The following is a 111,941-nucleotide window of genomic DNA, read 5'->3' on the forward strand; positions in this document are numbered from 1 at the left end:
TACCCATTCTCCCCATGCAACCTAGGTAAGGGTTTGAGTCATGGAGTTAGAAGGGACCTGGGAGCCCAGTGTCCAAACTACAGGGATGGGAAACCTGGGGCTAAGGGTTGGTGAAGTCACTGCCAGCTACTAGAGGAACCATCCTGGATCCAAAGTCCAAACAGCCCCGTGGATCCACCGACCCTCCCTGTGGCATCATCCTCCCCCGCCACCTGATGCCCCAGCATCCCAACCTTCCCTCAGAGGATTCTCTGCCCTGGGGAGAGGTTTGAAACCACTGGGGAAGCGGGGCTCCTGTGCCCCAAGGAGAAAGGTAGGTGAGGCGGCAAGCAGTCTTTGAAGTCGCTTCTTTGGGGAGTAATCCATCTAACAGATGAATTTTTTTTTCTTAAAGATTTTATTTATTTATTTGCCAGAGCGAGATCACAGTAGGCAGAGAGGCAGGCAGAGAGAGAGAGAGGAAAGCAGGCTCTCTGCTGAGCAGACAGCCCGATGCGGGACTCGATACCAGGATCTTGAGATCATGACCTGAGCCGAAGGCAGTGGCTTAACCCACTGAGCCACCCAGGCGCCCCAGATGAATTTTTTTTAAACTTTTTTTTTTTTTAATTTAAGACTTTATTTATTTATCACAGAGAGAGAGCCCGAGCGGGGGCAGAAGCAGGCAGAGGGCGAAGCAGGGTCCCCGCTGAACAAGGAAGTGGACCTGGGGCTTGATTCCAGGACTCAGGGATCATGACATGAGCCGAAGGCAGATGCTTAACCGACCGAGCCACCCAGTCAACCAGTTAATGGTTGCATAATATTCTATCTTATGAATGTACCCTAATTTGCCCAGCCGGTCTCCTGGGGCTGGCTTATGACCAAATCAGTGGGAGGCTCCAGTTCCCCAGGAGCGTGTGTTTCCGCGCAGCTGTTCTGGGTCCAGGGCAAGCTGAGCGAGGGCAAGAGTGGCCTGTGGCGCCAACCAGCTGCAAATGCGGACCAAGCGCGCAGGAGACCATGTGTGCTTACCGGTAGGGTAGATACAAACCGACAGGAGTTGCAAGAAGGGAGAGGCAGAGCTTGCCTTGTTTCATTCTCTTCCTTGACCAATTCCTTTTTTAAAACAGGGCTACTAGGAAATAATCCCATCAGGCCGTGTTGGGTCCTCCGTTGCCTCTTTTCTACTGACCCTCTCTGGTGGGAACCCTAATGGGCCCTGAGAGGGGATCCCAAACCCGTGGCCAGGAGGGACGAGGTGCAGGAATGTGACATTGCGCTGGTGGTCTGCAGTGGGAGGGGCTTCGGCCTGGTTTCGTGGTACACGTGCAGGGCCCTAAGTCTGCTAAGAAGGTTTGTACCTGGGTCTGCGGTGAACCATGCTACTGGTCAGAGCTCAGGAGATCTTAGAGTAAAAGCTTCAAGTCTGATGCCGTAGGGGTTTTCAGCAGTTGGCAAGGTGGCTGCATCTCCCAAGAGAGGGGACAAGGAGGAAGCTGCCCCGACAGTCCAGGGTCAGCTTCAGTCCATCAGAGCCTTGTTGCATGATGTGACACAGGTTTAGGATGTCCCCCAGGACCTGCTACAGAGCCTCACATGTGGAGGGTGGGGGAGATTCTGGAATAGCCTGGAAGGGCAGTGATCCTAGCAACAGGAGGGACCCAGGGCCAAAGAACTAGGTACAAAAGAAACGCCCACAGGGTATTGGGCTACTGCTGCTCTTTTCCCTCTGTCCCTGAAACTCCAGACACAGCACTCACTCTTTTCCCATGTCCCTTAGCCACGGGGACAGACAGCCTGAGGGCCGCTCTGGGTCAGGAGGTCTCTGCACAGTGTGCTCAAAATGGCCAGACTCTCAAAAGTGACCTCTGTGTTGAAGAAAAAAGGATGGGGGCGCCTGGGTGGCTCCACCCGTTAAGTGTCTGACTCTTGGTTTCAGCTCAGGTCATGATCTCAGGGTCCTGGGATTGAGCCCCATATCAGGCTCTCTGCTCAGCAGGGAGTCTGCTCCCCCCTACCTCTCTGCCTGCCTCTCTGCCTACTTGTGATCTCCGTCTGTCAAATAAAAATGAAATCTTTAAAAAGAATAAAATAAAATTACATTCCATTACATTTGGGGGGTAGGGGGAGATGGAGGGAGTTGGGGATTCTGGCTGAATCAACCCAACAGGCTCCTCACTGAAGACAGGCCAAGGGGGTCGGACATCACCTGGGGACAGTGAAGAATGTTGGGGTTGGACACGGGGGGAGGGAGGGCATGTTCTTGCCAAACCACCACAGCAGGGTCCTTGCCAAATATGGATGTTATTTTATTATTTTTTAAAAATATTTTATTTATTTATTTGACAGAGAGAAAAATAGCCAGAGGGGGAACACAAGCTGGGGGAGTGAGAGAGGGAGAAGCAGGTTTCCCGTTGAGCAGGGAGCCTGATGCGGGGCTTGATCCCAGGACCCTGGGATCATGACCTGAGCTGAAGGCAGATGCCCAGCAACTGAGCCACCCAGGCACCCCTTTATTAAAGATTTTATTTATCCATTTGACAGAGAGAGAGAGAGAGAGCACAAGCAGGGGGAATGGCAGGCAGAGGGAGAAGGAGAAGCAGACTTCCCACTGAACCAGGAGCCTGATGCAGGACTCGATCCCAGGACCTCAGATCATGACCTGAGCTGAAGGCAGATGCTTTACCGTCTGAGCCACCCAGGAGTACCCCAAAACTGGATTTTATGCAGAAGTACACAGAGGGACTTGGGAGAAGTTTCAGGAGCCTGACTAAAGTTTGGCCAAGCAGAGAATCCTTGTTGCTGTTCTCTTTCTGTGCGCAGGGTCCTGGGGCAAGTCCAGAGGCCCTCGTGGGAGGCGGTGAGACTCTGATGCCAGTGCCCCTCCAAGCCTGTGCTGGGGCAGGAAGGAGGGCTGATGTGGCATCTCCCCCAGCAGAGAGAGGAGAGGAGCCAGGCCCCAGGCCCTCCTACAGTGGACCACCAGCGCCGTGATGCGTTCCTGCACCTCCTCCCTCCTGGCCGCTGGTTTGGGGTCCCCTTTCACGGCCCATCGGGGTTCCGACCAAGGAGGGTCAGTAGAAAAGGAGCAATGGAGGACCCAACATGGCCTGATGGGATCATTTCCTAGTAGCCCTGTTTTTAAAAAGGAATTGGGGGGTGTCTGGGTGGCTCAGTGGGTTAAAGCCTCTGCCTTCAGCTCAGGTCATGATCCCAGGGTCCTGGAATGGGGCCCCGGATCAGGCTCTCTGCTCAGCAGGGAGCCTGCTTCCCTTCCTCTCTCTGCCTGCCTCTCTGCCTACTTGTGATCTCTGTCTGTCAAATAAATAAATAAATAAATCTTTATAAATAAATAAATAAATAAATAAATAAGGAATTGGTCAAGGAGGAGAATGAAACCCAGCAGACCAGAAAGCTGGAGGGATTTGGGGGGGATTTCAGGGTGGCCCTGGTCTGCCTTCCCATAGGTGGCTGAGAGGGCACTCAGACACACAGGTTAAGTTTCCGAACCCCTCTCCTTATGGCCCTCACCTAAGACTCCTCATGTGGTGCAAAAGTGCCTTACAGTTAGCGAATGGCATAATTCTAGAAATCTGGTCCAGCCCTCCACCAGCCTGCACACTGGAATTAGCCGGGGAACTTTAAAATCTTCTGATGCCAAGGTCTACCCCCAACCCTTGGGGATCGGCTTTATTCTGTCAGGGGTGCAGCTGGGAGTCGAGGTTTTAAAATCTTCCTAGGTGAAAGAAATAAAATCTTGCTAGGTGATTGGGGTGTGCAGCCTAGTTGGGGGACTATTCCTTCGCTTGGCTTTCTCCTTTCCCACATGGGGAAACTGAGGCATGGGGGAAGGGAAGTCCTTGTCCAAGGCCCTGCCTTTCTGGGCCCAGTGTCCTCATCACTTTACCTCAAGACCCCTCCTCCGAGAAATGACAGGTTTTCGCCCCAGATAAGGGCCCCCAGCTCCCCCACCCACTCTCACCCTAGGTGTGGCTGATTGGCATGCTAATTCCCCACCCATCACCCTCTGGGGCTTCACAAGTACCCGGCAGTTGACCACTTCCTCCAGCCTCCTCCTGGGCTTCAAAACTGCGAGAAACTTAATATGGCTCCAAGAAGCTTTCACCCCATCCATGCCTTTCATCTGAGCCTTTTAAAGTGCCATGAAAAGCTTCAACTGTCAGAGAACCTCCAGGAAGAAGGTGGGAGGCAGGTACCACTTTGCCCATTTCCCTGCCGGCAAAACTGAGGCTCTGGGGGGAAGCTGTCAGTCGCCCCCGCTGAGCCCCCTACCCCCAGTTCCTCTTGAATACATCAGTTGACAGAAATCTGCAGGGACTCACAGAGACCCCACTGAGTCTTCCAGAAAGAGCCGGTGAAGCCAGGGCTGCTCGTGCACAGACACCATCCCGTGTCCACTCTCTCAGCACCCTGCCTGGGGGCTATGTGACTTACCCCTTACCCTGGCACCCCCAGGAGCCCACAGCCCTCATGCACCCTTTGAGTGGGTCCCAGAGATCCACACACTCCTGGGGCCCTAGCCGCCAGCCCCCCTCCCCCTGGAGCTCACGGGCCAGGTGAACGCCCAGATGGGCCCACCTGGAAAAACACTGCAAAGTCGCCAGGGAGGTGTGACACATACACAAGGTGGGCCCCGGGGAGCCCAGCCAGGCCACGGTGGGTGGGAAGGGGGAATGGGCAGAGCCAAAGAGCATGTCTGGGACCCTCCCCCTCACCCAATGTGCTGCATCACCAATGCCAAGGTCTGGGGAGAGGGTTGTGGGGGGCAACCCTGGGGCCGCATTCTGGAGAGCCTTCATTCCCATGCACTGCACGGGTCAGCCAGGGCGTGCACTTGGCCTAACTACACGGCCAGGCAAGCTCTCTCCTAGGGAAGCCCCTGTGCTCCTCGGAGACTCATTTTTTTTTTTTTTTAAAGATTTTATTTATTTATTTGACAGAGAGAGATCACAGTAGGAGAGAGGAAGGGAAGAGATCACAGAGAGAGGAAGGGAAGCACGCCCCCTGCTGAGCAGAGAGCCCGACGCGGGACTCGATCCCAGGACCCTGAGATCATGACCCGAGCCGAAGGCAGCGGCCCAACCCACTGAGCCACCCAGGCGCCCCCTCCTCAGAGACTCATTTAGCAGAAGAGCAAAGCAAAGCTCAGAGAGGTTAGGGGACCTGCCTGCGCTCTGACAATGGAGAAGGGACTAGAGGGAAGACCCGTGTGACCGTCTGTACCCTTCCTGGTGTGAGGCTGGGGTGGGGGGGCAGTCGGCTCGCGCTCATGGAGCATGGCAGAAGCAGAGGCACCCTGGCCCCTGAATGCTTATTCATAAGGAAAGGTTCCCTGAGCCTGGGTGATACACCAGTCACTGGGTTGATGTGGCGGGTGCAGGACAAGCCAGACCCAGCTCCTGCCAGTCCGGAGGAAAGGCGGTTAGGGAGGAGCGGCGCGCAGGCAGGCAGGGGGGCGGGGAGAGGTCCTTTCCAACCCACCCCCCCACCCCCGCCTGCAGAAGACCCTGACCCGGCCTTGGGGCCAGGACTCCTGTTGGGCAGCCACGCTTCCGTGTGGGACAGAACCCCAAGCCGTCCATCGCAGGCCAGGAGCTTTGGCAACCTCGACCCAGGGGTGGATGGTTGTCCCTTGGGTGAGGCTATGCACAGGTGGAGGCCTCCCTCTCCGGCCCCAGGCTGCGCAACAAACAGAACCGTTTCTGAACAGACTCCGGCGTGCGGCCGAAACAGGGAGAGGGCTTCTGGAGTGCAAGACAGAGGCTGGCCTAACAGCCCAGCTGGCCCCTCCTCAGCCAGCTCTGGACGCCACTCCCAGCGCTCGGATTCCAGGGTCTCCTGGATCCTGAGTAAAAGATGTTGGCTCGGCGCCTGGGTGGTTCAGTGGGTAAAAGCCTCTGCCTTCGGCTTAGGTCATGATCCCAGGGTCCTGGAATCAAGCTCCACATCGGGCTCTCTGCTCAGCAGGGAGCCTGCTTCCTCCTCTCTCTCTGCCTGCCTCTCTGCCTACTTATGATCTTTCTCTGTGTCAAATAAATAAATAAAATCTTAAAAAAAAAAAAAAAAAAGATGTTGGCTTGTTAGCAAAGTGAGCCCTCCACTCAGAAGTTTCAAGGTTCAGATCCTCTCTGGCCGTAAGGGCTTTTGGAACATCTTGACATATGGCTAAGACACAGGCCGGGCCCAAGGCCCCAGCTTAGACTCCCAGGCCCTGTCTGAAGGGCAGCCCATTCCGGGCCCATCTGCAGAGCTGGCTGGTTTCAGTCCAGCAGGGTGTTCCCCAAACGGGAGTACCTGGGGGCACCCAGGGTTTTCCCCTGGGGCATCCCGCACGTGGCCCCCATCCTCCCACACTGAGAACACATGCAAAATTATGAGAGTTTGAGTTGCTGCTGTATGAGAAATATAGATGTTTTCTTTATTTTTAACAATTTTATTTATTTATTATTTAAGATTTTATTTATTCATTTGAGGGAGAGGCAGTGAGAGAGGGGCAGAGGTAGAGGGAGAAGCAGGCCCCCTGCTGAGCAGAGAGCCTGACGGGGGACTCGATTCCAGGACCCTGAGATCATGACCTGAGCCGAAGGCAGACGCTTAGCAGATTGAACCACCCAGGCGCCCCAAGAAATACAGATATAGATAGATAGATGATAGATAGATAGATAGATTTTTAAAAAAAGATCTTATTCACTCATTTGTCAGAGAGAGAGAGAAAACACAAGCAGCGGGGAGGCAGAGTGAGAAGCAGACTCCCCGCTGAGCAGGGATCCCCGGGATCATGACCTGAGCCGAAGGCAGACACCCAACCTACTGAGCCCCCAGACGTCCTGAAATACAGATATTTTATTTTATTATTTTATTTATTTTTATTTATTTTTTTAAATTTTATTTATTTATTTGACAGAGAGAGATCACAAGTAGGCAGAGAGGCAGGCAGAGAGAGGAGGAAGCAGGCTCCCCGCTGAGCAGAGAGCCCGATGCAGGACTCGATCCCAGCACCCTGGGATCATGACCTGAGCCGAAGGCAGCGGCTCAACCCACTGAGCCACCCAGGTGCCCCTATTTTATTTTTTTAAAAAAGATTTTATTTGGGGCGCCTGGGTGGCTCAGTGGGTTAAAGCCTCTGCCTTCGGCTCAGGTCATGATCTCAGGGTCCTGGGATCAAGCCCCACATCGGGCTCTCTGCTCAGCAGGGAGCCTGCTTCCTCCTCTCTCTCTCTCTCTCTGCCTGCTTGTGATCTCTGTCAAATAAATAAATAAAATCTTAAAAAAGAAAAGATTTTATTTATTTGAGAGAGAGAGAGAGAGAGCATGAGAGGGGAGAAGGTCAGCGGGAGAAGCAGACCCCCTGCTGAGCAGGGGGCCCCACGCCAGACTCCATCCCAGGACCTCAGGATCATGACCTGAGCCGGCAGTAGCTTGACCAACAGAGCCCTTCAGGCGCCTAAATGCAGATATTTTAAATGTACTTAATGTAAAGCAAAAGCACGAGGCTCCCTTTCCTCGTCCAGCTCTCCCTCTGCAGGGGAGACCGCCCACCAGGTCTAGGCTATGGGCCCTGAAAGGTCTTTGAACGAATCAGTCAAACACACTTTGAGAACCTGTTCCAGATTTGATGCTGTGCGAGGCACAAAATAGTATCATAGCTTCGTGCTCACAAAGAAATTCTTCTCAAGTTCGGTAAACAAGATGTGTTTGTATAGAAACCATGCCCGTGGGACGCCTGGGTGGCTCAGTTGGTTGGGCAGCTGCCTTTGGCTCAGGTCATGATCCCGGCGTCCTGGGATCGAGTCCCACATCGGGCTCCTTGCTCGGCGGGGAGCCTGCTTCTCCCTCTGCCTCTGCCTGCCATTCTGTCTGCCTGTGCTCTCTCTCTGACAAATAAATGAATAAAATCTTTAAAAATAAATAAATAAATTTAAAAAGAAACCATGCCCGTGTGGGTTTCTTGTAGGGCTATAGATGTGGAAATGTTACACACCCACACTCAGAAATGGTTTCCTAGGAAAGGACTGATCTGGCTGCCCTCAGACAGATTTACTCACGGGTCTCTCCTTTCCTCTGTGGTTGCATGGGATTTCCACAGAGAGTGGGACTCACACCAGGAATTGGGCGGGGGGGTGCAGGCCATGGAGGGCAGGCCCAGGAGAGACTGGGGGTTCACAGCCAGAGGCTTGAACGGGGCCTGCGGAGCAGGTGGGATGTAGAAGCAGCCTGAGTCCTGGGAGGAGGAACCCAGTCCACTTAGCCCAAGTTCAGGAAGGGGAGACCCACGCAAGACCCCGGCACTGAACAGCGCCTTGTAAACACCCCTGGGAGGACTGCAGGGGGCAATGTGCAGAACCTACAACAGGTTCTCTGATGGCTGTAAACCAAGGGCAGCCTTGCCTTTTCTGGAAAGTTCCTGGGGTAGGCTTCTCGGCTCCCACCCCAGGGCCAAGCGCAGCAGATGGCACGTTACTCTCGGCATGCCGGGGTGAGGTCAGCACTCAGGGCCTTCGCTGGCCCCACTGCCTTGTCCCCCAGAGTCCCGCACTACTCCTGCCTTTCTGACTTTTCTCTTATGCTCTTCTCTCCAAGGCTTTGTCCCAGCGCACCCAGGCCCTGCCTCTGCCCCCTGTCCAGGGAGCTCGGCCAGCCATGAGCACTCAACCCTGACCCAGTGGCTGGGCTTCGTGGGACCTGAACCCACTCCCTGCACTGCCCCTCCTCCAGCCCCAGCCCCAGTGAGGAGCTCCTCCCCTCTCCTCTGCCTGGGTTCCCAAAGCAGTAGACCCCACCTTCCCAGAATGATGTTCTTGTCCTCCCGTTCAGTATCCTCTTCCATGTCTTTTTTCTTTTTTTTTTTTAAGATTTATTTATTTATTTATTTGACAGAGAGAGAGATCACAAGTAGGCAGAGAGGCAGACAGAGAGAGAAGGAGGGGAAGCAGGCTCCCTGCTGAGCAGAGAGCCCGATGTGGGACTCGATCCCAGGACCCTGAGATCATGACCTGAGCTAAAGGCAGAGGCTTAACCCACTGAGCCACCCAGGCGCCCCTCTCTTCCATGTCTTTCAAAGACACTGACTCTTGCTTCTCTTTTCTTCTCTCTCTCTCTCTTTTCTCAACTTTTCATTCTGGAAAAATCTCAAACATACACAAAAGTGGAGAGAACGGCCCTGATGTTCATATCCAGTCTTGCTTCTTCTATATTCCCCTGCCCCCAAACGAGGTAACTGTGGAGAAAACCCCAAACCTTGCATTATTTCATCCACCAACATTTCCATGTATCTTTAAACAATAATGAAAATACAGCACAAAATCACTACCATAACTAAAAAAAAAGAACCTTGGTTCCATAATATCATCTCATAGCTAAGGTTCAAATGTCCCAACTGGTCTTAGAAATGAATTTTCCTCAGAGGTGCCTGGCTGGCTCCCTCGGTGAGGCACCTGACTTGGGCGCTGGTGATGATCTCAGGGTCCTGGGATGGAGCCCCGCCTCTGCTTCCAGCCCACACCTGCCTTTGCGCTCAGCAGGAAGTCACTTTGTCCCTCTGCCCACCCCCACCTGCACTCTAGCTTTCTCAAATAATAAGTAAAATCTTTAAAAAAAAAAAAAAAGGAAAGGCATTTTTCTTTTTTTTAAGTTATCTCTGTGTCCAACGTGGGGCCTGAATTTACAACTCCAGACGTGGAGAGTCCCATGCTGTCCCGATCAGGCCAGCCAGGTGCCCTGGAAGTGAATTTTCACAGGTGTTTGTTCTCATCAGGATCCAAACACTGTGTCGAGTTTATCTGGCTCTTCAGTCCCTTTTAGTCTACATGGTTCTCTCTCTGTCTTCCTGTGTCTCCAGTTTACTGGGGAAAGCGGCTGGCGTTTGTCCTGAATCTCCCACAGTCTGGTTTTTGTTGATTGCCTTGCTGGGGCGCTGGGGGACCTGCTGCCCTTCCCCATACTTCTCTAAAATGGTAGTGAGCTCCGGTCGCTGGCTGCCATTCTGGTTCTGTGTTCTGGGGAGAGCAACTCGTTCATGGGCGGCGATGTGTGCTTCTGCAAGCTCGGAGCTCTAGAGGCCACGGTGATCGTTGCTGGGGCTCATTACGTCATCAGAAGTTGAATAAGAGGAGATTCGAACTCTTGCATTCCTTCTCCGTTCATCAGCAGAACACGTCCAGAAGGAGAAACTTTTCTTTATCAAGTTTGTTTACCTTGAGCTACAGTCATACGAAAAAGGCAGGATAAATATTTGCTTTTTTGTTTACCAGTTCTTAGTATACAGGAATTGTTCCCCAGAACTGTTAAGTGTGATAGATTTTTGTTTTTTATGAAAACATTATGAAATAATGGAATACACCCACATGCCCGTGCGAGTGCACACGTGAGCAGGGAGGTGGGCAGAGGGAGAGGGAAAGAGAAAATGTGAGAATCCCAAGCAGGTGCCACACCCAGCACAGAGCCTGATGTGGGGCTCGATCCCATAACCCTGAAATCAAGACCTGACCTGAACCCAAGAGTCAGATGCTTAACTGACAGAGTCCCCCAGGCGCCCAGTTTTAGTATATTGGATGTGTCTCAACCCATTGCTTTCATTATTCTTATTGACACTAGATTGTCCTGTTTGGCCAGCGGGAGCCTCTTCAACTTATTTCCCGAGAGGCTAGCTCAGTGGTGTTGAATAGTTTTGTCCTCTGCGGATATGACTGAATAGCCCAGACTCATGTCATGCCTTTGCTGCCCTGGACCTGGAATGAGCCATTTCTCAAAGGAGAATTTTGCCCCCCTTTGCGCTGGAAATGGTTCATAGAGACCACAGTCTGTGAGTGAATAAGTTTAAATAATCCCAGTGTAATCAGCCAGGTTCAACGAAGGGCCCTCTCTGGCAGTTTGTTCAAGTGATACAGCCAAAGGGAAAGTCTCTTTGGGGCATCACAAGGGACGGGTTGAGTCTGGGCCAACACCCGCGCCGTGGAGTCACTGGCTGGGCTCCATGAGGCAGGATGACCACTCACCCAAGAAGCCAGGCTGCTGAACAGAAGGCCTGGTGATAAGGGGACCGTCCTTATGGTTCTGGAGCCGGGTGCCAGGCACGGAAGTGGCACTGAGAGCAGGTCGAGTGCAATCTGAAGGAGGCCCAAAGTGGAATCATTTCTTGAAAACTGTACATCCTGGTGCAAATTAAAATGGGAGAGTATCTACTTGGGAGTGCCTTCTCTCCTATATCCGCCGAGAGTCTCTGTCTGATGGGACCAACTTAGAGTGGCAGTGTACCCACTCAGATGTTTCTCATCTGCGGTAGGCAATAACACTCAGTGAAAGGAAGTGTTTCAGATATACACACACGCCACTTGCTGGCTGGAACTCCAGGTCCAGAATTGATCTTGGGTTACCCTGGGGATCTGCTAACGCTTTAATGAATTATTTGGGAGTAGAAACGACAGGTGTTGGCAGATTCTATGTTCTGATGGCCTCTCTCTTTACTTGTCCTTGTCCGGTGTGTCCGCCTGCAGGGTAGATGATGTTCAGTAACTCAGTGTCAGGCCACACCTCGCACAGAGACATTGAACTTTGGAAGCAAAGTTTCACTCTATGGGAAGAGAACAAAATTGTCAAGACAACACAGGGTTTGAGTCCAAGAACCATGTTAAAGAAACCTGTAGCCTCGGGGCACCTGGGTGGCTCAGTGGGTTGAGCCTCTGCCTTTGGCTCAGGTCATGATCTCAGGGTCCTGGGATCGAGCCCCGCGTCGGGCTCTCTGCTCAGTGGGTAGTCTGCTTCCCTCTCTCTCTCTGCCTACTTGTGATCTCTCTCTCTCTCTGTCAAATAAATAAAATCTTTAATAAAAAGAAAGAAAGAAAGAAAGAAACCTGTAGCCTTGAAAAGCTTTCACCAGCCTGTGTACATTTGAAGAAAGACCATAGCAAGATTTAAAGCAACAATGACCTGTGGCTATGGGGGGCTGATCAGTATGAAGCTGAGGTCATCATTCTGAGGATCCAGAGTTCTGTGTAAGCAACAGAAAAGGAGAGTGAAGAATTCAAAACTAGTGTATGATTCTGAGTCAACTAAATACCTCCTTGCATCTGCCTAGAAGCCATGATCAAAGAAGAGGACTTTGCTGGCCTTGAGCTGGCCTTTCGTACCCACAGCCACTGCACACGCTCGGCTGCTTATGTTGCAATTAGTTAACAGGCAATGAAGTAAAAAACAAACACATAGAAAACAAAAAACCAAAACCCAGTTCAGGGGCACTAGCCCCCTGTAAAGCACTCAATAGGCATGTTGCGGATAGAAATAGAGACAAATGTTGGGTGTGAGAGCCAAATATTCTGCTGCTCGATCCGGTCCTTCGTGATCAAGTGTGCGGACACAAACTTGGAAAATCTAGGGTTTTCTCTCTCTCTGAGGTTGAGCTGTTTCTTTAACATCCTCGCTCGTGTGAGTCTGGGTGGTAAGACACTGTCTGGAGGCTTTGGGGAGAAATAACTGAAAGAAGCAAAGAAATTGTGCTTTTCAAAAACTCAACGTGTTGGATTCCCAATCTCTTTCCCGTTGGTTTTTGGAATTTATTTGGTGTTAACCGAACAACAAAAGAGGCTGCTTCACCTTTTATCACTTTCCTGGCGCATTAATACCTTTTGGGGGATGTGGACTCTCCATCTCTTGTAACCTCTGCTTCGGAAACTCAGGAGGCTGGGGCTGCAGAGAGAGAGAGGAAAGGAAATCAAAGCCAGGATCAAAGGGGCAAACAGCTTGGGGGCTCTGGGTGGAAGCAGAGCCATCAACTTTCCTTTTCCTGGTTCTCTTGTCAATAAACACCCAGCACAGAGCAAGGGCCAGGTCTCAGGGCAGTGCCGAGGGCCAGACTTGAACAACAAAGCCGGGAAGAGGGTACTTAGCACTTGGGGAGGAAAGGCAGGCGTCTGTGATGTTCAGGGGAGCCGGGGACAGGAGCTGTGGTGGGAAATGTTGGGGATACAGAGCAGGACAGTCATCTCAAGTGGCTCCCATCTCCCCGCTGGGGCTGCTCCAAATAATGACACCTTTTTTTTTTTTTTTTTTTAAAGCTTGTTACTTTTTCTACTGAGTCCTTACTGGCTTTCCCTCAGGATACAGAGTGTGTCTCTGAGGACTGTCTTCTGTGACACCTTGCTCTTCCCCTTCTGTTTCACTGGATGTCACCAAGGGACAAAATGCCAACAAGGACCAAAGCCCTGAGCAAGTCAGGTGGTGAGTGAGCAGAGCCCAGGTGTGGATAAGAACCCCTGATCTCTGCGACCCTGGCCTTTGGCTAACCCTGAACTTCAGTGTGCTATTCTGAAACTGGTAACCTGACTGACTTTGGTACAGGAAAGTACCTCCTGGAGCCTATTAAAAATGTACTTGGGGTGGCTGGTGTACAGTAATACACTGTACGTGGGCAGTGTATTAAGCGCCTGCCTTTGGCTCAGGTCATGATCCCAGGGTCCTAGGATCAATCTCAAGTGGGGGTGGGTGGGGTTGTCCTTGCTCAGCAAGGAGTCTGCTTCTCCCTCTCTCGATCTCAGTGCTCATTCTCTCTCTCACTCTCTCTATATATACCTAATAAATAAATAAATAAATAAATTTAAAAGCCGTTAGATTTCACAGATTATGTACTTTGGGAAAATAACTCGCCATAATCATTTTTAAAAACATATTTTATTTATTTAGCTGACAGAGATCACAAGTAGGCAGAGACGCAGGCAGAGAGAGAGAGAGAGAGAGGGGAAGCAGGTTCCCTGCCAAGCAGAGAGCCCGATGTGGGGATTGATCCCAGGACCCTGAGATCATGACCTGAGCTGAAGGCAGAGGCTTAACCCACTGAGACACCCAGGCACCCCACCATAATCATTTTTTAAAGGATTTTATTTATTTATCTGACAGAGAGAGATCACAAGTAGGCACAGAAAGAGGGGGAAGTAAGTTCCCTGATGAGCAGAGAGTCCAGTGTATGGCTCAATCCTAGGACACTGAGATCATGACCTGAGCTGAAGGCAGAGCGGCTTAACCCACTGGACCACCAGGTGCCCTGCCATAATCATTTTTTTTTTAAGATTTTATTTATTTATTTGACAGACGGAGATCACAAGCAGGCAAAGAGGCAGGCAGAGAGAGAGGAAGGGAAGCAGGCTCCCCGCTGAGCAGAGGGCCCAACGTGGGACTGGATCCCAGGACCCTGGGATCATGACCTGAGCCGAAGGCAGAGGCTTTAACCCACTGAGCCACCCAGGCGCCCCAATCATTTTGTAAGATGTTGTCAAGGGTCGGGCTCTTTCTGTTTTCCATTTGGGAAAACAGGTGCAGAAGAACTCGAACTCACGAAAATATTCGTTGTATGCTTGCAGCAGGATAACGGAGTAAGGAATCCAGAACCTGTGTTTCGTGGAAACCACTTATGATTTTAGAGGTGTCTGTCACGCCCCAGAGGAGCGGAAAGTACCTGTGATTTTGAGTGAGTGGACACATCAGAGCTTCTGAAGAGAGCTGTGGAAGCTTAGAGCTTTGTAACCCTGGTCCGAGTCCACCACGGAAATGGGAACTCTGTTCCCAGTGAAACAGCTGTCTCCTTCCAGACATATTACTTGCATTCTCTGCTCCAGTGTTGTAATGTTAGTTTTATAAAACCATTCAGATTTTAACAATGTTCCCACTAATATCCTTTTTTCTTTCCTTAGGATCCATCCCAGGGCACCTGGCCTGCGACTCTTGATCTCCCGGTCATGAGTTCCAGCCCACTGGGTATAGACTTTATTTAACAATAAATAAATAAATAAAAGTCCAACCCAGAACACCACATTGGACCAAGTCATCACACATGTGATTAAAAAATCAGAATAAAGCGGCACCAGGGTATAGAAGATAGTCTCCCGCTCTAACTCCTTGCTCAAAGTTGCAATCTTGGGTTTCTGCTGATCCCCATGGAGGTGATGCCCTAGGTATATACATACAAGAACACACAATGAAAGCTTCATATAGAGCACAGGAGGAGAGAAGGGGAGAGGCAGAAATCCTATTCCACTACAGATGATCAGGAAGCCACAGGCTCTCTAGAAGTCAGGAAGGGTAATGCTAGCTTTGTCTGTCTGCTGGACAGACCTGGCCACACCCCCAAGGGCTGGTGTCTCTTGCCGCCAGGTCAAAAGCAGAAAAAAATGTGTGTGTAGGTTGCTTCATCTACCTGTTGCATCCCCTGACCAGGCATCTCATTTCTCTGGGCGGGTCCATTCCAGGCCTGCGAGGCCCCACTGGGAGCAGGTGCTGCAGAGGCTTGGGGCTGGGATGCAGGACTGCTGGAGGGGTGGGGACAGCCAGAGATTTCCTGTGACTCCTGGCCCTGGGCCATTTCTGGCTTTCTGGCTCACTGGGCCCTCTATGCTGTTAAACCCCGGCCTCCTTCAGAGGTTGGCCTTCTGGTCCCAGTAGCTTAGCTGCAGCTATGGAACTTGGGTCTGCGTAGATCTGGGCCCATTACCACTGCCTGTGACTGGGATCCTCCTGAGGCCAAGGGGCCTGAAAGACAAAACTGGGGGGAACAGGGGTTTTGCCCTCCCCGCCAGGGTGCAGAGGAACCGAGTGGTGAGCCCAGGAGTCTCAGTGGCTTCGGAGACCTTTGGGCCTCATCTGGATTGTGGAATTAGTCCTGATCTGTAAGACTGGGATGGGGATTCCTACTTCATATGAACACATGTGTAGCATGGCCTTGCCCGGAGACACTTCATAAATGGCTTTGGGGTTGGGGTGCCTGGGTGGCTCAGTCCGTTAAGTGTCCACCTCTGGCTCAGGTCATGATCTTGGGGTCCTGGGATTGAGCCCTGAGTCAGGATTCCTGCTCAGGGGAGACTGTCTCTCCCTCTCCCTCTGCTCCTCTCCCGGCTTGTGCGCGCTCTCTCTCTCTCTAATAAATAAAATCTTTAAAAAAAGAAAGAAAGAAAAGGTTTTGGGTAATGAAAGAAGGACGGAGCATAGGAAAATAGAGGGTCTGCCCACCCATCCCGTATGCCCTCTGTCCGAAGACCCCAATGGCCCAGCAAAGGAAGAGAGAGGGGAAGGGACCAGGAGGGAGAGAGAGAAGGTGTAGGGGTTGGGAAATGGAGGAGCAGGCTGCCCAGAAGAGCTCTGGGGTTTGAAATAGTTCCTGACAGCTCAGCCACCTTCCAGGAGAAAATCAAGCTCTGAGCTCCTGTCCCCTGCAGACTCTCTGCTTGGACACTCAGGCGGTCCATCCAGGATGGAAACATCCAAGGCCTTTCGGGGTGGTCTTAGAGCATTCCAGAATGGACAGACAGGCAGGGACAGTGCCCTGAAGGACCCTCCCAACAGAGAGCAAGCTTGCAGGGTCCTGGTGAAGTCGAGGCTCGGGTTCGGGGAGCAGGAAGCCCGGGGCCTTGGGCTCCCCTGGGTGGAGCGGTTCCCACACAGGCCTCTGCATCTTTCTCCCCACAAAGTGAATTCCGAGGCATCCGGCGCGAGAGGCGCACGGGTTGTGGGGGGCGGGAGGGTCTAGCACCGTGCCTCTCTCACAGTGGGGAACTGGGGTGCCTGCGCTCTCTGAAGTTACAGTCGGAGTTGGGGGGAGGCAGAGACGCAAACTAGGGCCACAGCACACACCAATACCAACCGGGTACTTGGAACGGGGCCCCTAGGGCAGAGGCAGGCGGGCGCGGAGACTTCCCAGGTCAGTCGGCTTCCGAGCAAAGCCGAGCCCCCGGCAGTCACGCGTCTGTAAACGTGGGCAGGCTCTCAGGGCCCAGGAGACCCTCGTTCCTTGGCCTACCGGCATTCCAAAGAGTCCGCACCCTGTTCCCCCCCCCCCCCCCCGCTCCAGGTGAGGTCGCGGCCTCCCTCGGCAGTCCCTTAATCCGCACCCCCCTCCCGGTTCAGGATGCGCCGCGGAGGCTCGTGGAGGGCAGGGGCCGGGCTGTTTGACCAACCTGGTACCGGGTCTGGCACGTACCCGGGCGTGGGGGGGTGCGGGGGGTGCGGGGAGGGGGGAGGAGGGGTCTTAAGTAAACAGCTTCTGAGGATGCGGGCAAGGGTCGCTGCCCCGGCCTTGCGCGCCGACAAGCGGGACGCCCGCCCCGGGATGTGGATTGCGGCCGGCGGGCCGGGCGGGCGGGGGTCGCCGGGGGAGGAGGGGTAGGGGGCGGCCCAAGTTCACGCCTCCTCTCCTCCTGCCGGCGGCGGCGGAAGCGGCAGTTCCCACGGCGTCTGGCGGGGCTGGGGGTGGGTCGGCCCCCCGGGGGGACACGGGCCTCGGCTCGCCCGGCCCTTTGAGCGCGCCGCCGCCCCTCCCCCGGCCCGCGTCCTATAACCCGGGGCCCGCGCCCCTCGGACGGCGCACAGGCTCGCCCAGCGATGGCTGCGTCTCGGTCCCAGCAGCTTGGCTTCGGGGCGGCTCCCGCGCTCCCCGCGCTCCCCGCGCTCCCGCCCGGCCCAGCCGCTGCCCCACCGCCACCCCCGGGCCCCGGGCCCTTCGCCGGCTTCCTGAGCGGCGGTCCAGCGCCCTCCGCGCCCCCCGCAGGCGCGCCCGCCCCGTCGGCGTCGCAGCGCCGCAAGCGCACGTCGTTCAGCGCCGAGCAGCTGCAGCTGCTGGAACTCGTCTTCCGCCGGACCATGTACCCCGACATCCACCTGCGCGAGCGCCTAGCCGCGCTCACTCTGCTCCCCGAGTCTAGGATCCAGGTGAGCCCCGCGCTCGGCGCGCCGCTCCCCGGGCTGCCCACAGAGGGTGGCGTCGCGACCCGTCGCTGGGGCAATCGTGGGGCGGGGGTCGGGGGGGGGGGGGGGGGGCGGGCCGCACGCAGCCACTTCCCTCTGTCGGCGTCCAGTATGGTCGGGGCCCTTCCGAGGTCGCCCGCCGGCCTTTTGAGAGAGTCACAAAGACCATCCCGAGCAGGAGGGCGAGAAAGAGTCCTTTTATGCTTCTTCTGGATCCAGGCAGGGACACATGAGGCACGGTTGGGGCTTCCCACGGGGCGTATGGTGGGGGGGATGGGCTGGTCTCTCGGAGAGGGCAGGGCTGGCTCTCCGGGTTGGCCCCCAGCGCCCCTAAGTCCCTTTTCTTGGCGGGTATTGGGTCTGGAGTTTTGGTTCGAAGGGTCGTAAAGCCTGAAGTGCGTGGGGCTTCTTGTCAGGGTTTGAAAAATCCAGTGCCAGGCATGTTTATTGCCAAGGGATTTAGATCAGAACCCAGGAGCTTGCTGGTGACCACGAGCCTGCCCTTTTGCGCGCAGCGCTCTGTGTCCACGGTTTTAAGTCGGAGCCCTCGCTTTAACACTGGGGGGAGCGGGAGCGGGCTTGTTCTTCTGCGTGCCTGGTGGAGCCCATCTGTGGGCTCCAACCGATGGCGTCGGGGCTTCCTGAGCAGGACGCCCTAGCTATTTGTTGGGAAACGGTGAGCAGAAAAATGTATTTACCAAAGTGAAGTCCACGGGCAAAAACCCCTTCTCCACTGATTTGACAAGAGACTATATTTCCAGAAATTGACTTTCTTTCTTTTTTAAGATTTTCTTATTTATTTGACAGACAGAGATCACAAGTAGGCAGAGAGGCAGGCAGAGAGAGAGGAAGGGAAGCAGGCTCGCTGCGGAGCAGAGAGCTGGACACGGGTCTCCATTCCAGGACCCTGGGATTATGACCTGAGCTGAAGGCAGAGGCTTTAACCCACTGAGCCTCCCAAGAGCCCCCAGAAATTGACTTTCTAAATTTTCTTTTTTTTTTTTTAAGATTTTATTTATTTATTTGATAAAGATTACAAGTAGGCAGAGAGGCAGGCGGGGGGGGGGGCAGGCTCCCTGCTGAGCAGAGTGCCCAATATGGGGCTTGATCCCAGGACCCTGAGATCATGACCTGAGCGGAAGGCAGAGGCTTTAACCCACTGAGCCACCCAGGTGTCCCGACTTTCTAAATTTTCTTAACTGCCTGTCATCTTTAAGCCTTCTATCCTCAAATGTTAAGTGCTTCTGTTTCTGCCACCCTACTTTTCCCTGCGGGTATCCCTATATGATGCCCAGGTAGAGGGAGGCGGGTTCCCCATTTTGCAGCTGGGAAAGCCAAGGCATGGAGAGAGAGCCAGGGACTCTGAACTCCTGGCCACCGATTGGCCCAAATGCTTGGTGAAAACGGAGGCTCGCAGCAGGGAAGCAGGGCATATTGGATGGGGACTCGGGAGCGGTGCCGGAGTGTAAGGGACTCCAGCCTGGAGCAGCTTCTCTTCCCTCTTCCAGGTGTGGTTCCAGAACCGGCGGGCCAAGTCCAGGCGACAGAGTGGGAAAGCCTTTCAGCCCTCAGCCAGGCCTGAGCTTTTCCTCCACCCTGCCGTTCAGGGACCCGAAGCGAAATGTCTGAAGCCCCAGCTGTCTTTTGGAGTAGACGTGACCTGCCTGCCCAGTCCCAGCAGGATTGGGGAGGGCACCCCCCACCCGAGCTGCCAAGGTCAGCGCTTCCAAGCCTACTCTCCACTCTCCGAAGACACTGGTTCCAAGCTGGACTCGTGGGAGGAACACATCTTTTCTGCCTTTGGTGACTCCTGAGGAGTGTGGGTGAAGTCAGGACAAGCTCCGAGGAGGAGCTGAGACTGAAGGCGGGGACATGCATACCAGGAGGCTGTCCCTTCTGGCGAGGGACACAAGCCTGTTCACCTCGGTAAGGGTGTCACCCGCGGCTCTCACCGGTGAGGCTCCCTCCCCCCGTCGCCTGTGAGCCTTTTACCCCCTCTTCTCCCTCTATGGGCCCCTCCCCAGGAGTCCCACGGCCCTTTGTCCTGGGCGTCTCCAGACCCACACCTCGGGTTCCATCGGGACCCCTGCTCCTTCTGGCGGGTCGCCCACTTCCCTTCCAGACTGCTTCATCAGAACTCCCTCTCCCCTTCCCAAGAACCAGCAGCCAAGCTCCCTCTCTCCTCACTGCCACTGCCTCAGCTGGCTTCTGGAGGTTCCTCCAAGGCTTGTGACCTTGAACTCATTCAGACTCGGTCCTCAGTCTGCCCCCGAGATTGACCCCTTTTCTGTGAGTGTGGCCTGTCATCTTTACACCCATTCCTAGCTCTGGTGATTCTGCATGCAGATTACTTCTAGAGCACCCCGCCCCCCGGCCAGCTTCTCAGATTTTCACACATCTTTAGAAATCTGTGGTAGCCTCCTGTGGCCGCCGGATGGAAAAAACCTTTCCGTTACCTTCCTGGACAACCAGCGGACATCTCCCACGACAGAGCAGCCATGCAGATCTTCTTGAGGCCTGTCCCTGAGCAGCCCCCCTCGTCCATGGTCTCAGACACTCAAGGTCCCGTCCCCCCGAGTCTGAACCCTCCTCTAATCCTGATTTCTTACCTTTTACTCCATTCACTCCCACATTACCCTTAGCACTTGTCATTGTACTTGGTGCAACTTGAATGGGTTATTAAATGCTTTCCACAAACGCTTCGTTGTCATTCTGTTGAAACGCACGCGGTCCCGTCGCCCAGCATCTCCCTGCTCCACCTGGGGAAGGTCAGAGTCTCTGCATGTGTGGCCGCCACTGGGCTGAGTTTGTTAAATTAGTCGCAGGAGTGTCTGGCTTCCGATTTCTCTCTCCCAACTTATACATTAGAATATATGCAAATTAGGGTCTAAGTTAGCCTGAGCTCCGTTAAGATCCTGTCTTGATATTCTGAGGGTTTTCAAACTCCGGAGGGCCAAGGGTGACTGTCTGTGGGGTGGCTGTAGGGGAGGTGTTTCCGCACACAGCCTTTGGAGGAGACCCACAGGAGCAGTGACTGGGGCCAGGACTCCTCTCCGAAGTTGCTGGAACAGTCTGAGCGCCATGGAATGTCCTCGCGTTTACACAAGCCAGTCACCCTTATTTTTTACCAAGGTGTTATTCAAATGACTTGCATTTTTCAGAGTAGCGAAGGTGTTGTGAGAAGCAGCCGGGAGACAGTTCAGGCTTTATGGCAGACCTGACTTCCAAACCCTTGAGAACAGCCTGGCACCAAGAGGGTAAACATGAGCTGTGGTTATTTGCCCGCGTGCTGCTCTGCACTTCCTTTGCATCGGGACTTGTAGACCTGACCTGCAGACATTCCCACTCACAAGACTGAACACTGGACACTTGGAACTTACAGTCCAGTAAGGGTCATGTGTAGAGGTGAACCTTGCAATGAGATTATTAATTAATAGGATTATCACACTTACGTTTATTTTTCCTAGCGAACACCTACAAAATCTATAAATATTTGGGGTGCTGGGGTTTCTCAGTGGGTTAAGCCTCTGTCTTCAGCTCAGGTCATGATCTCAGGGTCCTGGGATCGAGCCTCGCTTTGGGCCCTCTGCTCGGCGGGGAGCCTGCTTCCCTCTCTCTCTCTGCCTGCCTCTCTGCCTACTTGGGATCTCTGTCAAATAAATAAATAAAATCTTAAAAAGAAAATTGGGGGACGCCTGGGTGGCTCAGTTGGTTAAGCAGCTGCCTTCGGCTGAGGTCATGATCCCAGCATTCTGGGATTGAGTCCCACATCGGGCTCCTTGCTCCACAGGGAGCCTGTTCTCTCTCTGACTCTGCCTGCCACTCTGCCTGTGCTCGCTCTCGCTTTCTCTCTCTGACAAATAAATAAATAAAATCTTTAATAAAACAAAATAAATTAAAAAAAATGGGGGACCCTTCAGAACACTAGTCTGCACCTCTGTTGAACTCTTGAGAGACCCTAACTGCTAAATGTGTTACAGGCACTGTGTGTTTAATCCTTAGGATGCTGTAGAAGGTAGGGGCTATTGTTATTCTAAAGAGCAAGAAACGTTATGGTTTAGATCACAAGTGACTCAAACCTAGGACTCCGTCCACCCACCTCTCCACCAGCATATAATGCCTCCAAGTTGGCTTGGCCTTTTTAGTCAGGACCAGGACCAGCGATCATGCTTAAGGGCAACCCCCCAAAGCAGAATTTCTGCATTCAAGGAATTAGTCTCATCTTGCAAAGCAATTACCTTGGAAAACCACAGGTGTGCTCTAGTGACACTGATGTTGCTTTGAGCTCTTTCGAGACTCACTGGTTCACTGCACAAACATTTGCTGCCTATGAACAGGCACTTTATCTGGGCCTGGAAATAAATGGTGAGCCAAGCTAAGAGCAGAGGAGCTAGCAGGTGGGTCAAAGAAGAAATGTAAAATTGCAAATGTTGCATGTGCCATACAGAGAGATATAGGAGGGCCTGGAGACAGTGTGCTGTGGTCAAGGGAAAGCTTCCCTGAGAAACTGACATGGAGGATGGTCAGGAGTTACCAAGGTGAGGAGAGGGACCTGCACATGCAAAGGCCCTGTGGCGGAAGCAGCAGGACTGAGAAATTGTTAGAGGATGTCAGACCATACATAGCTCTCTGGGTCTTGTGGAAATGTTCTGAATTCGTTCTGAGAGCCCTAAGACCTGAGATGGAGAGATCATGGCCAATTCTGCAGTTTAAGACTATCACTTCCCCAAGGCTGTGGTTGAGGCGGCAGAGTGGATGTTGCAGAGATCAGGATGACCGATGACTTCCAGGCTGGTGGAGACAGCGGCCAGCACCAGGCAAAAGAAGTGGTAATGACATAGGCTCAGAAAGTGCCTAGATTCAAGATAAAGAATTTAACAGGCAAATCTTTTGGTAGATTCTCAATGTTAGCAAGTGAATCTGATTTTTGGGACTCAGGGGAAGTAATTCAGAACCAAACTTACGCAGCATGTGGTGTTGATGGCTCTCTTTAGAGCTTGCAAAATGTGCTAGGCGGAGGCAGCTTCATTCGGATGAATGTGCAGCTGACCCAAAATGACTAGTTTGAACGACACAGATTTCTTCTTCCCTAAACAGAAGTTCAAATATATTCTCGGGCACAGTTCCTGCCCAGGCACCCCTGCCAAGTCAGTCTTGAGAAACAAAAAAAGAAATGTGAAAAGCAAGACACCTGGGGGCTTAGTTAAGAGTCTGCCTTTGGCTCAGGTCGTGATCCCGGAATCCCAGGATCAAGTCCAGAATTGGGCTCCTTGCTTGGCAGAGAGCCTGGTTCTCCCTCTGCCCCTCCCCCAGTTCTCTCTCACTCTCTCTGACATTAAATAAGTACAAATCTTTTTTTAAAAAATAGGTAAAAAAAGCGAAAAATGTTTATGTAATTCTAGGTAGTATATATTAAAAACCACCTCTCGGGATGCCTGAGTGACTCCGTGGGTTAAGCCTCTGCCTTCAGCTCAGGTCATGATCTCAGGGTCCTGAGATCTAGCACTCCATCAGTGCTTCTGATGCAGTGCTTCCCCTTCCCCCTTCTGCCTGCCTCTCTGCCTTCTTGTGATCTCTCTGTGTCAAACAAATAAAATCTTTAAAAAACAAAACAAAAAACCCACCTCTCACTAGGTCTACAGGAAGCCAAGAACTGAGGTATTTTTCCACAGTGATTTGTGGAGATGGAAATAACCCTCCCTTAGAGTCATATTGGATGATATGGTAATTCAAAATCACTTGGTAATTAATCTGTACTGTTTCCCCTAAAAACATAATTCAGTGGAGGGGCACCTGGATGGCTCCATAGGTTAAGTGTCTGTCTTCGGCTCAGGTCATGATCCCAAAGTCCTGGGATGGGGCCCCGTGTTGGGGGTAGCAGGGAGTGTGCTTCTGCCTCTCCTGTCCACCCCCTGCTCCTGCTCTCCCACTCTCTCTCTCAAATAAATAAAATCTTTTAAAAAAAAAAAAGAGTAGTATAATTTAGGTTTTAATCTTATAAAAAGTATGGAATTGTTCTTTAAATGCAGAGATTTAATACTCATTTTGGAATATTAAAATTGAATAACTTTCTAGATATTATAAACACTATCTGCAAACATGTAAAGGAATGTGAAGAAACAGTTTTCATACTATTTCTTTCTGTTAATATTTTCATTAATGTTTTATTTATTATATATGAAATCTCAATACACACATAACTGATTTCATTCTTTTTTTGTAAGACTCAACAAACAAGAGAAATATATTATTCAAGTCACCTGAGTATTTTTCTTTCTACCTTTGATATCTAGATAAATATACACTTTATTTTTTTTAATTTTTAAAAAAAGATTTTATTTTTGTTTATTTGACAGACAGAGATCACAAGTAGGCAGAGAGGCAGGCAGAGAGAGAAGAGGAAGCAGGCTCCCCACTGAGCAGGGAGCCCAACGTGGGGCTTGACAGTGGGGGCTCAATCCCATGACCTCTGCTGAAGGCAGAGGCTTTACCCTACTGAGCCACCCAGGCGCCCCGATAAATATACACTTTAAATGTACCTCTCCATAGCACATCCCGAAGAATAATGCTTCTAATGATTTCTTTAAAACCCACAAATATTTTTCAATGAATTTTTCAGATAAAGAAAAATTTCTTCTCTACTTCATTTCCTTTAACCTAGATCTATTAGATTACTCTTTATGGTGCCATTTAAAAGCACTTTTTTATTGATCAAAATTGTATTTTTTAGATGAGTTGGAGATAGTCTTAAAAATTTTTATGAACTAAAAAAAAGGTGTGTGTTTTTTTTTTTTTAAGATTTTATTTATTTATCTGAGAGAGAGAGATAGAGATCACAAGTAGGCAGAGCAGCAGGCAGAGAGGGGGAAAGCAGGCTCCCAGCCGAGCAGAGAGCCCGACGCCAGGCTCGATCCCAGGACCCCGAGACCACAACCTGAGTCGAAGACAGGGACCTAACCCACCGAGCCACCCAGGCACCGCCCCCCAAATTTTTTTTAATAAACTATTAACATTAACTGAAACACACAAGTTGAGAAATAATATTTAATGATATCCCACTAAAATACAGCTATTAAATATGTAATACATTAAAGCTGCATAAACTATGTTTTCATTGATGTTTATGAATTTATTCTGCTGTTTGTACCTGAAAAGTAATTAAAATTTTAAATTACAAAAAATATATATATATATATAGTTCAGTGGAAATTACAGTTCCTTAGAACTTCAAATAGAAGGAATACTCATCAAGTTGTATTAATTAAATGAGAATGGTAGACAATATTACTTTTCATAGAGCAATTTATTTAGAATTACAAATATTAAGAATAAAGGATTTATGCATTTCTTAATTAACATAACAGTTTAGCTAAATATAAACTCTGCACTAAAGTTCTGCAGTGGCACAATACCAACAAAGAATATGGAAGCATTTTTAAACTATACAAAAATTTCAAATGGAAAATAATCTCGTTTTAGTTTTATTATACATTAACATATAAAAAGTCCCATTTAATGAGACATCTAAAGGAATCAAAGCCACGTCTACAGCTCTATCTTAAACTCCAAATCTGAAAACAATTTTATTATATTTTGACTTTATAATATTCTATATTAAAACAAAGAAAATCCCAAATACACACTTTTTACAAGATTAACATTTTAGGTAGGGTTTTTCCTTTAAAAAACCAAAAAAACAACCAAAAAACCCCACAACCAAATACAAACCTTTTTTTCTGCATTTCACAGCACTGGTTATTATATCTGTTTTCCTTATAAAATCTTTTGACTTTATAAATTGTGTATGGTTGGATTTTAACCAGTTATCTGGTTCAAAAGTTGTGCAAATAAACAAAATATGAAAATAGTGTGTTATCAGTCTTTTTAAATAAGTCTCATAACAATAGCATTTTTTTTGCCCTGAATTGACGGGAAAAGTCAGGCCAAATCTACTTGCTGAAATGTAGCATTTTGCAAGTAATTTACTTTTTTCCTGCTCCTTCATTTTCTTTCAACAGACAAACAACAAAGGTTTCTTTTATAAATTATGATAAATTAAAATACTTATTATTATAAAATGATCTCTAGAGCCATGTCACCCTGCAGGTGTCCATCTCGCATACTTGTCAAGGCCGCAGCTCCGTGGCTGTTCCGGTGGCTTCCTGAAACCTGACCTCCCGCCTCCCCGTGGCCCTCTCTTCCAGAAGCCTGGCAGGGTGAGGAGCTGAGGGCCCGTGCCGCAGCCCTCTGGTCGCAGTTCCAAGCAGGAGGCCCATGTCTGCTCGCGCCTGCCCAGGGGAGCAACTGTCTGCGCATGTTGGCGGAATTCATGCACGTTGAAAAAAGGGTCAGCACACTCTTCCGTGACAGCGTCTTTTGTTCAGACAGTTTCGGTTGAAAAATCCTTGCCGATAAACGCGTAACATAAGTGATGCTACTGCAGCAGAATAATAAGGAGAAAAATAAATAGAATGCTGGTCAGCAGTGCTGGTTCAAGAAGCACGACGGTATGTTCCAGTGCCTTCGCTGGAGATGCAAAGTTCCCTTGTTTTCCAGCACATGGGTCATTTGGTGTTGGAAGCCGAGGGGAACGGACCGCAGTGTCCTGTGCGGCTGGAGCAGGGAAGACTGCTCCTCAGTCCCTGTTGGTGTCATTGGCGGCAAAGGCGTGCAGGTTTCCCATCTGGCTCAGGCCACTCTGAATGTGTGCAACATGGATTTCGACATTATTCTGAAAGCAACTGAAGAAGAAACACGGTTACATCCCTTATTTCATGATGTTAGGGAAATACTTGTTAAAAAACGAAGAGCTGAATTTTAGTCCAAAAAGCCACTAAGATCAAGCCTCGAGGAAGGAAGGAAGCTCGGCCACCACACCAGCTACACCCGCCCCCCCAGCTGCGGTTGTCATGGGAAGGGCTGCTGGAGGGGGCAAAGGAGCCGTGGGGGTGCCAGCGAGAGTCTGTCTCTCCGGGGAAACCCTACTCAGGGGAAATGCCACACCAACCCCAAACCCGAACACTGGGCGTCTCGAGTTCCTTCACATAAACCAAGTCCATGGGAAACGTCTACTCCATCAATAGGCAGGACATAACTGAAAAGCTCTTTGGGAATCTATTTACGGCATAAAAATTATATGAATGCTTCACAAATAGGCATAATTCTTAAAACCTGTACTGGAAATCCCCATGGACTTAGAAAAATGACTGAGGTGCATTTAACAAATTACCTGATATTGGAAGCATCTATCGTACTCTTGATATCATTTAATGAATCTGTAAGGGATTTGAACTCAAAGGAATTCAGGTCTCCTCCTTCTGCCAGACACTGAGGGAAAAAATAATTCAAAATTTAACTGAATTCTAGCCCAAACTCAGACACAAAATACCGACACGATCTGTGTATTTTAACTGCTTAGCCACAAATGAGCGTGTTTGTGTAGGTGTCAAAACGAAGAGAATGGTGTTCTCTGAGATGTACCTTAATTTGTAATAAAATAGCAGTGAGCCTGGAGATTAAGTCTGTCAGATTTTCATTCTCAACACAGGGCTGCCCAGTGGAGGAGTTGGCATGCCGGACAATCTCCTGGGCTTCTTCCTCACACCTCCGCCTCATATCCGTGGGCTGGTCTGCAGGCTGCAGGCCCTGGTCTGGAGCGAGCTGGAAACAGAGGAGTTGAATGTGAGATGTAGGCTCATCAGGCCAGATGATTTCTGTGGGGTCCTGTCGTGTTTTCAGAGGCAGAGGTTTATGAAACTAGCCTTTATAATGAAAATGGGCCTCACTCCTACTTTAGAAATGTTTCTTCTCAAACGGTTTTCTTTTCTGGATTTTATATTTTTAGCAACTTTTAATTCTGATATAATTTCAAACTGCTAAAAAGAAATAGAACAAATAATTCCTGGAAATCTTTTTTTTTTTTTTTTTTAAAGATTTTATTATTTGACAGAGAGAGACACAGTGAGAGAGGGAACACAACCAGGGGGAGTGGGAGAGGGAGAAGCAGGCTTCCCGCTGAGCTGGGAGCCTGATGCAGGACTCAATCCCAGGAGGCCTAGATCATGATCTGAGCCGAAAGCGGACAATTAATGACTGAGCCACCCAGGCGCCCCTCCTGAAAACCTTGTACCCAGATTCACTATCTGTTTCTGGTTTATTCTGAGTATGATCACTTATCCGGAAGCCCAAGCTGTCCCAGATCTAGTCAGTGGGAATCACGGTTCAGCCAGTCTCTTGAACATGCTCCCATAAGCTGGGGGGCACAGTGAGACAGTCTGGGCTCTGGAATTGGTCTCTTTTTCAAGAAGCCCTGCTTCCTTTGATTGGACAGCACCATTTGGAAACCATAGTCAGGTGCTGGGGTGCTCGCTGCTGTCGGGGTGTGCAGAAGGGCTCTCTCAGCCTGCATGCATGTACATACACAAACACACACCTGCATCTATGTCGTAAACATAAACTGAAGCACAAAGTCAGACCGATTGTCCTATTTTAACCCAACAGCATGGGGTTCGCTGTAGTCTCCCTGTCTTCGTAACTGTCTTCTCCGGAGGTAAGAGGACAGGCCTCCTTGATTGGCGATACCCAGGTGTCCCATATGCTTTTATTTTAAAATCAATATTGTAGGCGCATCTGGGTGGCTCAGTTGCTTAAGCAACTGCCTTCGGCTCAGGTCATGATCCTGGAGTCCTGGGATTGAGTCCCACATCGGGCTCCCTGCTCAGCAGAGAATCTGCTCTCCCTCTGACCTCTTCACTCTCACACACACTCTCACTCTCTCAAATAAATAAATAAATTTTTAAGATTTTATTTATTTATTTGACAGACAGAGACCACGAGTAGGCAGAGAGGCAGAGAGAGGGGGGGAAGCAGGCTCCCCGCTGAGCAGAGAGCCCGATGTGGGGCTCGATCCCAGGACCCTGAGATCATGACCCGAGCCGAAGGCAGAGGCCCAATCCACTGAACCACCCAGGAGCCCCAATAAATAAAATTTTTAAAAAAATCAGTATCATAGGGATGCCTGGGGGACTCAGTTGGTGAAGCGTCTGCCTTCGGCTCAGGTCTTGATCTCAGGGTCTTGGGATTGAGCCCCACGCTAGGATCCCTGCTAATGGGGGAGTCTGCTTGAGATCCTCTCTCTAACTCTGCCCTCTGCCCCTACTTTCTCTCTCAAATCAGTCAACCAATCAATCTATCCTTAAAAAGTAAAGCAAATCAACACTGTACTTCCCCAAGAGCTTTCTGAAAATCAAGTTGTTTTACTTCATGGGGAAATGAGCCTATCACAAAAGGCCCTGTGGTACATACTGCAATTACACGAGACTGATGGGCCACCCACTCGTGTACGTGTCCTCAGCTTTGTTACGTGCTGTCTTGGACTGCTTGAAGGTTTGCCTCTCTTGTGGGTCAGCTGCTAGTCTGAAGGGAGAAAGCTATCCACTAGGGCAACACCTACTGCTATGTAGGTGACAACTACCGGGAAAATAAAAATAAAGGATGATAGATGGCCCCAGAAATGAGCAGAATATTCTCAGAGCATAGTCACAGGCAACCACAGTGCATTTGCCTCAGCTCCAGGCAGATGGATCAGCAACATGGTCTATGGCAGAACTTCGGGACTCAACTAGGAGGCTAGTGTCAGAAAGAGCCAACCATTGGAGAACCTCGTGTCACAAATGGAGGCGGCTCACAGGAAACATAAAACCTCTGAAAATACAAGTGCTGGAGCACCCTAAACTCATCTCAGTCATGTAATTCTTACCTGGTAAGAAAATCAACTGAGGTGAAACTACTGAACTGTCTTCATATATATAATTTTATATAGATGATGACAATTCACAAATAACTCCATGTTCTGCATATTTGAAGTTCAAGAATCCATAGTTCTAATGTAAAGTTTAAAGAAGGAGGAAAAAATATTGTGTACACAGCCTGATAACTTTGTGAGAAAAAGCATGTACACACACACATATATACACACACAAGATTAAGGGGGAAATAAACCAAATAGAGCATTTGGGATTGTGGGATTAAGAGTTGAAGAGTAATCATTTTTCTTAAATTTTTTTCAAAAGCTATACCTTTGTAATTGAAACAAACGTTAACAGAATTGAGAGCTCTCTGTAAAACACTCTTCGGAACGAGTAAAAATATATGTAAAATATGGTTCTGCTAAAGGACCCAATAGAGATGTTGGCTTTGTTTGAATTTTCTAGCATGTCAAGGTAACAGTATTTAGCTTCCAGCAGAAGAGTAGGGGGAGTGCAGGCCCTCAGGGGAAGTGTCTGCACCTCGCCTACCTCATAGCAGTACTGCTGAACCTTATGCAAAACTTTGTTGAGGTCCTTATTGAGCTGCTCAAGCTCCAGAACGATGGTTGCATATCTCCGCTGAAACTCGATGCCGATGGGCATGGAATAGGATTTCTGCAAGGAAAAAAAAATCAGATTTTTAAAAAAGAGTTATTTTAGGGGCGCCTGGGTGGCTCAGTGGGTTAAAGCCTCAGGTCATGATCCCAGGGTCCTGGGATCAAGCCCCGCATTGGGCTCTCTGCTCAGCAGGGAGTCTGCTTCCCCCTTTCTCTCTGCCTGCCTCTCTGTCTGCTTGTGATCTCTGTCAAATAAATAAATAAAATCTTTAAAAAAAAAAAAAGTTCTAAAAAAGTTAAACATTTACACCTACCATATGATCCAAGAGAAATGAAAATATTTGTCCATGCAAAGACTTGTACATGAATGTTCAATTTTCTTTGTAATAGCTAAAAAATGTAAACAATTCAAATGTCCTTCAACAGGGGAATGGATAAACAGATTGTGGTATATCCACACAAGGTGGTACTGCTCAGCCATAAGAACAAACTACAGGGGCCCCTGAGTGGCTCAGTGGGTTAAATCCTCTGCCTTCAGCTCAGGTCATGATCCCAGGCTCCTGGGATTGAGCCCCGCATCGGCTCTCTGCTCGGTGGGGAGCCTGCTTCCCCTCCTCTCTCTCTGCCTGCCTCTCTCCCTGCTTGTGATCTCTGTCAAGTAAATAAATAAAATCTTAAAAAAAAAAGAACAAACTACAGTATGTTGCATGAACCGTGGAACACACAACTCTGTCGATGAATCGAAATCGTTACACCAAATGAGAGATGCCAGGCCAAAAAAGCATATATACTGTTTGATTCCACTTATGTACAATTCTAGAAAATGCAAACTAGTTGGTGAGGACAGAAGGTAGATGAACGGTTGCCTGGAGGCTGGAGTAGAGGGAAGGATGGATTGTAAAGGGCTTGGAGAAATCTGGTCAGGAGTGGAGAAGACAGAAATACTTATAACCTAGTATCTGGTGATGGTTTCATGGGTGTATATGTATATATGGGCAAATACATATATGTGACCAAACCATACATTTTAAACAGATACAGTTCACTGTACACCAGTTATACCCCCAATGAAGGGGTAGGCATGGGAAAACTCCATGACAGATCAACAGAACAGTGCTAACCCTTCAGAAGCCCCTGTGCATCACCTTACAATCCCTTCTCTCTTCCCTCCAAGGCAACCTTACTAAGATCAAGCCTCATGGTATGACTTCTGAAATTTATTTAAAATGCAATTATAGGGGCGCCTGGATGGCTCAGTGGGTTAAAGCCTCTGCCTTCGGCTCGGGTCATGATCCCAGGGTGCTGGGATCAAGCCCCACGTTGGGCTCTCTGCTCGGCGGGGGGCCTGCTTCCCCCCACTCTCTCTCTGCCTGCCTCTCTGCCTACCTGTGATCTCTGTCTGTCAAATAAATAAATCAAATCTTAAAAAAAAAATAAAATGCAATTATACAGTATATACTTTTGTTCTTAGCTTCTTTCAATTAACATTGTGAAATTCACCCATCCAGTTGTGCACACCCCCAGTCAGTTCCCCTCACTGTAGTATAGTGTTCCTTTGTAGCAATATCATCTATCCAGCCATCCTATTGGTTCCATCTATTTCATGGGCAACAGGGCTGCAACTGGTTCTTGGCCAACAGGAATAGTGCTGCTATGACACTCTGTACTTACGTACCCACATGTGTAGCTTTAGTAGACAGAACCAGAGTTCCCCAAAGGGACGGAATAAGAATGTTCTGGCTGGGGCGCCTGGGGGACGCAGTCAGTGAGGCATCCGATTCCTGGTTTCAGCTCAGGTCATGATCTTGGGATGGCAAGATCAAGCCCCACATCAGGCTCCATGCTCAGCACAGAGATAGCTTGGGATTCTCTCTCTCTTCCTCTGCCCCTCCCCAACCCCCTCTCCGAAATAAACAAAGTCTTTACAAAAAAAGTTCTGGCTGCTTCACATATTTTCCAATCTTTGATTTTTTTTTTTTGACACATTACCTTATTTTACTCAAATACCAGTCTGATCACACACAGTCCAAGAACACTCAAATAATAAGGCACATATAAACAGATGTTAAAGATTGGTCTTCAAATATTCTGCCCAATGATGCCATGCTTGCCTATGATCTCACCAACATAAAACCACATCCATACCTTGGTGGTCTCCAAGCCATTCAGCAGAGCTTCAACAACTGTAAGCTGTTCGAAGCTACCAGTTTGAGCATTCCTGACTATTTTTTTCAAGCTCTGATAGCTCTAGGCACCAGGGATCTCAACAGGGGTTGGAGGAAGCAGCTCAACCTTGGCATAGCACCAAAATGTGGCCAACTAAGGCTATGAGTAAGTCATAGCAGTGTTCACCAACTCTAGGGCCTTCTCCACAGGTTACAGACAAACTGGGCCAATCTCTGATACTTTAAGTGTTTGAATAGGAGCCACTTGAGAGAATGTGAGTGATATTTCTTTGTGGTATTAATCCGCATTTTCTCTATTACCCACGAGGCTGGGTACCTTATCAAAAATTTTTTGTACATCTGAATATCCCTTTTTTTTTTTTTAAGATTTTATTTATTTGAGAGAGACTGAGTGAGCAAGTGGGGGAGGAGCAAAGGGAGATGAAGACTCTCCACTGAGCAGAGAGCCTGACACGGGGTTCGATCCCAGGACTCCAGGATCACGGCCTGAGTCAAAGGCAGACACCCAACTGACTGAGCCACCCAGGCACCCCTGCCTATCTTTTTCTTATTGACTTACAGTTCTTTATATATTCTGAAGGCAAGCTTTTGATCAATTACATGTGCTTTAAGCATTTCTTTCCATTCTGCGGTTTGCCTTTTATTTTCTCGTAGTTGTATCTTTTGATGAACAGAGATTTATAATTTTAATGTAGTTCAATGTATTAATCTTTTCCTTTATGGTTACTGTGTTTTATACTCCATTTGTCTCACTTAAAGAGTTCTTACCACCAAGGTTTTTGTTTTTTTGTTTTTTTTTTACCCCAAGGTCTTAAATTCTCCTACATTATCTTTTAGAAGCTTTATATTTTGCCTTTCACATTTAGATCTAAAATACCAATCATTCCGGGGGGGTTGGGGGACACCTGGCTCTCAGTTGGTAAAGCACGCAACTCTTGACCTCAAGATTATGAGTTTGAACCTCATGTTCGGTGGAGACATTACTAAAAAAAATTAACTCTTAAAAAAAATAGGGGTGCCTGGGTGGCTCAGATGTTTGGGTGTCTGCCTTCCGCTCAGGTCATTATCTCAGGGTCCTGGGACCGAGTCCCGCATCAGGCTCCCTGCTCAGCAGGAAGCCTGCTTCCCCCTCTCTCACTGCCTGCCTCTGCCTACTTGTGATCTTTCTCTCTGTCAAATAAATAAATAAAAGCTTTAAAAGAAAATAAAAATATATAAAACCAGTAATTTTTCAGTGAGGTAGGGGGTCGGGATCCCACGCCCACCATACTGTTATCCATTGACTCAGTACCATTTCAAAAACCTTTCTTTCCTCATTACTCTGCAGAACCACCTTTGTCATAGAGCAAGTGTCTATTCCTGGATACTTCTGAAATCTCATTTTCTAACTACTTATTACTAATACATGGAAATATAACTACTTTTATTAAAAACCGATCTTTAGCAACTTCGTTAAACTAATTCTTATAATTTATCAGCAGATTCTTTTAGATTTTCTGGGTACACAACCACATCATCTGTGGTTCACATCATCTATGGTTCACATCATCTGTGAATAAAACAAACTGGTCTTATTTCTTCCTTTCCAATATTTATAGATTTTTTTCCTTTATTACACTGGCTAGAATCTCCAATATGCTATGAAATAGCAATTGTGATTATAGGCTTCCATATGTCATTTTCATTTTGAAAAAGAAAGGGTTTTTTTGTTTATTATTTTTAAAAAGTCAGCTCTATGTCCAATAGGGGCTCAAACTCAGAACCGTGACAGTGAGAGTCACATACTCTACAGGCTGAACCAGTCGCATGCCCCTCAAGAGAAAATCTGTAACACTTCACTAGTAAGTATAACATTTGCTGTAAGTGTTTTGGTATATAGTGTCAGATTATGGGATCTTAATCTTTTTTTTATTTTATTTTATTTATTTATTTGACAGATCACAAGTGGGCAAAGAGGCAGGCAGAGGCAGAGAGAGGGGGAGGCAGGCTCCGCACTGAGCAGAGAGCCCGATGTGGGGCTCGATCCCAAGACCCCGGGACCATGACCAGAACCGAAGGCAGAGGCTTTAACCCACTGAGCCACCCAGGTGCCCCAAGGGATCTTAATCTTAACTATTCCTAGTTTGGTAAGAATATTTATTTTTCCACCAGGAAGGGATGCTTAATTATGTAAGATGGTTTTTCTTCATTTATCGAGATGTTCTTGTGGATTCTCTTTACTCTCTTAAGTTGATAAATGATACTTAAAAAATTTTTTTTAAAGATTTTATTTGTTTGACAGACAGAGATCACAAGTAGACAGAGGAGGAAGCAGGCTTCCTGCTGAGCAGAGAGCCTGATGTGGGGCTCGATCCCAGGACCCTGATAACAAGACCTGAGCCGAAGGCAGAGGTTCAACCCACTGAGCCACCCAGGCACCACATACACTTAAATCTTTTTAAATTAATAAATTACTATCTTCAAGAGTCTTTTATCTATCTATCTATCTATCTATTATTTATTTAGAGAGTGAGAAAGCACATGTGAGCGGGGGATAGAGGGAAAGAGAGAGAGGGAATCTCTAGCAGGCTCTGTGCTCAGTGCAGAGTCCAAGCCAGGGCTAGAGCCCATAACCCTGAGACCATGACCTGAGCCAAAATCAAAGTTAGCCATTCAACCAAGTAACTGAGCCACCCAGTTGCCCCTAATCCTTTTTCTTATCAACTTCTAAGCTTATTCATACTGTGATCAGAGAACATATTCTGGAGAAGTCTAATCAATCTGACATTTGTTGAAATTTTATTTAGGGACAGCATACAATTAAATTTTATAAATAATCTATGTGAGCTTGAAAATAATACGTATCCTGCAGGTGGTAGGTATGTCAATGGGATCAAGTTTGTTAACTGTGTTTTTGAAATCTATATCCTTAGCAGTTTTTTTAAGTAACATTGATTTTTAAAACTTATTTTTAAAACATTTTTTATTACATCTATTTGATTTTTTTTTTTTTTAAGGAAGCTCTATGCCCAAAATGGGGCTTAAACTCATGACCTCAAGATTAAGAGTCAGCCAGTAAGACTAAGCCCCTCCTTATTAGATTTTTTTGACTAGGTGTTTTATCTATATAGTGGAAATGTCTTTTTCCTTTGAATTTTGCCAATTTTTGCTTTATGAATTTGGAAGCCATTATTATGTACATATAACTTTGAAATTATTTTGAAATGATACCTTTCATCATTAAGAAGCACACTTCTTCATATCCAATAATATCTGTTGCCCTGAATTTTACTGTCTGGTACTACTATAGCTATCAGACCTTCTATTGCTAGTTTAATATTTGGCACTGCATTCCTTTTCATACATTTAAAATTTTTTTTATTTTCAGGATCCTTTAATATTAAATGTATCTCTTGCATGCATCATAGAGTTGGGCTTTTGCTTTTCATTCAGTTTGGCAATCTTTGCCTTTTATTCAGAAGATTTGGTCCACTTATATTTAATATTATTACTGATATATTTAGATTTAAATTGACCATCTTACTATTTCCATTCTATTTGTCCCTGTTTGGTATTATTATTATTTGTTCTTGCCTTTGTCTTTTTAAAGATTGATTGAATATTTTTATTGTTCCATTTCCCTACCCATCTCACCCTGATTAGTTTGGTAGTTATGTATCTTTTACTATTATTTTAACAGGTGCCTCAGAAATTAAAATATACATCCTTGATTTATCATGTCTATATGTACACCACCCAAAATAGGCAATTGTTGGACTGTTTTTCTTTTTTTTAAATAGTTTATTTATTTATTTGACAGACAGAGATCACAAGTAGGTAGAGAGGCAGGCAGAGAGAGGGGGGAAAGCAGGTTCCCTGCTGAGCAGAGAGCCCAATGTGGGGCTCAATCCCAGGACCCTACTAAGATCATGACCTGAGCCAAAGGCAGAGGCTTAACTCACTGAGACACTTAGGTGCCCCTGGATTGTATTTTTATTTATTATTATTTTAATAATTTTTAAAAATTTTATTTATTTATTTGACAGAGAGGGAGAGATCACAAGTAGGCAGAGCAGCAGGCAGAGAGAGAGGAGGAAGCAGGCTCCCCACTGAGCAGAGAGCCCAATGCGGGGCTTGATCCCAGGACCCTGGGATCATGACCTGAGCTGAAGGCAGAGGTTCAACCCACTGAGCCACCCAGGTGGTCCTGGATTGTATTTTTAATTCTTTATATTTTAAATGTCATGAAGTATGATTTTATATAGTATCACTCAGATTAATCCACAGTTATCCTTTTTCTCTTCATTCCTTCCAAAACTTCAAGTTTTTTCTTCCTTATTTATTTATTTGAGAGAAAGTGAGAGAGAGAGAGAGAGCGAGCTAGCTTTAGCTGAGGGAGGCGTTCGGGGAGGGAGAAACAGACTCCCCACTGAGCAGGAAGTCTGACCTGGGATTTAATCCCAGAACACTGGGATCATGACCTGAGCCCAAGGCAGACACTCAAGGTCTCCCAGGAACCCCTCAAGTTTTTTCTTTTGCTTGAACAAAAACTTTATTTCCTTTAACTATAGGTATTCTTGAAAAAACTCTATAAATTTATCTTCAAATAGTCCTTTTATTACTTTACCTTGAAATTGAATACAGAAAACTAGGTTGGTAATAATTTTGTTTCAGCCCTATGAAGATGTTATTCCATTTTCTGTTCTCTCTGTAGAGAAGTCAGATGTCAAACAAATTCCTGCCCAGTACACATCTGGTTCTGGGAACTTTATTTTTTTATTTATTGTAATTTATTTATTTAAGTAATCTCTTCATCCAACGTGGATCTCAAACACATGACCCCATGATCAAAAATCGGACACTGGGGGGCTCAATCAGTTAAGTGCCTGCCTTTGGCTCAGGGTCATGATCCTAGGGTCCTGCTTAGCGGGAGACTGCTTCTCCTTCTGACTGCTCTACCTGTTCTACCTGGAGCTCTCCATGCTCCTGCTCTCTCTCTGACAAATAAATAAATAAAATCTTAAAAGGTTAAAAAAAAAAAGAATCACATGCTCTACTGACTGAGCCAACCAGGTGCTCCTGGCTCTGGATAGTTTAAATATTTTTTCATTTTGTGTATAGTTTTTTGCAGTTTTACTATCACTATGCATTAGAGTCCTTACCTTTTTATTTATCCCATTGAGATTCACAGGGCTTCTTGAATCTGTGGTCTGTTATTTTTTGACAGTTTTGGAATGTTCTCAGTCACTATCCCTTTAAATATTCCTTCTGTCCCATTATCTCTTTTCTCCTTCTCTTACTCCATTAGACATGCTGGACCTCTCATTATGTCCCTCATTTCTCTTCTCTTCTGTATTTTCCATCCATTTTCCCTCTATGCTTCATTCTGTGTATTTTCTGATCTATTTTCAATTACTAGCTCTCTCTTCAACTGTTCCTAATCTGCTGTGGTTATACCTCCCAAATGAGTTGATTTTGATTGCTATAGTTTACTTCTAGAACTTGCATTTGGTCCTTTTTGTTGTTTCCAATTCTCTTATAAAATTCTCAATTTTGTCTCATTTCTTTAAACAAATTAAGCACTTAAAATCTATGTCTAAAAAATTCCATTATCTAGAATCTGCCGATTGTTTATACTTTCTTTTGGTTTTATTAGGGTTATCTTGTCTCCTCTTGTGTCTGAGATTTAAAAATCAGTTTCTAGACACTGTATAGTAAGAGGTTTAGAAATAATTTGAGGCCTAGTGTAATGTTATATTCCATTAAGAGGAATACTTACTTCTTGTGGGTCTCAGATTCTATAATCACATCAGTTCCACTTTGGAGATGAGATAATTTGAAGCTGGGCCAACGTTGCCTTTTGGCGTTCCAACTCAGAGCATGGAAGGTTTGCCAGCTTCCCCTAACCCTTGATGGTCTCTGGACTCTTAATTTTTGTCCTCTCTCCCCTTGTATACATTTCAGGAATGCCACTCAATTTCTCAGTTACCTTTTCTAGAAGTGTGGAAAACCCCTGAAGAAAAAAGCAATGCTAAATGACAGGTTCCCCCTTCTGAGTTTACTTCTTTTCCCAGATTCTATCCCTATAATTCTTTAAGACCTAGTTAATGCTTTAGTGTCTACAAGCAGGTTATTTTTATATTTTATTCCAGAGGAAAAAGTTGTTTTCAACTACGTGGATTAGAAAGGTTAACCCAAATTACCTAGTCTACCATTACTAAAAGCAGAAGCCTCAAATTTCCCCCAAATTCCATATTCAAATTCTTTAGAGGAGTGTCTGTTTCTTTCTTTTCAACTTGGGTAAATGTCACATTTACTCAGTTCTGTCACTAGGATGAAAACGGGGAATGAGGAAACTGACACTGAATCAATTCCTTTTAAGTAGTGTACCTCACTTCTGCACTCCTCCATCATATGTGGAACTCTGGGCCGGGAGCCTCTTTAGGGTTCCAACATGTAGACTCTCAGCCATGTTCCATCTCAGCAGTGTTTCACCCAACATGGAAAAATTTTTTAAATCCTGCAATCTCCCTGTGACCATTTGCAATCACTTGGAGATGGTACTTGGGATGAATATTTGCCATCCTATAAATCCATAAGCAAGTTATGACTTCCAGTACTATTCAAAAAATTTCTTTTTTTTTAAACACATTAAAAAAATATTTTATTTATTTATTTGACAGAAAGAGAGATCACAAGGAGGCAGAGTAGGCAGGCAGAGAGAGAGGGGAAATCAGGCTCCCCGCTGAACAGGGAGCCTGGATGTGGGGCTGGATCCCAGGACCCTAAGATCAAAACCTGAGCCGAAGTCAGAGGCTTAACCCACTGAGCCACCCAGGTGCCCCCCCCAAATTTCTTAGTGAATTTTCTACATTAAAAAAGAGAAAACTGATAATTTTTTCCTATGACTAAAATTGACTCTCATATTTTTGGATTGACTAGATTAATAGAATAGGATATAAAGCACTGTCAAGATAATCCGAATATGCCATCTTATATATTTCTTGATTTATTTATTCTGAATCACTTTTAATAACCTCTGTTAACATGACTCCCTTAGACAAGGCACCAGTGCTAGGGATTCTACATTCATGCAAACTGTCAAAAACCCAGCCCACCCATTAATCCTATCCTGCCGGATGGTCAGTGGCATAATGAGGTCTGGGGTAATGAACTGCATTGCACTGCTAATTTACTTAGCGTGTGTTCAGTATAACAAAACATAAAGATAGCAAACGAGGATTTTAAAATAACATTTATCTCATTTATCTCAAGGTTTTCTTCAAAAAAAGTATTTTTAATTCCTTAGATATAGAAGTCCCCACCATTTTAAAAGTAGACAAATAAAAAAGAGAAATATTCTTACCAATTTTTCTGCTTCTGTGTTCATTTCCCTTAATTTTTTGATATGTTCCTTTTTAATCATGAGAATTTTTGACAATTTGGTCTACAGACAAAGAAAAAGAGATGTTTTGGAATAGAGGTATTTAAGTATAACAACCATCAAATTACCAATCTTCCAATAAGACATTTTAGCAGATTTTAGTGTTTCAATATAAATAAATATAGCACAGACATTTTTTAAAATAAAAATCTGACTGGCTAACCAAAAAAGATTTTTTTTAAAGATTTTATTTATTTGACAGATCACAAGTAGGCAGAGAGGCAGGCAGAGAGAGGAAGGGAAGCAGGCTCTCTGCTGAGCAGAGTCAGATGCGGGGCTGGATCCCAGGACCCTGAGATCATGACCTGAGCCGAAGGCAGAGGCTTCAACCCACTGAGCCATCCAGGTACACGCCCCCTTCTTTTCCTTTTTTAAAGTAATCTCTACACCCAATGTGTAGCTTAAATTCACAACCTAAGATCTAGTGGAATGCTCCTCTGACTGAGCCAGCCAGGTGTCCCTTAGTTATGTTAAAAAAAAAAAAAGAAAAGAAAAATAAAAGAAATAAAAGCCCTTATCTCTTAGAGATACATAACAAAATATTTACATATAAATGATACAGTGTCTGGTCTTTGCTTCCAAATAATGCAAGAGGGAGCAAGTAGGTGGAAGTATAGATGAACCAGGACTGGTCAGGAGTTGCTGAGACCAGTTCTAGCTCCATGATGTGCTTAAATTTTCAATAATAAAAAAAACCTAAAAATTGGCCTCAGTTGATATAGGCAGAGGGCCTAGTTAGAAAGATATGCCCTACGCCTGGCTTAACAAGAGCAACTGAAGTGTCATAAAACCTTACATATTATAAAAGACAGGTATATGAACTTTTATTTTTATCTCTTCGAGAGCTTAAAATAAAGTAATGGGGTGTTTTTTGTTTTTTAATAGTGTTTTTTAAAATTAATTAATTAATTTGACAGACAGAGATTACAAGTAGGCAGAGAGGCAGGCAGAGAGAGGAAGGGAAGCAGGCTCTCTGCTGAGCAGAGTCAGATGCGGGGCCGGATCCCAAGACCCTGGGATCATGACCTGAGCCCAAGGCAGAGGCTTTAACCCACTGAGCCACGAGGCGCCCCATAAAGTAGTATTTTAATTAGGCTTCTTCATACCTAGTTTTTGATGTTAAAAAAGCACTGAACCTAAGTATTTTAGCATCAAGAAAAACACCAGTACTTCCGAGGTACTGCAGTAGTGCTCAGCTTCCGGCTCCCTCTGCTGGCGCCTCTCCCTCTCTCCCTCTCTTCTCTCTCCCTCACTCTCACGTGTGTGTGCACATAGAAACACAACCAAATAGGTCATATGAGCTTTGTTTTTACATCTACTACTTAAAGAATTTCTTTAAAAAACAAGTGTCCTCTTTGTGAAGAGGATAAGGCTTGGCTCTGTTCATAATTTCAACCTTTTTTGTTGTTGTTGTTAAGAATTTATTTACTTGACAGACAGAGATCACAAATAGGCCCCGCAGCCTGCAGAGAGAGATGGGGAAATAGGCTCCCCGCTGAGCAGAGAGCCTGATGCTGGCTGGATCCCACCACCCTGAGATCATGACCTGAGCCAAAGGCAGAGGCTTAATCCACTGAGCCACCCACACACCCCACCCTTTAACTTTTCATATAAAAATATCTTATCTACCTTTGGAAGCCAAAAGGCAAAAGAAAGCACTACAAGGATAACCAACAACATATGATCAAGGAATACAAAATGCTATACATATGCAATTAAATCATAACACACTTCCTTAAAACAACATCAACGGCAAGTGGTTTAACACTGAATATTTTAATGGATTATGTTACCAATCTTTTTATTTATGCTCTACCCCAAGCAAATGTAGTTTTTCTTCTCAGAAAAGGAAAAGAAGGGCGCCTGGGTGGCTCAGTTGGTTAAGGGTCTGCCTTCGGCTCAGGTCAGGATCTCATGGTCCTGGGATCGAGCCCCAAATTGGGTTCCCTGCTCAGCAGGGAACCTGCTTTTCCCTACCCCTCTGCCTGCTGTTCTGCCTACTTGTGATCTCTCTCTTTCAAATAAGTAAATAAATAAAATCTAAAAAAAAAGGAAAAGAAATCAAACATTATTAGACTATGATTCAAAGTAAATGACTGATTTAATCTAATTTTCAAAGTGAACAGCTCATTCTATTCCAGTCTATTCAGGAATATTGTTCTACATAATAATTCTACACTTGTTTCAGGTGATGCTTATATTTCTCAGTGTCTACCACTAGTCAGCCAGTCAACGCATTGTAACTGCTCAGTTGACTGATAACTGCAGCACACACTGAGGTCCCTAATAAAGGCCTTTATACTGACAGAAGTTATTAACAGCCAACCACTCAGGTTTGACAGAGCATATGCTATAACGTTAGAGTCCTTAACACAGCAAAATAAGAACCAAACCCAAGAAGAGCTCAACAAAAAAGCCTCTAAGTCTTTTTTGAGTGTTACAACTTTCACTTCCTTAAGGTTACTTTATTTTTATTGATAGTATTATTAATCAATTAATTAATTTGTTAGAGAGAGAGAGCATGAACGAATGGGAAGAGCAGAGGGAAAGAGAATCTCCAGCAAACTCCCCACTAAGTGCAGAGCCTGATGTAGGGCTTGTTCTCAGAACCCTGAGATCATGAACTGAGCTGAAATCAAGAGTCAGACATTCAACCAACTGAGCCATGCAGGTGCCCTGACTTTTATTTTCAAGCTTTGCTGGAAAGAACAATTTGTGTGTGTGTGTATGTGTGTATATTTATTAAAGCATGAGGACAGGACCCATGGGCAGAAAAAGATGCTGCTTGGAAATAACAGTGTTCTTAAAACCAACACAATGGTTAAAAAGAAAAAAAAAAGAAAAAGTAAAAATATTTGGTCATAGAAAGATTTTCTATTTTAATTAACACAAAAGCTGTTCAGTTTTTTTCATAAACAAGCCAAGATACTCAGAGCAATTCTTACCACTTGGATAAGGAATTCTACTGGAAAACCACCTAACGTTTCAGTGTCAGAGCCAGAAATCTTACTTCTCCAAGGCGACTGTCCTAGTAAAGGATCATTATCCTATGGGAATAAAAGGGAATCATTTAACCACTGACTGTTCAAAAGAAAGCATTTTATTTTTAGATAAAAAAATAAATCAAATTATAATATTACATTAAAAATCTTACAAATATTTCCAGAGTTGAAGCAACTATTTACTTATATAATAACTGACAACTTATAATAATGTAGCTACCTCCTGAAGTTGCTGTAATAGATGTGTATTTCATAAAAACATAACTCACACTCATAATAATACTTTAAATTACTGATGACATTTAAAAAATATTATTTACCGTAATCGGTGACTGGAGAGGAGGAGTATAATGTAATCGTGGTGGAGTCATAAAGAATCGAGAAGGCCGCTGTTTTTGTCCAAAGGCAGCAATTGGCATCGTCTCATGAGGCTCATTACTCTTTGAGAAAAGAGAAAAGTGCATAGGTCTTGAAGAACTTTACCGACCATCTCAGCTTTATAAACATGACAAAGCACCTGGAGATATTCACCACAGAATCTACGATCTTACAAAGGTCAAAGGCCTAAAACATAAGTCAGAGAATGAAAATACTACTTTGCTATCAAAACGCTAAACTCACAAAACAGAAGAATTAAGAAAAGAAAAAGACCACTGGATCGAAACAGTTAGGAAATGAAATATTAAACAAATATAAAACTGACCACTGGTGCTTCCTGTGTGCTAAAGACTGGCTCAGTATTACCTAGTGTACTCCCTAGTGTACTCTTACTTACCGGCCGATCACTTGGGTGATCTCATAAAGCAAATTACATTAATGAGCTGGAAAAGCAATTTTCCTTTTTTGAAAGGGGTGGTTGAAAGATTGCATCCTTTATGGAAAAATACTTAAGGTTGGTGTACTTAGCTCTACAGATGTAGTCCAAATTTTCTTTCTCTCCTATTTCTCCTCTCTAAAAAGTATGTTTGAGGAAAGCCTCACAATAAACAGTATTAATTTTTAAAAAGTATGCATCAGAAAAAGAAGATTCTTCTATATTTGCACTAAGAAGATAAAGAAATTATGACTTTTCAAAAGTATTTTATATATTTATTTGGCAGAGAGAGAGAGGACAAGCAGGGGGAGTGGTGGCAGAGGGAGAAGCAAACTCCCTGCTGAGTAGGGAGCCTGATGTAGGGCTCGATCCTGGGACCCTCATGACCTGAGCAAGCCAGGTGTCCCAAGAAATTTTGATTTTCAGTTGTAAGGTCATAACTTGATTTTTAAAAATCAAGTTTATAACAAAGAAATTTAAAAAGGGAGGTGACAAAGTGAACAATTTTATTTCCATAATTCTTAGTGGCAAACAATTCTATTATAAAAAGTTCATTACTGGGGCATCTGGGTGGCTCAGTCAGTTAAGCATCTGCCTTTGGCTCAGTTCATAATCCCAGGGTTCTGGGATTGAGCCCCACATCGGGCTCCTTGCTCAACAGCCTGCTTCTCCCTCTCTCTTTGCTGCTCCCCCTGCTTGTGCTCTTTGTCGAATAAATAAATAAAAATCTTTAAAAAATAAAAAGTTTGTTATTAAAGCTCTCGGCCAGCTCAGTAAGTAGAGTTTGCAACTCTTGATCTAGGGTTGTAAATTCAACCCCTACATTGGGTGTAGAGATTACTTTAAAATCTTAGAAAAAAAGTTAATTATTCAACTTTTTAAAAACTTTATTACACTGCAGAGTTGTTTGGTTCTTATTTTTTTTTTTTTAAAGATTTTATTTGTTTATTTGACAGACAGAGATTACAAGTAGACAGAGAGGCAGGCAGAGAGAGAGAGAGAGGGAAGCAGGCGCCCTGCTGAGCAGAGAGCCCGACGCGGGACTCGATCCCAGGACCCTGGGATCATGACCCAAGCCGAAGGCAGCGGCTTAACCCACTGAGCCACCCAGGCGCCCAGAGTTGTTTGGTTCTTAAAGTTATTTGGACTTATCAGAAAGGTGCATAACTCTTATGACTTTGCTAAATCAAACATGATTGGGAAATAATGGCCTAGTAGTTTAAAGGAATTCAAAGGATTCAGATTCTGGTCTCAGCCTATCTCTACCAGCTCTAGAGCCTTGAATAAATTACTTAATGTACTATGCCTTAAGTTTCAACATGAAAAAAGTGAGGGTAATTAAAAGCCATCCTGTATAATTCTGAGGATGAAACAGAACAAATCCTAACGTACAAGATGTTACTTCATACTTTTATTTTTTATTTTTTTTTATTAAGATTTTATTTATTTGACACAGAGAGAGATCGCAAGTAGGGAGAGCGGCAGGCAGAGAGAGAGGAGGAAGCAGGCTCCCTGCTGAGCAGAGAGCTTGATGTGGGGCTCGATCCCAGGACCCTGAGACCATGACCTGAGCCGAAGGCAGAGGCTTAACCCACTGAGCCACCCAGGCGCCCTACTTCATACTTTTAAAATCATTTTGTGAGATGACCAAACTTTAACAACAAAGCTTTGGAATAAAAGTGTCATGCAGCTTATTTCCCAAGGTTATTGATGGAGGAGGGATCGGCTCTGTCACACTAAAATGCTGTGTGGGTAAGGTACAGCGGAGGGATGTTCACTTCTAGACAATGTTGAAGACTTGAGTAGAGTTCTGGTCCAGGGGCCTAGCAGGCAGGACTGTGAACGCCTAAGGATCTTCCTCTATGACCCGAATTCTTGAATCTATCACAAAATACAGTCCATAGAAAATTCTATATAACACAGCTTTAAGATTTTTTACATTTTTGAGGCATCTGGTTTGTTTGCAGTCAGTTAAGTGTCTGCCTTCTGCTCAGGTCATGATCCCAGGGTCTTGGGATCAAGCCCTGCATCAGGCTTCCTGTTCAGTGGGGACCCTGCTTCTCCCTCTGCCTACTGTTCCTCATGCTTGTGCTCTCTCTCTTTCAAATAAATAAAATCTTAAAAAAAAAAAAATTTTTTTTTTAAATTTTCAAAGTAATTTCCACACCCAGCTGGGAGCTCGAACTCACAAGCCCAAGATCAAGAGTCATGTGCTCTACCAACTGAGCCAGACAGGCATCTCAAATAACATATTTAATAGGCAGAAGACACAAGCGTATTATTAAATACTTACAAGAACTTCATAGTCAGGGATGGTATGGGTTCCAAGCCCTGCCCTATCAAAAGTTACTCTGTAAGTAGCATTAAAAGTATCCACAGCATCTATTTGTCCAGTGAAGAGACCATCATGAACACCACGTAATCGAGCTGGGAAAAGAAACAAAAAGGTATTAAGATATTTGGTAGACACAACAAACTGTCAAATGTAAGACTGCTCCAAGCATGTAATTTAAAATGTAGAAAGAGGGCGCCTGGATGGCTCAGTTGGTTAAGCGACTGCCTTCAGCTCAGGTTATGATCCTGGAGTTCTGGGATCGAGTCCCGCATCAGGCTCCCAGCTCCATGGTGAGTCTGCTTTTCCCTATGAACTCCCCTTTCATGCACTCTCTCACTCTGTCTCTCTCTCTCTCAAAATAAATAAACAAAAATCTTTAAAAAAAAAAAAAAAAAGGAAAAGAATCTGCCTTTGGCTCAGGTCATGACCCCAGGGTCCTGGGATAGAGTCCCGAGTTGGGCTCCCTGCTCAGAGGGGAGTCTGCTTCTCCCTTTCCCTCTGCCTGCCGCTCCCCCTGCTTGTGCTCTCTGTCAAATAAATAAATAAAATCTTAAAAAAAAAATGATGATCGGGTGCCTGGGTGGCTCAGTCAGTTAAGTGTCTGCCTTCAGCTCAGGTCATGATCCCAGGGTCTTGGGGTCAAGCCCCATGTCAAACTCCCTGCCCAACTGGAAATTTGTTCCTCCCTCTCCCTCTGGCCTTGTCCCCCATTCATGCTTTCTCCTGTGCTCACTCTCTCTCAAATAAATAAATAAATAAAATCTTATATAAATAAAAACAAATTTTAAAAAATGATGATTGCTAATTTGATGTATGAATGAAATCATATATCAGAGGAAATTTTATTTTTAAAGATTTAAAGCCACATGGGTACATAAGGGTAAAATACTTTTAAATCATTGCTTTAAACCTGAAATTGAAGAAAAAAAAAGTCAACAGAAGAACTTTGATTATTATACTCAAGTGAAACACTAGGAACAGTTCAACTACCGAAAAAGACCAGGATGATGTTCAGAAAAGATTAATACACCAGGCCTCAGACTGGGATCCTCAGAAAGACCTGCCTGCAAGGTTGGCATCTGGGACCTTGAATTTCAGGAGTGCTCCCACTGTTCTCATACTAGCAGAGGTGGTGTACTGCACCTCAGCTGTGACTGTCGAAGACAACCACTGCAGGGTTCTGGAAATGGACCAAATGCAAAAAACAATTATGGAAACTGAGGGTTTTGGAGGGGAGGGGGTTGGGGGTTGGGTGATCCTGGTGGTGGGTATTATGGAGGGCACGTACTGCATGGAGTACTGGGGGTGGTGCATTAACAATGAATTTTGGAACACTGAAAAAATAAAGTGGAAAAAAAAATAACCCAATTACATAACATTTACTGTTAGGGCGTCTGGGTGGCTTAGTTGGTTGGGTATCCAACTCTTGAATTTGGCTCAGGTAATGGTCTTGGGGTTATGGGATCAAGTCCTGCTGTGTCAGGCTCCATGCTCAGCACAGAGTCTGCTTCTCTCCCTCTCCCTCTGCCCTCCCCTCATGCTATCTCTCAAAGAAACAAATAAATCTTGAAAGGAAAAAAAAAAAAAAGAAATGCTTATTGTTAAAAAGTTGTTAAAGCTTCAGGTAAGGACAGGGGAAGTCAGTGGCCTTTCTGCCTATGGCTTTTCACATCCTCACCATCACCACTCCCTTGGTTGGTAGGAATCATTTTACTAATGAATGGCTGTGACTGCCAGAGGGGGCAAACTCAATGCGGACCAATGGGTAATACCTGTAACCCTGCCAGTTAAAAGTGGTAAACTTGACCAGGAGAGAGTAAGAGAAGCTCACAGTTCTGTAAGCCCAAGGTATAGTTCTGGCTGAGGTGAGTGACAGAACAGGGAGATCCTAGAAACCAAAGAGCCATAAAAGGCCAAAAGCTCTCCATAAGTCCCTAGCTCACTGGAAAACTATGTGAATGGGTAGAGAAGATGTAAGCAAGCCTGGTAAAAAGTAAAAGCTAAGGTTCACTTGAAAACTGACAGCAACTTTGTATCCCAACGCATATATGGATCAATCTGAGGCCTTTCTTATTAAGATGCTTGTGTACAACCTCTGCCCAACTCACTGGTTGGTCACTAAGTTCTATGGACACAGATGCAACTCCTAGGAAGCCAAGCTTAAAAATATAAGAATAAAAATCCTGACCAGAGAATATCAGCAGTTGCACAAGACAAGTTATGAAAGCAAACACAACTATCAAAAAATTAGAAGGCAGTGTTACTATGATCATTATCTAAAATGTCAAGTTTTTCTTTTTAAAGATTTTATTTTTATCAGGCTCTCTGCTCAGCGGGGAGCATGCTTCCCTTCCTCTCTCTCTCTGCCTTGTAATCTGTCAAATAAATAAATAAATCTTTGAAAAAAAGATTTTATTTGACAGAGGGATAGAGAGAGAGAGCACAAGTAGACAGAGCATCAGGCAGAGGAAGAGGGAGAAGCAGGCTTTCCACTGAGCAGGGAGCCTGATGTGGGGCTCGATCCCAGTACCCTGGGATCATGATGTGAGCCAAAGGTAGCTGCTTAACCAAAGAATCACGCAGGTGTCCCTAAAATGTCGTTTCCTACCAAAAATTATTAGACATGTAATGAAATAAAAAAGAAGGACTCTTAATCAGGATAAAAGGGGTATTAGGTAGAAATTGACAGAAATGATAGATTTAGCAAAGACTTCAAAAGTAGATACTAGGATGCCTGTGTGGCTCAATGGGTTAAGCCTCTGCCTTTGGCTCAGGTCATGATCTCAGGGTCCTGGAATCGAGTCCCGCATTGGGCTCTCCACTTGGCAGGGAACCTGCTTCCTCCTTTCTCTCTCTCTGTTTGCCTCTCTGCCTACTTGTGATCTCTCTGTCAAATAAATAAATAAAATCTTAAAAAAAAAAAAGTAGATACTATATAAAAAAAGTAGATACTATAAATATGTTCAGAGAATTAAAAGAAAGATGGCAATACTTGATAGGATATCTCGACAAATAGAACCTAGAAAAGAATCAGATGAGAACTCTAGATATAAAGAGGAAATTTGAGATAGTAGAAGAATCACTGAATTTGGTTTCAAATAATGTATTGTAGAAGTCTGGATTATGATCTATTAATCAGAGACCAAGAGAAATTATTCAATCCAAAGAACAGAGAGAAAAAAGATTGGAAGAAAAAGAACAGAGCTTCAGACACCTACAGAAAGAGATCAAGCTTCCAACATATTTGTAATGAAAGTCCCAAAAGACAGAAAGCAGAAAAAATAACTGAAGAACCAATGGCAAAAAATTTCCCATATTCGATTAAAAAATTAATCTGCTGGGGCGCCTCGGTGGCAAAAGCAAAGGCCTTCAGCTCAGGTCATGAGCCCAGAGTCCTGGGATCGAGCCCCACATTGGGCTCTCTGCTCAGTGGGGAGCCTACTTCCTCCTCTCTCTCTCTGCCTGCCTCTGCCTACTTGTGATCTCTGTCTGTCAAATAAATAAATAAAAAATCTTTAAAAAAAAAAAAAATTAATCTACCAAGCCAAGAAGCTCACTGAACATTCAAAGAGCTCAATGAAATACAAAGAGCATCACACCTAAAACATCATAGTGAAATTTCCAAAGTCTAAGGACAGAGAGAGAATACTGAAAGCATCAAGAGAAAAATGACATCACATACAGAACAGCAACAATATTAACAGGTACATCTCATCAGAGACAATCTCATCAGAAACAAGGAAGGTCAGAGGGCAGTACAGAAGGTATAAACAATACTCTCAACCATATGTCTAATTCACATATATGGAACACTTGATCCAACACTGAAACAATCCTCTGAAACACACATGGGACATTCTGTAAGACAGACCATCTGCTAGGCTATAAAACAAGTCTCAGTAACTTTTTCTTTTTAAGATTTTATTATTTATCTGTCAGAGAGAGAGAGAGAGTGTGTGTGTAAGTGCAAGTGCCCAAGCAAGGAGGGGAGCAGAGGGAGAAGCAGGGTCCCTGCTCAGCAAGGAGCCTGATGCGGGACTTGATCCCAGGACTGCAGGATCATGACTTGAGGCCAAGGCAGATGCTTGACTGACTGAGCCACTAGATGCCCCTGCAGAGGACATTTACGCCCCTCTTCCACAGATCTATATCTGAAGTGCAAGTCAGGTTCCACTACTATAACAGGAATATCTATTTGTTCAAGTGATGACTAACTTCTATTCAGTTTTACTTAAGTGGCTGAAAAACTAAAATATATTTTGGTTTAAACTTCTTTGTCTCTAATGCAGCGCTCTCCTTAACAGTGATCTCTCTCTCTCTCTCTTTTTTTAAAAGATTTATTTATTTTAGAGAAAGAGCACACACACCCGAGCAAGAGAGAATGTCAAGCAGACTCTGCATTGAGTACACAGCCCAAAGTGGGGTTTGATCCCACCACCATGAGATCATGGCCTGAGCCGAAACCAAGAGTGGCACCCACTGAGCCACCCAGGGGGCCCTTTGACAGTCATTTTCATATGGGATCACTGTGCTGACAATGCAAAGCTAAAAAATCACCAAAAACAAGAGCAGCAACCTATGTTAGTATACATGATCACTCAGGAAAAAGTAGATTCTAGGTCAGAATGCCAAGTTCAGGAAAATAAGAAAAAAACATGTTATTGTGGTTACCAGCATTATCCTATGGCTTCTGAGATCATTTAATAATAAGAAAAAAATTTTCCAATGCATCCTTTAAGGAGAGTGACCCCATTAGCTGGTTAACCCAGGACAATGTTCATTTACACCTGTTATCCCAGTTCAGTTATTAACAGTACCTCCTCTCACATTCAGAAGTATACCCACTTGGGTGATAAATTACATGGCTACTCTGTTCCTTTGGATGTTTATAAGGCCAAATGCACAATGCAAGAAAAAGATGCAGTTCTTCTTCCTCTTCTTTTTTTTCAAAGATTTTATTTATTTATTTAAGAGAGGGGTGCCTGGGTATCAGTTGGTTAAGGATCTGCCTTCGGCTCAGGTCATGATTTTGGAGTCCCAAGATGGACCCTTGCATTGGGCTCCCTACTCAGCAGGGACTCTGCTTCTCCCTCTGTCCTACAATTCTCTCTATCAAATAAAATCTTCAAAAGAGAGAGAGCAAGTGCATGCATGAGGTGGGGGGAGGGCCAGAAGGAGAAGCAGACTCCCCACTGAGCAGGGAGACCAATGCTGGGCTTGATCCCAGCACCCTGAGATCATGACTTGAGCCAAAGGCAGATGCTCAACCGAATGAGCCACCCAGGAGCTCCAAGATGCAGTTCTTTAAGCACAGCAGATGGTTTGCTGGTAATGTGGTGAGTACACCTAATTGCACCCCGAAAGTCTAGAAAGCAATTTTATTACAGACATCAAAGGACAGCTTTAAAGATTATGGGTCAGAGCCTCAGGTATGGGCTACCACTCAGAGTTTGGGTTAACAAGAAACTGTCAAAACTTCTCTTTTATTTATTTTTTATTTTTTATTTGTTTTAAAGATTTGATTTATTTATTTGACAGAGAGAGACATAGCAAGGAAGGGAACACAAGCACGGGAAGTGGGAGAGGGAGAAGCAGACTCCCTGCCAAGTAGAGAGCCCCATGCGGGGCTGGATCCCAAGACCCTGAGATCATGACCTTAGCTGAAGGTAGATGCTTAACGACTGAGCTACCCAGGCACCCCAAAACTGTCAAATCTTAACTCTATTTATTTCTATAAATCATATCTTTCCTGTCTTCGTGATGGTCTCTTTCCCTTTACCCCTTCAACTTAGACAAACTACATTACCTTTGGGATACTACAGATTCTCACAATTTCCTAACAAACAAATGATTTCAAAATCTTTTTCATACCCTGAGTCCCTGACCTCACACTTTTTAGTTCTAGAGTCATTCGGAGTAATGGACGTCTAATGAACAATTTCCTGTCCAGTGTGCTCCACTGCGCTATCTAGACATTTCCCCAAGACTACTCCATTACTCAGACTTACCATCACATTGAGCACCTTGGTGTTTGTCAGAACTCCTCAGCTTTTCACTCTGTACTATGAGCCATTCACAAAGCCCAGACACTTTCTACCTGCCTGCTCTGCTCTTACTGCAAAACCCCCAATTTGCTTTTAAAATTCATTTTGTTGGGGTGCCTGTGTAGCTCAGTTGTTAAGCATTTGCCTTTGGCTCAGGTCATGATCCCCAATCCTGGGATCAAGTCCTGCACCGGGCTGTCTGCTGGGCAGGAAGCCTGCTTCTCCCTCTCCCACTCGCCCTGCTTGTGTTCCCTCTCTCGCTGTGTCTCTCTCTGTCAAATAAATAAAATCTTTTTTAAAAAATTCATTTTGTTATTGTTTTTGAGGAAAATTTGGTCTACCACTACTTATTTACTAAAAGAATTTTTGCAGTAAGGAAAGTGGAATCTTGTTTGTTTACAGCACTTTTCTTTCTAGGTAAAATTTACATACAATGAAACATATGTAAGTGTATAGTTCTGTAAGTTATGGTAAATATCCATGTAAAACAAACCTTTATCAAGTCATGGAGTATTCCTATCATTCCAGAAAGTTCCTCCTTCCTAATCAATACCTTCTTCAGCAGCAACTACTCCTCTGGTATTTTTCTGCCATGAATCAATTTTGCTCATTCTACAACTTCATAGAAATGAAAACCTAACAATATGCATTCTGTAGCTTTCAGCTTCTTTTGCTCAGGATATTGTCTGAAGTGAATCTATAAGCAGTTTCTCTTAATTGCCAATTTATATTCCATTATAAGAAAATATTATGTTGGGGCGCCTGGGTGGCTCAGTGGGTTGGGCCTCTGCCTTCAGCTCCGGTCATGATCTCGGGGTCCTGGGATCAAGCCCCGCATCAGGCTCTCTGCTCAGCAGGGAGCCTGCTTCTACCTCTCTCTCTCCACCTGCTTCTCTGCCTACTTGTGATCTCTGTCAAATAAATAAATAAAAATTTTAAAAAATATTATCTTATGTCTATCCATTTCCCTGTTGTCAATTCCAGGTTTGGGCTTTAAAATTATGAACAAAGGTGCTGTGAACATTCTAGTATATAGCCATTCTTCTGTGGACAGCTGTTTTCACTTCTCTTAAGTAAATGCCTTGGAGGAAAACAGCTGGATCAAAGGGCAGGCATAGATTTAATTTTGTAAAACACGCTACACTTTTCTCCAAAGTGGTAGACCATTTCACAATGCCACCAAAAAAGCCCAGGAATTAATGTAGCTCAACACCCTTGACAACATTTGGTGTTACTAGTTGTTTCAGTGTTAGCCATTCTGGGGTGTGTGTAGTGGCACTTCATTGCGCCTTCAATTTACATTTTTCCGATGACTGATGATGTTGAATATTTTCTTATGTGCTTATTTGCAAGTGTCTATTCAAGTGTTTTGTCTCATTATTTGAACCAGACTTTTTATTATTAACTTACAGAGTTCTTTGTATTTTCTAGATATAGGTCATTTTTCAGATATACATTTTGGAAATATTTATTCCCAATATGCCGCCTGCGTACTTATTTTAATGGTAGTTTTCAGTGAGCAAAAGTTTTTAAGTTATACCTAAAAATCATTTGTTATTTTCTTTCTTTCTTTTTTTTTTTTAAAAGATTTTATTTATTTATTTGACAGAGCAATTACAAGTAGGCAGAGAGGCAGGCAGTGGGGGATTGGGGGGAAGAAGGGTTCCTGCTGAGCAGAGAGCCCAATGTGGGGCTAGATCCCAGGACGCTGGGATCATGACCTGAGCCGAAGGCCGAGGCTTTAACCCACTGAGCCACCCAGGCGCCCCTATTTTCTTTGTCAGAGCCAAGAAATATCTGCCTACTACAAATCACACTGATATTTTCCTGTATTTACTTATAGAAGCCTTATAATTTTAGCTTTCATGTTTAGCCCTTTGGTTCATCTTAGGTATCATCCTTTTGTGTAGTTTACGGAAGTATCAAGGTTCATACAGATAGCTAATTGCTCCAGCATTGCTGGAATGCCCTTCCTTTCCACTGAGATGCTTTGATGCCTTCAGGAAGTCAATTGTACATATGTGTGGATCCATTTCTGGGTTAGGTTAACCTTTCCATTTCCATATAAACATTAGAATAAGCATATCAATTTCAATTAAAAAATGCTGTCTGCCTCAACTGTCTGCCTCAACAGATCAATCCTGGCAGAACTGGGACGCCTGGGTGGCTCAGTGGGTTAAGCCGCTGCCTTCAGCTCAGGTCGTGATCTCAGGGTCCTGGGATCGAGTCCCGCATCGGGCTCTCTGCTCAGCAGGGAGCCTGCTTCCTTCTCTCTCTCTCTGCCTGCCTCTCCATCTACTTGTGATTTCTGTCAAATAAATACATAAAATCTTTAAAAAAAAAAAAAATTCTGGCAGAACTCATTTTTTTAAAAGATTTTATTTATTTATTTGCCAGAGAGAGAGAAAGAGAGAGAGCACAAGCAGTGGGAGTGGACAAGGGAGAAGGAGAAGCAGACACCCCGCTGAGCAGAAAGCCTGACTTGGGACTCCATTCCAGGAACCCAGAATCAATGTCTGAGCTGAAGACAGACAGTTAACCGACTGAGCCACCCGGCGTCCGCCATTGGAATTTTCACAGGGACTGCACTGAGTCTATAGATGGATGGCTTTGGGAAGTATGGACAGTTTAGTAATATTGAGTATTCCAATCCAAAAGTATGAGATTTCTTTCCACTTTTTTGTATCTTCAGTTTCTTTCATCAGTGTCTTATAGTTCTCAGCATATTGATTTTTCACTTCCTTGGTTAAATTTAATCCCAAGTATTTTAGTGTTTTTGATCTCATCATAAATGGGATTGTTTTCTTTTCTTTTTTTTTTTTTTAAATGGGATTGTTTTCTTATTCAAGTTTTTTTTTTTAAAGATTTTATTTATTTATTTGCCAGAGAGAGAGAGAGAGAGAGATCACAGGCAGGCAGAATGGCAGCAGAGGCAAAGGGAGAAGCAGGTTCCCTGCCGAGCAAGGAGCCCGATGTGGGACTCGATCCCAGGATGCTGGCATCATGACCTGAGCCGAAGGCAGCTGCTTAACCAACTGAGCCACCCAGGCGTCCCATCAAGATTTTTTTTTTTAAATTTTATTTATTTGACAGACAGAGATCACAAGCAGGCAGAGAGGCAGGCAGAGAGAGAGGAAGGGAAGCAGGCTCTCTGCTGAGCAGAGAGCCTGATGTGGGGCTTGATCCCAGGACCCTGGGAACATGACCTGAGCCGAAGGCAGAGGCTTTAACCCACTGAGCCACCCAGGTGCCCCTTTTGGTTTTTTTTTAAGATTTTATTTATTTGACAGATAGAGAGAGATCACAAGTAGGCAGAGAAAGAGGGGGAAGCAGACTCCCTGCTGAGTAGAAAGCCCGATGTGGGGCTTGATCCCAGGACCCTGAGATCATGACCTGAGCAGAAGGCAGAGGCTAAACCCACCGAGCCACCCAGGCGCCCCTTATTCAAGTATTTTGAACATAAATATACAGAAATGCAATGATTTTTGAATATTGATTTTATATCCTTGCAATAGTTTTGGGGTGGAGTCTTTAGGGTTTTCTCCAGATACAATCATTTCATTTGTAAACAGGGATAATTCTAATTCCTCCTTTGGGATTTGAATGCCTTTACTTCTTTTTCTTGCCCAACTGCTCTGGCTGGGACTTCTAGTACTATGCGGGTGAGAATGGTTACCCCTGTCTTATTCCTTATCTTAGAGGGAAAGCTCTTAACAGCTCCTTGTGGGTATGATGTTAGCTGTGGGTTTTTGCTCTAGTTTCTTAAAATGCAAATTTAGACAGTTTTAAAAATATATAAGCATTTTTTCTGATATGAGCATTTAAAACTGTAGGTTTTCCTGTAACTACTGCTTTAGCTGCACCCCACAAATTTTTATGTTGTATTTTTATTATTTTTATATTAGAAGTATTTGCTATTTTCCCTTGAACTTCCTCTTTTTACTCAGGAGTTATTCAGAAGTAGAACATTTAGTTTCCAAATATTTGAGTGTCTTCAGGATTTTATTGTTTTGCTTTCTAATTAAATTCTGCTGTGTTCAGAGAAATTCTATGTATGATTTCAATCTCTTAAAATGTACTGACATTGCCACCAGATGGTCTATTTTGACAAACAAATCATGTGCATGTGTAAGGAATATGTATTCTATAGTTCTGGGGATTAGTGTTCAAAAATATCAATCGGATCTGGGTGCCTGGATGGCTCAGTTGGTTAAGCTTCTGCCTTCAGCACAGCTCAAGATCTCAGGGTCTCTTTGTCCCTCCTCTCTCTCTCTCTCTCAAATAAATAAATAAAATCTTAAAAAAAATATATCAATTGGATCATCAAAATTGACAGTGTTTCTCAGATTCTCTGTATTTGTACTGGTTTCTTTTCCTCTTCTCAGTCACTAGTAGAGAGGTGTTAAAATCTACAACTATGACTGCTGATTTGTATATGGCCTCCTTTAGTTGTCTCAGTTTTTGCTTTAAGTATTTTAAAGTTCTGTTATGAAGGACTTATTAATGAATGTATATTAGGATTGTTACATTTTTCTGAATTGACCTTTTTATCATTATCAAATATTCCTTATCTTGCAATCTATTTTGTCTAACCTTATAGCCAGTTCAGCTCTCTATGGTCAATATCTGCATGCCTATCTTTTTCACTTTTAAATTTTGCTTTTAAATTATCAATTTGCTTTTAAATTATCAATGCATCCCAGGCATTTCTTTTTTTTTTAAACCTAGTCTGATAATCTCTGCTTTTCCAGTATAGTGCTTAGTTCACTGTCATTTAATATAATGAAAATAGGACCACACTTGAGTCTACCTTCTTGCTGTTTATTTTCTATTTATGCCATGGTGTTTGTTCCCTGTACTTTCTTTCCTATTGTCTTTTCATTTATTTATTAGAATTTCAAAATTAACTTCTCTGTTGGCTTTCTAGGTATGCTTCTTAGCATTTTTTTTAAAAAGTAGGTCCTGCCTGGGTGGCTCAGTTGGTTAAACAACTGACCCTTGATTTTGGCTCAGGTCATGATCTCAAACCCCTGTCCGAATCTGTGCTGGGTGTGGAGCCTGCTTGGGATTCTCTCCATCCTTCTCCCTCTGCCCCTCCCCCTGCTCACTCTCTCTCTCTAAAGAAAAAAAAACTTCTACTAGTTCTCAAAGTATAGCCCCACACCAGCAGCATCAGTATCACTTGGAATCTTGTTAAAATGCAAATTCTCAGGCCCTACCCCTGACCTTCTGAATTAGAAACTAGGTGGGAGGGGCGCCTGGGTGGCTCAGTGGGTTAAAGCCTCTGCCTTCGGCTCAGGTCATGATCCCAGGGTCCTGGGATTGAGCCCCACATCGGGCTCTCTGCTCAGCAGGGAGCCTGCTTCCTCCTCTCTCTCTCTGCCTGCCTCTCTGCCTACTTGTGATCTCTGTCTGTCAAATAAATAAATAAAAAATCTTAAAAAAAAAAAAAGAAACTAGGTGGGAGGAAGGGGTCTGGCAATCTGTGTTTCATCCACCTCTCCAGGTAATTCTGATGCACCCTGAAGGTTTTGAACTTCAATACTCTACAGATCAGAATACCCAATCTTTACCTACTATGGTCTATTCACAGTCAATACTGTATGCTCTCATAACAAATTCAAGAACCTTGCAACACGACTGTTCCATTTTACATATGTGCCATTTTCTGTGAAAATTTCTTCTCCTCTCTGTAGATCTGAGGTTCCATCTGGTATCATTTCCCTTCAATCTGAAAAATATCTTTTGGCATTACTTTTGGCATATTTTTTTATGTAAAGTCAGCTACCATTCATAAATTTTCCTCTTATGTAATATGTTGCTTTTCTATGACTGCTTTCAAGATTTTCTTTGTAGTTTTTCTGTATGGTATGTTGGGGCTTTGCAAACATGTGGGTTATCTGGGTTGGGTTCAGAGTATCTTGGATCTGTACCTTTTAATTTAATTTTAAAAAATTAAATGTGGGAATATTTTATCCTTTGTCTTCTTCTGTTTGTTTCCCTGTGCCATGTGTCTTTCCTCTCCTTTTAGGAACTCTATACATCTGTGAAATTGCTTAACATTGTCCCAGAGGCCTCTGAGGCTCTACCACAGTTTTTCCCAGTTTTGTCTGCTGCTCTCACAGTGGGATAATGTCTATGGATATATTCTTAGGTTCACTCACCCTTGCTTTTACTATTTCTGATCTGTTTTGAAGCCCATTAAGAATTTTTCTTTTCAGATACTATACTTTTCACTTCTAAATTTGTTATACCTAAATAATTCCTCTTTATCTCTGAGATTTCTCCACTAATTATGACCACATTTATATTAAGTTCATAACAAACATTTTTTTTAAGATTTTATTTATTTATTTGACAGAGAGATCACAAGTAGGCAGGGAGGCAGGCAGAGAGAGAAGAGGAAGCAGGCTCTCCCCAGAGCAGAGAGCCCAAAGTGGGGCTCGATCCCAGGACCCTGGAATCATGACCTGAGCGGAAGGCAGAGGCTTTAACCCACTGAGCCACCCAGGCACCCCCATAACAAACATTTTGAAGCCACTGCTAGTTCCAATATCTTAGCCATCTCAGCATCGAATTCTACTGATGGCTTTTTGACTACAGAACCTGTGTTCGTGTTCCTACATAGGTTTAATAGTTTTGTATTGCACGCTAGACAGTATGCTGAACTACTTCTGGTAGACAAAAAATTACTGGCAGATTTCTTGGCCCTACCATGCTTCCTCTTATTATTATTCTGTTTCAGTTATAAACTAAATTTAGACCATCTTTCCTCCATAATGAGGTCTTTGAATTTCATATAATTTTCATGTGTCACAATATATTATTACTAGGATTTTTTTTCTTCAGCCATGGGTGGCTCAGTCTGTTAAGCATTTGCCTTTGGCTCACATCATGATCTCAGGGTCCTGGGATTAAGCCCTGAGTTGGGTTCCCTGATCGCAGGGAACCTACTCTCTCTCCTCCCTGCTTGTGCTCTCTAAATAAATAAATAAGTAAAATTTTAAAAATAAAAATGAAAAAATCATTCTTTTTTTAAAAATTATTATTATTATTTTAAGATTTTAACTATTTGAGAGAGAGAGAAAGAAACCAGGAGAAGTGGAGGCTCAGGGGGAGAAGCAGACTCTCTGCTAAGCAGGGAGACCGTGGGACTTGATCCCAGGACTCCAGGATCACAATCCGAGCCGAAGGCAGTCGCTTAATCAACTGAGCCATTCAGTTGGTTTTTTCTTAAAATAAAAAAAGAAAGAAAAAAAAAGATTTTATTTATTTGAGAGACAGAGTGTGTGTGCATGAGCATGGAGAGGAGCAGAGGGAGAGGGAGAAGCAGACTTCCCTCTGAGCAGTGAGCCTGATGTGGGCTTGATCCAAGGACCCTGAGAGCATGACCTGAGCCAAAGGCAGATGCTTAACCGACTGAGCCACCCAGGTGCCCCAAACTCTTCTCATATATATATTTTTAAGATTTTATTTATTTATTTGAGAGAGCAAGTGAGAGAGAGAGTGCAACAAGCAGGGTAAGGGGCAGAGGGAGAAGCAGACTCTCCACCAAGGGGGGAGCCAGACATGGGGCTTTAACCTGGGACTCCAGGATCATGACCTGAGCCAAAGGCAGAGGCTTAACTGAGCAACCCAGGCACACCCTTTTCTCATATCCTGATACATCCTGTCCAATCTATTCTCCATTACAATGAGAATACCTACTTACAGACCCTCCATAAAACTGCCAGTGCTTAAAATTCTGAAACAATTAACTTTTATGTCATTCCATGCATTCGGACACTTCTCTGATTTGTAGTTGTACTACAGACTTTATATCTGTACTTGTTTATATGGTGTTTTATTTTTATTAATTATTTTTAAAAGATTTTATTTATTTATTTAACAGAGATCATAAGTAGGCAGAGAGGTGGGCGGGGGAGAGAGGAGCAGGCTCCCCACTGAGCAGAGAGCCTGATGCAGGGCTTGATCTCAGGACACTGAGATCATGACCTGAGCCGAAGGCAGAGGCTTAACCCACTGAGCCACCCAGATGCCCCATATGGTGCTTTAGAACTAATGTATTTTTTCAAGTCTACAATCTCCTCCTCACTTAATTTCTTTTTCTTTTAAATTAATTAATTAATTAATTTGCACAGACAGAGAGATCACAAATAGGCAGAGAGGCAGGCAGAGAGAAAGAGAGAGAGAGAGAGAAGCAGGCTTTCTGTTGAGCAGAGAGCCCAACATGGGGCTCCATCCCAGGACCCTGGGATCATGACCTGAGCTGAAGGCAGAGGCCCTAACCCACTGAGCCACCCAGGTGCCCCTCCTCACTTAATTTCTAATCTCATCCCCAGATTAATTTTATTGACAGAGAGATCATCTATAACTTTTTTTTTTTTAAGATTTTATTTATTTATTTGATAGACAGAGATCACAAGCAGACAGAGAGGCAGGCAGAGAGAGAGGAGGAAGCAGGCTCCCTACTGAGCAGAGAGGCCGATGCGGGGCTTGATCCCAGGGCCCTGGGACCATGACCCAAGCCGAAAGCAGAGGCTTTAACCCACTAAGCCACCCAGGTGCCCCCATCTATAACTTCTGTACATGGTTAAGCCTGTCATGGTAAGTTATGACCAAATCTATTCTTCTCTTTTCTACCTGGATTTCATGTGCAAGATACAGTCTCCTCTCTTTTGTCTGCCTTTTCTCTTAATTACCCATTTTTATAATATACTAGAAACATGTACCACTTTTATAACCAGGAAAAGTGATATTAATATGTAACTCAAGGTTACCTTTCCTCCAGAAAATATTCTTTGATAAATCCAACCACTGTTTAATCCCTTTCAGTGCAGTTACTAATCTACCTATTCACTTAACACCTCGTTATTTCCTGTGTTACAAAAATTGTAATTTTAGTTTACTAAATTATTAAGGCTTAACCTACACTTGGAGTTTTGGTGGTACTTTCCTTCCACATCATAACTGAACAGAACAGAAAGACTCACATCTATAAGTTGACAGAATTTACACCCTTAAATTAAAATGCTGAGCAAACTACCTACTGAATAATTACTATTCAGTCATTAGAAATGGACTATCCCTAAACCCAAAGAGCACAAAAACAATGGTATTTGTGAGTTAACTGTTTAAGATTGGTTAGAAAAGAAAAGAAATGATGTGAAAGCAAAAGACAGGACAATTTAAAATTTTAGAAATTCAAACAATGTCTAGCCATGCTTATTCCAGTGAATTTTAAATTTCATCTTTGTGGCAGTTTGCTTTAGTTTACGTTGTAGTAGACACTGCTTTGAACCAGTACGCTTTCTCCCAAGCAGCTTAAAAACCAGATGCCACAGATGAAGAAATAACTTCTACAGTACACTGCTATAGAACTATAGTTTAAGCTTTTATTATTTTTTTTTTAAAGATTTTATTTATTTATTTGACAGACAGAGATCACAAGTAGGCAGAGAGGCAGGCAGAGCAAGAGGAGGAAGCAGGCTCCCCGCTGAGCAGAGAGCCCGATGTGGGGCTTGATCTCAGAACCCTGAGATCATGACCTGAGCCGAAGGCAGAGGCTTAACCCCCTGAGCCACCCAGGTGCCCCAGCTTTTATTATTTTTTTTTAAGATTTTATTTATTTATTTGACAGACAGAAATCACAAGTAGGCAGAGAGACAGGCGGGGTGTGGGGGTGGGAAGCAGGCTCCCTGCCAAGCAGAGAGCCTGATGTGGGGCTCTATCCCAGAACCCTGAAACCACGACCTGAGCTGAAGGCAGAGGCTTAAACCACTGAGTCACTCAGGCATTCCTAGCTTAAGTTTTTAAAATTTAAAAGCCACTTGTCTAGTGGTTATCTAGCAGTTATCTTGGTGAAAAATTATAGAGCAAAAAGAAAAATTATAGAGCAAAATGGTAATGAGGTTATGTTCACTTACCTGTAACTTTGGTTCCAATAACCAGGGGCAAAGGAATTTCATCTGGGAGATCTTTGAATTGGGAAACATCTGCAACTTTCCTTTGTTGTAAGAGCCTTATTTTCTGTCGTTTCTGTTTTAATGCTGATCTCTCTTCCTCAAAAAATGCAGAAGAACATCTAGAATAAATTATAAAAATCATATAAACTGATAACTATCCTATACAAACACTTGAAATCAGGGGTCCCCCAGTGACAAGTCAGTTGAGCATCTGACTCTTAGTTTTGGCTCAGGTCATGCATGATCTCAGAGTCGTGAGATCAAGGCCCAGGTCAGACTCCGAGCTCGGCAAGGGGTCTACTAAAATTTCTTTCTCCCTCTGTCCCATCGCACACTCACTCGCACTCTCTCTCTCTCTCTCAAAAGTGAATAAATCTTTAAAAAAAAAAAACCAAAATACAAAACTTGAAATCAGACCACCCATCTCACCATTCCTTCTTTTCCTCTCTTTGGAGTAATATATTTAAGAATGAGTTCTTAGAAATAATAATTGTTTCCCTTCAAAGTAAATTATATAGTTTTAAAAATGGGACTTTGCAAGAGTTATAGAGTTATAAGCAAATCTACATTATCCTTTCCTACACAGCAGGAGGATTTGTTCACCATTCTTTGACAACACTGCATCTGGATCCCAGGTCTCCTCCTGGGATGAAGTTCAATTATAATATTCTGTTCAGAAGAACATGATATTTTCCCTGTGACCCAGTGAGCACACCAATAAAGAACTAAAGATGAGGCTTACTTCTGTGTAAATGTTTAACTATACTTCCTGCCTTAAAGCATAAATACTGAATTTACTCTTATCTTTAGGGCCTATCTTACTTCTATTTTCAAATACTGGGATGAACCAAAGTAACTTAAACATAGCTTTGTGCCACAAAATATATATCTGTAAAACCATCATCACAGACAAGATCACGAACATCTGAAAACATCGATCACTCCCCAAAGTTTCCTTATGGCACTTTATTATCCTTCCTTCACAATCCTCCCACTCCTATATCTCCACTGCTCAAGCAATCACTAAGTTGCTTTCTGTCATTTTAGCTTCTATCTTCTAAAATTTTATATAAACAATATCATCTAGTATGAACTCTTCCGTCAGGCTTCTTTCACTCAGCATAATTATTCTAAGATTAATCCATTTTGTCACATGCATCAGTGGTTCATTCTTTTTATTGGAGAATAGTAACCTTTTCTTTGAATGTGTCGTAATTTGTTTACCCATTCTCCTACTGGTGGATATTTGTGTTGTTTCCAGTTTGGGGTCATTACAACAAAGTTGCTATGAACATTTCTGTATAGGTTTTTGTATAAATATATGCTTTAATTTCTCTTAACTAAACACCTAGAAATAGAATGGCGAGGTTATATGGTCAGTGCATGTTTAACCTTTTAAGAAACAAAAGAAGTCAAATATTACCAAAGATGATATACAGATGACAAGCCACTTTGATGCTCACCATACTATGTCATTAGGGAAATATAAATAAAGTGAGACATTACTACAAATCTATTAGAATGACCAAAATCTAGAACACAGACAACACCAAATGTTGGCAAGGATGTGGAACAACAGAAACTCTTGTTCATTCTTGTGGGAATGCAAAATGGCGTGGACACCTTGGAAGAGAGTTTGGTGGTTTCTTATAAAACTATACAGTCTTATCATACAATCCAGCAACCATACTCTTGGTATCTACCCTGATGAGCTAAAAACTTATGTCCACACCAAAACATTACCATGGATGTTTACACCAGTTTACTCATAACTGGCAAAACTTCGAAGCAACCAAAATGTCTCTTAGTGAGTGGATAAAAAAATAGAGGAGTATATTCAGACAATGGAATATTATTCAGCGCTAAAAAGGATGAACTATCAAGCCATGAAAAGATACAGAGGAACCTGAAATGCATATTACTAAGTGAAAGAGGCCAATCTGAAAAGGCCACATATGGTATGATTCCAACATATGACATTCTGGAAAATGCAAAACCCTGGAGACAGTCAAAATGACCAGCAGTTGCCAGGAGTTGGGGCCCTAGGGAGAAAAAGGAATAAGTGGAGCATAAAAGATTATCAGAGCAGTAAAAATACTGTATATGACATTATAATGATAGATCTATGTCATTATACATTTTTCAAAACCTACAGATAACAATACTAAGAGTAAACCCTAATGTAAACCATGGATTTAGGGGATTATGATAAACTGATATAGACTCATCAACTTTCACAATGTATCACTGCGGTGGAACATACCAATAGGCGGAAGGCTGTGCATCTCTGAGGGCAGGGAGTATATAAGAAATCTCTCTATCGTTCTCTCAATTTTGTTGTGAACCTAAAATTCTCTAAAAAAAAAAATTGACTGAGCCACCCAGGCACCCTTAATCTTGTAAATTTTAGACATTATGGGTTCATTTGCATTTTTCTATTGATCAAATATTGACTACTTTCTCTAGTATTTATTTGATATCCTTACATCTTTGGTGAAGCATCCATTCAAATCATTTAGGAATTTGTTAGTTGGGTTTATACTTTTTTGTATTTTTTTCATTGACATGAAAACGATACCCGGCATTATATTAGTTTCAGGTGTACAACGTAAGGAGCTGACAATTTTTCTACACCATTCAATACTGACCAAATAAATGCAGTCAAAACCTGCCACGAAATGTTATTACAATATTATTGACTATTCCCTATGCTGTGCTTTTTTTTTCATTTCCATGAATTATTATTTTTTTTTTTACAATTATTTATTTATTTGACAGAGAGAAAGATCATAAGTAGGCAGAGAGGCAGACAGAGAGAGAGGAGGGAGCAGGCTCCCCACCGAGCAGAGAGCCTAATGTGGGCCTTGATCCCAAGACCCTGAGACCACGACCCGAGCTGAAGGCAGAGGCTTAACCCACTGAGCCACCGAGGCACCCAAATTATTCTTTTTATAACCAGAATTTTATACCTCTTAATTCCCTGTACTTATTTCACCCACCTCCCCTCAGGTAACCACCAGTTTGTGCTCTGTATTTAAGAGGTTTTTAAAAAATTTTTTGACCTTTTTTTCCATTTTCTTTCTTTTTTTCTTTTTTAAAGATTTTATCTACCTATTTGATAGAGCAAGTGAGATAGCACAAGCAGGGGGAGCAGTAGAGGGAGAACGAGAAGCAGGCTCCCTGCTGAGCAGAAAGCCTAATTCAGGGCTCTCCTGGGATCAAGACCTGAGTCAAAGGCAGACGCTCAACTGACCTAGCCACCCAGGTGCCCCTTTTCTTCTTTTAGTTTCTATACATGAGTGAATCATATGATTTTGTCTTTCTTTGACTTATTTCACTCAGCATAATACACTCAAGATCCATTCCCGTTGTTGCAAATGGCAAGATTTCATTCTTTTTATGGTAATATCCAGTGTGTGTTTGTGTGTGTGTGTAACACGCCCACATTCTTGTAAATGAGGGAACTATTAAAAACATCAGCAACGTCATGTGTTAAAACAGAAATAAAATATTATCAGTTCAATTAAAGGTTCTCCTTGCATTTCATCACTATCTACAGAAATCATTAAAATTAAATTGTTTCTACTTGCCCTAGTCATTTTTTGGATTTTTGCACCATCTAAAGTGAAAAAGTCTTGGGTACCTGGGTAGCTCAGTCATTAAGCATCTGCCTTCACCTCAGGTCATGATCTCAGGGTCCTGGGATGAAGCCCCACGTTGGGCTCCCTGCTGGGCAGGAGGCCCGCTTCTCCCTCTCCTACTCCCTCTGTTTGTGTTCCCTCTCTCACTGTCTCTCTCTGTCAAATAAATAAATAAATAAAATCTTTTAAAAAAAATTTTTAAATAAACTGAGAAAGTCTTGTACCTGATTTTACTAGGCAGAGAGATGTTATATGAGAACTAATAATCTAACAGATTCCAAAACTTCACTCAAAAGTCATATCAGGTTCTCCAATGTGTTAGAAAGCAAGATATCACTGTAAAAGGAAAAGTCATTTCACATGAAAAGTAATTATCAGAAAATAACATATCGGATAGGTTGACTTGATTTTTCTTTCTGGGGATTTGTTTTTTTGAGATAACCTGTGTTTTTATTTTATTGAGGTATAGTAGACATATAACACTCTATGTAACCTTCAGGTGTAAAACAGTGGGATTCAGTATTTGTATATATTGTGAAATGACCACTGCACTAAGTCTTGTTAACATCTGACACCATATGTAGTTAGAACATTTTTTTCCTTGGGATGAGAACTTTTAAGACCCACGGTCAGCAATTTTCAAATACATGTTACAGTATTATTAACTGTAGTCATCACACTGTCCACTACACTTCAGGACTTACTTTTATAACTGCAAGTCTGTACCTTTTGATCCCCTTCACTTATTTCTCCTACCCCCTTATCCTGTTTTTATATAAAGTAAGACACGCAGTTGTAAGAAGGCTTTTGCAGTGATAAACAGTTTTTAAAAGGATAATAACAATGTAGGGATACCCTGAGAGCCTCATTAAATATTGTTACCTCCTGAAAAACATGGATGTAACCGCCCACATCCACTTATACACGGGGTTTTTTTTTGACAAATGCAGTGCGGTACTGTAAACATATATTCCATTCCTTACAATCTTCGCAATACCATGTTCTATTCTCTAGCTTACTTTATTGTAAAAACACAGTATATAATATACATGACATACAAAATATGTGTAACTGTTTATGTTATCAGTAAGGCTTCCAGTCAATAACAAACTACTAGTAGTTAGGTTTTTGGAGAGTCAAAAGTTTTATGTAGATTTCTGACTGCAGGGTTGGCATCCCTAATCCCACACATTGTTAAAGGATCAGCTATATTTTCTAGTGCCCTCTTAAAGTATTTTTTGGGGGCACCTGGGTGGCTCAGTGGGTTAAGCCTCTGCATTCAGCTCAGGTCATTATCTCAGGTTCCTAGGACCGAGCCCCACATTGGGCTCTCTGCTGAGCAGGGAGCCTGCTTCCCCCTCTCTCTCTGCCTGCCTCTCTGCTGACTTGTGATCTCTGTCAAATAAATAAATAAAATCTTTTTAAAAAATAAATAAAATATTTTATGGAACATAGTGGGCATAGACAATGTAAGAAAATTATATACAAAGCCTGTAATTTGAACAAAAATGGAATTGTATATTTAAGATGCATAGGTATAAAAAGCACCTACCTGAAAGCTGGTTAACAGGATATATTTAAGATATAATTATTCTGAAAAAGAGTGTCTCAGTACTAGTCTTTGTGATGATGAAAAAGAATCAATGTGGTAATTACACTACAAACTAAATTACTGATTTCATTTTTAATAAAAATATTATTTTTACCTCCGTGGTTTTCCCATAAGGCGCCTGATTTTTCCCCATTCTACTCTTGTTAACTTTCTTGTTTTTAAATTCGGAAAGGATTCCTTCAGACACACACAGAAGTCATTATCACCTTCAAACAGTGGCCTATAAAACAGAAATGGTATTTTAATGGTTAAGACATGATAAGTTACTTCAGGGTCATAAATTTCAAAATATGCTTTCTAATTTTCAGCATTATACTCAACACCAAGTGCCATCTTTCACTTCTGCCCAGAACATATACAAAACAGGCACAAAGGGCGCCTGGGTGGCTCAATGGGTTAAGCCTCTGCCTCTGGCTCAGGTCATGATCTCAGGGTGCTGGGATCAAGTCTCACATCAGGCTCTCTGCTCAGCAGGGAGCCTGCTTCCCCCTCTCTCTCTGCCTGCTGCTCTGCCTCGTTGTGATCTCTTTCTCTCTCTGTCAAATAAATAAATTTAAAAAAGAAAATTAAAAAAAAGAAAATAGGCACAAATTCAAAGCTAAAACTAAAAGTGTTATATCTGTGAAACAACCAATGTATACAAGTTACTCAAGAAATACTGACTGTGCTGGAGATTCCAGGAGACACTGATTTTTGCTAAATCTCATGTATGAGTACATCCTCGTATATCCTAGCACTGTCCTTATATCCAGTGAGGACAAACAATGTTAGCTACAATTTATTTTTTCCCAAAGGTAATACCAACACCATGGAGTCCTCCTTGAGATTAAATCAATTTTAGAAAACTGTAGGCCTCTCCAGGATTAGGTCATGATCCCAGGGTCCTGGCATTGGGCTCCCTGCTCAAAGGGGAGTCTGCTTCTCCCTCTCCCTCTGCCCCTCCCCTGTCTTGGTTTTCTCTCTCTTGCTCTCAAATAAATGAATAAAATCCTTAAAAAAAGAAAAAAGAAAAGAAAAAAAAAGAAAGAGAAAAGAAAGACTATTCTAAATATTTTACTGAATCATTTGTACCATTAGTAACTGCTTCTCTACCAACATACTAGCATTTAAAATCTCAAGATGTAGAGGGGCGCCTGGGTGGCTCAGTGGGTCAAGCAACTGCCTTCGGCTCAGGTCATGATCCCAGGGTCCTGGGATCGAGCCCCACTTCAGGCTCTCTGCTCAGCAGGGGGCCTGCTTCCTCCTCTCTCTCTGTCTGCCTCTCTGCCTACTTGTGATCTCTGTCAAATAAATAAATAAAGTCTTTTAAAAAATAAAATAAAATACCAAGATGTATAAAACACATCTTGTCTAGGGGTGCCTGGGTGGCTTAGTCAGTTAAGCATCCGACTCTTCATTTCAGCTCAGGTTATCCGGGGTCCTGGGATCAAGTTCTGCATCGGGCTCCCTGTTCAGCAGGGAGTCTGCCTCTCCCCCTTCCTCTCTCCCCGCTTATGCTCTAAAATAAATAAATAAATAAATAACTTAAAAAAAATAAAAGGAAAAACCTTTCTTGTTCATTATAAATATGGGAACTCTGTTCTAAAGCCTCTCTACTCCATGGCCTTTGTAAATTATAATACGGATTATATTTTCATTTGAATTTTCACAAAAATGTATAACCACTTCTGTGAAAGGAGAAGGAGAAAAGCAAACTGTGAGGAATGGATATGGCTCAAAGTAGAATGAAGAAAAAAAAATCGGGGAAAAAAAGAATCAAAACAGACCTACAGAAAACAAAACAGCTTATAATGTTTGAGAATTTCTGGTTCAGGTGACACCCACAACGTAAACCATGATACGTACTTATCTATATTTGAGTAGAACCATTCATATATGCACCATTTATGTGCTTTGGGAAGCTTGAGAAGGTTGCGTAATCGGAAACCAATCTTCTGTGAGGCTTTCTTGTCTGGTGTGGACATTGTTGCTGTAAATTTCTATACAATAAAAAAAACAGACATTAATTACAGGTTCATCAGGTAAAAATGAACATCCATAATGTCCAATACATTTGTAAAAAGGCAGATTATCATTAAGTGCTCAAAAAGATACAACAGCATAAATTATTTTGTTATTTAATAAACATTCTGAGTATTTCTTATAAAGGTAAAGCCTCCAAGGAAGGTGAAATCATTTGCCCCCACCATGTTTACACTGAGATACAATTTCAATTTAAGTACATAGGAAGAAGGTAATTGTGGACTCCTGGGTGCCTCAGTTGGTTAAGCAACTGCCTTCAGCTCAGGTCATGATCCCCGAGTCCTGGGATGGAGTTCCACATTGGGCTCCCAGCTCCATGGGGAGTCTGCTTCTCCCTCTGACCTTCTCCCCTCTCATGCTCTATCTCAAATAGATAAATAAAATCTCAAATAGATAAATAAAATCTTAAAAAAAAAAAAAAAAAAGAAGGTAATTGTGACAGAGAGAGAAAATGCAAACGAACAACCACCAGGCCCAGAAGTTTTCACCAGTGAATTCTGTATCAATCACAGCACCAATGCTATTAAAATGTTTTAATTCAATGAAAAAAAAAAAGAGAGCTTCCCAACTTTTTTTTTTTTTTAAGATTTTATTTATTTATTTGACAGAGAGACAGTGAAAAAGGGAACACAAGCAGGGGGAGTGGGAGAGGGAGAAGCAGGCCTCCCGCCAAGCAGGGAGGCGGATGCCCGGCTGGATCTCTGGACCCTGGGATCATGACCCCAGCAGAAGGCAGACGCTCAACGTCAGCCACCCAGGCACCTCACTTCCCAACTATTTTTATAAAGACAGCATAAGCAGATAAAATCTACCGAAGGATAATAAAAGAAAATGTCAAAAAATATCACTTGTTTGCATGACTTTGTTTTTTAAAGATTTTATTTATTTTTTTGAGAGAGAGAGAGAGAAAGAGAGAACATGAGAGGGGAGGTCAGAGGGAGAAGCAGACCGAGACCACCTGCAGAGCCGGGAGCCCGACAACGGGATCCCAGGACTCTGGGACCCCAAACTGAGCCGAAGGCAGTGGCTCAACAAACTGAGCCACCCAGGCGCCCCCCTCTTTTTAAAAAGATTTTTATTTATTTATTTGACAGACAGAGATCACAAGTAGACAGAGAGGCAGGCAGAGAGAGAGGAGGAAGCAGGCTCCCCGCCGAGCAGAGAGCCCAACACAGGGCTTGATCCCAGGAACCTGGGATCACGACCTGAGCCAAAGGCAGAGGCTTTAAACCACTGAGCCACCCAGGTGCCCTTTTATTTATTTATTTTTCAAGATTTTATTTATCTGGAAGAGAGAGACCCCACGAGTCGGGGGCGAGAGGGTGGGAGAGGGAGAAGCAAACTCTGTGCTGAGCAGGGAGCCCAAGGCAGGGCTTAATCCCAGGACCTTGCCATATTATCTAAAACAATCTAAAATTCAATGCAATTCCTATGAAAATTCCAATTTTTCACAGAAGTAGAACATCCTAAAATTTGTATGGAAGCACAAAAATCCCAAATACCCAAAGCAATGTTGAGAATGAAGAACAAAGCTGGAGGCATCAAGCTCCCTAATTTCAAACTACATTACAAGCTATAGTAATCAAAATAGTATCATATTAACAAAAGCAGATACACAGATCAATAAAACAGAATAGAGAGCCCAGAAATAAATGCATGCATATGTGGTCAATTAATTTACAACAAAGGAGGCAAGAATATACAATGAAGAAAGGATATCTTTAATAAATGGTGTTGGGAAAACCGGACTGTCACATACAAAAGAATAAAACTAGACAGTATCTTACACTATACACAAAACTATACTAAAGACTTGGGGCCCATGGGTGGATCAGTCAGTTAAGCATCCAACTTTGACTTTGGCCCAGGTCATGATCTCAGGATCATGAGATCAAGTGCCACGTGGGCTCCTCTCCCTCTCTAAAAATATAAGAAAAAATAAATTTAAAAAAATAGATTAGGGGCACCTGGGTGGCTCAGTGGGGTTAAGCCTCTGCTTCAGCTCAGGTCATGCTCTCAGGGTCCTGGGATCGTGCCCCACGTTGGGGGCAGGGGTCTCTGCTCAGTGGGAAGCCTGCTTTCCCACACCCCACTCTGCCTGCCTCTCTGCCTACTTGTGATCTTTGTCTGTCAAATAAATAAATAAAATCTTAAAAAAAAAGAGATTAAAGACTTAAATGTTAAGACCTGAAACCATAAAATCTAGGAAAATATATAAGTGGTTAGCTCCTAGACACTGGTCTTGGTGATGATTTTTTTGACACCAAAAGCAAAGGCATCCAAAAAAAAAAATAAAAGAAAAATTAATAAGTGGGGCTACACCAAACTAAAAACCTTCTGCACAGCAGAAAAAACCATCAACAACATGAAAAGGCAATCTACAGAATAGGTAAAAATATCTGTGAATTGTAAATTTGACAGTTAGTATCCAAAATATATAAAAACTCATACAACTCAATAGTAAAAAACCAATCCAATTAAAAAATGGGCAAAGTATCTGAAGAGACATCTTCCCAAAGACATATAGATGGCCAACAGGTGCATGAAAAGGTGCTCAGCCACTCATCAGGGAAATGCAAATCCAAAATGGGATATCACCTCATACCTTTCACAATGACTAGAATCAAAAGGTTAAGAAATAACAAGTGTTGGTGCAAATGTGGAAAAAAGGGAACCCTCATGCAGTGTTGGTGGGAATGTAAATTGGTGAGGCCACCGTGGAATACAGTAAGGAGGATCCTCAGATAATTAAAAATAGAACTACCTTATAATTCAATAATTCCACTGCTGGGAATTTATCTGAAGCAAACAAAAACACTAACTTGAGAAGATATCTGCATGCCAATGCTCCTGAAGTATTATTTACAACAGTCAAGACATGGAAGCAACCTAAGTATTCATTAATGGATGAATGGATAAAGAGGATGTGGTATATATATACATATACATACATTCACACACACACACACACTCTCTCTCTCTCTCTCTCTCTCTCACACACACACACACACACACACACACTAGAATATCATTCAGCTATAAAAAAGGAATGAAACCTTGCTGTTTGCAGTAATATGAATGGGCCGTGAGGGCATTATGCTAAGTGAAATAAGTCAGAGAAAAACAAAAAACCTCCCCTGAGAAACAAAACCGACCAAAGCAAACAAACAACAAAAAAACATACAATACACAATGCAAACTCATAAATACAGAGAGCAGACTGGTGGTTGCTGGGAAGGAAGGAGTAAAATGAGTTGAAAGGGGTCAAAAGGTACAAACTTACAAAGTCATTATGTTGTGGGGATGTAATGCACAGCATGGTGACTACAGTGTATGTTGTATTGCATATTTAAAAGTTGCCAACAGGGGCGCGGGGAGGGGGGGGCTCAGTTGGTGAAGTGTCTGCCTTTGGTTCAGGTCGGGATCCCAGGGTCCTGGGATTGAGCCCTGCATTGGGATTCCTGCTCAATGGGGAGGGAGCCTTCTTCTCCCTCACCCACTCCCCCTGCTTGTGTTCCTCTCTTGCTGTGTCTCTGTCAAATAAATAAAATCTTTAAAAAAATAAAAAATAGAAGTTGCTAACAGATTTTAAAGGTTCTTATCATGAGAAAAAAAGTTTGTAACTGTGGTGACAGATGTTAACTATATACTTAATGTGGTCATTTTACCATGTATACAAATATCAAATCATTATGTTGTGTACCTGAAACATATAATGTTCTGTCAATGTTATCTCAAATTTTTAAAAGCTTTTAAAAAAGGTACCGGATAAACATCATCAGAACATCAAAAGAATACAACACAATCAGGTGGAATTTGTGTCCAGAACGAAAGGGTGGTCCAGTATTAGAAAATTACTGAGACTGTCATTATTAATGAATAAAAACAATAAAAATCATGTGGTCACCTCTACTGGTGCTAAAGATACTGGATAAAATTCAATATTCATTAACAAAAACTCAACAGAATTAGACAGAATGACTAAAAATATACAATATGTCAAAAGTTAAATGATACAGTTAAAGCAGTGCCTGGGGTAGGGGAGGCAGGAGAGGGGTTAGTTTATTAGGTAAATGCCTATATTAGAAAAAGACAAAGATCTCAAATAAATAACCTGTTCTTCTTAAGAATAAGAAGCTACAAAAAAAAGAGCAAAGAAAACCCAATGCAAGTAGAAAGAAGGAAATAAAAATTAAAGCAGAGATAAGTGAAATAGAAAAATAAGAGACAAAATGATGAAAACAAAATTTTTTTTAGGGGCGCCTGGGTAGCTCAGTTGGTTAAGTGGCTGCCTTCAGCTCAGATTATGATCCCAGGGTCCTGGGATGGAGCCCCTCATCAGACTCCTTGCTCAGCAGGGAACCTGCTTCTCCCTCTGCCTGCTCCTCTCCCACTTGTGCTCTCTCTTTCAAATAAGTAAATAAAATCCTAAAAAGAAAATTTCTTTTTTTTTTTTAAGTTTTATTCATTTATTTGAGAGAGAGAGAGTGCACAGGAGAGAGCAGGGGGAGGGGCAGAGGGAGAGGGACAAGCAGACTCCCTGCTGAGCAGGGAGCCTAAAGTGGGACTCAATCCCAGGACCCCGGGATCATGACCTGAACTGAAGGCAGACATTTAACTGACTGAGCCACCCAGGTGCCAAGAGTTCTTTGAAAATATCAACAAAACTGACAGACCTTTAGCTCTACTGACCAAGAAAACAAAAATAGATGGATACCTTCTTAACCTATAAAATTTATTTCTCCTGATTGAACTCGAGTTGGAAGAGGCGAGTCTGGTCTCAAAATGGAGGGCCATGGGCGCCTGGGTGGCTCAGTGGGTTAAGCCGCTGCCTTCGGCTCAGGTCATGATCTCAGGGTCCTGGGATCGAGGCCCGCATCGGGCTCTCTGCTCAGCAGGGAGCCTGCTTCCCTCTCTCTCTCTCTGCCTGCCTCTCCATCTACTTGTGATTTCTCTCTGTCAAATAAATAAATAAAATCTTTAAAAAAAAAAAAAAAAAAAAAAAAAATGGAGGGCCATGATCCAAAGGAACCAGAGCAGTTGAGAAAACTGTTTATTGGTGGTTTGAGCTTTGAAACTACAGATGATTGTTTAAGAGAACATTTTGAAAAATGGGGTACACTTACAGATTGTGTGGTGATGAGAGACCCCCAAACAAAACATTCCAGGGGTTTTGGTTTTGTGACTTACTCTTGTGTTGAAGAGGTGAATGCAGCAATGTGTGCCCGACCACACAAGGTTGATGGGCGTGTAGTGGAACCAAAGAAAGCTGTTTCTAGAGAGGATTTTATAAAGCCTGGTGCCCATCTAACAGTGAAGAAAATTTTTGTTGGTGGTATTAAAGAAGATACAGAAGAGTATAATTTGAGAGACTACTTTGAAAAGTATGGCAAGATTGAAACCATAGAAGTTATGGAAGACAGGCAGAGTGGAAAAAAGAGAGGATTTGCTTTTGTAACTTTTGATGATCATGATACAGTTGATAAAATTGTTGTTCAGAAATACTATTAATGGGCATAATTGAGAAGTGAAAAATGCCCTTTCTAAACAAGAAATGCAGTCTGCTGGATCACAAAGAGGTCATGGAGGTGGATCTGGCAACTTCATGGGTCATGGAGGGAACTTTGGAGGTGGTGGTAACTTTGGCCGTGGTGGAAACTTTGGTGGAAGAGGAGGCTACGGTGGTGGTGGTGGTGGCAGCAGAGGTAGTTATGGAGGAGGTGATGGTGGATATAATGGATTTGGAGGTGATGGTGGCAACTATGGTGGTGGTCCTGGTTACAGTAGTAGAGGAGGCTATGGTGGTGGTGGACCAGGATATGGAAACCAAGGAGGTGGATATGGTGGTGGTAGTGGAGGATATGATGGTTATAATTAAGGAGGAAACTTTGGAGGTGGTAACTATAATGATTTTGGAAATTATAGTGGACAACAGCAATCAAATTATGGACCCATGAAGGGGGGCAGTTTTGGTGGAAGAAGCTCGGGCAGTCCCTATGGTGGTGGTTATGGCTCTGGTGGTGGAAGTGGTGGATATGGTAGCAGAAGGTTCTAAAAAATTTTCAGAAGAAAAGGGCTACAGTTCTTAGCAGGAGAGAGAGCGAGGAGTTGTCAGGAAAGCTGCAGCTTACTTTGAGACCGTCGTCCCAAATGCATTAGAGGAACTGTAAAAATCTGCCACAGAAGGAACGATGATCCATAGTCAGAAAAGTTACTGCAGCTTAAACAGGAAACCCTTCTTGTTCAGGACTGTCATAGCCACAGTTTGCAAAAAGTGCAGCTATTGATTAATGCAATGTAGTGTCAATTAGATGTACATTCCTGAGGTCTTTTATCTGTTGTAGCTTTGTCTTTTTCTTTTTATTACATCAGGTATATTGCCCTGTAAATTATGGTAGTGATACCAGGAATAAAAAATTAAGGAATTTTTAACTTTTCAATATTTGTATAGTTCAGTTTTTCTACATTTTAGTACAGAAACTTTAACAAAATGCAGTTTTGAAGGTGTTTCCTTGTGAGTTAACAAGTAAAGAAGATCATTGTCAATTACTATTTTGTATGAATTTTGCTAAAGTTAACTGTAAAGAAACACCTGCTGACTTGCAGTTTAAGGGGAATCTATTCTCTGCATTTCCAAACCATGAAATGAATGGGCTCTGACATGTGGAGAGAATAGATAATTTGTATGTTTGCAATGTGTGTTTTAGATAAATAGAATTGGGTATTTAAATTAGCATACTTCTGAATTTAATAGCATTAAGATTTATCTTCAAATGAAAAAAATCTCAAAATTTCTATTTGGTTTTTGTGCATTTTCTTTCAAAATATAATCATATGATTTTAGTGTGTTAGTTTTGCTAAGAGTCCTAGCCATGTTTAGAGCATCTCCATTCTACATTCACCTTGGTCACATGTGAACTGCCATAGTTTTATTTGGGTGTAAGGAATGTCTACTGCCCTTTGTTTAAATTCTGGAAAGTGGCAGTGGATGTTTTCCCTTTCACTTAAAAACCATTCTTAAAAATTTAAAAATACAGGACCACTAAGCGTGCTGTGTCTGAGCAAATTAGTGGCTACCATTTTTTTTCCCCTTCCCGTTTTCAAAGCACAAGAAGCCCATAAATCTTCGGTTATTTTCCTTGGTTTAATATATATATATTTTTGATACAAGCTTTCAGAAGCAAGAGAATAAAAATCATGCGTTGTTGAACCCTTAAAAAAAAAATTATTTCTCCTCATTCCAATCCAAAAGTCATTATCATATTCAATGCTAAAATACTAAAAACACTGTCATTAAAGTGAGGAATGTGACCAAGATGTTGACAATCACTACAATTTTTAACATTGTTTTGATGGAATTATCCAATAAGAAGAGAAAACAAAATCATTATTTCCGGATGATATGACTGTCCTTGAAAACTCAAGAAAACAGGGGTGCCTGGGTGGCTCAGTCACTAAACGTCTGCCTTCAGCTCAGGTCAGGATCCCAGGGTCCTGGAATCAAGCTCCGCATTGGGCTCCCTGCTCAGCAGGAAGCCTGCTTCTCCCTCTCCCACTCCCCTGCTTGTGTTCCCTCTCCCAGTATCTCTGTCAAATAAATAAAATCTTAAAAAAAAGAAAAAGAAAACCACCTAACCATTTAAAATAGTAAGAGAACTGGGGTGCCTGAGTGACTCAGTGGGTTAAGCCTCTGCCTTCGACTCAAGTCATGATCTTAGGGTCCTGGGATGGAGCCCCACATCGGGCTCTCTGCTCAGCAGGGAGCCTGCTTCCCTCTCTCTCTCTGCATGCCTCTCTGCCTACTTGTGATCTCTGTATGACAAATTAAAAAAATAAAATCTTTTAAAAAACGAAATAAAATAGTAAGAGAATTGAATAAAGTGGGCAAATACAAAGTCGACATACAAAAATCAGTATCTTAAAAAAAAACACCTCTTTTCTCTGTATAAGTAAGAGTTAGTTACAGTAGAACAGAAGATATATCCTGTTTATGAAAGCCAAAATGACAAGCACAAAAGTATCAAAAACCCAGGAATACACTTAATAAATGTTCAAGATCAACATGGGAAAATATTTTGAAGTCCACAGAGGGACAACAAGGCTTGAATTAAACGGAACTAAAACCAGTTCTTGGATAGAGAGTTTCAATGCTACAACTATGACACACAGCATAAATTTATTCATAATATTAGCACAATGCCAAGAAAAATCCTAACAGGATTTTTTCCTAGCCAAGATGATTCTAAAGTACCTATGGAAAAATAAATGTGCAAGAATACTTAGGAAAGGGCACCTGGGTGGCTCAGTGGGTTAAGCCTCTGCCTTTGGCTCAGGTGGTGATCTCAGGGTCCTGGGACCGAACCCTGCATTGGGCTCTCTGCTGAGCAGGGAGCCTGCTCCCCACTCCCACCTGCCTCTCTGCCTACTTGTGATCTCTGTCAAATAAATTAAAAAATAAAAAATAAAAAAAAATAAAATAAATAAAAAATTTTTAAAAGGATATGTAATAATGTCTTACCAGATGTTAAAACACTACATAAAGTCACATTAAAATAATTTGACACTAGCACATACAGAGACATACTAGACATAGATAGACTCAAAGTCTAGAAATAATCCTAAATACATATAGGAATTTAACTTGTGATACAGGCAGCATTTTAAATCAATGTATAAAGATTACTCACTCAATGTTATCAGGACAACTAAGTAGTCCTGGGGGTGGGAGGTGGGGAGACACACACACACAACAAACAAACAAGGTTGCAGTATTACCTCACTCTTAACTCCAAAATAAATTCCAGATGGATTGAAAATTAAAGCGTTAAAAAAAAAGAAACTAATTTGAGTGAATTCAAAAAGTACAAATTTTAGACTAGGAAAGATCTTTCTGAGTAAGTATAAACCAAGAAGTCATAAAAGCAAAGACAGTTTTGACCTTAAGTTTTTTTCAATTCTACATGGTAAAAATACAGAAACAAGGTCAAAAGCCAAACTATAAGCTAAAAAAAATTACAACCAATATAAGCAACCAAAGGCCTAATATTCTTAATTATATACAAAACTCTTACAAATGAATAAGAAAATGACCAAGAATCTAACAGAAAATAGGAAAAAAAATCTACAGGAAAGAAATCATTTTTAAACATACATGAAAAATACCTCGACATCACTCATAAATAGAATGCTACCTAGAACCAGGGAGATGTGAATACCAGATTGGCAACAACCTACATGTTTGTTCATATACTGAACTGGCAAGCATTTGGGAAAATGGACACTATGATGTATGGTTGGCAGAAAATATAGACCAGGGATGCCTGGGTGGCTCCGTTCGTTGGAAATCTGACTCTTGTCTTCGGCTGGGGTCATGATCTCAGGGTTGTGAGACTGAGGTCCCATAGCAGCCTCTGTGCTCAGCAGGGAGTCCACTTCCCCTATCCCTCTGCTCCCTGCCCCCAACCTCCCCCCCCACCCGCTGCCACTTGCCCTAAAATAAATAACTCTTAAAAAATAAATAAATAAAAATAAAGCTGTTAGGACAACAGAAAAAAGGAGACCCAGAGACAGGCTGCAGGTCATCTGTGTGTCAGTCTTCACCTGCCAGCTTTGGGATGGGGAGCAGGTTACTTGCCTCTGTCTGTTTCCTCAGCTGAAAATGGGAAATAAGGCCATAGCCTAGGTCATCAGTTGCCAAAGACTAAATCAAAGTCACATATACGCAGTGCTTAAAACAGAATCTGGGGGCACCTGGGTGCCTCAGTGGGTTAAAGCCTCTGCCTTCAGCTCAGGTCATGATCCCAGGGTCCTGGGATCGAGCCCCACACTGGGCTCTCTGCTTAGCGGGAAGCCTGCTTCCCTGCCTCTCTGCCTACTTGTGATCTCTGCCTGTCAAATAAATAAATAAAAATCTTTAAAATTTAAAAAAAAAGAACCAAAAAACAGAATCTGGCACACACTAAGTACTCAATAAAAGTTGGCTTTTACAATTAGTCAGCTCCGGACAGGGCTCCTTAAAGAAACCCACAGAATACAGCAGATTGGGATTAGAAGGGGAAGGGAACAAGCCATGTCATATAAATGAAGATAGAAAGAAATAGGTATGTTAAAAGAAGAAAAGAGAAAACTCATAGGATATAAAAACTTTTCACATATATATATTTTAAAGATTTTATTTATTTGTCAGAGAGAGAGAAGGAGCGAGAGCGAGCACAGGCAGACAGAATAGCAGGCAGAGACAGAGGGAGAAGCAGGCTCCCCGCCGAGCAAGGAGCCCGATGTGGGACTCAATCCCAGGACACTGGGATCATGACCTGAGCCGAAGGCAGCTGCTTAACCAACTGAGCCACCCAGGCGTCCCCAAAAACTTTTCACATATTTGAAGGAGTCTCATATCATGTTTGTCTTATTTGTATCTGTTCCGTATGGCTGGGAAGCAGAAAGCACTTTGCAAACTAGGTCCAGAAGGAATGATGCGCCTGGGGGAAGGACAGTGGACAGAGATGGGGCAGGATGGGTTCACAGTCATCAAGACCAATTTTCTGTAGGTTTGAAAAATTTCCTAATAAATAAAGGGGAGGGGCGCCTGGGTGGCTCAGTCAGTTAAGCATCTGCTAAGGCTCAGGTCATGATCCCAGGGTCTTGAGATCGAGATACCACATTGGGCTCCTTGCTCAGAGGAAAGTTGGCTTCTCCCTCTGCCTCAGCCCCTCCCTGCTTGTGCTCACTCACTCCCTCTCTGTGTCAAAGAAATAAATAAAATCTTTAAAATAGGGGCACCTGGGTGGCTCAGTGGGTTAAAGCCTCTGCCTTTGGCTCAGGTCATGATCCCAGGGTCCTGGGATTCAGCCCGGAACTGGGCTCTCTGCTCAGCGGGGAGCCTGCTTCCCCTCTCTCTCTGCCTGCCTCTCTGCCTACTTGTGATCTCTGAATGTCAAATAAATAAATAAATAAATAAAATCTTTTAAAAAAATACAAATAAATAAAATCCAAACTTAAGACATCCAAATTTTCTAATAATACAACACTTCTAAAGTCAATACAAGAAACAGTGGTTATTTATTTAACTATTGCTATAAATATTGCTGGTTACGCCTTTAATTTATTAAGTGCCAAATCCTTGGTACAGAAAAATCACCTTTACTACGACCCCTCCTACTGGATAATTTATACCACTTTTGGAAACAAATGAAAGGGACGTAGGCAATAATTTTATCAGGTATTATAAATTTGACAGGAGAGGGCGCCTGGGTAGCTCAGTGGGTTAAGCCTCTGCCTTCAGCTCAGGTCATGATCCCAGGGCCCTGGGATCAAGCCCCACATCAGGCTCTCTTCTCAGCAGGGAGCCTGCTTCTCCCTCTCTCTGCCTGCCTCTCTGCCTACTTGTGATCTCTCTCTCTCTCTCTGTCAAATAAATAAATAAAGTCTTAAAAAAAAGATGTTTTAAAAAAATAAATTTGACATGAGAAAAGTTATACTATTCTTGAAAATAATATTTTCCTTATAAAATTTTCATCCTTTTCTTTGATTCTCACATGTCTACTATGATATTTTTAAGATGCCAAAAGGGGGGGGTGGCGCCTGGGTGGCTCAGTAGGTTAAAGCCTCTGCCTTCAGCTCAGGTCATGATCCCAGGGTCCTGGGATTGAGTTCCGAGTCAGGCTCTCTGCTCAGCAGGGAGCCTGCTTCCTCCTCTCTCTCTGCCTGCCTCTCTGCCTACTTGAGATCTCTGTCAAATAAATAAATAAATAAACCTTTAAAAAAAAAAAAGCGAAAAGGGGTTAATAGCCAAAATATATAAAGAACTTATACAAGTCTAAAATAAATAAATGAATATATTTTTAATTAAAAAAAAAAAAAAAAGGAGGCGCCTGGGTGGCTCAGTGGGTTAAGCCCTGCCTTTGGCTCAGGTCATGATCTCAGGGTCCTGGGATCGAGTCCCGCATCGGGCTCTCAGCTCAGCAGGGAGCCTGCTTCCTCCTCTCTCTCTGCCTGCCTCTCTGCCTACTTGTGATCTCTCTCTGTCAAATAAATAAATAAAATATTAAAAAAAAAAAAAAGGGATGCCTGGGTGGCTTGGCCAGTTAAGCGTCTGCCTTCAGCTTGGGTCATCATCTCAGGGTTCTTCTCCCTCCCCCTTTGCCTGCCAATCCAAGGTTTTACCTATTTATTTGAGAGAGAAAAGAGAGAGAGAGAGCATGAGAGGGGAAAGGTCAGAGGGAGAAGCCAGTCTCCCCACCAAGCAGGGAGCCCAACGTGGGACTTGATCCTGGGACTCCAGGACCACAGCCTGAGCCAAAGGCAGTCACCCAACCATATGAGCCACCCAGGCGCCCTAAAAAAATTTTTTAAAAAAGGGGTTGGGTGCTGTGCTCGCTTCAGCAGTACATATACTAAAAAAAAAAGGGGGGTGGGTGTTAAAAAAAGGGGGGGGTGGGTGCTGGGTGGTGCAGTCGGTTGGGTGTCCAGCTTTCAGTTTTGGCTCAGGTTGTGCCCTCCGGGTCATGAGACTGAGCTCTGAACTGGGTGCTGTGCTCAGTGCAGGAGTCTGCTTTAGACTCTTCCTCACCCTGTGTCCCTCCCACCCTCCACACTCTCTTTCTAAAATAAACAGACTTCTTTTTTTTTTTTTAATTAAGAAAAAAAAGAACTAGGGCGCTGGGTGGCTCAGTCGTTAAGTGTCTACCTTTGGCTCAGGTCATGATCTCGGAGTCCTGGGATCAAGTCCCGCAATGGGCTCTCCACTCCGTGGGGAGTCTGTTTCTCCCTCTGTCCTCTCCCCTCCCAGTGCTTGTGCGCTCTCTCAAATAAATAAAACCTTTTTTTCCCCCAAAGATTTTATTTATTTCTTTGACAGACAGAGATCACAAGTAGGAAGAGAGTTAGGCAGAGAGAGAGGAAGGAAAGCAGGCTCCCTGCTGAGCAGAGAGCCTGTTGCAGGGCTTGATCCCAGGACCCTAGGATCATGACCTGAGCCGAAGGCAGAGGCTTTAACCCACTGAGCCACCCAGGTGCCCAAATAAATAAAATCTTTAAAAATAAATAAAATGAATCAGAAAACTGGAATTACTTTAAAAATTATTTTAAAAAAGAAGTTATACAAGTCAACACCCCCCCCAAAAAAAAGAACAAAAAAAAACAACCAACTGCCCAATTGAAAAATAGGCAGAGGATCTGAATTGACACTTTTCCAAAGAAGATCTATAAAGAGCCAACAGACACATGAAAAGATGTTCAACATCACTAATCACTGAGGATATGCAAATTAAAACTATAGTGTTATATTACCTGACACCGGTCAGAATGGCTAAAATAAAAAACACAGGAAATAACAAGTGTTGGCGAGGACATGGAGAAAGGGGAACCCTTGTGCACTGCTGGTGGGAATGTAAACTGGTGTAGCCACTCTGGAAAACAGTATGGAGGTTATTCAAAAAATTAAAAATAGAATTATCTTCTGATTCAATAATCCTACTACTGGTTATTTACTCAAAGAAAACAAAAACATTAATCTGAAAAGACAGATTGCTGTGTTTACTGCAGCATTATTTATAATAGACAAGATATGGAAGCAGCCCAAGTGTCTATCCATAGATAAACGGATGGCATATATGGAATATATTATATACATATACATATACATAATGGAATACGATTCACCCATAAAAAAGAATGGAATCTTGCCATTTGCAACAACATGGGTAATGTTACAGAGTATGATGACAAATGAAATAAATTAGAAAAAGATAAATACGATTTCACTCATACATGGATTTTAAGAAACAAAGAAAGAAACAAAACAAAACAACCCCAGAGTCTGGAATACAGAGAATTGGTGATTACTAAAGGGAAGATGGTGGGGGGGGGATAGGTGAACTAGGAGAAGGGAATTAAGAGTACACTTAGCGTGAGGCGCCTGGGTGGCGCAGTCAGTTAAGAGTCCAACTCTTGGTTTTGGCTCAGGTTGTGATCTCAGGGTTATGGGATTGAGCCCCAGAGTCAGGCTCTGTGCTCGGCTCAGAGTCTGCTTGAGATTTTCCCTCTTCCTCTACCCCTATCCACCCTGTTCTCTCTCTCTCTCTCTCTAAAATGAATAAATAAATCCTTAAAGAGTACACTTATGATGAGCACTGAATAATGTATAGAACTGTTGAATCATAGCACTGTATACCCGAAACATAACCCTGTGTGTTCATTTTACTTTAATTCAAAAAAAGTTAAAAAACTAATGAGAGGTGGGGCGCCTGGGTGGCTCAGTGGGATAAGCCGCTGCCTTCGGCTCAGGTCATGATCTTGGGGTCCTGGGATCGAGTCCCGCATCGGGCTCTCTGCTCAGCAGGGAGCCTGCTTCCTCCTCTCTCTCTCTCTGCCTGCCTCTCTGCCTGCTTGTGATCTCTCTCTGTCAAATAAATAAATAAAATCTTTAAAAAAAAAAAAAAAACTAATGAGAGGAAATCAAATAAATTATTCTCTTATTGAAAAAAAAATGCCAAAAATTAAAAAGAAGATATGACTTCATGCTACACAGTTTCCTCCTTTGGGTAAGTTAATCTTCAACACACTTTCCTCTGTGATAAAGTAAAATGCTTTCCCCCCTCTCATTTCCATGCAAAACTCCAAACTGATTCCCTATTGCCAAATCTATCTGCTTAAATTCCACTCTCCTCCTCATGCTTAAAAGTGTGCATTTGTAAGACTGAGAACCGACTTTCTACTCCCGGGAAAAGTCCATCAATAATTAATGGCCTTTCTAGGTGACTAATATAAGAGCGGAGTTGGAGCGGTGACTTAAGAAAAAGAACTTGTTACTCAAAATATAACAGAATAATAAAAAACAAACTTTAGGGATGCCTGGGTGGCTCAGTTGGTTAAGCAGCTGCCTTCGGCTCAGGTCATGATCCCAGGATCCTGGAATCGAGTCCCACATCGGGCTCCTTGCTCGGCAGGGAGCCTGCTTCTCCCTCTGCCTCTGCCTGCCTCTGTGTCTGCCTGTGCTCGCTCGCTCTCTCTCCCTCTGTCTCTGGCAAATAAATAAATAAAATCTTAAAAAAAAAAAAAACTTTATTATGCTGAGCAATTGATCACTTCCTTTCACATGGAACATAACACTAGCGATACACATACCTGTGGGACCATTGCAACTCTCTGGTTTCTTTTGGGTGACCTTGTATTTATCTGTCTGTCATCTTCATCAGAAAAGAGTCGACTTCGTTTTGAATTTCTGAAAGGCTACAGTAGAAATTTGTTTAATAAAAACATTGAACACTTTCCATTTTTATTCCAAAATACAATTATATACTTGGGAGACACAGCTAATGCCAGACTATCAGTGGCCTGCAAGGGTAAGGATGGGTAATACAAAGTAAACTACATCCAATACAAACAGATTTACAAAGTAGTACATATTTATGCAATTTTTTAACAATCAAAACATCTAGCTGATGACTAAATGAAACACCTAGCTAATAATTAAAACTGGAACCCGAGTATTCTTAGCAGCCTTGAATGGTGACGAGAGGAAAACAAGTTCTGGAAATTCCAGTTCTCATGATGTTAGTGCCTGGATTAAGAGCAGTTGGGTGTATCACACACTGTGTTGGCTGCATGGGGCTGGGCGAAGTTACTAGATCACTCTAAAGAGTGACTCTCAATGTATAATAATGTACTAGATACGCTGTCAAAAATTGTTAATCGAATTTCCATCTGTGAGTGACAGTACAAGACACCTGTTGTAGGTATTTGGTAAGTGACTGTAGGCCAAACAAGACTGCAGAACCAGTACTAACTTGTTGAAGTACTCAGAGGACATCATACACTAAAGGGTCTGAAAATATGAACAATTTTACAGCCCACCCCAGGATCAGAGGCCTCATTCAGACAGAACAACAGAAATAATAGTCGAATCATACCAACATCCTATTTCAAATCCTTCTCCCACTGCCGCAGACGGACTTGCATGCCTAGTCAGAAGGGAGGTAGCTACAGAGGGCTAAAACATATGAGCAGCGCCCACCCTGGTCAAGGCTAAGAGGCACTGACCCTTGAAATTAAACCCACCGAGAGTCTAATACTCCAGAGCTCTGAAAGAAGTCCCTTCTGCCCTTCTAACTTACATGTACTTACCCTTGACCTACACAAGATTTTATTATCTCACCACTTACTTATACATCTTTTTGCAGGGACCAGAACCACATGAATTTTTTTATATAAAGGATAATTTGGAGTTGTTGGGAGGTTTTTTCCTCCTAGTTAAAGAAACTGCAATTACTTAACAAATGCTTACTGATGACCAGATTATCAAAAGCTACAGACTGTTTATCGAAGTATGGTTGTATACTACACTCAATGGCACTTAAAGACTCAGATGCTTGGGGTCAGGAAGAACCCTGGAAAACTCTTACTGTCCTATAAGAGCTGCACATGTGACAATCATAGAAACAATTTAACTATCATATTCTAAAGAGTAAGAAGAACTAATTCCTTACCATCTCCACAGTGGAGCCCGTATTCCTGCCTTTCCAAACAGGTGTTTTTTGTAAAGAGCTGTACTTTTCATTCCATGTGTTAGATAAGCTTCCCTCTGTAATAAGTAATTATTACTAGTAAGATTTCAGTTTAGTTCAAAGGATTTTATACAATGAATATTGCCTTTTTATTAATAGCAATATATCTAAAATATTTACCAATATGGAAAAAATACTGACCACAGTAATTTCAGTTTATTACAAATGAAAAATCTCTCCTGTATTTTTTTTTTGCCAAACTCTATATATATAATTTGACAAGGCACTGCATCGTGAAAGTATTAAATTCTCACATTAAAATATGTGTAGTTTCTTTCTTTGTGTTTTTAGTAATTCCTTTATACTAATTTGCGAAGAAGCTTAAGTACAATCTGAAACGGTGCAGTGGAAAAATGGGAAAAAGCTTCTAACCTTGATTTTAGAGTATATTTCTAAATGTTTCCTGCTTCAGTAAGTGAAACCATAGATATACAAAAATAAAATGTGTGGGTGTTTCTGTTTTCCTTGATCCAAAGAAATATCTTCAGAGTTGTATGCAACCAGAAAAAATCCAATCAAGTAATTGATTAGACATATTATGAAAATACAGAATGGTAGTTTAGTTTTTATAAAAAGGATATGTTTATATAGAGAAAGACCTAGAAAGCTAGGATGAATACACCCAGGAGAGTTATTTTAATTTCTTCTAGCTGCTTATCAGCATTTCCTAATGTTTTTTCTGTAAGAAATATATCACTTGTATATGTCTTTTTTAAAAAAAGAAATAGTTTTATATTGGAAGGAAAAGAATAATGGAATACTTTTTCAGATGTTATGTTTTAAATACAAAAGAAAAAAGGTGGGCCAGGATTGATCCTGCTAGGCAAATAAATTAGGGAAGTGTCTTCAAGCCAGGACTTGATTTGATAAATCAATCCAAAGCACAATACAATAGCTTTCAAAACTAAAAGTACTAGTGAACTTATGAGCATGGCTTGGTTCCAGATTTACTTACTTAGTAGAATCCTGCTCAAGCAAAAATTAAAAACAAACTACAGTAAGAGGGTTGGTCTAAGTTACTTGCAGAAAGAAAGAGCAAGAGCAAGGAACATGTATAACCCTGTTCTCAGGAAAAGAAAAGTACTGCCATTCTTTTACTTCAAGAGACTTGCATTATTATTAGAAAGCAGACTTCCTAAAAATATAAGCTCCTTTTTTTTTTTTTTAAGTAGGCTCCACACCCAGCATGAAGCCCAATGCAGGGCTCGAACTCAGGTCCCTGAGGTTAAGACCTGAGCTGAGGTCAAGAGCCAGGAGCTTAACTGACTGAGCCACAAAGGTGCCCCGCTAAAAATATAAACTCTTCAGCAAAAATACAGCTGAGCAGAGCTACTCAATAAATGCTTTCACTCTAGTAAGACGTCTGCAATGTCTAGTTGAAAAGTTCCTGGGGTTTGGGGCACCTGGCTGGCTCATGGGGAGCATGTGACTCTTGACCTCAGGGTGATGAGTCCAAGCCCCATATTCAGTGTGGAGATTACTTAAAAATCTTAAAAAAAAAAAAAAAAAGTTCTTGGGGTGTCTGACTGACTCAGTTGGTGGAGCGTGCAACTCTTGATCTCCAGGTGGTGAGTTCAAGCCCAATACCCCATACCAGGCATAGAGCTTAAAAAAATTTAAAAAAGAAAAAAGTCTTTAATCAATAGTTCTCAGGGAAAAAAATTCTTAATAATTTCCAACAACCAAGGACCAATTCTCCTAAAACAGCCCATGAATTTAAAATTATCACCAGTGAAAACCAATACTTAAAAGCTATACTGAATCCTAATTTAGACAGAAAAGACTGTACCCAAATCAATTTAATGAATTAAGTTTCTAGCTTATGCCATACCTACAGAATCGTGCTATGATCTTACCTTTTAAACTGACAAGGGCTTTTGCTGAAGAGCCTGCAATGAAAACAAATCAATATTATTTCATAATCAATGTGAAAGAAAAAGAACTTGGCTACAGGGTGACCTGTCTAGTTTCAGTGGTGCTGAAGCTGGAGTAACAGTGGTATGCAATCAGAGGTAACCAGAGAGCCATTCAAGCTACTGGCCAGAAGTCCCATTAGGTGAGGAAGAGCTAGAGAGAGAGATCTGGGAGTCTTGTTCAAGTGAGACCAGAAGCCTCTCCAAGAGAGGGCAGAGGGAGAGTAGGCACAGAGAGATTTTGGATCCCCATCCAGTATTCGAGTGCTGAAGAATAAGAGACAGGGACTGACGTTTACTGAACCAAAGTCCAGAAGCAGTAATACAGCAGAGAGAAGAGAAAATAAAAATCATCCATGGGTGCTATAGGTATGAGGTAACAGGTGCCTGGGAAAGTCTAGATGCAGGTGTGTGCAACCCTTCAAGACCCAAGCTGCAAAAGGGAGTTCAGAAGAGCCAGAGGGACTAGCATACTGATAGAGGGGTTCATTGCTTGAAACCAGCCTTAATGTATATTAGAAAAACCAGGAAGCTCCTCAAGCATGCAGAATCTGTATTATTAATAAAGGTCCTCAGGGGTTCTCTTGCAGGTAACCCTCAGGCCCACTCTGAAGACACACTGGGCTACAGGCTCTGGTGTGAATAAAGGATGGGATCTATGGGTGAGGAGAAGCAGAAGAAACCAGAGGGAAATACATTTTTATGAGACAAGGAGAGCAATAAACTGAAAATCTCAGAATTGGATATGTATATTGCAAAGAAGTCCAAGTCAATCAAAAAAAAAAAAAAAAAAAAAAAGGATGGTCTCTCTCACTTATATGTGGTATCTTAAAAAACAAACCCAAAACCTGAATTCCTAGATACAGAGAACAGACTGGTGGTTGCCAGAGGTGGGGTTTGGGGGCATGGGCAAAACGGTAAAAACAGTCAAAAGGTACAAACTTCCGGTTACAAGATGAATAAATCCCAGAGATGTACCACACAGCCCAGCAACCACAGTTAACAATGCTGTATTGTATACATGAAAGGTGCTAAGAAGATAGATCTTAAAAGTGCTCACCATAAGAAAAAAATTGTAACCATGTGTGGTGATGGGTGTTAACTAACCCAGGTGAGGCAATCATTTCACATACATCAAATCATTATGTTGTACACCTAAAACGAATACAATGTTAAATGTCAATTATAGCTCAACAACAACAAAAATTAACAGAAAAATCCTTCCTATGCTCTGAAATAGAAATTATTCACAGAATTGTAGATGAGTGAAATCTCCCTCTTTTAACTTAAAAAAAAAAAAAAAAAACTGTTTGGAACACTTTTGCTTTTATTATAATCAAATCATTACATATCATTCATTATTTTTAAATTTGTTTTATTTTAGAACCAGCTAGTTCTCATCTCATTACTATGATATCCATTAAATTTTGCCAGAATATAATCTAAGATCAGGCAGTGGTTAATGTTATTTGAAAGGTTGGTCATTTACCTGCACTGAGAAAAGACAAATTTTTAAATGGCAAGTTCACAATGTGTAAAATAACTCTAAGGAGCCAATCCATTATGGCACTTCATAAAAACACAAAAATAAATAAATAAAGGATGATTCCAAGGAATAAAGTAAGAAAGAAGAATATGAACTAGGTAAAACATCAAAGAAGACAGATTAATTCTCCTTGGTGTTTAACAGAAGCAGCCACAATTTACAACTCTTATAAGCAGACAACAGGCTTAGAAGAAGCAACGAGAATGTACTGCGGTGCTGGCTATGAAATATTTTTATGCCACTCCAATCCCGGAACTTCAGTTGACTTCTCCTCTGCAGGGCAGGATGAGAGGCTTCTGGAACAGACATGCCATAACACCAAAGTCACCTCGCTCTCACTCTAGTCTCTTGCACAGATGTGGAGACCAGGTAACAAGACACCTGACCAGCCTCCAAACAGCACGCTGGTTTAATGACCAGAGGAAGTAGAACTGTGGGGCGACATGGTGGAGAGAGGCCATAAAGTCTAGCTAAAAAGCTTCACACAGAACAACACACCTGGGAAGCAGCTAGTGGACAGGGCACATATCCATGTAGCTACCAAGAGAAATATCATTCATTTTAAACAAACAAAAAAAAAAGATTTATTTGACAGAGAGAGAAATCACAAGCAGGCAGAGAGAGTGGGGGAAGCAGGCTCCCCGATGAGCAGAGAGCCCAGTGTGGGGCTCGAACCCAGGACCCTGAGACCATGACCTGAGCCAAAGGCACAGGCTTAACCCACTGAGCCACCCAGGTGCCCCGAAATATCATTCATCTTAGAAAGAGTGGTAGCGGGGCGCCTGGGTGGCTCAGTGGGTTAAGCTGCTGCCTTCGGCTCAGGTCATGATCTCAGGGTCCTGGGATCCGAGCTCCGCATCGGGCTCTCTGCTCAGCGGGGAGCCTGCTTCCTCCTCTCTCTGCCTGCCTCTCTGCCTACTTGTGATCTCTCTCTGTCAAATAAATAAATAAAATCTTTAAAAAAAAAAAAAAAAAAAGAAAGAGTGGTAGCATCCAGTCAATATGGGGAGTGCCAACCATACCCCCGCTCCCAGTCCCTGCTATAGGCACGGGAGATACAACAGCATGAAAAAGAGCCAAAGTTCCATGCACATAGAATTAAATTCTAGGGAAGGGAGACAAACACACACACATCGAGTGATGGTGAGTGCTGCGGAGAGTGGGGAGTAAAGCAGGATAACAGGAAGGTGAGCTGGGAGAGGGAAGACAATTTTGCTAAGAGGTGCTCATGAGTAGGTTCTCTGAAAGGTGATGTTTGAGCAAAGATCTGAACGAAGGGGTATGAACCTCAAGGATATCCATTCCTTCTCCGTGAAGGCAAGACTCTGTCCTGGGGCTTCTGACCTACCACTTTTAACCGTTTTTCCGAGAGGTGGTATGGCATAGCAGTCAAGAGCACACATGGAGGCTAGCTGTGTTTCAATCTGGGTTCAGCCACTTTTTGCTGGGTTACTTAAGCAATTTACTTCAAGTCTCTGTGCTGCTGATTCTTTGTTTGTAAAATGAGGATTATGCAAGTTACCATATGTAAAAATTCTTGGATAACAATGCGCATAGCACATGGCTAATTTTTAGATCATGCTTATTGCTACCATTACTTTGATCACTCAACAACAACAATGAAGTCCCCACTGAATGCCTGCTACCACACTATTCTAGGGGCTGGGATTACCTGAAGGTTGAGAGACAAAGTCTCTGCTCTCTGATAGTTTACACTCCAGTGGGAAGAGACACACAATAAACGAGTACATGAAATGATAATGATGTGTGGCCACTGTCATAAAGGAAACAAATGAGGTGATCTCTGAGTGGGGGTGGGTTCCTTTACAAAGGGGAGTGAGGGAAGGGTTCTCTGAGGAAGTCACATTTAAAAAGGACTAGTTTTGGGGCACCAGCGTGGCTCGGTGGGTTAAGCCTCTGCCTTCAGCTTGGGTCATGATCTCAGGGTCCTGGGATCGAGCCCCGCATCGGGCTCTCTGCTCAGTGGGGAGCCTGCTTCTTCCTCTCTCTCTGCCTGCCTCTCTGTCCACTAGTGATCTCTGTCCGTCGAGTAAGTAAATAAAACCTTAAAAATAAATAAATAAATAGATAGATAGATAGATAGATAGATAGGACTAGTTTTGAGGCACCCAGGTGGTTCAGTCGTTAAGCGTCTGCCTTCAGCTTGGGTCATGATCCCCGGATCCTGGGATCAAGTCCCATATCAGGCTCCCTGTGCAACAGGAAACCTACTTCTCCCTCCACCACTCCCCCTGCTTGTGTTCCCTCTCTTGCTGCCTCTCTCTCTCTGTCAAATAAATAAATAAAATCTTTTAAAAATAAATAGAATAAATAAATGAATAAAAAGGACTAGTGTTAAGGGAGCAGGAGGTCCAAGCAACAAGTCTGGGCAGAAGAAATAACAAGTTAAAAAAAAAAAAAAAGCCCTGAAATAGAATGGTTAGAACATTCAAGGAACAGGGGGAAAGAGTACTGTGTTTAGGGAGTAGCTAGCAAATGAAGAGGGCCATGAAAAAAGGTCAAAGTGAGCCAGGTGTTATGCATGGAACCAGAAATGCAAGCATGAAGCAAAACAGAAAGGTACCTTTTTCAGGAGGCTTCTAGCCAATCACGTGAACAAATGTAAAGCTGCAACTGTGACAGGTGCCTCCAAGGAGTTCCACGGTAGTAGGAAAAGATTTAATAAGAAGATGTAATCTTTGTCACAGACAGAAAATAACTTTCTAAAGAAGCTTAAAATGGGATCGGAAGGATAAGTAGCTGTCAACAGCAAGCGAGGGGAAGGAAGAGGATTCCAGATAATGAGAGCAGCATGTGCAAAGGCCTTGCAAAAAAAAAAAGAAGCCAGCCTGGGGAGTACAGGGAAAGAAAAAGGCCAAATTTAGCCCAAAGGGACAGGATGAGAGGAAGAGTGCTACAAACTGAAGCTGGAGAGGTGGAGTGTGGCCAGAGTCCAAAGGCTCTTGTGGCTACGAAAGTGTTCCAAGCAGCAGGATGACATGTACACATTCTGGAAGGATGGCTCCGGCCATGTGTAGGTTGCGGGGTGGGGGCAGGCCATGGGTGGTGACTGATGCACAGGAGTGTCACCTGAGCTGGGGCAGGAGATGCTGAGAAGTACGCAGATTCTGACATGGAGAAGGTAAAAGTTACAAGACAAAGTAATGGCTTCAGTATGGGACCTAGAAGAGAGAGGAGGACCCAAGCTATTTAGGTTTCAGTGAACGCACAGTGGAGCTGTTCATTAAGACAGGAACCCCTGGATTATGACATAGGTCTTGAACCCGTGAAGTGTGAAAGGCTGCTAAGGCATCTGAGAGGTGAAACAGGCAAGGGATACTGAGTCCGGGAGCTCAAAGGAAAGGCCTGGGCAGAAGAGAGCCTCCGATACCTCACACACACAATCCCCCTGGTAAGAGTACTTAGTCAACTGATATGAGCACTCAGTGTGCAAATGTGTATCACAAGCTATGCACAGCATCTGGTTCTCAGCAAGTACTCAGATGGTAGCTTTTATTATTGATAATGTTATACTGGCTATTGGCTAATTTATGAGCTAGCCCCTTTGACTAAAACTGGCAGAGGAACACAGCTATTTCCAGTATCAAACTGAAATCACTTTCCTTTTCCAAGACTCTGCTCCAGGTTCATTAGAAATGCCTCTTATCCTACTTTTGATTCAGTATAAATCAAGTATCTAAACATACCTAATATGTATGTAGGTCCATGTGACCAATGAAGCAAGGTAATTCCTCCTTTCAACATGTTATGGCCAACTGCACAAGACCTACACCACACAAACACAGGTATACGCCCATATACATCCCAATGGACCGGAGATGTCACAAAGTAATATAAATGTCAGTTATACAGTTTGAGAGTACAGCTGGAATTTGAACCCTACTGTGAGTCCCAAGTCTCTACAAAGAACCACAGTAAGTCCTCAGTAAACATTTAACAATGACAAGAGAATGTTCCAAATGACAGTTAAAAGAAGGCCACTTAAAACACCTGTCATCTCAACAGAATGACCACAGTAATCAAAATAACAGGTTTAGTGGGTGTGACTTCTAAGCCGTGAGAAAATATCTATTCTAAAGAGAACACAGATTTTAGATGACAAGCACGTTGTTTAGTAGGCCCATCCTTATTTGGGGGCATCTGAAATCACAATTGTGTTCTCCAAAACAGAAAAAACAAAACTCATGGATGGCCTATGGAGGTGCCCTGTCCAATGCAGTACTAGCCACATATAACCTCGTAAATTTCAACTAATGAAAATAAAATAAAATTTAAAATTCTGTTCCTCCGTCACTCTAGCCACATCTGGAAGAGTTCCGCAACCCCAGGTGCTTCGAGGCTACCCTCCTGGACATTACACAATTGAGTATGTCCCTCGAACAGAAAATTCTACTGCAACTTCACTCTGGTCTAGAACAAATTTGTTTATTTTTTAAGGATTTTATTTAATTTGACAGACAGAGTTTACAAGTAGGCAGAGAGGCAGGCACAGAGAGGAGGAAGCAGGCTCCCTGCTGAGCAGAGAGCCTGATGCCAGGCTCCACCCCAGGACCCTGGAATCAAGATCTGAGCCGAAAGCAGAGACTTTTTAACCCACTGAGCCACCCAGGCGCCCCTGGTCTAGAACAAATTTAAAACACAAACTCTTTTCACCAGTTTGGTAACTTGAACTTTTCACTTTGTAACACATTAAGGATACATGACCCCACAGAAAAAACAGAGTTGGCTGTATGTATCTCTCATTTTAAGGGTGTCTATCTGCCTCCAGCTTCCACAGTTGGGATTTAGCCATGACTGAGATTTCTGTTCTGTTACACTAAGACTCTCCAAGACGATAGGCACCCATAAACCTGATAGTGAGTGTGGATCAGGACCCTTCTGTAACTAACTCAAATACCTGCCTTCTTCCATACCTCATACAACACTGCGAATTACAGAATTCCGCCCTGCCATGCGTAAACTACGGAATTGGTGCTTGCACTTACTAACACGGGTGAGTGTGCAGGTCAGAGGCGACGGGATGAGTAAACACCGTCAAGGCAGGCTATCGCAGGGGTGGGTGTCAGCAAGGACACCGTGTGACCATGCTGAGATGCTCTCAGCCATGCAGAAAGGTACCCCCGTGATTCTGAAGGCACCAACACACACCAGGAAGTCTACGGGCTGGGGGCTACCTGCACACTGGGGCGCCCAGCCTGGATCTCCCTGGAAAGGTCCACAGCCACCTGTGGTCCCAGGAGAAGGGGCCGGCCCTTTGACACGGAAACACTTCCAGGGGTGGACACACCGGAGGGGGGTGGGGGGAGAACAGCGGGGATCCCGAGTGCCTGCAAAGACAGGAGCCACGACAGGACGCGACCCCGGGCCCCGGCAGCCCCTCCCTAGCCCCCGCCCCGCGCGGCCCCGGCCGGGCGGGTTACATAACCCTGCCGGGCGTCCCTCCGCGCCCGGCGAGCGGGGCAGGCGGCGCGGGCGGCCCCCGCGGTCCCGGGGCCGCTCCTCCCCCACCCGGCCGGGGGCCCGAGTCCGGCCGGGACAGCGGCCCCCGCGTCCGCCAGGCGCGCGCCGGGCCCCCAGGCTTTCGGTTTCCGGCCCCGGCGCTCACACCACCCCAGAAACCAGCACACAGACACCATAACAAAGGCGGCGACGCGGCGGCAACCCCGGGGTGGGAGCACCGGGGGAGCGCGGCGGGGCTGGCAGCCGGCCCGCTCGCCCAGCGGAGGGCACAGCCGCCCGTCCCAGCCGGCGCAGCCCGGGGGCGGGCGGTCGGCAGGAGGCGGGGGGCGCTTTGAGGTGCTACTCACTCTCGTCAGGCAACTGGTCGAGCTCCGCCATCTTGAACGAGCCGCGCCGCTTTTTCAAAGGCTGCCCGCCGCGGTGCATTGTGGGGCGGAGACTGTCTTTGCGAGGGAGGTTCGAATGCGGAGCTCGCTGCCCGCGGCGCCGCGCCGCTGCCGCCGCGGCGGGCTAAGGCGGCTGGGCTCCGCCCGCGGCCGCCGGGGAGGGGGTGCAGCCGGGAGGGTCTGGGGCCGCGCCCCCCGCCCTGGCCCCCGCCCTCCCCCACGCGCCCGGGCCGGCCGCGGGCCGGAGGGAGGCGGAGGAGGCCGCGCTGCCAGGCCCCGCGCCGGAGCGCGCGGGGAGAGCCCGAGGCCCGCCCGGCAGTCCGGGGCTCGCCGCCGCGCTGCGGCTGCGGCGGGGAGGGGATGAGGGGGTGGAGAGGACGCGGGGGCGCGGCGGGCGGAGGCGCGGCGGGCGGGCGGCACCTGTGGGCTGGCCGGCGCTTTTCCGGCGCGCCCGGCCCTCCCCGCCGTGGGGAGCCTGCGGGAGGGCCCGGGCTGGGTCACCGCCTTGGGCCAGTCGGCCGGCCGCCGGGCAGCCGCTGTGCTTGCTGCAGGACCTCGCGGCGGGCGGGGAGGGCACTGCCGGCCCGGCGCCCGGAGTCAGCGGCGGGGCGGCGGGTCCCCTGCCCCAGTCAGCCCGGGAGCACCGATGCCAGCTCGTCCCGCTGCGGGAGAGATGGCACCGTCCGTGATAAAGCCACCGTAGCTTGTCAACAGTTTGTGTAACAGTTGCTAGTGAGCCCTGAGCCTTCCCCGCCGGGAATTCAGGGGGTCGCGGAGAGAGTGAGGCCAGGACAAGGCAACACAGGTGAATTTCGGGGACTAGAAGCGCGGTGGAGGCCAGGCTCACCGCTGGGGCTTGCCCAGCCCACTAGAGCCATGGAGCAACCGGGTTCTGTTTTGTACTGTTACTCAGAACCGGGTTCTGAGTAAGAGGGCAGCCAGCTTGCATCTGTGCCCTAACGAAAATGTGGGTCGTGGATTGCGGTGCCCCGAGAGGACGGTCCTGGAGACACGTATGGTTGGTTGCTGGCGGAGAAGTTCCTTGGGGTGGGCAGGCGAAAGAGGGGAGACACGTCTGCACCTGCCCAGGCCTCCTTTAAAAAAAAAAAAAATCCATTTTAGAGAGAGCGCACCTGCGGGAGGGGCAGAGGGAGAGAATCTCAAGCCGACTCTGCACTGAGTAAAAAGGCCAATGTAGAGCTGGATCTCGATCTCGGGAGATCTCCACCTGAGCCCCACACAGGAGAGAGTCGGGTTTCGCTTAACTTACTGGGCCACCCAAGGCACCTCGCAGGGTTGTTTCTTAAATCTCTGCGCTTCACATTCTCACATACAAAGTACGAAGAATCACAGCGGATTATGAGGATTCTATAAATTGGTAAATGGACAGGCCTCATACTAGTTTTGCGCACACGATTTGGCTCAAACGTCCGCTGTTTGCTCCCACCACTTTGCAATGGGGTGGGAGGTGAGGTCTCACTGTTGCCGATCCCTGCCAGCTTCTGCCTGGGAAACCGAGGCCACTTCTGAGGTAGGAAGGGGAGCGGTGTGGTGAAAAGTTCAATTTTACAAAGTAACCCCTACTTCACTAATTTAACCCCTCCCGTGCCGTCTAGATACATTCTGATCTACCTTCCAAGAGGCCAAAAACAATTCATTCCCTGTTGTCAGCAGGTGAGAATAAGTCCTACCAATTTTGAGAGAAGTTCCAGAAAAGGTCCACTCAGAATGGAAGAATAGAGGGCTGAGATATGTCAAGTGTGGCAAAGTAGCCCATGGTCAAGGTATCATTAGACCAAAGCAAACCAGCTTGTGTCCTAATGCAGATTTCACACAGAACAGCAGGTCTGCTGTTTAAGTAATTTTAGGCTCTTTTTCTGATAATCTGTATTTTATTTTTTGTTGCTTTTTAAACTTAATTTTTTAAAAAATTCCAGTATAGTTAGCACAGTGTAATATTAGGCGTACAACTGAGTGATTCAACACTTCCGTCCATCACCTGGTGCTCATCACAGACAGGTGCACTCTTTAATGCCCATCATCTGTTTCCCCCATCCCCCACCCACCTCCTCTGTGGTGACTGTCAGTGTGTTCTCTGGAGTTCAGAATGTTTCTTTTTCTTTTCTTTTTTTTTTTTTTTAAGATTTTATTTATTTATTTGACAGAGAGAGAGATCACAAGTAGGCAGAGAGGCAGGCAGAGAGAGGGGGAAACAGGCTCCCTGTTGAGTAGAGAGCCCGACTTGGGGCTCAATCCCGGGACCCTGAGATCATGACCTGAGCTGAAGGCAGAGGCTTAACTCACTGAGCCACCCAGGCACCCCTCAGCATCTGTTTCTTGATTTGTCTTTTTTTCTCCTTTGTTTGTTGTTTCTTTTTCTTTCTTTTTTAAGATTTTATTTATTTATTTGACAGAGACACAGCAAGAGAGGAAACACAAGCAGGGGAAGTCAGAGAGGGAGAAGCAGGCTTCCCACCGAGCAGGGAGCCGGATGGGGGGGGCTCTATCCCGGGACCCTGGGATCATGACCTGAGTCGAAGGCAGACACTTAACCGACTAAACCACCCAGGCGCCTCTTGTTTGTTTCTTAAAGAACACATAGGAGTGAAAGCATATAGTATTTGTCTTTCTCTGACTGACCTATTTCACTTAGCATAATATGCCCTAGGTCCATCTGTGTTGTTGCAAATGGCAAGATTTCATTCTTTTTTATGGCTGAATAATAATACGCCATATATATGTGTGTGTGTGTGTGTGTGTGTGTGTGTGTATAAATCACACATGGGAATGGATATATTGTATGGGCTGCTTCCATACTTTGGCTATTGTAGATGCTGCTGTAAACCTTGGGGGTGTATGTGTCCCTTTGAATTAGTGCTCTTGTATTCTTTGGGTAAATACCCAGGAGTGTGATTAGTGAGTGGTAGGCTAGTTCTATTTTAATTTTTTTTTTCTATTTTAACTTTTTGAGGAACCTCCGTACTCTCTTCCACAGTGGCTGCACCAGCTTGCATTCCCACCAGCCATGCACAGCAGTTCCCCTTTCTCCACATCCTGACCAACACCTGTTGTTTCTTGTCTTGTTGATTTTAGCCATTCTGACAGGCATGAGGTGATCGATCGCTCATTGTGGTTTTGATTTGTGTTTCCCTGATGATGAGTAATGCTGAGCATCTTTTCATGTGTCTGTTAGCCATCTGGATGTCTTCTTTGGAGAAATGTCTGTTCGTGTCTTCTGCCCATTTTAATAGGATTACTTTGGGGTGTCGCGTTGTGTGAGTTCTTTATATATTTTGGATACTAACCCTTTATTCTCTATTATTTGCAAATATCTTCTCCCATTCAGAAGCTTGTCTTTTAGTTTTGTTGATCATTTCCTTTCTCTGCAGAAGCTTTTTATTTTGATGAAGCCCCAGTAGTTTATTTTGCTTTTATTTTCCTTGCCTTTGGAGACCTATCTAGAAGAACATTGCTATGGCTGATGTCAGAGACATTACTCCCTGTGTTCTCTTCTAGCAGTTTTATGGTTTCAGGTCTCACAATTAGGTCTTGAATCCATTTTGAGTCTTCTTTTGTGTATGGTGTAGGAAAGTGGTCTAGACTCATTCTTCCACATGTAGCTGCCCAGTTTTCCCAGCACCATTTACTGAAGAGATTCTTTTCCCCATCGGATATTCTTTCCTGCTTTGTCGAAGATTAGTTGACCATAGAGTTGTGGGTCCATCCCTGGATTTTCTGTTCTGTTGCACTGATCTCTGTATCTGTTTTTGTGCCAATACCATACTGTCTAGATCACTATAGCTCTGTGATAAAACATGAAGTCCAGAATTGTGATGCCTCCAGCTTTGCTTTTCCAAGATTGCTTCACTCTGTGGGGTCTTTTGTGGTTCCACACAAATTTTGGGATTGTTTGTCCTAGTTCTGTGAAAAATGCTGTTGGTATTTTGATAAGGATTGCAGTAAATGTGTAGATTGCTTTGGGTAGTAGAGACATTTTCCACAGTATTTGTTCTTTTAGTCCATGAGCATGGAGTATCTTTTTTTGTGTCCTCTTCAGTGTCTTTCATCAGTGTTCTATAGTTTTCAGAGTACAGGGCTTTCACCTCTTTGGTTAGGTTTACTCCTAGGTACCTTATTATTTTTGCTGCAATTTTAAATGGGATTGTTTTCTTCCTTTCTCTTTCTGCTGCTTTTTTATTAGTGTCCAGAAATGCAACAGATTTTTGCATATTGATTTTATATCCTGTGACTTTACTGAATTTATCAACTGAAGCAGTTTTGGGGTAGAGTCTTTCAAGTTTTCTAATAGATTGTTGATAATCTGCATTTTATTATTTTTTTAATTTTTAAAGATTTTATTTATTTGACAGAGAGAGAGATCATGAGTAGGCAAAGAGGGGAAAACAGGCTCCTGCTGAGCAGAGAGCCTGATGGGGGTGCTCGGTCCCAGGACCCTAAGATCATGACCTGGGCCAAAGGCAGAGGCTTAACCCACAGCACCACCCAGGTGCCCTGATAATCTGCATTTTAAACTAAAACCCTAAATGAGTCTACTCACATGTGGTCTGAAGCCTGAAGCTGTTTCCCAGCCCCATAGCTACCATGTATTAACTGTGAGACTGCAAGCAAGCCACGAAACTATCTTCATTGAGCTTCTTTATTGGATATTTATGAGAGAGAGTTTAAGTCATTGGTTACTCGATTCTCCCAACAACCTGAAAACTTGTTCAAGGACAACATCGACCAGGTGAGGGAATCAGGAACCTGAGCCCCTCTCCCTGCCTCATTTCTGCCTCTGTGGTGTGACAGTAACACATCCATCACCAGGCCCTTAAATTGTGTATTCCAATTTAAAATAACATATAAGAGGGCACCTGGATGACTCAGTTGATGAAGCATCTGACTCATGTTTCCACTCAGGTCATAATCTGGGTTGTGAGAGCAAGCCCTGGGTTAGGCTCCATGCTCAGCATGGAGCCTTCTTGAGATGTGCTCTCTCTCTTCCTCCATGCCTCCCTCCCACTCTCCTATTCCCTTTCTTTAAAAAAAAGGGGGGGGGGAGGGAAATCCTCAAATATGCTGCAACGTGGATGAACTTTGAAGACATTCTGCTGAATAAATAATCCAGTCACAAACAGACAAATGCTGTACAGATTTCACTTACATGAGGTACATAGAGTAGTCACACTGATAGGGAGAGAAAATAGAACAGGTTCCCAGGGGTCGTTAGTGTGTGGTGGGTGCTGAGTTTCTGTTTGGAACGATGAAAGGGTTCTGGAGATGGATGGCAGTCATGGCCGCGGGGCAATGTGAACGTACATAATGCCACCAAACCCCACTCTTAAAACTGGTTAAAACAGGGACACCTGCTGGCTCAGTCAGTGGAACGTGCAACTCATCGTCTCGGGAGTTGTAAGTTCAAGCCCCATGTTCAGTGTTGAGATGACTAAAATTTTTTTTAAATGGCTAAAATGGTAAATCGTATATTATATATACTTTACCACAGTAAAAAAAATGCCATGTTGCACCAACAGTACACACAGTATGATTCCATTTACACATATATATGTGTAAACTAGAATTTGGAATACACAATTTAAGGGCCTGGTGATGGATGTGTTACTGTCACACCACAGTTGACACTACCCAACAGTAGCTATCCCTGGGTAGTGTCAGTTTTAGTTTCTTTATATCTGCATTTATCACTTCTCTACAGTAAAATTTTTATATATTTTAAAGATTTATTTATTTTTTAAAAGATTTTATTTATTTATTTGACACACAGAGGGAGAAATCACAAGTAGGCAGAGAGGCAGGCAGAGAGAGTGGGAAAGCAGGCTCCCCTCAGAGCAGAGAGCCCGATGCAGGGCTCCATCCCAGGACCCTGAGATCATGACTTGAGCCAAAGGCAGAGGCTTAACCCACCAGACTCCCCAAGATTTATTTATTTTAGAGAGCACAGAGGAGAGGGGTGGATGGGGAATGAGGGAGAGAGGATCTTGAGCAGACTCCCCACTGAGCGTGGAGCCCAAAGCAGGGCTCGATTCCACACGCCTGAGATCACAACCTGAGCCGAAACCAAGAGTCGGATGCCCAACCCACTGCACCACCCAGGCACCGCTAAAATTTTTATTTTATAATAAAAGCAGCTAGTTTTTAAAAAACTGTGTCCAGGGCGCCTGCCTTCGGCTTGGGTCATGATCTCGGGGTCCTGGGATCGAGTCCCGCATCGGGCTGTCTGCTCCGCGGAGAGCCTGCTTCCTCCTCTCTCTCTCTCTGCCTGCCTCTCCAACTACTTGTGATTTCTCTCTGTCAAATAAATAAATAAAATCTTTAAAAAAAAAATAAAATAAAAAATAGGGGCACCTGGGTGGCTCAGTGGGTTAAAGCCTCTGCCTTCGGCTCAGGTCATGATCCCAGGGTCCTGGGATCAAGCCCCGCATCAGGCTGTCTGCTCCGCGGAGAGCCTGCTTCCTCCTCTCTCTCTCTCTCTGCCTGCCTCTTTGCCTACTTGTGATCTCTGTCTGTCAAATAAATAAATAAAATCTTTAATAAATAAATAAATAAATAAAAAATAAAAAACTGTGTCCATATAACAATATTCTTCAGAAAGGAAGTACTAATACTTATTACAACATAGATGAACCTTAAAATCATGCTGAGTGAAAGAAGCCAGTCACAAGAGACCACATATTATATAACTCCTTTTATAGGAAATGTCCAGAATAAGCAAGTAGAGACAGAAAGTAGATCATGGATTGGCTGGGGGCTGGGGCAGGTGTGTGGGATTGCTAAGGGGTATAAGGTTTCTTTTGGGAGTGATGAAAATGTTCTAAAATTGACTGACTGTAGTGATGTTTGCACAGCTCTACTAAAAACCATTGAATAGAAAATTTCAAATAGGTGACACGTGTGGTATATGAATTATATCTCAGTAAAGCTGTTAGAAGACCGTATTTTCAGACTTTTGGGGTTTTGTCTCAATTGGAAAACTTTGCTGTTGTCTTTTGAGATTTGATTTATTTATTTGATAGAAAGCACAAACGGGGATGGCAGGCAGAGGGAGAGGGGGAAGTTGGCTCCCTGCTGCGGAGCAGGGAGCCCAAGGCAGAACTTGATCCCAGGACCCTGGGATTATGACCTGAGCCGAAGGCAGACACCTAACAGACTGAGCCACCCAGGTGCTCCCATTGAAAACCTTTCGGAGTCACTTTTTACAGAATGCTTTTCTAAGCCACTTAATGAAAATGCAAAGCCAAAGACCTCTGCTGGGCAATTTTCAATGATAACAGCAAACCAAAGACCAAAGAAAAGACAAAACAACATCCAAATGTTTTCCTTCCCACTCTGTCTTTTCACCAAGCATGCTACTATTTACTGTTTTGCAAACTATACTGGAAAGAGAAGCCACCTCTCCCGCTGAAACCAAGTGACCACAGGAAGATGCAAATTGAATTCTTGGCAGGTCCTGTTTCTTTAGAATGACCCCTTGGAGGGTCATCAAATACCTGTTTCTCCTGAGACCGAGGTCAGGTATCCTTTGGTTCAAACAAAAGGAAACAAAGCAGAAGGCATCATTAAACCAATTTCAGGGGGCTCCAGTGAGACATAAACCCTGGGCTCACATCCCAGCACGTGAAACCAGCTCCCTGCCCCCTTCCTGTCTTCTCCTTTCCCTGGGTTGTACCCGGAAGGAACTAAACATTGCTTGTTGTATTTCTGATACAACTGAGGCACGAGTTCTAAAGACTACGCTCCGCAGAATTCACTGGTGTCCTGCAGTTGCCTTAGGGAGGCCTCTGTTCTTCGGTCTGTGGAACGAACGGAGCCAGAACTGAGGAAGAACAACACTTCCTTGAAGAATAGTAGCAACCTCTTTCACCAGATACCTTGTGTAATGAACTGTGAAAAAGTTATGATAGGTTATCCTATGAGAGGGAAAGTAGAAAGACCTATCCCCCCCGCCACATGAACAGTCACAGTTCAGAATTTCCCACCTGAACACCGATGAGGGGAGCCCAGGAGACGAGTCTACCCAAGGAGGAGCTCCTCTGTCAGCAGAGCCTTCCAGATGGAAGGAGTAGACGGCTCCATAGAGTGACTTTGAGATTCTCACCCAGAAAAACTACCCCTTCGGGACCCGTATGCATCCACAGGATGTAAGGAAACACTTGATCAGTGAAGAAACCAAACAAGACAACTCAAGTAGATACTTGGTTTCTGGTGAGCTTACCTTTTCCTGAATGCATCAGGACTCTGCTTCGCTCATGCATACCCCTGTTCACTCCTGAGTGGAGAAGGACTGTATCCGTTAGTCACTGTACCCCCAAGTAGAGCCTTGCTCTCCAGTTAGCAGGTGAGTCAGACAGTCCTCGGTTTACTGATACAGTAAAATGAGGATTTCTGCCTGGGTTTTTGGCAATTCAGAGCTGAGGGCTTTTGGTAGGTATTTCTAGTGGAATTAAGTAAAACCATGTTGTAATACATTTGATTACCCTCTTATGAGAACCTCGTTCTCTCCGTGCAGGCTAAGGGCCAGGGCTTCTCCAGCCAGTCTGCCCAACCGGCCTCTCCAGCAGAACAGCCGGATTCCTGACCACAAGCAGGAAGCTGGAATGGCCATTCTCTTGGTTAAAGGGAGCCACGGGTCAGTTCAGATGCCCGATGAGGGGAGGGCACGCTGGAGGGCCTGGTTCCCTGGAGGCCATCGGTGACTACCACAGTGCCTTGGACAAGTAAGTGACTTTACCTCTCCAGGCCTCATTCCCTTGTGTTAAATGACAGTTACATCGTAACCTACTTGATCAGATTGTAATGCATGTGGAAAGAAATAGCCAGTCCAGAACAAAGCTGGCCGAATGGTCTTAAAATGATCTCCTTAGTCTTTTTGTTAGTTTGTTTTAATATTTTTTAAAATATTTTTTATTTATTTGACAGAGAGAGACACAGCGAGAGAGGGAACACAAGCAGGGGAAATGGAAGAGAGAGAAGCAGGCCTCCCCACCGAGCAGGGAGCCCAACATGGGGCTTGATCCCAGGACCCTGCAATCATGACCTGAGCCGAAGGCAGACACTTAATGACTGCGCCACCCAGGTGCCCCAGTTTGTTTCAATTTTTTAAAAGATTTATTTATTGGGCGGCCTGGGGGGCTCAGTTAGTTAAGCATCTGCCTTCAGCTCAGATGTTCCCGGAATCCTGGGATCGAGCCCCGTATCGGGCTCCCTGCTCAGCAGGGAGTCAGCTTCTCCCTCTCCCTCTATCTGCTGCTCCTCTGGATCTCTCTGTCTCTCAAATAAATAACATCTCTTTTTTTAAAAATAAATAATAAAGATTTATTTATGTATTAGCACACACAAGGGATGGGCAGAGGGGGAGAGAACCTGAAGGAGACCCCACACTGAGTGTGGAGCCCAGTGTGGGGCTTGATTTCAGGTACCTGAGATCATGACTGGAGCTGAAACCAAGGGTCAGACACTCAGTCAACTGAGCTACCCAGGTGCCCCGAAGGTGGTGAATTTTTAAAAAATGTCTTCCAAAAGAGCAGGATGCAGAATTTATACTTATAGTAGGGTTATACCCAAAACATGTTATATAGAAAACAGACCAGAAAGAAATGTACCAAAATGTTAATAGCAGCTTCCTTTGGTTATTTCGTCATTATTTCGTAATTATTGGTTATTTCTTTTTTCCTTTTTTCTGGCCCATTCACTTTTAAGCCTTAGAGGGCCTGTATGCCTGTGGTAGTGGTTATTTTGCACGTGTGTAATGATGAGTAGTTACCATTTACAGAATGACCACTACCTACTAGTCTCCAGTTAATACTACCTGCACTTTTCTCCCTTATTCTCACAAGCTGCTGAGAGAAGCACTGTGATTATCCCTCATGTTACTAACATTGCAGGTGTTTAGGGAACTTTCCAGGATCACACAGCCAATAAGTTGGTGTCCCTGCTCCAGAATGACGGTGGCAGGCCCAGTTGTCCACAGGAGGAGCACCAAGCTTCACAAAGGTCTCTCAACAAAGCTTCTACATGGTGCCTGTTCATTTGCTTAAAAATATAGAAACTGCTAACATTGAAAAGAGTGGCACAAGGATATTGTTAGTTACTTCACCTTCTTCATACAGTTCTCTGTTTGGATGGAATGTGTTGCCTTTTTCAAATTAAAAATAATCGCACATCAAATTTGACTGCTTTGATAGTGCACTTGTCTCCAGATCGTGATAGGAATTACTTGGACTGTAACAACTGCCAGGGATCATGTATGACATGTCATGTATGACATGCTCATGTATGACACGAGCATCTGTGCTCTTGTGAATCCTCTGTACCTGTCAACATGAGGCTCCTCCGGTCCATGGTCCTTTCCAGAATCACTCCAGCGAGTCTGCCAATGTCCCTTCCTCTGCATCCCCAAAACACACTAGCCTTGATCCAACAATTTGCTGTCGATCATATATTGTCCCTGGTTGATTCCACCCATATTTATTTATCTAAGACATTTATTTTAGAGGGCGAGAGAGCAGGGAAGAGAGAGAGCAAGGGGAGAGTGAGAATCCCACACAGACTCCCCACCAGCTGGGAGCCAGATGGGCTCAATCTCACGACCCCGAGACCCTGACCTGAGCCCAAACCCAAGTGCTGGGTGCTAAACCCTGTGGGCGCCCCAGGAGCCTCAACTAATATTTACTATGTGCATCTTAAGTGCAGGATGGAGTACTCTCCAGGGGCTTCTTGAGAGGAGAGTCTGCCCATTGGTTGCAGGTGTTCTTGGATTCATGGTGTCCCCAGCATGAGCAAACACAGCGGGTATTAATAACCAACTCTTGGTGTGTTCCCTGCCCCTCCCCCCACCAGTCCTGGAACTTGTTCTTTCTCCTACGACCTCAGCTCTTGGGTTCTAAACCTCCCCCTGGGTCTGTGTCCAGCAGCCGTGCTGCGACTCCATCAATCACCAGTGCTTTTATGTCCTCAAGGTTATTTACTGCCTCCTCCAGCTTCTTGTGTAGGATTCTAGTTCCTCTTCTAAAGCATAATTTCCTCCCAAACTGTGTTTATGGATTTTTGTCTATATTTAGCTTTTGGCTTTTTTTTTTTAAAGATTTTATTTTTTTAGGATTTTATTTATTTATTTGAGAGAGTAGGCACAAGCAGGGGGAGAGGGAGAAGCTGACTTCCCGCCGAGCAGGGAGCCCGACTCAGGCCTTGATCCTGGGACCCTGGGATCATGACCTGAGCCAAAGGCAGACCCATTGGGGCACCTCTAAAGATTTTATTTTTAAGTAATCTCTACACCCAACGTGGGGCTTGAACTTACAACCCTGAGATCGAGAATCCTGTGCTCTACTGACTGAGCCAGGTAGGGCCCTTAGAAAGCTCTTGGCTTTCTATTCCCCTCTCCCCATCGGTTTTCCTCTTGCTCCTCACCTGCTGCTTTCCTCTGGGGGAACATACACGAACTCTGTCTCTCTGTCTCTTTCTCCTCACCCCTTTCTCTCACACAGACACACACACTCTCACAAAACTTTTCTTCCAACAAAGTAAATTTTTCCCTAAAGTCCTTTATATATTGAGAGCTCTTAACTGGCTCTGCTACACCTTCCTAAGTAACAGAATAACCTCACTCAAATGACTTTGAACAATAAAGAAATAGCGTGTCTTCAGGCTGGGGGTCATGCATTTTGGGCAAGTTACCAGGGACCTGGGTCCCTCCCCTCTCCTCAGCCTGCCTTCCTCAGCGTGGCAGCTTATCCTGGAGAAGGAGCGAGCTTTTCTCACAGTGACTGATGGTGACCTCATCTACACATCCAGACATCAGAATGTCCAGGGGAGGGAGCCACCCTCTTCCACCTCACCTCAGTGAGGACCTCTTTCTGAAGGACCATGGCAGACTTCCCCTTAAGCCTCATGGGCCAGGACTGGGTCACATGCTGAGTCCTAACCTGTGTGCCAGCAGAGGAATGGGATCGCCACGACTGTGGCAGTCAGTGGTACCAGGTACTGACCACCTACCTCGTGGGTGTGGAGTGGCCTGGGGAGCTTTAAAAACCCTGATGCCAGGGGCGCCTGGGTGGCTCAGTGGGTTAAGCCGCTGCCTTCGGCTCAGGTCATGATCTCAGGGTCCTGGGATCGAGTCCCGCATCGGGCTCTCTGCTCAGCAGGGAGCCTGCTTCTCTCTCTCTCTCTCTCTCTGCCTGCCTCTCCATCTACTTGTGATCTTTCTCTGTCAAATAAATAAATAAAATCTTTAAAAAAAAAAAAAAAAAAAAAAAAAAAAAAAAAAAAAAAAAAAACCCTGATGCCTGGGGGCACCTGGGTGGCTCAGTGGGTTAAGCCGCTGCCTTCGGCTCAGGTCATGATCTCGCGTCCCGGGATCGAGTCCCATATCGGGCTCTCTGCTCAGCAGGGAGCCTGCTTCCTCCTCTCTCTCTCTCTGCCTGCCTCTCTGCCTACTTGTGATCTCTCTCTGTCAAATAAATAAATAAAATCTTTAAAAAAAAAAAAAAAAAAACCCTGATGCCTGATGCCCACCTCCTCATGGTCTGCTTCAGTTGGGTGGGGATGTACCCCGGACATAGGGATTTCAAGAATTCCTAATGTGTAGAGGGGTGGAGAAGGGGTGAATAGCAGGGGGGAAAACTGGGGCCAGGGAGGTGGGGAATGACTGTTGGACTGGCAAATAAATAAATAAATAAATAAATCACCTCCCTGAAAGCAAAGTCTGTCCATTCATTCTTTCATTGATTCATTCCTCGTTCAGCAAGCATGTATTGCGTTCTCACAATGTTCAGGAGATGAGAATTAAAGGGCACTATCAGGGAATGCGGAAAACCTATAGGTCACGTAAAATAGAAGCAGTACACTCCTCTGGGCAGACCCAATCTCAAGTAGTGGTGCTTGATTAGGGAAGAGCAGGCTGGATTTCAGCCCTGGCTGGGCATCCTTGTGGAGTGTACGGACTCATTAACTGTACACGGCGGACTAAAGAATACAAAGACAAACAGAACATGGTCCCTGCCTGCTAGGATCTTCGTCTAAAAGAAACACACAGGAAAGCTTTGGAGAGTCTGTCAAGTTGATCTGAGGTGGCCAAAGTCAGCAGAGGACATCTAAAAGTTCTACCATTAGAATAAATTGTTCACAGCTTTACAGGAGACAAATGCTTTTTATTTGGCTAGTCTAAGTAGCAGAGCAAATGTATGTGCATATTCTCACAGAATGCCATCCGGCTAGCACTAACTCATGATAAAGTTACTTCAGACCTTTTTTCTTTTAGACACACACACATTTTCACAACATTGTGTTACTTTCTTTCCTCTGCAGGAGAGTCCCCTTCGCATGTGCATTTTTAGCCAAGGAGAACCGGCTGTGCTGTGCACCCCGAGCCAATGAGCCAGGGCATGGGCCTCCTACTGCGTGAGCTTTCTGCCAATGAAAGTCCTGCCTTCTCCTTGGCTGGATGGGTTCTGGAAAGAGGTTCACCGCTCTGTGCTTTCTCTTTCTGCATCTGTTTTGTTTCTGGCAAGTGGTTCTGACCCACAATGGCCGGCGTTGGAAGGAGAGGGGCTGGCCCTGGGTCAAAGTGGAAGTATCCTGTTGGATTGCAACAGAGACTGAAGGGGCCCTTGAGGTAGCCCTCTGGGAAGGGAAGATAGGGGCATAAGGACTGCTTCGGACTCGGTGAAGGAGATCAGAAATGTTGCCGCAGTCCAAGGAGCTGGCAGGAAGGAGTTGTTTACAGCACACCCGTGGCCACAGGGGATGTGGAGAGAAAGGCCCGGCAATCACAGGTTGCTGACGCTGGGAGCACAAGTGGGGACCTCCACTAAGAGGGAGCACTCCCGGAAATGAGTTGCCCGACACTCTTCTTTCTAGGAGTGCTAAACAGGATATGCATGATCTTTTGCTAGCTGATCTTTTCAGACTTAGCAAGAATAAGTATGCTAGTTAACAAGAGTCTGAAGAAAGAGGAGGAGGAGGAGGGCAACGTGGAGAAGGAGGAGGAGTAAAAGAAGGGCAGAGAAGCTAAGTTTTGACAGGGATTGAGAGCTGGTGAGGAAATCTGAAAAAGCAGGTCAGCCTCCCAGGCTGGAGCTTGGGCAGCAGATTTTGGCTCAGGACATTACAGCCAAATTTGTTACCAACCAGCTGAGTGACCTTAGGAGGTAGGAAAACCGGGACCATTCAAGCAGTCCTAGTTTGACCAGCGCTCAAGGCACGCTGTGAAAGGGGTGTTTATACAGGCTGGGAGGCGGTGCTAGATCTGGGGTCCTTCAACCTTTGGGGTCAGGTGCCCCTGGAGAACCCAAAGAAAGGTAAAGACCCTTCTTTTGCTCTGAAAAACACATGTCCGTGGGTTATTTATGGCAGCACAATAAATCACCCCCAAGAACTTGTATATTCTATAGGTGCTACATGTTGTATTAATTTTCTGTAAGATATATTTTATGAATTATACACACTGTAGTTTATCTCACTGTTTCTGTGGGTCAGGGATTCGGAAGCCACTTAGCTGGGTGCTGCTGGCCCATGATTCTGGGTGACTGAAGGAAAAGGAAGTCATGAACCTGACCGGGGATGCAGAGGCTTTCAATGGGGGTGGCGGGGGGTGGGGGGGACATTTGGGATTTTCACCAAGGAGTGGGTGTGTGTACTCTTGGCATCAGTGAGTGGAGGCCTGCAGTGCCCAGGAGAGCCACCCTCTGTCCCTTAGAAAAATTATCCAGCCCCAAATGTTTGTAGTGCCGAGGTTGAGAACCCCGACCCACAGGCCCGACTGAGTCAGGCAGATCTCCTTCTGGGAGGTTTGCTCTTGCCCTGCTGAGGCTGCTGGTGTCTTCACAACCTGGCAGCTGGCTTCTGCAGAGTGAACTAAGACAGAGGCCAGGGAGGCAGCCACACTGCCTTTTAGGCCCGATTTTTCTAAATCTTTTTTTTTTTTTTTTAAAGATTTTATTTATTTATTTGTCAGAGAGAGAGCGAGCGAGGGCGAGCACAGGCAGACAGAGTGGAAGGAAGAGTCAGAGGGAGAAGCAGGCTCCCTGCGGAGCAAGGAGCCCGATGTGGGACTCGATCCCAGGACGCTGGGATCATGACCTAAGCCGAAGGCAGCTGCTTAACCAACTGAGCCACCCAGGCGTCCCAAGGCCCGATTTTTCTAGAACCCATTCACGGAATACCATCTGCATTGAAGGGAACACAAATTAGCTCTTACTGTTCGAGGGGGAAATCACCAACGAATTTGTGGGCACATTTTAAAATCAACACACTCACAACAGAAGTTTCCATGTCGAAGTTGAGATGGCCCAGATCCCGCCGCGGGCTGTCCGCGGAGGAATCCGTGCGTTAAATACCCTGAGGTCCCGTCCAGCTCCAACAACAGATGTGCTCTCACAACCTGTGATCAGAAAATCCACAAGGACAGGTAGCACCGCCAGATCCAAGCCCTGAGCGCATTCCTCCAGCCGCGGCTTGGCCTGGCTTCCTTGCCCCTGCTCTCCCCGCGCCTCCCCGCTGTCTGTGTGCCCCGTCCGAGGTTCTTGCCATTCACTGCCAGGCTCGGTTTCCTTCTACAGCGGAGCAGAGGCGCTGAGCGCCTGACCTTTGCTGATCGATGGCTTGAGGCTTCCAGACGGCCCCCCGGCTGACACGGGGTCAGCAGGCCTGCCCTTGTGGCTAAGAGGTGGTTCTAAGGGTCTGGGCCCACAGCCACTCACCCATCCTCTGACGCTTTATTTCATTTCAACCTGGTAACTTCTTTGCTTTCCATTAAGTTCGAACTGTTTCCAAATTGGTAGTTCCAAGAGGGTTTCTTGGACTAACGAAGAACAGAATATATTTAAATATCTGACTTAGGTGCTTTTCAAGATTTTTTTAAAAAAGGATTTTATTTATTTATTTGAGAGAGAAAGCACTAGTGGGGGGAGGAGCAGAGGGAGAGGGAGAAGCAGACTCTTTGCTGAGCAAGGAGCCCTACATGGGGCTCGATCCCAGGATCATGGGATCATGATCCGAGCCAAAGGCAGACACTAAACCAGCTGAGCCACTCAGGTGTCCCTCAAGATTTTCTATAAAATCATTTCTTTCTTTGAAAGATTTTAAAGTTATCTCCACACCCAACAGAGGCCTTGAACTCATAACCCTGAGATCAAGTTGCACGCACCAGTCTCTCACCCCAGGAGTCAAAGCCCCCTGTCCTTGCTGCAGGGCTCAGCCTTGCTCCCCGGGCACACCGAGAGCCCAGTGGGCTCACTGGACACACAGCACTCCTAAAGGGAGACGGCCCAGGTTTTCAGCCATCTTCTTGGGGACACTGAGACTAGGGACTTGTAAGGGGAAGAGGGCTCTGCTGGGAACCCCCATCCTGGACTTCCTGCTGCTCAGCACACCCTTGTCCAGGCCAGGCCGTAGGCTCCTTTCCAGTGCGGGGCCCTCCAGCTGCCTCCTCCCCTCTCTGACCCCTGGGGGACTGAGGACTGGCCCATACGCCCCTGCTTCCCTCTTTCTTGCTCCTCTTTTTTTTTTTTAAAGATTTTATTTATTTATCTGACAGAGATCACAAGCAGGCAGAGAGGCAGGCAGAGAGAGAGGAGGAAGCAGGCTCCCCGCTGAGCAGGGAGCCCGATGCGGGGCTTGATCCCAGGACCCTGGGATCATGATCCGAGCCGAAGGCAGAGGCTTTAACCCACTGAGCCACCCAGGTACCCCTTTCTTGCTCCTCTTCAGGGCAAACAAATCCACCCTTCTTTACTGCAGGAGTGTCCGGCTCATCACGATGGTGCAGGAACTGCTGACAGTCAGGGCCTAGGTAGGGACATTCCTTCAACCACCCCAGAAGCTTGCCAGGGCTTACAGTGGGGAGCCCGTCCTTGCTCAGCTGTCCCTAACCCAAATCAGACAGAGAGCTCACCGATTCCCTCCT

At 44.2% G+C, this 111,941-nt stretch overlaps 2 protein-coding genes and 2 pseudogenes across 4 annotated transcripts; 2 read left to right on the top strand and 2 right to left on the bottom strand.

The window, feature by feature from the left end:
- The first annotated feature begins 17,361 nt into the window (after positions 1 to 17,361).
- Positions 17,362 to 20,410, top strand: MIXL1 (Mix paired-like homeobox). The gene is made up of 2 exons (XM_013061124.2): positions 17,362 to 17,688; positions 19,233 to 20,410. Exons 1-2 carry the CDS (start codon positions 17,362 to 17,364, stop codon positions 19,536 to 19,538), a joined length of 633 nt encoding a protein of 210 aa, XP_012916578.2. The 3' UTR covers positions 19,539 to 20,410.
- Positions 20,411 to 24,754: 4,344 nt separating this feature from the next.
- On the bottom strand, positions 24,755 to 103,402 carry LIN9 (lin-9 DREAM MuvB core complex component). Of its 3 annotated transcripts, XM_045069602.1 has the most exons (16): positions 94,982 to 95,106; positions 88,668 to 88,762; positions 87,551 to 87,583; positions 85,617 to 85,711; positions 84,256 to 84,360; positions 68,956 to 69,089; positions 67,205 to 67,330; positions 61,819 to 61,976; positions 45,807 to 45,940; positions 43,020 to 43,139; positions 42,643 to 42,744; positions 39,620 to 39,700; positions 30,021 to 30,146; positions 27,205 to 27,384; positions 26,954 to 27,051; positions 24,755 to 26,465 (listed from the first exon to the last, which is right to left on the bottom strand). In XM_045069602.1, the coding sequence occupies exons 2-16, from the start codon at positions 88,729 to 88,731 to the stop codon at positions 26,360 to 26,362; spliced, it is 1,662 nt and encodes a 553-aa protein (XP_044925537.1). In that variant the 5' UTR covers positions 88,732 to 88,762; positions 94,982 to 95,106; the 3' UTR covers positions 24,755 to 26,359. The 3 variants fall into 3 exon arrangements, with proteins under 3 accessions (XP_044925537.1, XP_012916633.1, XP_044925536.1); XM_013061179.2 differs by lacking the exons at positions 88,668 to 88,762; positions 94,982 to 95,106 and adding an exon at positions 103,254 to 103,402; XM_045069601.1 differs by lacking the exon at positions 88,668 to 88,762 and having other exon boundaries at positions 94,982 to 95,291.
- LOC123389024 lies at positions 32,056 to 32,652 on the bottom strand (annotated as a pseudogene).
- Positions 74,140 to 75,511, top strand: LOC123389023 (annotated as a pseudogene).
- Positions 103,403 to 111,941: the final 8,539 nt, after the last annotated feature.

Source organism: Mustela putorius, unplaced genomic scaffold, assembly GCF_011764305.1.
Source record: "Mustela putorius furo isolate JIRA1106 unplaced genomic scaffold, ASM1176430v1.1 tig00003942_pilon_pilon_pilon, whole genome shotgun sequence".
Taxonomy (NCBI): Eukaryota; Metazoa; Chordata; class Mammalia; order Carnivora; family Mustelidae; genus Mustela; species Mustela putorius.

What these genes read in the sequence shown, in the direction of transcription:
- MIXL1 (XM_013061124.2), top strand. Translation starts at nt 17,362, where the DNA reads ATGGCTGCGTCTCGGTCCCAGCAGCTTGGCTTCGGGGCGGCTCCCGCG. An exon ending in TCCCCGAGTCTAGGATCCAG is followed by an intron (nt 17,689 to 19,232) that starts GTGAGCCCCGCG and finishes TCCCTCTTCCAG; the next exon opens with GTGTGGTTCCAGAACCGGCG.
- LIN9 (XM_045069601.1), bottom strand. Translation starts at nt 95,060, where the DNA reads ATGCACCGCGGCGGGCAGCCTTTGAAAAAGCGGCGCGGCTCGTTCAAG. An exon ending in GAGTTGCAATGGTCCCACAG is followed by an intron (nt 69,090 to 84,255) that starts GTATGTGTATCG and finishes TTTATTGTATAG; the next exon opens with AAATTTACAGCAACAATGTC. An exon ending in CTATTTTATTACAAATTAAG is followed by an intron (nt 27,052 to 27,204) that starts GTACATCTCAGA and finishes TTTTTCCCTCAG; the next exon opens with TGTCTGGCAGAAGGAGGAGA.